Source organism: Phaseolus vulgaris, chromosome 8 (genome assembly GCF_051622355.1).
Source record: "Phaseolus vulgaris cultivar YP4 chromosome 8, ASM5162235v1, whole genome shotgun sequence".
Lineage (NCBI taxonomy): Eukaryota > Viridiplantae > Streptophyta > Magnoliopsida > Fabales > Fabaceae > Phaseolus > Phaseolus vulgaris.
Window position 1 is genome coordinate 20,492,847 of NC_143505.1, and position 144,179 is coordinate 20,637,025.

The following is a 144,179-nucleotide window of genomic DNA, read 5'->3' on the forward strand; positions in this document are numbered from 1 at the left end:
ATTCTTCTCTGTTTTTGTTTTAAACTCAAACATTGTTGCTTCTTCAGAAAAACAACCGATTGTTTTCTCGAAACAACCAATTGTTTCTTCTCTAACAACACTGCATAAAATTGATTTAATTTCTTTATGCATTCTATCTTTTACAAATTTCTTTTTCTTTTAAAAAGGATTATGAGTCAATAATGCAGTCATGAGGTCTGATTTGGTTCAGGAGAAAGTTGTTTCTTGTCATAAAAGGAATATATTCCATATCATGGAAATTCAAGTGCATTTATGACTAGTCAAATCCACATGTGCTGACCATGTGATTTTCTGGTAAGGGCTGACGTGGTTCTGTGCAAGATTGGACCAGATTCCTCTTCTTGAAGACTGAAACCCACTGCAACTAAAGGATCAAAGAGGATTTATGTTTTGCTATAAAACCCTCTACAACTGTTTTTCTACACAAAAACAACCCATTGGCATATCTCTTGTTGCATCTCATATCTTCCTCTATTTTTCTAGTTTCTCTCATTCTGGTTTCATGGGTTCCACTCCTCCATCATAAAAAAGGATTAAAACCAGATTTGTAAGATCAGGAAGACGTCTTGAAGGCTGGTTTTCAGGAGACAATGAATTGATTGAGAAATATCGCTTTGAAACAAGTAGAAAAATGATAAACAATCCAAAAGTTGTCTCTTTTAGCTGGTTGAAGAGTCTAAAGTTGGATGATGTGAGAAGACTACTCAAAGAACAACTGCTGAAGAGGTTCTTAGAGATGAAAGGGAACATCTATCCGGATCTTATTCGGGTTTTATACACCAATTTAAAGTGTGAAGGTAACAATCTTGTCTCTCATGCAAGGGTGTGGATATGGAGACCACTCATGAGGTGTGGGCTGCTGTGACTGGCCTAAAGTATGCTGGTTTGAGAATCAACAAAAGGAACATTGGTGTGGTGGAAGATTTCAACAAAATTCAATATTACAAAAGTTTTTTGAAGAATCCTCATGCACAAGTAAGAACTTGTTCTGTTGGAGGGTTGGAATTGAATGAAAGATTGTTGGCTCTCATTGTCACTTGGATTCTAACACCAAGAGGGAGCAACCATTTTGTTCTCACTGAGGAAGATCTTGTCTACATATACTGCCTAATGAGCAAAGTTAAGATCAATTGGATTCATATCATCAAGGAACACATGCAAAAATCCATGAGGTTAAGTGACTATCATTATCCTTATGCTATCTTGATTTCTAAATTCTTAAACTATTTTGAAGTGAATCTTAAGGATGAAACATCTGAGTTGGTGAAATCAACACATGAAGTGAACAATGGTTCACTAAGCAAGATGGATTTTACCAAGATTAATGGAAGATGGGTAAGTAAGGATGGTGAACATGGTGGTTCCTCAAGTGGAATTCATGTTGAACATGGTGAAGAAGATCAAGAAGTTGTTGAAGGTGCTGGTATGAATTTTCAAAATGAAGAACAACCTGCTACTGACTTAGGTGCTGGAACAAGTGTTGGACATCAAGGAAATAGGATTCCTTCAATGTCTTCCTTTGAGAGTTTCATGGTCAATAGGTTGGACAGCTTTGCTAAAAACCAAAGGAATCTTCATGATCTTTGTGTTACAAATTTTCAGAACTTTGATAACAGATTTAAAAGCATGGATACATGTTTTCATACCTTTGATGAACAGATTGAAGCTATTCAGAACCAGTTTTTTGAGCTGTAGTATGGGAAAGAAGATTAAAGCCAAGTTTTGTAATTCTTTCTATGCTTGTATTGACTTATTTTGGACTATTATGTTTTCATCTCTTCCTAAAGTCTATTTGTGGAGACAAATAGGGGGAGAATATGGTTTATGTGTGAACTGCTATAACTCTGATTTAATGTTCTGTTGCAATCTGGTTTATATGGTGCTGAAGTTTGGTGTGTTTTAGCTGAGTTTTTTAGCTGGTTTTTCTACTGTTATGATTGTGTAGAAAACTGGTTTATGTGCCATCATAACCTGGTATGAGAGATGCTCTGTGCATAGCTTTTTTGTTTTGCAGGTGCTATTTTAGATTCAATCAAGATCAACACAAGCAACCAGGAATTTGTCTTCACCAAATAGAGGGAGATTGTTGATCAAGTGTGATCAAGTGCTTTGAAGAATCCAAATCCAAGGTGTTTGATGAAAGGTTGGTGTTGCTGTTGTGTTTGGGTGGGATCTGGGTAGAATAGAGTGTGTTTCACTCCTTTGTTGAATCTAAAACTGATGTGATTTAAAACCTTTTTTAAATAAAGTGTTTTTCCAACTAAGTGAAAAACAACCTGTTGTTTTGTCGAATCAACCGGTTGTTTTGCTCTTAGGAGTTTTGATAAAGGTTGAAAATTGTTTTGGTTTGGTTGACTTAATTGTCAAGCCAAAACAATCGGTTGTTTCGTGGTTTCAACCCATTGTTTCTTTGAAAATCCTAACAGAATTCAGTTTTGAATGGTGAATCTATTTTAAATGTTTTCTAACTGAATACGCTCCTTCTTTAATTGCTTTGACCAATCTTTGGAAAATATAAATGGTTTGTTTATGTTTTCAAATAAGAAAAAAACAGCTTTGAGAAATTCAGTTTGACAAATTTGATTCACATCAAGCTTTGGATTTTCAAGTGAGAGTGGAATAGGATTGCAATTGTATTCAATTCAGATTGTACTGGGATCAGGTGTAATCCTTTCTAAACCTACTGTATTTCTGGTGTTGTGTTGCCAGGGAGTATTGTGTGTTCTTGAGGTGTTCAAGATCAATACTCTTGGTGTGGTTTGTCAAAGGTAGTGTGTTTCTTGAAGGGTTCAAGGTCACTACTTTGGTGGTTTGTGTTTTGTAATGTGGTTTGATTTCTTAGTGGATTACCCAGTGCTATTCTGGGGACTAGATGTAGCTCTTGGTTTAAAAGTGAACCAATATAAGCTGTTTGTGTGATTCTCTCTTACCCTGAACTCATTTAAATTCTGTTTTAAGCTTAATTGATATAAACAACCGATTGTTTTTATGTGTATTGTTGTATAACTGTTTGAGTTCTTGGCTAACATGATTCATGTTCTGGATTTATACAAAGAATTTCATTAAATCTGAAAAAGTTTTCAAAAACACCTTTTAAATAATTCATCCCTCCTCTTGTTTAAGGCCATATATTCTAACAAAATCAACCAATCAACACTTCAATATATTACTATCAATATATAATTAAGAAACCAACAACTGTCCAACTAACCAACTAGATATGATTTTACAATTACATATAAATTTAGTCAAAACAAACACTACATGGATGAGTTTCATCTGCACTACCTTAGCTTCTACATAGTAAAATCTCAATGGTCCCAAAATAAGTCATCTCTCAATTAACCATCTTATTTTGTATGTTTTAAAAACAAAACCACAATGCCAAAACTTTCTGATTTTGACCTTACTAATGATGGACTAGTTGGAGCGAATCATATGTTTCTTCTAAACCAATCAAGTACAAAATAATTTAAAAGCTACAACTGCAAGATTTGTATGAGAATGATCCACACGTGATCCACAATCCATTACTTTTTAAATAAATATTCTTCTATTGATTTTTTTAAGTAAGTATTTTTTGCAAGAGATAATTATACTCAAATTGAATAAATCAGTGTGAATAATAAAAATTCTTAACAATTTTCAAACGGTTCTGCAATCAATGTAATACTAACATGTCTTCCAGTACCACTTTTCAACCCCAAAGTTCATTTTCAAACAATAATCAATTAATTAGTGATCCATACCATCACGTTGTTAAACTAACTGCCCAACAGATCATGTTACTAACTCTAGCAACTTTGCTTTAAGTTTAACTCTAATTAGTTGCCATTGGTGGGCCCTATATCATATCATTCCTCTTATTTGGACCCCATCATGATCCTAGCACAAGGAGACACCGAAGCATAGTGCTTACCTTGTAGCGGAAGCACACTTACCAGGTTCAATTCCCATTGTCCAATGAGTTCCAATAATCACATTTAGCCCATCCTTAAAATGCAAACGTTTATAAGTGGATACATCTTCTTAATAAATAAGATACAAGTTGGTGTTAAAACCTAATTCAAACCAATTAAAGTATATATTAATTAAAATTTTAAAAAAAATTATATGTTTGACTTCATCCTTAAATAATATTCTATTTCTTTTTATTAATTCTTATGAAAACTACTCTCTAAAATATATAGTTATCCTGATATATTTACCATTGATTTATTTCCACAATCAACTCACATATAAACATTAAGAATTTTCTAGAACAAAAGTATGACTCTTAATAGCCCAATAAAATTATACTTGGGCAAAAACAACAAGAATAAGTTCGGATTCAGCGTGGACATCAACTCTTCTCAATCCCGAAAGGCCTCTCAAAAGAAACCATCTGTCTGATCTCATACCTGAAAGAGGAACCGTAACAGATGTTGAAATTCCGCTTGAAGGCCTTTGAGAAATTTGTCTCTATGAAACTTCCTACCTAGTCTGACAACACCTACCCTCCCATCCATTTCCAAATCTCTTCAACTACTCGGCTCTTAAAAAGAAACTGATAGGAAAAAACCCACGCAGAAGCAACATACATAATCACAAATCAAATGCAGAAAATAAACAACACAGGATTTAACGTGGTTTAGCTGCCAACTCCAACTTACATCCACACAGGCAACTATTAGGTTTCCATTCTGTCTGGTTGCTCCCCAATTACAAGTACAATGATCTCTTTAAATAGAAATTATAAAGGGGACACAATGATTAAGTCCACTCACTAACATAGTGTCTAGTCAGCCCAACCCAATTGGTTCTGGCTTCATACCCAACAATCTCCCACTTGAAGCCACGGAACAATGTTCACCTGCGCTTCAACTATGTACATGTACTTCTGTAATTTGTCGACGAAACTCAATGTTCCACCTCTACTTGCCACCAGCCTTCTTAATCATTTTGAAGACTTCATTAAAACTCCCCTGAGTTTCAACACGTCGTCACTGACCCGTTCTCTGTTCCTACCGGCTCCCACTTGCAAGAATTGTCAGATCCTGGAACAACCTAAGAACAAACACTCTCCATAATCAACAAGAAATTCAACTGTTGGAATACTGGTTCTCCTAACCCACTGTCGTTTAGGAACCTCAACTGAAGCATGACCCGTGCTCCCACTGCCATAAGTACCTCTGACTGGTCTACCTGAACCTTTCCATACTCGTTCATCCTGAATCTAACCTGTGACTCTGGGTTTCTCTCTTATAAAGACAACCCTCTTCTGCCCACGAGATTCTGTGAACCGGACTTTGTTTATCTTTTGAACCAAGATGGTCACTCCCTCAAACACGGTAATCCGACCATATACAACGAACCTCTCTTTCTTCCGCAGGCCATGACAAGATTTCCCTTAACGACCTTCCACTGTTGATTTCCGAACTTCACTTCATGTCCCTGTTCATCCAACTGCCTAACATAAATCAAACTTTTCATCAAACTTGGAACAACTCTGACATCCTTCAAAGTCCAGAAACCAACTGAATTCTTCAACACTATGTCACCCATGCCTGTAACATCAAGAGTTTTTGTTGTCTGCTAGTCTTACCTTTCCAAAGTCTCCAATAACTAGATTATGCAATGCTTCACTGTTCTGGGTAGCATGAAATGAAGCACCAGAATCCATGACCCAAGAATCCAAACTGTTATCCGTGCAACCAACTAAAAGGTCCTCGTCCGCGAAGTCTTCTGCAATGTTGACTTGTTTATCATTTGGGCATTGATTCCTGAAATGCCCCACCTCTTTGCAGTTCCAACATGTTACACTTGAGCAATTCTGAGTCTTTCACTGACCCCTTCTTTTGTTCTTGCTCTCACTATCTTTGATAGTTTTCTTACCTCTGATGACATATAGCGATTCACTAGATAATTCCCCAGAACTCCTTCTTCAGACATCCTCGCCAAGAATGAGATCACGAATCTTATCAAAAGTGAATCCATCGGATACCGCTGAACTGGTAACTGCAGTAATCATTCCGGACCAACTGTCAGGCAAAAACAATAGCAATAGTAAAGCTTGAACTTCATCATCGAACTTAATAAGATCGCATATTGATGTGCTCAGTAACTAAACTGTCATAACTCCGTGCCACAATGAAAAACAGCCACACCTCACGCCTAGCACCGCACCGTCACTGCTGCACCAGTAGAAAAATGCATGTGCCACCCTGCGTCTTCTGTCACTGCCATCGCACTGCACTTCTGTGTCGTCTATTTCATCGTAAGCACCTGCACCTGTTCGTCGCGAAACACGATCCGCCGTCGCACTGCTTGGACACGACCCTACTCCGAGCAAGCCACCTGCACAACGTCGCGAGCCGCCACCACTTCTATCGCAACCCACACCACTACACATCGCACCGCCTACTGTGCGTGCATGTCGCAAGTCGTAGGTCTGGGTTGTCAAGAATCATGGGCCGTCGTGAAACCCTAGCTTTGGGATGCCGTTGCAGCCCCTACGAAACCCTAGCTTTGGAACGTTATTGTCGCCTCTGTGAAACTCTAGCTTTGGGACGCCGCTATAGCCCCTGTGAAACCCTAGCTTTGGAACGTTGTTGCCGCCTCTACTAAACCCTAGCTTTGGGACGCTACTGCAGTCGTAATTTTCACGTCTCGAGTCGATTAATTTTTGTTGATCGGATCTCTAGTGTGTAAATGAACCATGCTCTGATGCCACTTGATGGGAAAAAATGCACACGGAAGCAACACATATAATCATGAATCAACTGCAGAAAATAAACAACACAGGATTTAACGTGGTTTAGTCGCCAACTGCAACCTACATCCACACGGGCAACTATTAGGCCTTCATTTTGTCCTGTTGCACCCTAATTACAAGTACAATGATCTCTTTAAATAGAAATTATAAAGGGGACACAATGATTAAACTCACTCACTAACATGGTGTCTAGTCAGCCCAACCCAATTGGTCATGGCTTCATACCCAACAAAAACCCTCTTTATAGTCCCTCGATGACACCGATCCCAAACTCCTCCGCTACTTCGACAAGCTCGATGTCCCTTTCAACAAGCAGAAGCATCTCGCCACATCGTCGACGTCGTCCTCAACATCGTTCATCGCCATCTCCCATCGCAAAACCCTGAAGAAGGCCCGATTCATATTTCACCTACTTCATAATCAATGAATTGAAAGCGGGCAATTTGAGTGGATTTTTATTGTTGCCAACAACAGGAGCTTTGTGGAGTATTTTGAAGGGTGAATTGTGCCGTTTTATGATCGGAACCAGCCTCACACAACGGTGGTGGAGTTATGCCCTTTATACACATGTGTGGGGATAGGGTTTTAAAGGATTTTGAAAATTTGTGAGAGTGTGGGAAATGAAATCTTATGGGGGGAAATGAAATAAATATGATGGAGGAAATGAAAATGCATTGTATCAATCTATAATATAAATAGAAGACACTAAGTTATAAAAAAATCCAAAAAGAAAAGATTTCAAATTTTAACTCAAAATAACAATCTCAAACTCATTCTCAGAGTGTCAAGTGGCACGTTGTAGAACTTACACGTGTGCAAAACCTCATTTCTTTAAATACTCTCATTCTTTATATACTTTCAGCGTTTCTCTCTCTCCTATTTCTCTACTTCCTGGTTTCTCTTTCTTTTTCATTGCCTTTTGGTTTCTCTCATTCATTTCTTGGATTTCTTCTTCTCTTGGTTTGTTGTATACTTCTTCATTTCAGCCTTCTTCATTTCATTTAGGGTTTAGGGTTTAAAAGCAAGCAATTTTGGCCTTCTTTAGGTGATTGTTGCTTTTGTGTTTGTTTGTTACGTTTCACAGCATAAAAATATTGTTTTTTTTGGGTTTCTTATCAAAATTGCTTGCTTTTAATGTTTCTGTTGATTCTCTTCATCTCATTTACGGTTTCTTTGCTCCACTAATCTTGATGTTTTTGCTTCTCTGTTTGTTATGTATTTTTGCAACATAAAAATGATATTTTTTTTTGTTTTTCTTATCAAAGTTTCATGCTTTTCATGTTTCTGTTGATTCTTTTCATCTCTTTTATTGTTTCTTTGCTTCTTTGTTCTTCACATTGTTGCTTCTATGTTTGTTTGTTACGTTGTTTCACAGCATAAAATTGATTTTTTTATGGATTTTTTTTTATCAAAGTTGTTTGCTTTTAATGTCTCTACCGATTCTCTCATCTCATTTACGGTTTCTTTGCTCAACTAATCTTGATATTTTTGCTTCTCTGTTTGTTATGTATTTTCGCAACATAAAAATGATATATATTTTTTTGTTTTTCTTATCAAAGTTTCGTGTTTTTCATGTTTCTGCTAATTCTTTTCATCTCTTTTACCGTTTCTTTGCTCCATTATTCTTGACATTTTTGCTTTTGTGTTTCTTACATTGTTTGACAGCATAAAAATTATTTCTTTTAGGTTTTCTTATCAAAGTTTCTTGCTTTTCATCTCTTTTATGGTTATTTGCTCCATTGTTCTTATCAAAGTTGTTTTCTTTTAATGTTTCTTTGCTCCGCTAATCTTGGTAATGTTGCTTCTCAGTTTGTTCTATTTTTTTGCAACACATAAATGATATCTTTCAAGCTGATATTTTTTCCATTTCATGTATTTTATGGTATTTTTCCCACTCTTTTTCACTATTTAGTCATTGTTTTATATTGTTTTATGAGACTTTATTGTTCTTTGTGTTATAGTCCCACTCTCTGTTATAGTACCACACATATCATATTTGGATGACTTTTTGAGAATGGAATGCAAGGAAAAGTTCCATACAATGCACCTATTACACAAGGTATGTAATCTTTTATTTTTTATTTTATTTCAGATTATTATTTACGAAGATGAAACATGGGTTTTGTTTTGAAAAGGATCATGTTTTTGTTGATCGGGCTTTTGCCATTGAGTGGGCCTCAAAACTCAGAGAAAATTGGTTTTTGGTGGATAACGAAGGTCAAAGACAAGTTGTTAAATATATTATGGATTTGTCCTATCCAATGCTCAATGGAGGATGGAGTGAAATACACGAGTTTTATGGTCTTTCTGACAATCACGTTTTATATTTTGATTATGTTGGAAATAACATTTTTAAGTTTACTTTGTTTAAGGTAGATTCTACCGACTTATGTGTTGATAAATTTTATGATCGTCTTCAAATTTGTGGCCCTCTCATTTACGACTTTTATGATCATTTCATTATAGTACTATCACACTATCAGTGTGATTCCAGTTTTCTGGTAATTTTTTTTGCATAAGTTCCTTTTTTTTTACTTTATGTTACTTAATTACTGTTCATACACGTCTCTATTTACTTTTAGGATGTTCCTCTTGCTTTTGCCAATTACCTTCCGGAAAGCATGTTAGAGTATATTGTCCTTCATGGACATAAGAGTGAAGTAAAGTGCAAAATTCTGCTAAGGCCACCACCGAAAGCTTCAGTTAAATTTGGTTCTGGATGGAGGCAATTTTGTCAGATTCATGCACTTCATGAAGACGATAAATTGATATTTGAAGCTAATAGAGGAGTAACTCATGTTCATATGAAGGTGTTAGCGGTGCTTTGAAAAGTCAATAATTTTTTTTTAATTTAATTTTGCAAATATTTAATTGCCAAGGATAATGTTATATCTATTTTAATATTACAAGTTATGTTTCATTACATCTTCTGTGTTTGAATTTTGTTTTTTAATTTTAAAGTTTATTTAATATAAGCATTTTAGCAATATGTAAATTTAAAATGATTTGTAATATGGAAATATGCACCGAATAATGTAAAGTTTAAATATTGTCAATTTTAATTATAAAATAGATATCACACCTAACCGCTTGATTGTGAAAAAATACGCCGTATATCTTTAAAAAGATGGGAAAATCTAGAATGTGTTAGCATAAACAAAAGTGGTTTGCGGTAAAACAATTACCAGTACATAAACTTCATTCTGTTCGTTTCAAAATTTTCTCAAAATTTATCAATGTTTATTATGTTATATTATTAATATTTTATAATGTATCCACTTGGATTTGGTTTTTCAGAGAACTTCTGATGCATGTATCTTTACTGCAGTCTATAACTTTGTACTTTTTTTATGAGTATTATTTCATATTATATTATTTTTTACATTTGATGAGAAATGTAGTGGTGTAATTTAACGTGGTGTTCACTGAAAAATAATTTTTTCTAAAGAACATACATTTTTATTCATTTAATTTAATGTATTTAATTTTACTTTTAATCATGTTAATATTATTTATTTTATATTAACATTATAAAATTATGTAATTTTATGTTAAATATTATTATGAAATATTATTTTTTATTTTTATCTCAATATGTTACTTTATAATATTTGAAATCTAAAAGATTCTAATGTTATTTAATGTAAAATAAGAATAATAACAAAATTACATTAAATTTTGATTTGACTAAAGAACTTTCCCGAAAGTAGGAAATATAGCATTAGTTTGCCAATTCAGTGTCATTTTTCAGCTTCTACAATAGTTTCTTGTTTTCCATCTTTCTGTTGATTCTTTTCCTCTCTTTTACATTTTCTTTGCTCTATTACATTTTCTTTGCTCTATTGCTCTTGTTTTTATTTTTATTTTTCGACAAAGAATTAAAGAAATTAAAATAAATGGGACACTTTAGGGGTGTCCCAACCCTTACACAAACTCACCCAAGCTGGGCTAAGATACCTGTAAAAACCAAACCTATTACAGCATCATGCAAAAACCCTGTTTAAAACCCCTTACAAAGTCTATGCTTCTAAACAAAATCAAGCATGACAGCGAAATAGCTAAACACTAAAACAGAATCCAAAAACTATCATACCCCAGCAGTTTATAGCTTGTTTATCAAAAGCCAAAGAGAATTTACTATATGCTCAAGCTCTGACTTACTCCAACAAGACATGCTCTGTACAATGGACTACATTATCCAAGATTTCCATAAATAACCAAAACCTATCATACACCTATTTGACCAACACCAACACTTGCAGCAAAGGTGCCATACGTGAGACCACCAAGAATTGCCTTGGTTTTATCTAGCTCCTTAAGGATTTTGAGCATGTTTACTTCTCCACCTTCGTCGAATAAAAGCATCTTCGTTCCACCATCTTTTCACACTTCATTCTTCTTTTATAATATTAACACGCTGCTCCCCTTCAGTTGTACCTGCACCAATAACACAACCTTTCCCACCTCTCAAACTAGCTCAAAGAAGCAATACAGACCCATTACCTTGCTCTTGAAAAAATTATACCATATTTATTACAGCATCCAACCAATCATGCAGAATATAAAGAGGGTTAAGATGGCTCCTGTAATATACATGCATCAACATAAGAAAAAATAAAAACGCATTTATTCCCTTACCTAGTTACCATGTTAACACAGGTTAATGGTGATAAGATCCAATTAGAGAAGGAAAAGATTACTTTCTTTTCTTTGTGTTTCATCCATACCCATGATTGTACTTGTGCCATGGTAAAAATCTCCTCTGCGTCTATCTTTGCTTGGTTAAAGATAACCCTGTTTCTATGCTTCCATATACTCCATACTATTGAGACCCAAAGGCTTTTCCATAACCAATTGCCTTCTTTGTTAGAGCACATCCAAGAGAATTGTTCAAAATGATAAATCAATTCATTATGGTTCACAAAACTAATTCCCAACCAACTAAAGCACATGTTCCAAACTTTTCTTGATTCCCTACATGAAAGGAGGATGTGTGCAGTTGTCTCCTCTTCGCTTCCACATAATACGCATGAAGTATCTCCTAATGACACTCCCCTTTTGTGCAGGTTCTATTTTGTCGTTATCCTATTCGAGAAGACCCTCCACACATAAAACATGGTTGAGGGCATAACCTTTAAATTCCAAATAGAACCAAACATTGAAACCCCCCCCCCCCCCCCCAAACCCGTGGTTAGCTAACGTATTATAAGCCGATTTTACCGAAAAAGTATAGGATGGAGGATTGTTCCATGTCCTTGAATCCTCTTTATCAGGTTGTAGTGACACCTGTGATATTATTGACATGAACTCCTCTACCATAGTTTTTTCCCATTCAAACCAATCTCTTCTCCAACTGAAATTCCACTCCCACCCATCTGCGTTCCAACTACCAAAATTATCAATAGGTTTGTCTTTAAGCTCAGAGTTATTGTATATTCTTTCGTATCTTACTCTGAGTTGACCATTGGTTAGCCATTCATCTTCCCAAAATTTGACCTTCACCCCTGATCCAACTTTCCAAACCATATTCTGATTAAACCAATTAACTCCTTGGTCTGAAATACTAACTTTGAATAAATCTAACCACCATCTAGATTTAAACCTGTTTTGTTTCTATACATATGAGTTTGACAACCACCTCAAACCATACTTAGATTCTAATACCTCCTTCCAAAGACCAAATTCTGTGGAACCCAGTCTCCATAGCCATTTTGCCAAGAGTGCCTTATTGAACAACTCGATACGTCTAATACCAAGACATCCCTCCTCTTTCGCTTTACAAATATTATCCCAACTAGTCCAAGCAATTTTCCTCCCTTCCGTTCCCCACCCCCACAGGAACTTTCTCTGTAATTTTGTAATCTCCTTGGACACTCCAATTGGTGCTTTAAAAAAGGATAGGTAAAATAGTGGTATAGCATTGATGACAGATTTTATAAGGCACACTCTTCCCGCGAATGACAGGTTCCTCCCCTTCCATACAGAAAGTTTCTTCCTTATCTTCGATACCACAGGCTCCCAAAAAGAGCACCTAGATGGATTACCACCTATAGTTAAACCTAGGTATGAGAAAGGTATCTCCATTATGCTGCAATGAAGTATTTTTAATACATTTTCACTTCATAACTATCTACTCCAATTGTGCCTATCTTACTCTTAAAGAAGTTTACCCTAAGACCCGAGCTTAATTCAAAACATCTTAATATAGCCTTAATGCTCCATTGTTCTTGATATTCTTAATTTTGTGTTTGTTACGTTGTTTCACAGAATAAAAATGATTTTTTTTTAGATTTTTTTTATCAAAGTTGCGTGGTTAACTATGACACGAAAAGCTGGTAAAGGTTACATCTTTGGTCATTTTTTAGATAAAGTGTTAATAAAGTTTGTATTTTTATATGTATTCAAGTCATAGATAGGTTTATTTCTTCATTTTCATGTTTGCACAGAATCTGTTGATAAAGTTTTCATTTTTACACAGTTATCCCATTTCGTTCAAAACACTTTCTCTAAAAATTGTGTATCTGACACTCCGATTGAGTAAATTTAAATCTGTTTTTAGACCTTTACCTGCATGCGTTGTATTGGGTTTTTTGTTTCTATTACCTTATTAGCTTAAGTCATTAATGTTGCTCTCTGCGCTTTGTATCAAAGTTTTTCTATTTTTTATTTCTTTGCATTCTTTGGTAATCTTTCCACGCCATCGCTACTTTCATAGGTTTGTATCTTGATTTTCATGTTTTATACAGAAGTCTTAAAAATTTTGCATTTTTTTCAAATATTTCAGATTTTTTACAAAACACATGCTCTTAAAATTGTGGATCTGGCACTTTGTACTTTCACTAATGTTGTATCTGAGAGGTTTTCTTGCATTTGGTTCTTTTGTTTTTATTACCTGATTATGTTAAGTCATTAATATTGATCTCTGCGCTTTCTATGTCACCTTTGCTCCTCTTGATTTCTTTACGTTTTCAGTAATCTGTGAACGTCACCACTACTTTCATATGTCTACTTTCATATGTTTGTTTCTTCATTTTTCATGTTTTAAAACTGATTGCACAATATATCAAGCACCAAGGTAAGATTTTTCCCATCTTTTGTACGCATCGCAAAGCAAGAATGCATCGTTCAATGAAGTTGTTAAGATTTCCCGGTTATGAATTCCGTTCTTTTATATTTTAGTTCTTTTGTACACATGGTTGTTTTCTTCATAGGTTTTTTGTTTTTTAATCGTTAATGGATTACTTTTTTATGGTAGTTATGGTTTCGATTTTTTATCCTTTGAACGTATTTGAAAATTTTCATCTGAAAGACATTTCCTTTCTATTGTTTAACTCTCTTTTAAAACCTTATTTGACTCATTCAAATTTGTAATCTTTTAGGGTTTTCACCTTTTTCTATCTATGATCTGCATCTGTGTATTGTGGCAATCTGTGTATTATTTCAGAAATTTTAAAGCAAGGGTTCATTTTTTTTAACAAAAGGTTCTTTTGCAAATTTCCAAAACAAAGCTACCTAAAATTTCCATTTTTTTGCAAAGTACAGTTTTCATATCATGTTAGGAATTTCAAAAATTCTGAAGTCAAATGTCTTCTTTATGCAAACTGACAATTATATTTCCTGCCTATTCATGTTTTTAATGTCAAACCATCATTTTCATTGATCGCAATGCTGAAAGTAGAAACATGTCTAAAAGCAAAATTGTTTGCACCTTTTAAAGTTTCGATTTTTTATATGTTTAGTCTCTTCGGTATAAAACCTGACATGCTTAATTTCTTTTTTGTCATTCATTGAAAAATTTGAAACTGAGTTTATTTTTCATTATCTGTATATTCTATTTCAAGTTATTTATTTTAATAATTAATAATTATTAGTTGTTATAAATTTTTAATTATAAATAATAATAAATAAAGATGTATAATAAAATAAATATTTAATAATTATATTAATTATAAAAACCAAAAGATAAAATGAATAATGTTACAATATTGTTTATACATACGTGTCTGTCCAAATGTCTTTTTTATGTTGTTTATGATTATGATTATTTTTCTCTTATGACATATTTCAACTAAAGTCATGTGTATTCTTAGGTCAAATTATTTTCCATTTGAAAATTGGAATGTTTGTTTTTTCTCTCACAAAAACTCTTAACTCTTATTTTGTTTTGTTACTAGATATTTCAATTTGAAATTGTAAATTATTTTTTGTTATTTTGGTAAGTAATTTTGTGTCACTTCTTCAATATATATATATATATATATATATATCAGTATCGGTATGTTTGTGTTTCACTTTGACCTTTGCATTCTACATTTTTCTTTTATTCAAATGTGACCTTTACCATGTCTGTGTTAAGACAAAATACAAATTGTGTCAAAGGTGTTAATCCACAAAGTGAAAATTGGATCTTGATAGCAAGGGTTGTACGATTGTGGTTTGTTTCTGATTTCAAGAAAACAAAGTTTCCATTCTCCATGGAAATGGTGATACAAAACAGAGATGTAAAATACTTTATCATTTTCTTTCATATTTTTTTGTAATACAATTTAATGTAGTTTTTATTAATCATGCTTAATGTTTGTTGTTATCTTTTAGGGTGATAGAATTCATGTTTTTGTTAGAAGAACACTTATTTATAAATTTCAAAATGATATTTTTTAGGACAAAGTTTATTCATTCAATTTCTTTAGTGTGTCTACTATTTCAGGATCTTATCGCACTACCCGTCACCAGTACAAAATAAACTTTCAGCTTGGAACCAAAGTAACATGTGTTGTTAATGATCTGGTTTCATGTACAATACCTCAGTACAACCTGATGTCTGTGTTAAGGGCCCTTCGTTTTGATATTGACTATTTAGTGGGTAAGTAATATTGTTTTACTTAAACAGATTTCTTTGGACATGTGTTTAAACAAATATGTTTTTACAGATGTTATTGGAATATTAACTGGTGTGGGAACGGAAAAAGAGTTGAATAGATTAGGGTCAGCAACTAAGTTAAATGTGATTTCTATTAAAGTTGATGGGTAAGCTAATATTTTGTACTATAACAAATCCAAAATGTTTTTTCAATGTTTTTTCTTACAACAGTAATTTTAATTTACAACAGCTACTGCATGGAGTGTACTTTATTTCATAACTATGTTGATGAGCTCGATGCATTTCTGTCAAGTGGAGAGTTGCAAAATGTTGTCATCAGTGTGCAGTTTGGTAAAGTAAAGATTTTCCAGGGAATGTGAAGTGAAGAAACTATAATTTATTTTTTATTTTTTTAATGTTTATTTATTGTATTTATTGTATTTGCATGATTTTTGTTATAAACAATGCATTATATTTCAATGTAGATGAGGTTTGTCTACAAAATTGTTTAGACTGTACCAAAATAATATATAACATACAGTATAAAGACGCTACTGAACTTAAGAAAATGTTAGTTTAATACAATGTTATTCGATACTTAAAAAGGTATGACCCTTTGTAACCACAACTTTAACATGTGTAGGATGATTGAAAGTACATATTCTCCTACTTAGAGACTCAGTCAATTGTGTGATTCTAGAAAACATAATGTTGAGGATGAATTCCTCAGCTTGATTCATATAAATACTATTCAAGGCCTGAACGATTGCAAAGAGGTATTAGTTATTTTTTTAAAAGGTTTATTGAAATGGATTATTAATAATTTAAGATCAATTTTTTTTTCTTTTTACAGGAAAGTACTTTTGTTGCTTAGCTACAATAAAACATATTGATGACAATTGGTGGTACACGACTTGCTTATGCGGCAAAGCTGTTTACTCGGATTCTAAAATGTTTTTTTGTGAGAAGTGTAACAAACATGTTATCAAAGTCAATCAGAGTTAATGTTTGTGTTTGCCTGAGTTTATTTAATTACATATTATTTATTACTTATTGTATCATTATATTAAATATTAATTATTATTCTGTTAATTTTAATTAATAAAGTATTAGTTAATTATTAACTATTAACTATATTCATTAAGTTATAGGTAGAATTTGTAAACTTTTTTTGTATTTTATATTTCACGTATAAGTTGAAGGTGGGAGTAATTGATGAAACGGATTCCACTACTTTCATTCTATTTGACAGGGATGCTAGTACATTGATCAATAAATCTTGTGCGGAATTATTTGAAAGTTATGACAAGGTAAATTTTTCAAACGTGCATATGTTTATTTATGCATATAAGAAAAGTTTATTATATGAATTTATATTTTTTTTAATATTTAGAACATTGATTCTGGTGTACTGCCAAAAGAATTTGATCTTTTGATTGACAAAACTGTGTTGTTTAAAGTTGGTTGTGTTAAAGATCAATCTCTTAGATTTGACCAATCATTCCGTGTCAAAAAAGTGTGTATTAATGATAGTATTATACAAAGGTTTTGTGATGGTCGTGTGGAATGTGGTATGTTTCCTAATTTCAGTCTATTATGACTTTCATTTTACCTTGAAATTTCTTATCTATAGTATTTTATTTTAATTTAATTTAAATATCATGTTGTGAAGGAACTTCATTTTCAGAAGAAAAGACTGGGTAGTGTTAAAGACGTTGAACATGATGATTCCTCTTTATCACTTTCTCAAGTAAATTTCATTTAAAGTATTATTATAAAAAAAATTCTAAAATTTAATCATACTAATATGTTTTCTTATCATTTCAGGATTTATTTAATAAATTTTCCAATGAAGTTGTTGATTTGCAATCTGAAACTGTTGATTTAGGCATTGATAGTGTGTTAGCTACTGAAGTGGCTGCTCCACGGCTTACAAGATATTTTGCTTCACCTGCGCACACACCCGATGATGATATCCCACTGAGGATATTAAGGAAGAATATCAAGATCGAAAAGGGAGTAGTATAATTTCATAGTGTTTCTCTAATGTTTTGTAACTTGAATGATATTTTGATGTATTGTAGACTTCCTTTAATTCCTATGTAGAACATATTATGATGTATTAGTACAATTATATTTTTAAATCTCTTTATGTAATATTTTTGTTTTCATATGTTGACATTATGTTTCAGGTACGTAATGACCTTATCCTTAATTTTGACGTTGTTAAATTTTGTTGTTTTTCAATTTTATGTGTACATTTTAATTTATTTAATGATTTTGTTTTTGTGTAATTCATATAATGGTTCTTTCTTGAAAGCTCAGAGTCCTAATGTTAAGTGAATAAGCTTTTAGTTTTTCTTTAATTCATAAATTTATATAGATTAATATAATATTTTATAAATGATAATTTGTGTTTTTTTTAAGGTTATTGAAATACTGTTTTCATTTGAGACGTTCGATTATTACAGGTATTTTATTCGTCAATTTAGTTTTTATAGCTAACATCTTACTATGTGATAATAAAATAAAATATTTATCTCATATTATCTTTATCCTTATGAATTTTTATTTTTAAAAAATACGCTCACATCACTGAACTTTTAAGGAATCACATTGAACTTTTAAGGATTCAAACGCATATGTAGGATTTCATTAAATATTTATCAGAGGAATTAAGGCATTATTTTATTTTTTTATTTTTTATTTTTTTTATAAACTCTATCCTTTCTATTTGCTTTACACTTTTATCAAAGTATTCATTTCATCCTCTAGATTGCTTATTTATTACGACACCAAGTAATAATTACATAACTTAAAAGCATTATATTTTAAATTTTAAATTTAAAGTCAAATTAGATTTAAAATATAAATTTAAAATGGAAAGTTATTTATGGTTTTAGATATTTTTTTAATTCCTTATTATGTATTATTATATATTTGATTATTTAACATGTATATATTTAATATATATATATATATTGGAAAAATTATAATACAGTTTTATCTTTACTGTTTTAATTTATTATTATATAATGCTAATTAATCTTATGTGTCATTATTATTATTATTTAGTTATAAAATATAGTTTTATTTTTATTAATTATTTGTTAATAACTTACTTCAACTTAAGAGACCCTATTGTAAGAGGCAATGGAAAATCGAAACGTCAAAGAATAATTAGAAGTAACATACCCATTTACTCTGCCTTTTATAATTTTGTCTTTTCGTATTTATTGCTCTTTAATTTATTATTATTTTTTAATTTATTAATTATTTATTTATTATCATTATTTGATTTTAGTTTTTTTTTTTTATTTAATATTGGAACTGAAAGGACATGTCTGTTCGGAAAGGCCACGTTGTTTTAGATGGAGGGTTTCGTAGGTTTCATTTTTGCTATAAATAAGGAACATGGGTTTTTTATTACTCACAATCCTACTCTTGCCTATTTGCATCTTCCTCAACTTTCTTTTTATGGCTCTGATGGCTACTGAAGAAATTGTTAAACTTGATACACGAGGCCTATTTACAACAATGAACATTCGTGGCGAGGTATGTATTTATATTTTCATAGTTATTTTCTGAGATTCCCATTTTTCATAGTTAATTCAGTTGTTTACTTCTTTTATGGTTTTAAAATGGATAGAATGGGCACATTGATCCACCATCGATTTTGAAAAAGAATTGGGTGAGGAATGGATGTTGAGCGATAGTGCAGGGAACATCCATATAGTATATTATAACGAAGATATACTGTCTCTCCAAATTGTCTATAGGTGGTCTGCTTTGAGTGATTTTTATGGGTTTAAAGGCACCCACCCTATATTGTTCTGTTACGTGGGTCATAACTCCTTCCATATAACTCTTTATATGGGAGAAGTATGTGAGAGTGGTGTTAGTGACTTTTTAAAGCATGTACAAGCGAGGGAACCGCTTAACAAAGGTCCCTTTGAACATTTTAAGGTCAAGTTGTCTCTTTTACAGGTCAATGGAGTTTATTTGGTCAGTCTACCACCCTTTCTTTTTCAATGATTGTTTTATATTTTACCTTTTATAGTAACTAATTATTTGCTATTTGTTGAAGGATTTGCCTTCTCCTTTTGCGGAATATGTTCACAAAGGGAGGTTCAAGAAGCTTACTCTGAATGGATTCCTAAAAGATGTTGAATGCAAGGTTTTCAAATCCAGGTTTCCTTTTAGAAGCGTTACACTTTCTGCTGGGTGGAAAATTTTTTGTTGTGTTCATCGTTTTCGTGAAGAAGACGAAATTATATTTGAATGCGATAAGTAGAAGCCCCATTCTGATATCAAGGTTCTACTACTGATGAAGAGTCACTACAAAAGACAAACTGGATAAAGAAGTTGGTTAACATTTTAGGATATCTTTTTTATTATTTTGAACTATTTTGCAAGTATTAGTAGTGTTGTTTGCTGCTAACGATCAGTTTTCCACTTTGTTGGAAACTAAAACAGTTTATTTATGTTATTGTGTATTTTCATTTTATTGTCATTATATTTAATTATCTGATTTTAGTTATTTGTATTTGTTGTAGCCATTACTTGCGATATGTATGCATATTTTTTTTATTTTTTTTCATTATCTGGCATATCTATAATATGTTGGCATTTTTAAATATGCTCAACTCAATAAGAATTGTCAGTATATTAAAATCATTAAAATCTTTTATCATTTCTTTTATTTGATATATTTGTTATAATATTATGCAATGGTTATATTATTGTGTTGTATATATATTATTTATTATTAATATTACTAATTATTTATTATTAATTACTGATTGATGTACTAAGTTATGTATTTTTTTTAAACGTTCTGATGCATATATGTTTATTTTTTCTGTATGATTTTTTAAATTTTGTACTTATTTGTATGACTAATATTTGATGACATTAATATTTATTGTGTTATATTTGACTTTAATTTATATAAGAAAAGGTGACTTCATAATTCAATATGACTTCGCCTAGAATATGTTTTTGGAAGAAACAAACATTTTTTGTATTACTTTTAGAATACCTGTACTTGGTATAATGTAATGTATTATACTTTTTACTGCAGTAATTATTGTGAGATATTTTTGCAGATGAGCTTAAAGCAGGAGTTGGTGTTGGTGTTTAATAGTACATTTTTCATGTATATATCGTATGGGAAAATAGTATTAGATAGTTTTTTTTATTTAATTTTGATTAGTTTAAATTATTGTAATGTACAAGTTATTGAAAAAAAATATTCATTTATTTATACTTATAATTTGTGGACTCCTAACATTGTAAATTTGCTTAATTTTATGTTGAATTCGTTATCTAGAATATTTATTTTAATTCCTCAATTTTAGAAACTTTTTTTTATTTATCACAATTATAAATTTTAAACTGTAATAAAAAAATAAAACTAAATTTAAAATCGTAATAGCATAAAAAAATATTTTTTTTAAAGTATGTCAACAAAAGATATTTGTTTTATATTTAAAAAAGAAAAGTTGGATATAATAATATTATAATATTATAATTATAATACTTTCAGTACGTGTCACCATTACCTTCACAATGACTACAAATTACAAAATACAAAAAAAAAATTAAATTTATCAGAGAATTTAATGTAAATTAAGCATAATAAGTTAAAAAACCCATTATCAGGAATATCATTAACATAATAACTTCGTTATGAGTGAGGAAGTTTTTGGAAAAGCAAATAAAGTTAGGAGTCTTAATCTAATTCATTGTTCATTTATCATCTTCTTGAACATTCATATTATGTTCAACTCATATTCTTTCTGGAAATGTCTTACTTGCAAATGTCTTTGCTTCTATTCTTTCTTTTAGCCTACTTCTTTTTCTCTATTCTACTTTAACATATTCTCTACTTTGTTTGGACTTTTGTGGTCATGAGATGTGTTTTTTTTTTTCATTTTTACTTAATTCTTATTTCTTTATTCTTAAGCTCTACCACATAAAAACTCTTTGTCTTCTACTTTGCAATACAGAACTTGGTAACCATACGCAATGTAGAGGTATCCATGGAATCAGAAAGGTAAGTAAAGTTTGGATATTTGTTCATGTTTAGTAGTATTCATATTCTATTTGTTCATGCATTTCTTACAATGTGAATACATAATACATAAATTATTACAATTTTGTTTCATTATCTGGTATATTTATAATATGTTGGCATTATTACATATGTTTAACACTATACTAATTGCCAGTTATTAAAGTCATAAAAATCTTTGATCATATTTTTTATTTTATATATTTTGTTTTAATATTATAGAATGCTTATATTCATTTTGTTCTTTATATATTGTTTATTATTAATTAGTCATTGAAGTATTAAGTTGGTTGCTATTTTTTTCTAGAAACCTGATAATGCATATATGTTTATTATTGTTGTATGGTTTGTAAGATCTTTAGTTATTTATATAAATAGTATTTCATTGTATTTATATTTCATCATGTTTTATTTGTATTATATTACATTTTAATTTAATTTATATGACAAAAGGTGACTTCATAATTTAATATGATTTTTGCCTACAATATGTTTCTGGAAGAAACACACATTTACATTTAAGATAATTGTACTTATTTTTTAATTGCAATAATTTTTCTGGGAGATTTTTGCAGATTAACTTACATCATGAAGATAACATAAAGTTGGTGAAGAGGATTTCATTTTCACCGTAAATATGTTACGAGAACATAATATTAGATAATTATTTATATAATGTATTTGTTCAAATTATTGTATTGTATTGTAATGTATTTGTTATGACAAAAATTTATTCATTCATTTTTACTTATTTATAATTAATTTGTGGACTACTAACATTCTAAATTTATGTTATGTTATATTAAATTCTTTAATATGCAAAGTTATGTAAACTTATGCTTAATGTTTAGTGCACTATATTTAATTTCATTTGCTCAATTTTATAATTTTTATATATAAAATTTATTTATTAATTTTAATATTAATATTAATATTTATATATAAAATATTAAAAAAATTCTCGTGCGTTGCACGGGTCAACGTACTAGTATTTTAAAAAGGTGACACTTGTTAATGTCATATTTTGAATATTAAATGTGGCAGTTGTTTAAGTGTCATATTATATCGTTAATTGTGATAGTTTTTAGTGATCGACATATTAAATCTGTCGTTTTTTACATAATTTTTTGTAGTGTGTAGTCTATTGAGTATAAATTGTTGTGTACATTATCTCTTTCTCTTATCACTTTTACATTACATGATATTACTATTTGTGTTAAATTAAGAAGGAGAATAGTTATGAATAATAATTTTGAGACAAAATTCAAACAAGTAATTTTGTTAACTATTGATGTTGTATTTGCACCTCCTAGTCTTATGCAATATGGTTGTATAACTCTAGTAACATTTTTTTTGTTAACAAAGTATGCACTATCAACATTAGACGATGATAGTGAAAAGATTTTAGAAATTATTAAAAACACAATTCAACTATCCTTTTATATGATTTACGATATTAATATTTAAGTTTTCATCATTTTCCTTCACCTTTAATGTATCTCTCGTTAGAAATAAATAAAGGCTAAAATAGGGTAACGTCCTAAGATGAATACAAGATGAACACAACAATGTTCTTGCTTGCACACACTAAGGTTTGACGATTGCTAAATATTACAAGAGTTTTAACGTTGTCATGATGATTGTTGTTATTGTCAACTTTTCTTTTTCATAAGTTATTCTTTATATACATATTGAGGGGAAAATAGTCGTTACAAATTTTTTAAGAATTGTTGTGAGGTCTTGCGCATAGCTTCCTCTTCGTCTTGCATCTGACTAGGAGGTATAAATAACCAATTAAATGTTATAATACATGTATGTCAATAATAGAAAATAATCAATTAAATGTTTAATTATATTTATTATAATCTAAATCTCTAATGTAAGGATCATTTAGTAATCTAGATATGTTATTTAGTAATCTAGATATGTTAATGTCTTAATAATAAATGCTTTGAGCAATTCCCTGAGCAACAACTTGTCATCAAACACCTAATACCATGAGTTGAACATCCACAAATAAATGGTCAAATAGAAGCGATTAACAAAGTAATTATTGAACGAGATTAAGAACAAGCAAAAAAGTTATGGGTATAAGAGATACCAAGTATTTAAGTAATTAAATTAGATTAAACATTTTTTTTATAGTTGTTCATACTTCATATGGAGAGTTATTCGTAATTGAGAGTCATGCTGAGCTTAAGAACCTTCTCTCCTGAAACTAAATTGGGATGAATTTTAAGGTGTTGGTGTTTTTAGGTTTGGAGGATCAAGTTAATATTGAAACTTACCGTTTTGGTCGGAGTGAATATCGACAAAAATAAGCTCAACAATCTTTTTGTTATGAAAAATGTTGAAAGATTTTATGAACTATTCAACTAATCCTTTTAAGTATTGAAACATACTTAAAGATATAATTATAAGCTCTATCAAACATCCAATGATACTCAAAATTGAAGATGAGAGAGTTTTCCTTTTAAGGTACTTAGTGATGTCAGTAACCTCTTGGTAAAAAGATCTTTACTTTCCATCCACCTAGAAATTGGATTCTTACAAGAATGGCCTCAACCATTATTATTGGATAACAAAATAAAATTATCATGTTTAGAACATACAAAATTATTACACAAACTCTATTGTAAAAGATAGGTGATCTATAAGTTAGTAGTAAGAAATCAACTCTAGAAAAACTCATTCTTCCCTGTAAAATATAACTAATAATCCACCTACATAAATAGTTATGGTTTCTAAGTTATCTAGCTATTGATTCGAAACTTTTCATAACAAAGGCTACTAATTCCAAACTTTTCATAGTAAAAACTACTAATTTCAAACTTTTCATAACAAAAGTTGTCATTATCACGTAACTACTAATTCCTAACTTTTCATAACAACAAAAACTATCATTATCACGGATAACAAAATCAAATCCAATATTAAAACAACGTAATCATTTAATGAATTGAAAAGAGCATAGCTAAGAAATAAATAAAAAGTATTTTATTATTTATAAATGTTCAAATACCTACATTCCATGTAGTCGACATACATTATAATGAGTACTGATCTACCTCATTTTTTCCAAAAATTTGGTCGCATTATTGGGGTAAGGAGAATACACACACGAGAGAGGTGAAGAAGGAAGATTTGGAGTATTATATTAGATGGTGAAAAAGTTGAAGACGTTGAAAAAGAGGAGAAATTTGGTTAAAGCAGAGAGAGAGAGAGAGAGAGAGAGAGAGAAAAGATCCATCGAGAACACGTGCATTCAATAGTCCACTTTGCCTTCCCATCTCTATCTCTTTGACAACATCGTTCATTTCAACACCACTTGTTGCACTTTGCTTCTTCCCCTTCACTCACATTCCCTTCTTTTTTTCTTTCCAAATAATATACAAAAATGTTGAAGCTTTCGTGCAATGGCCTGGACCGGGTTCACTCCCTCGCCCAATGCGGGTTCGCCGCTCGCCCCGCCTGCGTTGGCCCTCGCCGGAGGAGGACCCGCGTCGGTGGGTTCCGGTCGCCCGACGTCAGGGCGTTTCCTGTGTTGGCAGTCGTGTCGAACAGGGACGGCGCGGTGGCGAGCCGGGTGGAAGCGGAGGCCGGGACGCTGGCGGACCGGTTGAGGCTGGGGAGCTTGACGGAGGATGGGTTGTCTTATAAGGAGAAGTTCATTGTGAGGAGCTACGAAGTTGGGATCAACAAGACTGCCACTGTGGAAACTATTGCTAATCTCCTGCAGGTTTTGATTTTGATCCGTTTGTTCAATTGGGTGATTTGATTGATTTGATTTGATTTGATTGCTTCATCGTTGATTGGTATCTGATTGGGATTTTGAGCATCTGGGTGTTTCTCGTTCATTGCGTTCGTGTACGTTTTATTAGATTGGGAAATGGTGTTTTTTTTTCTCTTTCGGAAGTGAAAAGTGAAGATTTTTGGCAATTGGGGTTGTTTTGATTCTTCATGATTGATGTTCTGAAGTACAATTTGTAGATTTGTGGCATTTTTAGGTTGTTTGGTTTATGTTTTATAGTTTTTAGTTTTGCTTTTTGTACCGATTTTAACAGTGCAGATTTGGATGGCGCTGTACTCTATGCATGGAGTACTGGAGTATAAGATTTTGGAAAACTGTGCTTTGTTTGTTTTGTTCTTCGTGATTCCTGTTTTAGATTACTATTTTTTTCCTTGAATAATTGTCATGTCAGGAAAAGTACTCTCGTTTCCGGTCTTGGTCTTGTGAAAATGCCATGATGTTTGCTCATTGTAACACCATCATCAGTTGGAAAAATGAATTGATTTTTTGAAGTATCAAATAAATTTGGATGACTTTTAGAGGCTCCTTGATTAAATAATAGGAAGATGGATCTAACCTTGGGAGCTGAATTAATCTGATATAGAGAACATGTGATATTGTATCCTTGCACGAAATCTGAAATGTCTGGTGACTGTGCTGCAGGAGGTTGGATGCAATCATGCTCAGAGTGTTGGGTATTCTACTGATGGTTTTGCAACCACCCCTACGATGAGAAAATTGCGTCTCATATGGGTTACTGCTCGCATGCACATTGAAATATACAAATATCCTGCTTGGTGGGTTCTTGTTTTTTTATAAACACTTAGTTTATATACTCTAATTTGAAAAGTCTAACATAGAGGATTTCAACAGGAGTGATGTTGTTGAGATAGAGACATGGTGTCAAGGAGAAGGAAGGGTTGGAACGAGGCGTGATTTTATACTGAAAGACTATGCGACTGATCAAGTTATTGGAAGGGCAACAAGGTAAATATTTTCCCTTCCAACTGGATGGTTGTGAATTGTGACTCTTTTAGAAATTTTCCTATTTTAGTTTGATCACTTTGATGATAAATATTATACTTATGCACTATATTCTACTGAGTTTTTATGGCATGACTCCTTTCGGTTCATGAGTGCCAGATCAATTGTTAACAAGCAGTAGGATATGCCTTCATTGTGTAGGATAATATCTTACCATTAGTTGATTTCTGGGCAACCTTATACAGGACGCATCATATGCTTTTCCTTCTTATCCCGTTTGTTGGTGTATTGTAAAATCTCTTTCCTCATTTGAATTCACGATAGTTTCTTTTCGTACCAACCATCAATGATTAGCCTATAGAATATATCCTATGCTATAGTAGCAAAAGGATAGGAAACTAAACCGGTTATTAAACTCCATCCCTAGGTCAAAAGGATGCTAGGGATTTTATAAAAGCATAAAACTCAGAAATAATACTGTCCAAAAATCTACATCTGATGGAAAATTATCCATGGATGCAAATAATGGTACATTAACCATTAATTCCTTCCTTTGCATCATAAATTGGTGTATGTCTAAATTTTGACATGTTTATGTTTTGTCATATATAATAACTATACTGTCTCTGGTGAAACAGTTTGTTTTAGATACTTTCATAAAGTTGACCATTTAAATTTAATGTTTCAGCAAATGGTTAATGATGAATCAGGACACCAGACGACTCCACAAAGTTTCTGATGATGTTCGAGAGGAGGTTTTGGTTTATTGTCCTCGAGAGCCCAGGTAATCATTTTTCTTTCTCATATGCTAGTAATGCATTACAAGATACACAAACTTTTCCAGATGATTTCTTTTATTTAGGTGCTCTTAAGTCTTATTCATTGTATTAATAACAAGACTTGATAAGCAGAAGAGATAAAAAATCTCTAGCGCTTCTGAGCTCACTAGCGCAAAGCAGGATATGCTACTTGATCAATATTCTATATTATGGATTATGGAATAAATCAAATTATAGTATATCACCTTGGCATCTTGCATCCATCAAAACTGCATTTTCAAATGAGATCTTACTACTTTTTATTTGGTGGTAGGAGGGAGGAGCTTACTTGCTTGATATAAAACGTGGTAAATGCAGTGCCTTGTTAGTTATGCTTAAGTCATTGGTTGAGTAGCAAATGAGGCATCACCGATGAGGCTGTCATTAGATGGTCAAATAAAATCTGGGACACGTGTTCGCATATTTATGTAGCCTATAAATTTGAAATCAAGTAAATCTATGAATTAAAATCCGACACTCATCTTATTCTGTGATTCTTCACTTGTTCTATATCAAGTCAGGGGTCTCCCTCTGTCTAATTTCTACAAGTCTATATTGGAAGTATCTCAAGTCTCTATTATGTGCAGATGTAGGATAAATTACAGTCACTTCCCTTTGAGTTATAAGTATAATGATACACCAATGTCCCTCTTTTGACATTATCCTGCCTCAATACATTTAACAATATAAAAATATAAGGGAAGGTCTATGTTAAGGGAAATTGTTCATGTTATATAAATTGAGGGAGGTTTGTGTTGGATGAAAAAAATTGAGGGATATTGAGTATAATATTCATAAACCCCTGATGACATGAGTGTAATTTGTTACGTGCACATACACATACACATTTCAAGAAATAGTATTTATTATTTGTAGTTAAACATTTTCCTGAAGCAAGTTTCACCAATAACAGTAAGTTAAAATGAAGGAATACAAGTCTGAAAACAAGCCTGTTGATGTTTTCTGAATTTACCTCACTAAAAACACTTCTGAAAATACGGAGAAGTGCTATCTAAAGATCATCCTACTACATAATTCTCTAACTTATTGGACTCTTTCTGAACTTAATGACCTTTAGCTCTTTATCAACTGTTCTTGATGGTACAAAAATTGAATTTTGAACAATTTATTTATTGCTTAGTTGCATGCTACTAGTAACATGGTTTGAATTATGTATGACTAAATGATCATACTTCATTGGTTGTCTTGCGACTGTTTGTGATTTGATGAGTTTCAATTTTCTATACCCTTTTCCGGCTTACCTCTTAACCTGTGATTAATTTTTTTTTTTCTCCAATTTCTCTTCTGTTGTTTTAGGTTAGCAATTCCTGAGGAGGATAGTAATTGCTTGAAGAAAATTCCAAAATTGGAAGACCCTGCTCAGTATTCCAAAGTTGGACTTGTGGTATGATTATTTGGCTCAAAGAATCTTTTTCTATTATTATTTTTCTTTTTAACTGTCACAGAAGAAGGAATTTCATTGGTGAGCAAATAGTTGGCAAATCCAGCATAATTTAATAATGTTCAAGAACCTGCCTTCTCACATGCTTTTTAAATTTTGTAGCCAAGGAGAGCAGATCTGGACATGAATCAGCATGTTAACAATGTTGCCTATATTGGATGGGTGCTTGAGGTTGTTAGATTTTCTTTTAAATTTTTTGCAAACACTTTCTGTTTCATGTTTTAGCTGGTTTATGTCTCACAAAAAGATCTTTTGGATAAACAGTTTATATCTTGTTCTGATTTATCTTTATATCTCAGAGTGCAGTATTTTCAAAATTAAGAAAATATCAATACTTGATTGCGTACTTACTATATTCAATTTTTCTGACATTTAGCATCTTAGAACAAAACCACAATTGTTAATAGTTCAATGGTTACACAATCATATTTACATTAGAATTCTCACCTGATATATTTCGATATACTCATAGGTTATTTTACCATTTTTTTCCAATGTTTTTGGTTACTTGTGTTATTTCTTCAAAATGACCATGACTACTAGAATATTCACAATTTCTTAGATATGCTAGTGTTGCTTTTGAATTTGTTAGTTACAATTTTCTTTCATGTTCAAAACCCTGAAAGTAAAAAGAAGAAAAATGGTTTTAACCCATATCTAGAATCAAGATTGGCTTTTGTGAACAAGTAATAATTATTTTTTTAATTTTGCTCTAGATCTTGATGAAAATGAAAATAGAGGGGCAATATGTTTAACGTGTAAGTTGATAAATTAAGCAGTTTAAACACTGTTTTCAAAACAACCAAATAAAATTTTGCTTCAAGAAGTGGTCTGTGTAACTTTTTACAAAATGTATGATCGATCAAGAATATATTTGGTAGGCTCCTGGAAACTAACTTAACTTAGGTTTGGGTCAACTTTTTTTTTCTTGTTATCTTTATGCCCTGGCTAAAAGTTGACTATTGATACTCGGGTCTTTAGATCTTAGATGTACGATTGGAAGTACATCATATCTAGATGATGTTAAAATAACCGGTTAATAAGGGTTGAACTTTCATACACTTAATTTGATTTGGAACTCTTTTTTTTCTCTTCTGGTTTGTTGCTTATTCTATTATTATCCTTGTCATAACAAATGCACATACTATATCATGTTAATTTTATACAAAAAGGGTGTCGCTTGTTATTGATGTCACCAACTAACTTACGGACTTGTTATTATGTCAGAGCATGCCTCAGGAAATCATTGATAGCCATGAGTTGCAGAGTATTACCTTGGATTACAGACGAGAGTGCGGACAATATGACGTAGTTGATTCCCTCACTGGTGTGGAAATGATCCAGGGTGGTGCTGAGACAGTTCCAGAACTGAAAGCAACAAATGGATCTGCCATTACAAAAGAAGCCAAGCAGCAGTTTCTGCATCTACTTAGGTTGTCTACTGACGGACTTGAGATAAACAGGGGACGAACAGAATGGAGAAAGAAAGCGCCAAGATGAGAACCATCATGTGTGCTTTCACCTATGCCTTCATTCATGATTCTGTTTTTATCTTTCTTGTGTTGTTTCCTCATGCACGGTTGTCTTATCAATTTTCCCTCGTTATTTTGCTTAGAGTTATTGCACTTGATATAGGGAGTGGAGAGCTAGAAATCTGTTACTGTTTTCTTTGTCATGCTCACAAATATAAATTGTTGTCCGAATCCTGTACTTAGGCTGAATATTCAATCTCTGATGCATTGGCATCAATTTCCATGAATGCCATTGTACCTTCCTCAGGAGAGAATATAAATCCAGGACATTGTTATGGATCTGCTATCTACTGCAGGACTCCAACAATGTTTTGTTAAAGTAATCATTTTAAAATTATTCAATTAGCCAATTATCCCGTTTCATATTTAAAAGTATGGTTTTAATATTAATGTCCTTACTAATCTTGCTCTCTGCTGTTTTCTTATGTGGCAAAAGTAAATATTACTATTCAAAAGATATCTATGCTTGTCAGAAAAATTTAGTATCTGTCATAGGAGTTATGCTTGCCGTTGCTATAGATAGTTACAGAATACATATTTTCATTAAAGTGAGAATATATCTTGTGTGGTAACATTACCACTGCAGTGAATGTCAACCGTTGATTAAATTTTATAAATTTAATAACTTTTTTATAAAATGAAAATTGAAAAATTCAATGGTTAGATTAATTACTGTATTGTGTCATGTCATTTTTTTTCATTGGAGAGGATCTGCTCCCATTTAAATTATTTAGAATCTTTAATTACAACAAGCTGTGTTGTGCTTGAGCAAGTGTTACTTTCCTGAAATAAACTGTAAATGTGTCATTTTTCCACTGAATTCTTCAGAGGGGTGGCACTTTGTTCTATGCATATATCAGGCAATACAATGGACAATCTGAGCAGAACAGTACAACACATGTACCCAAGTCATAACGTATTTTGTTTGTTTGTTGTGTGGTATTAGATGCATTCTCAAGCACTTTAGATTTTCATCAGAAAAGAATTATCAAAGAGGAGGTAGCTTATTGAGGAAAGGAAGAAGGATAGCATTTTTACTTTAGATGGTATTATTATGTATTACTTACATGTACAATAAACCTAAACCTTACCAGCACAATGTACCAGTTATTAAATCATAAGAGACTTATTCAATGGGAAATAAAACTTATTAGATTTTATGATTATCAATAAATTTCAATCAATAATAATAAATAAATAAGAGTACTAGAGAGTGTCATTAACATTTCTCTTAGGCAGAAAAAGTGTCACCAAGTATTTGATTTAGGATTTGAGGTTGCAATATCATTGAGTTGTGTGGTAATTGAAAGAGTGTGATGTGAACAAAATGATATTTAGAGCTTTGTGCAGGAGTTTGAAGATTTCTTTCGAAGTACTTTATATGAATTTCTGCTAAGTTTTAAGCTCATGTTCTGATGATCTGTCATTATTTATACTACTTGCAAAGCACTGTTTTAAGACAAAGCACAGGTGAGTGGAATTCTACCAAAATTATAGGCAGAGTACTAAAGTCTCTTTTCTTTAATTGAAAATGTTTGAGAAACACCAGTCTTTGTACTTGTGCTCATCATGTTGTCCCCACTACATGATTTGGTGCTAAATTTATGCTTCAATTTCATTGAGTTGAGGGCAATGCGGGATAAATTCCATATAACCGAAAGGAAAGGGAAAAGTGTCAAACTTTTATTACTAGTTCTCAACCAAAAGCAATACGTTCGAAAAAATAATAATATAGTGTTCCATTTTATTATACTTTGTCTTATTTCAATCCATCTGTGTGATCTTATTCAGGACGGACCAATTTAAAAAAAAATATTTGAAAATTGATGAAGAAAATCAATAATAGATTAAAAAAATTATATTGATCTTACTTTTTTTAGAACTAAACATTTAGTTATTTTTTTTCGATTTGAGACTTCGATCAAACTAAAATGATATTAATTATTTAAGTATTATTATATTACTTGTTATTTCATTCATATATTATGTATGGGGAGTAAAATTTAATGTGTCTAACTTAATTACTGTATTAACCTGGATGACTTGCATTCTCTAATACTGTCATTAGTGTCATTAACTCATCCTCTGACAAGATTGATCCTAGTTTTGGTATCGTTCAATCTTCCTCTTGATATAAAGCACTTACACTCCGTTTTCTTTCAGTACGAATTATAATATGAAACACTTTGTTAGCTTTTAAAGTCTGTTTTTGTTTAATTGTTTGCCATAGTGCTCTATACTGAAACGCTCAATGTAATTTTGAAAAAATTGCATAGATCACAAAATAATTATACAAATTGTAATTCTCATTCCCTCTTAATACATTTGATTGTGTTATGACTTGTTCCACCTGGCCTATAGCACATGACAATTGCCACGTACAATAATCTCCCCTTAAAACATTTTTCCTGTTGGAAATCGAATTTGTGACCTTGATTTTAATACCAATTGTTGAATCAAACATTTATTGTTAGGTCAGGTTATATGATAGTTAGAGTTTAACTCTTTCTACTTATGAGCTTAGCAACCCAATCACCATGATTCAATTATGACTTGACCAACCTGTCCTACACGACATGACAATTGATGTCACCTACAACTCCTCCAACATGTCATCCACATACAATAATAAGATAATAAAATGATTTTCATCTAACCTATTATAATAGGTACAATGGTTTTAAGATAGTTTATTACAACAAAGGCTAATAATGGAGAAATCAATTTTTTGTATACACTTGGGCATTAATTTAAACTATACAAACATCAACGTGCAAATTGAGATTTTTTATTATTTAAAGTATTCTATTTTGAGCATGTATACTTCCTCTTCAAGTTATCCATGAAGAAAAATAGTTCTTACATCTATTTGCTTAAGATGTAAATCAAATACACCACACAAGACAACAACTTTGATTATGGTCAACCTAACAACTGGCAAGAGTATCTAAGTGATGTCAATGTATTTTTTCAATGCATATCCTTTTAGTACTAGCATCATATTGTTCCTCTTTATCATTGTCATCTTGTTTGGTCTTATAACCTCATTTGTAACCAATAACTTTCCAACCTTTCAGAAAATTCAAAAGTTTGCATGTTTTGTTTATATGAATAGCCTCCATTTCTTCTTGTATTATTGTCATCTAAAGAAAAACTTTTGAACACTAACATCCTCTTGAAAAATTGAAGACTTTCCTTTTGCATTTAAAAGATAATACCAAATTATCGTAACATATTGTGAATGTCAAGATGGTTCAAATTTATCTCTTATTGATCATCAGAGTCCTCCATCACTAACCTCATTTGGTTCTTGTTCTTCGTGTTCCTGTTCTAAATAAGAAGAATCATCAGAAAGCTTTTTTTGTATTTGTACTATGACAATGTCCTTGGTAAAATTGACATTTTTTTTTTGGTTCAATTTGTAGTTCAAATTTTGGAAAAGAACTACATTCATGCTAACAATAACCTTGTGAGTAGTGAAATTCACATGTGACACCCTTCACATTGTCAACATAGTCCAATAATATATACTTCCTGGATTTTACATCCAACTTTGTTCTTTCTTCGGACTCATACATCACATACATAAGACAACCAAATATATCTAAGGAAGAATAATTAGGTGGTTTGTATAACACCCCAAATATTTCTTACATAGTAGACTATAAATCCATTTAATGGTCTTATAAATCTTATAGTAATTCCAGTATAAAGTTAATCATATACATCATATATATGTCTAAATTCGAATTTTTACAAGAGGAAAATCAGAATAAAAGAAAAGTCTCTATTCTTTTGTCGTTTTTGTACCTGTACACATATATGTTGGTGTACATACTTTGTTCTAAAACATCTACATTTTGGAAATTTGAAGGTTTTATATACATAGTTTCCAAAATTATGTTGCAGCTAAGTGAAAAATTATGAACGTCTATTACCCAAAATGGAGTTTTGGAAACAAAAATTGAGAAGTTGAGAACACATTCAACACTCGTTTAAAGAGTTTGAAAAAACATAACAAGATGAAATAAGTCAATCTATTTTACGTAGTGCAACAAGCGTCTAATGTATTTACTAATATTTGTTGTATATACTATAGTAAATGTCAAATCATATTGTTTTTTGTTTTATAACAATTCTTAACTTGTAATAATCAATTCAATAGGGTGCGGAGCGGATAACTGCTGAAAGCATCTAAGTAGGAAACCCACCCCAAGATGAGTGCTCTCCTATTCCGACTTCCCCAGAGCCTCCAGTAGCACAGCTGAGCGATCTCATGATTTGATGGGATGTTTCACAATATATATTTATTTATTGGATTATAGAGAATTATATACATAAATATATTTTTGATTTAATACCTACATTCTACACAAATGTTTACATATTATTTGCTTCTATAATTTTACATAGGAGGGGTACATCTGAGCAAAAGTCAATGTAGAGTGCCTTCTTCCTTGAACATAATAGAGTTTTTCACTATATTTATATTTCAACTATTCTCCGAACATACAAAATGTCAAATGTAAAAGAGTTTGGAATTGCATCAAAATAATAAATATATTAAATAAAATTGCATCAAAATAATAATTGAATAAAAGAGATTTTTCTGATTTTTAAAATAATTTGGATGAAACACTACGTCAAAAGAGTAAATCATATTTTTATTTTTTAGAAGTCTTGAAAGAAAACTGCATTAAAACACTAAATAGATCTTTATCTTTATTTTTTAGAAGAATTGGAAGAAAAATGCATTAATACAACAAATCAGATTTTCAAACAAGCAATTATTTGAAGAAAAATTAAAAGGAATATATTAAGAATATTATAAGAACATTTGGAAAAAATTGCAATTATCAAAACAGTATATATATATATATATATATTGGTTATTAATTCAGATTTTATTACCCTTAAACTATTTTATTAGAGGCCGCCTGTTAGTATTCCTATCTTATAGCTTCCAGTAATTGTAATTTTATTATATATATGATTGAGTAAATCAAAATCAATAAGATCAGTTTTGCAATTACATTCAATCAGTTGCTACAACCTTTTGCCTTCTCTTATTTCCTTCTATTAGTTCCTACAATTGGTATCAAGAGCTAGTTTGTTATCATGAACTCTACCCAATTATCAGTCTCTATCCTTAATGGAAAAAATTACAATCGGTGGTGTGTGCAAATGAGAGTTTTGTTTGATTATCATGAGTTATGGGATGTCGTTGAGAGTGGAGTGTCTGCATTAGGTGATAATGCAATTGAGGCGTAACGAGTAGCGCATCGTGATCAAAAGAAGAAGGACAATAAGGCTTTGTATCTCATCCATCAAGGGATGAATGACGAGACGTTTGATCAGATAGAAGGAGCAACAACCGCTATTGAGGCTTGGATCATTTTGTCAACCAATTATAAAGGTGATGACAAAATCAAGAGGGTGCGTCTTCAAACCCTAAGACGCCAATATGAATTGCTGCAGATGGAAACCACAGAGACTATTGATGTCTATATAAATAAAGTTATTGCCTTGACAAATCAGATGAAGACCAATGGTGAAACACATTCGGAGCAGGCAAAGGTGGAGAAGATTTTGACATCTTTAACTCCCAGATTTGAACATGTTGTTGCCGCAATTGAAGAGGCCAATGACATTTCAAAAATGACAGTAAGGTTATTGTCTGGTTCTCTACGAGCGCATGAGCAGCGGATGAATGACAATAAGATTGAAAAACCAATTGAACAGACTTTACAAGCACAAGTCTCAATTGGTAGCTCATATCATGAACATGGTAGCTATTTCAACAAAGGTCGTGGTGGCCAAAATCATGGAGGCGCTTGGCGCGGGGAACGTGGTCGCGGAGGACGAGGAGGCATTTATAATAAATCAAATGTTGGGTGTTATAATTGCCATAAACGTGACCATTATGCAAATGAGTGTAGATCAAAAGGTGATAATCATGCTGTCAATTGTGCTCAAGAAGAAAGTAATCACGAACAAGATGAAGAGGATCATGCAGTACTAATGGCAGCCACATCAAATGAAACTCCAAACAATCAGACTTGGTATTTGGATACAGGTTGCACAAATCATATGTGTGGTAAGAAGGAGTTGTTTGCAGATTTGGATGACCCATTTCGCACAAAAGTGAAATTCGGTGATGGCAGGTTCGTTCCGGTGACTGGAAAAGGGCGAATTCTTATCACATTGAAGAATGGTGATCACAGGTACATCTATGATGTTTTCTATGTACCTGATATGAAAAGTAATTTGTTGAGTATGGGGCAGCTGGCCGATAAGGGTTATGTGATGCACATAGTTGAAAATAAATTATCAATTCTTGATAAAAAAAAGGTAGTTTGATTCTTAAATCCTTTTTGTCAAAAAACCGCATGTTTTCAGTAGATATTCATATGGGTGATTTCAAGTGCTTGAATGCAATAGTGAATAATGAATCGTGGTTATGACATTTACGCTTTGGGCACTTAAATTTCCAGACTTTGGAAAATCTTTCCAAAAGAAATTTAGTGAATGGTTTACCCCATATTCATCACCCTGATCAATTGTGTGAGACTTACATTTTTGGAAAGAATCACAGGATACCATTTGTTAAGGAGTCTTGGCGTGCAAAATTTCCTTTGGAGCTTGTTCATACAGATGTTTGTGGCCCGATGAACATATCATCAGTTGGAGGTAATAAGTATTTTTTAACCTTTATTGATGATTTTTCAAGGAAAACCTGGATTTATGTATTGAAGAGCAAGGATGAGATATTCCACTGCTTTAAAATATTTAAAGCATTTGTTGAAAGAGGGAGTGACAGACAAATTAAGATGGTGCGTAGTGATGGATGAGGTGAGTACAAGTCTAATGAATTCAAGAGGCACTGTGAAGAACTTGGGTTGCAACATAACATTATTTGCCCCTACACACCTCAACACAACGGAGTTGCTGAGAGAAAGAATAGAACAATCATGGACATGGCGAGGAGCATGCTTAAAGCGAAAGGTATGCCAAATTATTTTTGGGTTGAGGCCGTAACATATGCGGTATATTTGATAAACAGATCACCCATTCGGAGTGTTCGTAACACAACTCCGATTGAGGCATGGAGCGGAATCAAATCCAATGTGCAACACTTGAAAGTATTTGGGTCCATTACTTATGCCCATGTCCCTAAGACAGCAAGATCGAAGTTGGATGATAAGGCAGTGAAAACCATTTTCATTGGTTATAAAAATGGAGGATACAAACTGTACAATCCAATGACAAAGAAGGTGATTATTAGTCGTGATGTTACATTTGCCGAAAATGAGGAATGGCAATGGAATGCAACAACTGAAATGGATTCAAAAAAACGATATATTTACGTTTTGAACGATGATGTGGAAGATGGAGTCACTCTTGAAACACCTGCAGTTCAACCTGAAGTGTTGTAATTCAACCTGAAGTTGTAATTCAACCTGAAGTTGTAATTCAACCTGAAGTTGCAACTATGATGGAGCGACCAAGAAGGCAACAACGACAACATGTACATCTTCAAGATTGCGAAGTAAATCTTGATGATGAAGTTGATGACAAAGGAGATTTGGTTCACTTTGCTTTTCTTGTAGAATCAGAACCTGTGAGACTTGCCGATGCCATTCAACACCCCAAATGACAAAAGGCTATGAATGAAGAATTGATGGCGATTGAGAAAAACAATATCATGACTCAAATTGGGAAGATTGTTCCAAATCAGAATTAAGGGAGGATGTTAGTTATTAATTCAGATTTTATTATTATAAATTCAGATTTTATTACCCTTAAACTATTTTATTAGAGGCCGCCTGTTAGTATTCCTATCTTATAGCTTCCAGTAATTGTAATTTTATTATATATATGATTGAGTAAATCAAAATCAATAAGATCAGTTTTGCAATTACATTCAATCAGTTGCTACAACCTTTTGCCTTCTCTTATTTCCTTCCATTAGTTCCTACAAAAAAAAAAAATATATATATATATATATATATATATATATATATAAAAGATAATATCCAATGTCCAACCTCCATCTACGGAGGTATCCAAATCAATAAATAAATAAAAAATTTATTTAAAAAAATTGGAGAAAACATTTGAAGAGGAATTAAGAGAAAATTGTGGAAATAAAATTACACTTAATAGTAATCTCATTCCTCACTCCAAACATACAAGATGATATTTTGTCTACTCATTTAATCCACATGGATTTAATCCTTCATCCACAAGTTTTCCAATTATATATGTACATCATGATCACGTGACAAATATTCAATAAAAATAATATAGCAATAATTAGTGTAAGAAAATTCCAATAGTGCAATAAAACCAGTAAAATATTGTAGTAAAAATTCAACTAAAATTTGTAGTAAAACCAATAATAAAACAATTAAAGAGGGTGAGGCTTAGGGTAACTCACTCGAAAACAAAAAAAATAGATAGCATAAATATAAATATATATATATATATAGCATAAATATAAATATATATAGCTAGTTTTATTCATATATTCACAGTTTCCTTTGGAATTTAATTAGATTTCAATAGCTAGTTTTATTTTTCCCATGAAAGGTGAGGTGGTACAGTTAAAAACTGAGGTGGCATAGTGAAGTTTATCTTACTTTAGAATGAAATGCTTGAAGATTTTTATCTGTTATGCTCGTCTCTTTCGTAAGAAATAATCTCTTATTATATATATAGGATAAATTCACGTTTTTAAAGAGATTTAACTTAATTAATTTGTTTAAATTTGTAGTTGACACGTTAGATTGAGTATTTAAAAGTTATTATATAGATCGTTTAATGTCCTTCTCTTTTGAACATATATTGATGTGTTTATCATTTAATCTAAGATTCACCATTTAGGTTTGACCTACTAATCCAAATTTGATTGTCTAGTTCAAATTTGACTATCTAAAGCCATGTTAATAGTAAACACTAGGGGTTGATCTTTATTAATTTATTATTAGTAGATGATTGTATGATTCGAGATGAATGATCCCTTGTTTTGATAATTGTATAAGTTTATGACAAAGTCAAATAAAGTGTACATATATTCTTAATAGAAATTTGTACAACCGTACAATATATTAGATTATCAGAGCATCTAACAAGCTATTAGACGACTCATTGAATCTGAAAAATATTATATTATAAAATTTGTTGGATGTTTTATTTTGTCTTTTGACATCTTTGTTAGTGTTTTTAAACCAATCATTATTAACAATTATCAATTTATCACATAATAAACGATTTTAACGACTTTGGCCCCAAAATTTCATTGTTCTTAAAATAACTCTTGTTGTGTCCAAGGAAGTTTTTTTCATCTATCATGCCACACTGTTCTATTGAGGTGTATGTGTAAATATCATTTTCCTTGTAGAATGCTAAAAATTCACTACTTACATATTATTATTCGTTATTTATCCTCAAACACTTAATTTTTTCCTAATTTCAAGTTACACTCGTGATTTGGGTTCCTTGAACATTAAGAACACATTTGACTTTCTCTTGATAGAGTACATTGGTAATCTCCTAGAATAATCATCAATGAATAATGCAAAATATTTTTATTATCCCGTAAATCAAAATAAATAAAGTTCAATATGTGTTTACTTATAGTAGTCACTCTAGGAAACGTCAATCTATGCTACTTGCTTATCACACAATACTTACAAAAGGATAAAATAACCTTTTTGAGCTCGAGTAAGAGATTATGTTTCGCAAGAATTTTAGACCTTGCTTTGACATATGACTAAGTTTATGATGCCACAATGTCACCACTTCTTAACTTGTTAATGCAACTATTTTCTATTTCTTGCAACGTATCTCCCCAAAGTACATACAAATTTTCTTTGATATTATTTTCTTTCACCACTACTAGATTCTCTCTCACCACCTTTGAGATCCAACTTTTAGCATGAATCTTATACCCGAGGTCATCGATTTTCCTAATAGACAATAGATTTTTATCCACCTCTCATCACCATCAAAGCATCTACTTGCTTTGAACTTTCCCCCATTTTCACCTTATCTTTTTGCTTGGATTCTCCTTCAAGAATAACTCTGACAACATAATAAAAAATATGTGTCCATCAATATTATTTTTTATTATGTTGATGACGAGTTAACCTTACAAATCAAGTAAACTTCAAAGTAGAAGCTTTGCGCACTCATTTTCAACTATATTGAAATTTGCTAAAAGTTGGACAAGTAAGATATTCAAATTATTGACGTAGTTAATCACCGGTGTAGACTCACTCATACATAAAGTATAATGTTTTTTCTTCAAGAATATTATTGTGTGAAGTTTTAACCTCTAAATTTAAGTATTTAATCACATTCTAACTCAGGATAAAAAAACATAAAATTTAAGTGTTTGTTAAAAAATTAAAAGTAGAATCCTAAAGATATGAATGTGTATATATAAAAAAAAACATGTTAAGTATTTTTTTCTTACACATAAATAAAATATATGAAGTGTGGATGATTAAGAAGAAAAGAGAAGGATGAAAGAATAAATATATTTGAGAAATTGTTTAAAGTGAACTTAATCACGCTAATGACAATTAGCAAAGGATATTGTTAGACAAAGTTTAACCATTTAAAGAAAATATAAAAATAGTAATTTTTGTATAAAGAGTTTTTAAATTGTGTATCAATTAATTTTAGTTAAAAATAATTTAGAGAAATTTGTTGAAAACATATATAATTTGTATGACATTGAGGAACTTAAGAGAGGCAAATTCTTCCTGCATACCAATTTGATATCAAATTGAACTTGTACCTTAACAACTTCAAAAATTTCATAATTACCATCTATTCTGGATGTTTGAAAATCTAGAATTTAAAAATTAAAATTTCATTTCAAAAAAATATTAAAAAAAAAATTCTGAACACAAAATTTAAAAATAGACTCTAAAAAAGAATTTTCAGAATTTAAAAATATATTTCGGAAATCCAAATCTAGAAAAAAGTTGCAGAATTATTTTTTTACCCGCGCCCCTTTTATTAAAATTTATTTTCGTCATTTTCAGGGATATTTTTGTCATTTCAGTGGATTTTTTTTTGCTTCCAGTTATGGGAGTGGGACCTATCAGAGTTGGGCTCAATGGTGTGGATTGGCCCATTGAGTAAAGTGGAATGAGAAACATTCGAACACACGTGGCAATTAAATTCCAATGATGAAACCAAAGGCGCCAAGTTTGTACCCGCGCTCTGAAATTTTGATTTTCATTGGATTCAGTTGAAACAAAATTAGTGTTATTTGTGGCATCACCTGCACTTCAAAATTCCCAATTATCCTCATGAACCATTCTTTCTCACACAACAAACCCCAAATCCCTTCTTCTTCTTCTTCTTCTTCTTCTTCTTCTTCTTCTTCTTCTTCTTCTTCAGTGTTACAATGAGAGAGACACGCGTGGATTCCTTCTACACCAAGCTTCGTCAATCTGCTTTATCTTCTTCTTCTTCGCCAGTTCTCATTTTCCCCTCAACCTCCGATGTCGATTCCCTCTGTGCTCTCAAAATCATCTTCCACATTCTCGAATCAGATTCCATCCAATACGCCTGCTACCCTGTCTCCTCCTTCCACGAGATCCACAAATACACTTCCTCTGCCTCAAACCACCACCCTCTCTCCGTCGTTTTGGTCAATTGGGGCAACCACCGGGACCTCCGCAAAGCGCTCAATCTCGGCCCCAACGCTCGCGTTTTCGTCGTTGACAGCCACCGCCCCATCCATCTCCGTAACCTTAGCGACCAAAACGACGCCGTTGTTGTCCTCTTCACCAAATACGACGAGCAGCAGTCTGATCTCGCCTACGACTTCGACCTCACCACGCTCGCCAACGCCGCCGCCGCTGATGGAGATGAATCCGAACCTGAATCTGAATCCGATTCCGAATCCGATGATGACGGCAACGGATCTAGGAAGAGGAGAAAGAAGAACGACGATGGCGAGGAGGATCCGATTAAACTATACCGGAAGCTGAAGAAGGACTATTACCGACTGGGGACTTTCCATGGGAAGCCGTCCGGGTGTTTGATGTACGAGCTCGCGGACTCTCTCAGGAAGAATACGAATGAGTTGCTCTGGTTGGCTTGCGTTTCGCTCACGGATCAGTTCGTGCACGAAAGGTTAAGTGATGAGAGGTACCTAGATGGGGTTATGGAGCTTGAGCAGCATATAAACAGTTCTGGTAATTTGGATGTGGTTACTTCGGTTACACTAAAGGATGGTACGAAGATTCGAGCACCGAATTCGTCGCGGATCACTTATGAGGAGCAGCCAAGGCTTATGTTGTTACAGGAGTGGAGCTTGTTTGACTCCATGATGTGCTCTTCTTACATTGCCACTAAGTTGAAGACGTGGAGTGAGAATGGGGTGAAGAAGTTGAACCTTCTGTTTGGGAGGATGGGGTTTGCTCTAACCGATTGCCATCAGAAGTTTCAGCACATGAATGTGGAGGTGAAGCGCAAGATGAAGGAGGAATTTGAGCGGTTTTTGCCTGAGTATGGACTCACTGATTTCTACTACAGAAGTTTCCAGAGGACTCTCAAGTACAGTTCTAAGGTCTCTGCCGCGGATGTGGTGTATGGTGTGACGGCGTTACTTGAGTCTTTTGTGAAATCGGATGGTTCTAGTGCTTCTAAGCAGTTTGGCGTGGCATATGATGCTCTCTCTTTGAATAATATTGACAACTTGAGAACTGGGATGCAACATGCTATTAAGATTCAGAGGGCCATTTTAAGGCAAGGGAGTGCTGCAATTACTAAGAATGGGTGTATAAGGAGTGGGAGGAGTTTCCGGTGGCTGAAGCTGGAGGATTCAAGTGATGCTAAGTTGTTAGGGTACCCACAGGCATTGACTAAGTTTTGTTATTTTCTTATGGATGCTTTGAGGGAGAAGGGGGCGACAATGAAGCCTTTGCTTTGTGCTTGTGTATCTCAAGAGCCTGGGAAGGTGCTGATTGTAGGGGTTTGTGGGAGGCCACGTTTGGCTGGGGCTCGTGGGAATGCATTTGGTATTGCATTTAGGACCGCTGCAGAGGAGATTGGATCTGAGTTCTTCCATGAGTTATTTGAATCATCGTGGATTGTTCTGGATGCTTCAGCGGTGAATTCCTTCATGGTTAGGTTGATTGAGAAGCTGTGATGCTTCTGAATTTCTTATTAGAATTTGTTCTTTGAGGAAGTGCTTTCTCTGACTGCTGTGCCTGGGACTGAGAGTAGTAATAAGTGAGGTGCAGTGGTTGATGTTGCACCAAGACATGACTCTTTTCTTAGTTAATTGTATTGTGATTTATAGCATATTCATTTGACTTTTCTTACATGTTCCCCCAAATACTTTCATGTAACTAGTGTTCTATTCCAAATTAGATGTAACATTGCAATGTTAAATTGAAAGTACGAGATCAAATGAAGTTCGCATATCTATCTACTGCTACATTTTAAATTTGTGTGAAGTATTTCAGTGCCTTCTACCTGAAGTTCAACTTGTATAACGAGGTAAGTTAATACGGAAGTGTGAATAGCAGGAAGATTAAAGATTTAGTATGAGCATTAAAGATTTGAACTATGGTGTCACGAAAGAGGAGAAAAACAGATATTTCTTGTTTTGAAGGTTTGAAGACAAAAATCCACATCCCCATATCTTATTTAAAGTGAAACCTTTGCTTTGAAGACTATTTTGTTACGATTCTTACAAACTATTGTTCTGGCCCTAGGTAGATTTTAGGTCTCTTGCCTACAGTCTTTGATGATTTCCAAGTGGAAGGGTTTGATCACATGGAGCTGCCTGCAAAGCTGTCATACTTTTGTGGTCATATAATTTAGTCATTGGTTGCAGTTTAATTTGCTTTAATTTGTATTTCATTCCTAAGCACATTGACATTGATACTGTTGGACAAGCTCAAAGACTATTTGAGTTGATGATGAAGACTATAGTGAGGACTAAGAACTTGAAGCTGTCATCTAGGTTTGTCAATAATCCCAAGAATCAATGCTCTATTTTTGTCAGAATCTCCCAACCAAAATTCACGTAGTCTTGCTATTTTACCATTTCATTGAATTTTCTTACATTTTGCTCGTCTTGCTTTATTTAATGAACAATTTTTCGAATGCTTATATAACGTGTTATTTTTATCTGAATAGTAGGCTTGGCTTGATTCTCTGAATATTCCTTAAGGGAGGTCACCTGTATGACATTTGAGGAGACTCTTTAAAATTCCTGCTTCAGGTATGAAGCTAATGTCTCATACTATTATTTCCTGTGCATATAATTTATTTTATAGTTATACTTGTGGATTGAGATAAATTGTATTACCTTTTTGAACTGCTATGTTTTTTGCATCAACTTATACAGGAGTATTTCACCAGATGTCATATGATTTCGTGAACCCTTTCATTACGTGCCTTCTCTAAGGGATCAACATGCGAAGATTTACTAGTGATATTAGATTGAGAAGCTGCAGTGCTTCTGAATTTCTGATTAGAATTGGTTCTTCAAGGAAGTGCCTTCTCTAACTGCCGTGCTCTGTGCCGGAGACCAAGATTACACAATAAGTGGTGTGCAGTGGTGAAGTTTCACCAAAATGTGACTCTTTTCTTATTCCTTTAAATTGTGATTCTTAGCATCTTCATTTGACTTTTCTTGTTTGTTCCCTCGAATATGTTAGCTTATACTTTCATGTATACAAATGCTTTATTCCAATTTGATTAACGTTGAGTTGAAACCCTGGGAGATTTTCATGGATATATTTCACATTTCAAGTGCTAAATTTTCTAGTTTTTTACATTAGAACATTTTTCGTTTGGAGTCTTGCAATGACTTCTACCCCAAATTGAACTTGTTAACAAACTTTGACTTTGGTGGTTATAATGGGAGATAACGGACCTGCTGAAACTGGAGTTTGGTTTACTCATTGTCGTAGTATTTGTTTAGAGTCATGAGAGACAATTTATATAAATTGACATTTTGTTTTATGAATGTTTACTTGTTTAGGGAAGTTTGTGTTTTGGAAGAAAAGCAGGTGTTCCTAGTTGTCTAGAGGTTCTTTAGATTATATATTGTAATTACGTGTTCGTTATTTTCTTTATTTTAATTTGTAGATTTGCAACTATTCATTTAGTATGTTTTATGAATTTTATATATATTTATTTAGATATGTATTGTATGAGCTATTATGAGCTATACTTATTACATTTTATCCTCCTTTTTGTTACTGATTCGCGGAAGCAACTTACATTGTGTTAAATCCTAATTACAAGGGGTGAGGTGGCAAGGTATTTAAGTCAGTCTCTGCTGTGAAATTGTAAGGATAAACAAGCTTGATATTTTTACAGCATAAACACAAGCAGGTAAAGGTTACTATGTAAAGTTTTGTACCGACTATTCGGCTTCTTGTTAGTTCACATTTTGAGATAATTACTGTACAGTTGAAAGCAACACGTGTGGCCTGAGTTTGAGATCATCATTGAAGATGAAAGTGGAAATAGTAAAACATATGAGTATAATACCTAAGCTAATTCTTTGATCTCAAGGAACAGGGTTGATGACGTATTGAATCACTTTTGGGTAAGTTTCAGATATTATAGTTCTTTTTTTTAATGTATTATCTGTAAATCAAATTACCTGTGAACACATGGTGATGATGACAAAAGCAGATTTAGAGTGGCAGATTGTTTATTAATCTGAATGGAAGAAAATGTTTTCCAAATGGATCATCTTGCCTTGGGATATAAACTAATCAGGAAACCAATAGAATTATTCATTGCATGATGTATATCCCCGTATTTGAGAGATATCAACCTTTTTGTAATGTTGTATTGTGTTGATGTTATGCATAATCTAATGGCGATTAATGTTGATGCAGTGGTACGAAGTTGGAATTTGGATAATACATCTTAACTTCCTTCAAAGTCGCATCATACAAGGTACATTGCTTGATTTGATTGTGATGAGATAAAAAATAAATAAAACCGTGTATAACCTGGTTGATGTTATTGATTTATCAATATAGTGTTTGGTTACAGTTTTGTACTTTTGGTGAAAACAGATACTATAGGAATACAAATGCTAAGTCAATGTGGCTGGTAAAATTCAGCATGGTATGAGAACTTCGTAATTCATCCAAGGGGCATCTTGATTACGGGCTTATTTTTAATCAATGTTAGAAATTGGCTAGTGTATAGGTTGAGAATCTTGTTAATGAGAACCTTGAAAATAAGCCTTGATGGCCGCTTGAAAGGAAGTTTAAAAAATAAACTAGTTCAGTTATTAATTTGGGTCTAGGTAGATACAAAAATGTTAATCTCTACAAGTAAAAACATTTTATTTAAGTCCTTACGCATAACTTTCAACATTTTTTTTGTAGTTCTGCATTTTATATTTTTCTTTTTATTATTTACGCAAAGATTAAAAGTAGTATATATAAGAATTGAAATAGGACTTTTTATATCAACATACTATTAACTTGAATGGAACTTAACTCAAATTATTGGATTCAAGTTATATGTAGATGATACAGTTGAGTGAAAAGGTCTCACTAAAAACATTCAGTCGGATTTATCCATAAAAATTAATCATTAACAAAATTAATGATTTTAATATCAATGTCACGGTGAACTTTCTCCCAAAAAATAGAAAACTTTAACGTATATAGATTAAAAGTTTAAGTTTGTGACTATAAGAACAAATAAATAATTAAAAGAAAAATTTTACTCGTTATCATCGGAAATGAAGGAAATCTTGCAGACAAACCAAGACATATAGTCTAGTATTAAGAAAGGAGTAAAGAGGGATAGTAGGTGAGCATAAAGGCCAACAATTGACAATCTAAACATACCTTGAATTCATTTAAGAACCTGCATAACTTACAAAGACCAATAAATTTATATCAGCAAGTTTGTTATTGAATAGGATCAGTTTCAGTTATGGTGCAGGTGATCAACAAAATAGGACTAAAATCAGAACCCATTAATTCATTATAAAAGAATTGTATACTAGATCTTGTAAAGCCCACCCAAGTACAGAAAATTGAATTATAAAGCGTGGTAGTCACATAACAAAAGATTAAAAAGGACAAGTCACAATCTTGCACTCAGTGTCTTTACTGACCAAAAGAAAGACAGGGAGAAGAAGACAACACAGATTTAAGACAAACACACGTCTACAATGTTTTCCTGGGAAGATAGAGCCTTGAATATTTACATGTGCTAGACACAACTCATGTCCATTCCCAACTCTATCTTTTCTCTTCAGATAATAATTTATACTTTCACAAATCATTTTTTGCCCCACCAAAAGCAGCAACTCTGAAGAAGCAAGAGCAAAAAAAAAAGAGAAGCAAAGAAATATCAGTACGATGAAAACTCCATAGTTACAGATGTACTTTCTAAAGATTAACAGGTTTTGCAGGCATACCTGAGCTTTCTCATCATCAGGATGATTCCGCGCACCATATTGTCTAGCATTAGGTGTGCCTGGCACATGTCCAGCCCCCACCTGCTTCTCCTCCCGCACTTGGTTGAAAATATGAGTGTAGTTATCAGCTGATGCAGGGTTGCTCTCATCCCACTCACCAAATTTTGGAACAGCAGCACCTTTATCAGGCTGCCAAATCAGAGTGCCAGATTAGAAATTATTTGCGAAGGAAAGTCTCATTAATTCCTAAATCAAACCTTAGAGATTTGCAATATTCATGACTTTTACATTTCTTGCCACACATGGTCATAAAACAGGAGAATAGAAAACTTACAGTTTCATCACCTCGGTTAGATGGTCTTAACCGGGACCTTCCTGGAGTACCATGGCTGGTGTCATATGAATTCTTTACTTCCCAAGAAGGACTATCTCTGCCAGGGGTTTTTGCCTGGTGAAGGGGTGAACGGTCAAAATTGCGTTCTGATCCAATAGTTTGTTTTGAAGGTTTTCTACTGTTGTCAGTAGAACCTACTCCCTGGCCTCGATGGGCAGAATCAGTGCCACTCCTATTGCTGCCATTGTCATCAGCTGGAGTGTCAGTGAAATGTTTAGCATCACCATCCTCCCTGCTCTTTTGTAACTCATATGTGGATCTCATTGATCCCTTTTCAAATGGATCCTCTGAGTGAACTCTTGGTTTTGAATGGGGTACATCAGCAGAAGAAACTGGATATGAATTTTCCTTGGGCTCATTTGGATTAATCATCTTTGAACCAGGTTGACCTTTCTGGTCTTTGTCAGAATAAGCTGTATCTGAGACATTTTCTTCATTCTCCCCATTGCCAAACTTTAGATCATGAGAATTTTGCTGTCAAATAGAAACATTGAAAAGGTCCTGCTAAGTAACCGATACAAGTTTAAACGCTAAGGATGTCATTCCAGTATCACAATAAGAGTTATCAATGGAGAAATTCCCTTTGCTTTTCTTTGTAATAAGGATCATCCTTTGGCATTTCAGGAGATTGAACATGTTAGATGATTATTTACATAGCAAAGTGCTGGTATGAAAATGGCTGCATTTTGCAGTATATAAAATGATAGAACAGCTAGCAGAGGATGATACCAACAAACTCAATTTGAGTCTAAAAGGCTTCTCATCAGAATGCATATATAGATGAAGAAAGAAACAAATGAAAGCACCTTGGTGAAGCACAGAAGACTAAGTGCGTGTTCGGAAATCCGTTCCAAACACTTTGAAAGTACTTTTTACTCAAAAGATACACTTCACTTCCTTCAACCAACATACTTTTGCTGCCCCACCACCGGATTCCCAAACATTCCTTAAATTTTCCCAAAGCAAAAGTAATAGTAAACATAAACTACAAAATTTTAGCATTTCTGTAAGCACAGTAAAATACTACAGGCAGAAACAAAATTTCTCCATCTAACTTGTTTCCCATCCATTATTGTCCATCAAAACAAATGCCCACGGAACTCTCAAATGGTTGAAGGATTATGCAGAGAAATACTCCAAAATAGCCTTTTACAAAGTGTCATGCAACTGAACAATGCAAAATATACAATAATACATAATCAAAAGCAGAAGCCTACAATCCCAAATTTTAGGATATGATGTTTTACTTATCCCCACTCTTATAAGTGGCAAAATATTATTCATAACCTAGGTAAAAAACAATAAAGCATCACCTAGGTAGTATATTTTCTGTATTATGGGACTAGGCAAGGAGGCATGGGAAAACGAAATTAACAGGGATCAAACCCCCCAACCAACGGCAGGCCCCTAATAAAAAAGATCAGGAAAGGAACCATGTAAGCTAAGACTCGTCAAATCAGAAAGGTCCTTAACCATGCTTACATAACCAAAGCCGGAGAGTTGTCCAAAACTAATTAGTATCCTCATCAACAAATATATCTGCATTTTGAAGTCCAACTTGCATCTCACCTGTTCTAATTTTTATTCTTCTTGCTTGGTCTTTAATCTCTCCTTCCCTCCGGTATGGTATCTCTCAAACTTTCTATATTGCATTTAGGTAGTTTTTACCCATTTACACATTTATAATCATTCTCATATTAATAAAAAGATGCAATTTACTGTAAGCATTTTTTTCATCAATTCTTACATTTATTTTCTTTACCAATTAATCACCATTATATTCAATTTTTTCTAAAGAAAATTTAAGTCATTGCCGCCATATTGACCCAAGACAGACAACATGGTTAAAAGATTGATGCAATTTATTATTTAGTAATCTGGCGTACTTGTTATTTGCAGTATCATGGCATTTTAAGATGTCCGTTAGTTTAATTTACTGTAATCAAGCGACTAACAGTCAATAAAGTCCATGTTCTTCTCCACTCCTTGGGAACCAAAAAATAGAGAAAAAAACCTTAGTGTTGAAACTGACTCATTAAAGACTTCATTTACAATTCGCTTGTGCCATCTTATAAATTCAATATTCTGAATACTCTTGCAGAACTGAATAATTTCCAGAAATTTCCTTTGATCTTGAGGGGAAGGCTACAGATTAACTAAATCTCTAAGTCTTGTAAGAAAATTTCCAACAACCAGGTTCCAAAGAAGCAAAGATATTATCATTCTATGTTAGGACTATGAGAAAGGGGGAGTTAGTTAGGAAAGTTAGAATATTGATGAGTTAGTTAGCTAGAGGGGTTGTTCATTAGGAATCAATAGGGGAATAAGAATAGAAGGAGGGATTTAGATTTGTTGTGGTTGTATATTGAACCTTAGCACCATTTGTGAAGGGGAAACCCTTAGAGGAGATATTTCTCTTCTATTCAATAAAATATTTCTTTTCTTTCTCATTCCGATTCATGGTTTCTAACATTCTTTAATTACATTATATAACCACCTAGTATATTACAGAAGGCATGATATGAGTCAACATACAAGTTTCAGTGCTGTTGTTATATGAAATCAAGAATGATTTTGTAGGTCTAAAATATTTTAAGAAGTCACGTTCATCCTACAAGGCTGATTCATGACAATTTGCTTGTTGAAACAAGTTTTAGAGCTATTGTTATTAAAATTCTTCAAATTATTTTTTAGGACTAATATTTAGTAGGTCTCTTAACTTCAACCTACAAGGCTGAGACACGACAATTTGCTTGTTGAACAGTTGAGGTTAGTTCATTTACGTTTTCATCAAGTTCAATTTAGATTTCTCAATTCCAGTTTCAAAAGGCTGGAGGATGTTCAAACTAACATAACATGGTTTAGTTTACAAACCCTAGATTTAATTTGCAAACCTAGCAATTTCATATCAACGGATACATATTTGCAAAAATCAGTACAACTTAAATCACAAAAAGCATTATTCATTTTCACTCTCATCTCTTCCATCAGACCATCCATTATGTATCAAAATATGTTGCATATACTCGTACCACTGAAAGTCACCAACTAACTAAAACTCAAAGTCATATGAAGCAGTAAATTCCCCATAAAATTTACTATGTTGTCAGTTGATGTTACACAAGAGTCATCATTATTTGGAAAAACTGAAATGATATTAGTAATTTCTTAGGAAAGAAAAAGCAAAGGTCCCTCTTTGTTTCAAAGGCCAGATGCATTTGAGATACAGCTGACAGTACATTTATCTGGATCTGCAAATGTGGATATTAAACAAAAAGGGTAACTTGGTGCAACAAAGTTCCACCCATGGTGGGGTCCAGGGAAATGCTTTGACCCATTAAGGGAAATAAACAAAGATGGTTATGTTGGATGGAGTTACCTTGGAGCTAGGAGCTATTGATGCAGTTTCAGTATTAAATTAGTCTATAAAAAAAACTCATGATTAGAGGATTCAATTTCCCTGATCACCTTAGTGTCCTTACCATGTTATATGCATCATGTTGGACCACTCCGAAAGTCGATCTTTAACTTTCCTTTTATGGCTTTTCATCTTTAAAAAAAGCAAGAAATTTTGTAAACTATAGCCTGAGTTATTTTATAAGCCAACTGAGAAAAAAAAATAGCTAATGATATAAAGTTCATGTTTTCTTTGTTATGCTACTGGATCATCAGATCCTAGCTCCAAAATAATTTTATCCAACATATTTCTTCTAGTTGGAACTTTGGTTGTCCTTTTTTGCTTACCTGAACAAAATTGTAGACACAGCTTTTCAAAGTTGCTCAAACATCTCTAGCAAATATATAAATCCTGCTAAAGTCATTAATTTTTGTAAGAAATAACAAAATAGGATTATTAAGCTTAAAGGGGGAAAACATGTTCAATGGTTGTTTTTTTCACTTTCCATCAAAGTTTGCTTTTATATATTGTGATATGATTTACACATTTTAATTCATCTATATTTTGTATCCATATCCTTATATATTAAGTTTTAAAATCCAAGATGATATAGCTCCATGCACTCAATACATAGCACTATCCTACATTAACAACTTTATCTTTATATAATGTTGTGAAGTTTTTAGTTTTTGCTACTGTAAACTCTTAGACATGCGCTAGGGTGTTTGTGACTCGGTTTGGTTGGGTATTTCATTAAATAGTCAAGTGAATCAAATATAAAAATTAACGTGGTTCAATTTGATCTGGTTTAAATTTAATATAAAGTCCTAAGTAAACCAAACCAAAGTTTTGTGATTCCATTGGAATTGGTTTTGTTACTATAAAGTTGTTAAACATTTGTATATTTTTGTATGATAGTTGTTCCATACATAATTTCTACTTTCTTTCATATTTATAAATTACATAATTTAATAGTTAAAAATTACAATACAAATTTGTTGCCTTGTTTTATAAATATAAGTAAAATACAATCATCAAGAGACATACTCATGCATATTTGTCCATAAAACAACAATCAATAGACATACTCATGTATGTTTGTTAAGTAACTCTAGACATCATTGTATTAAATATAATAAGCATCCTTGTTTGGTTTGGTCCTTGATTTCAATTAATAATTTAAATCAAACAATTCGGTTTAGAAAAAAGTAGATCCAAAAAATAGAAAGAAAATTTGGTTTTAATCGTTTTCGGTTGTTTATTTCGATCTACAAATAGCAGACCTAGTTGCTTTGTCTATGTTAATTCAACCAAAAATTGAACCTAAGAATAACAATTTTTGTTTTTCCAATAACACTAATATTAATGCACATACAACTTACAAGTACAACTACTGAATACTTTATCCATACCTAATAGATTTAGAAGTAAGAAATCCATAAAAACAAAAGAATCCATTTCATAAGGCTAAGCTAAAATTTTAGTAAACCTGATTCATGAAACTAGTTTCCATCATAAACTAAAATCATTTGTTAACATGAACTGCCTCATGATTCCAATCAGCAGGATATAAAGGGATGGCAAACCAGAAAAATAACTACCAAATTTTTGCCAACTCTATCAGAGTTTCAGAACATGAAGGTATGCACAGTAAAGATAAAAATAAGAAGGAACTGCACTTGAACAAAAGATTACAACATAATGCAAGAGATTGAAACTCTGATTCCCTACCCTTTTCCTCAATTTTTGTCAGGGGTAAGGAACACACACAAGACAAGAAAAAGTGAAAGAGGAGTCAAAGTGGAAGAACTCACAGCCATCTTCTGCTTTACTGAACTTGGGAAAAAGAAGCAGTACCCAGAAGTGGTAGAGATGAATTGCTGAAGAAAGTTGAGATTTTTCTTTGGATCAGAGCCTGGAAAGGTGAAAGCTGAGAGAGCCCAACAAGTCTCTCCACAGAATGAAAAGACCAAGAAGGAAGCTTAGAGAGAAAGGTTTTATGCACCACACTGACCGGCGAAAAGAAAAAAAAAAAAAGAAAAAAGAGAAAGATGGTCCAAAATCATTATTTAAATTGAGAAAAAAAAATAAAAGTTGATAATTGATTTAGTTAATATGAGAGGATAAAAAATTTAAATTCATTAGATAATATAATAAATTATTAAAATATTTTTTGTGTTGATTTAATAAAAATGGACGTGAACTAAAATTAAAATATAATTAAATATAAAATAATTATTTTATGAAATTTAAAATAATATTAAAAAATATTTTAAAACTGAAATTTAATTTATTATATAATTAATTACGTGTAGTGCACATCTACTTGTTTTATTAATATTGTTGTGTAATAAAAATTTATTATCTACATTAACATTTAATACAATAATTTATTATATTAAAACTCCTCAAAAATTCTAATTAAACTTGTGAGATTGGACGTAACTTATGTTCACATATAAAAAATTAGTTCCTTTATATACATAATGAGTGAACTTAATAATGAGATGTTTAAATGCTATGTAAGAAGTAATCGATTTAAATTTCAATAAATCACTGTTAAAAATTATAAATATAAATATAACTCACTTTGGAATATAAATATAAAAATTTAGTAATCTACTTAACCCAAATGCATAATTCTTTTATCAATTTTTTATATTATATAGGCTTCGTCAAGTGTTTTTTCATACTTATGTCCTGATTACCAAAGTGATTCTAGTATTTTATTTTTTGAAATTCATTCATTGGGTTATAAATATAATTGCTTGGTGGATTTTTTTTAGTTATAAATACATGGTAAAATCAATTACTAAAAAATTTTATAATTTAATTACTATATATATATTATATATATATATATTAATTATACATACAATACTTTTTAATTTATGAAATTTTTACTCATTTATATACTATAAAATATTTTTATCTTTAAAAGATTTATCAACTCGTGCATAAGATTATGTTTATAGATGATCCGATAACAATGGTTGAATAAATCTAACAAACTTTTATTATAATACATTTTTAATAATTCTAATATTATATTAAAAAATTAATTTAATTTAATTTTATAAAATTCAAATGACATTTACCATCTCGTTCCAAACAATCATAATTTACAACTTAGATATCAATAAAAAAAATTTCCACAATTTACAATATTTTCCAATCATAAAACTAATTACTACTGATACAAATATCCAAAATGTAACATATCACTTTAATCAATGATTGAAATGAACCAAATCATTAACAGCAAGAGTAACATGTTATAGACTTCATCAATAAACTAACTAAATTCAAGCATTTCCCTTAATATACATACCAATCACACAATAATAAAATGCTAATAATTCATTACATAATTGATTCAGGAGTGACCTATTATAAATTGATTCAAGTGGCAAAGTAGGTTAGTATGATTAGTTTTTACTTGATTCATTATTGATTTGCATGGGCTGAAAATTTTAGCTGGTTTCATCAATTTTTTTGTAATTTTGTTTTTATTTTAGTGTATATATATATATATATACATATATATTAAAAACAGTAAAATATTTTCTGTCTTTAATTGATTAATAAGTGTCTTTGATGGATAAATTAAAAATTGTTCTTACAACAGGGACCAAGAACACTCGAAATAGGTCAACAAGATTAATTCTTCATGCAAATCCTTCAATCTTGGGCTGAACACTATCTTGGGCTGGACACTTGGTTTCTCTTTACGACAGGTGCTCTCGGCTTCTCCTCACGGCAGGTGCTCTCGGCTTCTCCTCACGGCAGGTGCTCTCGGCTTCTCCTCACGATAGGTGCTCTCGGCTTCTCCTCACGGCAGGTGCTCTCGGCTTCTCCTCACGACAGGTGGGGGGTACCTGCAAGTCGCTCCGATGCCAAAGTCAGAAGTAGTTAAACGTTCATCAGATAAAATCACTCTTACCTTTTTCTTACTCTGAACTCCTATTTATAGGGTTTCTTTAATGGGCTTTCCCCTTTACTTTTGGGCTTTCTTTCTACACCTTTTTTATTATTTATGCACCCCTCTTATAAGTTTTTATCTAATTGGGCTCTTATTTTTATAATAATATTTATATTTTGTTTTATTCTTTTATATGTCTTTTCTGCTTTCGGTCTAAACCTCTCGGTTTTAACCTAACATTTCTTAGTTGTTTACTATGTAGTTCTCGGCTTGAACCTCTCGGTTTTAGCCTACCAGTACACTAGCCCCCCAAGACAGAAATACTTTAAGCTTAGGCAAAAAATATTTGTGTCTTAATAAAATATAATAATTTTGACATTTGATTTGATATTAAATGCCTTGGTTTTCGTGCTTTAGTTTGTTGAGTTTAATTAATTTGACGTGAATTTGTTGTTTTAGCCGTTAGATTATATATTTTTGAACGGTTTCATATTGCTTGCAACGTTTCGAATTCTAGGGTGTATTTTTGGGTTATAAATAGGTTCTTCATTCAAACCTTTAAGAATGTGTGTTTCGTTGCTTATTGAAAAAGGGAGCTCATTTTCAATCTTCAATCAATTCTTGCAAAGGTAATATGTCTCTTTCGAGTTTTTCTGCTTCTGATGATTTTTCGAGCGCGGGTGGTGAATCAACTGGGCGAGTGGTGCGAGAAGAAGATCATCTAGACTCGAAGTCTTCATCTGCTACTCCTTCTTGTATGAACGATTCAAATGGAGCACCGATTGTTGATGCTCCTCAAGAATTCGGAATTGTATTGCCTCGGAAAAATCTTCGTCCAAGTTATCAATGGGTTAATCCTAAAGTCCGAGAGTTTTTTTCGAAGTATCGTTCTGCTATCGAACTTCGTAGTTTTCTTTCCCATTCTCAAATTTATTATTCTGACATTGAAAATGATATTATTTCTTTTCGGCGTGTTGGAGATGTCGATAATGTTTGTCATGGCCGAGAGGGTGATAGTTATGAATTTTTATTTATTTTTATGCTTGCTTTTTTAGAGATCTTCATATTCGATTGCCTTTGAACAACTTTCAAATAGGCGTTCTTAACTTTCTTAATGTTGCGCCTACTCAACTTCATCCCAATGGTTGGGCTGCAATGCAAGCATCTAGTATTTTGTGTAAATTATTATCGCTTTCTCCCAGTCCTGCTTCCTTCTTGTACTATTACAGCTCTCGGCCTGGGAAACGGCCAAGGTGGTTATCCCTTATCAGCAAATCCAATGTTTGTTTCCTTAAACCTTTTACATCATCATACAAAGATTTTAAGGGAGGTTTTTTCAAAATTCTAATAGAACCTGTAGGAAGAGAGTATTTTTTTGATGGAGATTCTCCAAGGTTTCCTCTGTATTGGACAAGGGATCCCGTGAAGTTTAATTCAATATCGTTTCACTCAATGGGTGCGGCCGATCGTCATGTTATCGAAGTTTTTAGTCGGCTCTCGTACCAGGTTCCCACTCACGCCTTGCTACAATTGTACACTTCACCAAATCCTCGAGAAGATCTTATTGGTACATGGTTGTTCCACATTTTCCTGCTTTATAGGATGAGTTTTTTTAACTTTGCTAAGTTTTTTATGGATTTTCAGCTCTGATGGGAAGCACAAATCCGAAAGCCCGATCTTACTTTTCAAAACTGCTGAACAAAGTAGGTGATGTAACTCCTCGACGTGAAAATGTGGTGAATCCTGTGGTGGAAGTAGAAGTCGTGGAACCGGTTGCACATGTTGAAGTGGGTGAAGCTATATGTAATGTCGATGTTGGTGGTCCTTCGAAGAAGTCAAAGAAACGAGACAGAAACAGCAAGAGATCACATTCGTCGTCTCGGCGTCATCGTCATGTTGAAAACATTTCATCTGAACCTCTCTCTGAAACCATTTTTAGTGCTTCAACAAAATATGCGAAGTTTGTTCAAACTTCTTTTCATGAACCATCTTACAACATGTTAAAAAATATGGGCGCTGCTTCGTTGGCGGATTCTATTATTGAATTGTCAAGTAGAGGTCTGCTGATTGGAAAAATGATGAAAGAGAAAAATGGAAACTGTGTGTCTTTGTCTGAGTTTGAGAAATTGAAGACGGATCTTGCCGAGTATAAGGGAAAAATGAGCTCTTTGTCTTGGCAATTAGAAGAGATGAAGAAATAGAAAAATGAAGACGATGCTGTAAAGGAAGGTCTTGGGAAGGAAAATGCTGAACTGAAGAGTGAAAACTCAAGGTTTGGTAAAGAGAATGCTCAACTACTCACAGAAAACCAACTTTTGAACGAGAAGGTATCAACGTTATCCTCTGCAAATGAAGCTGACAAGAACACAATCAAACTTATGGATGAAGAAATAAATCAGCTGAAGACTAATGTTTTTGAGGCCGAAAGCTTTATCTTTGAACAACACAATCTTGGTTTTGAGAAGGCTCTTCAACAAGCAAAACATTTTTATAAGATTCCCATTGATGAAGGGAATTTTGATGTTAAGAAGGATTTTTATAATGGCGAGTTAGTTCATGTTAATGAAATTCCGGATAATGATGCTGAAGATGTCAATATCGAAAATTAGGGAGATATAGGTGCTTATCTTTTTGTTTATAGCTTCTCGGTTTACTTGACGAGAATGATTTGGTTTTGGAATGTTGATCCATGTATGGATGTTTGCATTCTTAATGTAATCTTTTTTGGAACTGTAGCACATAGAAAGTTTATTAGCTTCTTTTTAATTGGAGTTATTTTGTTTGTTTGTTTAGTAGATATTACGTCATGCCTCTTACTTTCGGCGTATCATTTGAATGTTATCAAAACCCCTCGATTTTCATCCTCTCGGTTGTAAAAGGATCTGTTTCATAATTCTTTCGGTCCTACCCTGTTGGGACTATGCTTTCGGTTATTTTATTAAAATGCTCTAAATGGTATATCTCAAATTCTTAACTATTGTTCTCGGTGTCTATAACCTTGAAATAATAAGATTATTTTTCGGTTTTTATTACCTTGAAGTAGTGATTTTCTTTTGGCTTTTATTATTCAAAAACCATGATTACCTTTCGGTTTTTATTTTACAGTGCCGAAATAGAAGATTTTCCAACCTAAGTGCAATCATTAGCACTAGGGAATTCTTTTGGTTGTAACGTGGATGTATAATGTCAAAGTATATACAATATTTTAATATACTTTATCCGTAGTCTCATTAGTTGATAATTTTAATAGTAACAATTATGGATGAAAGATAAAATTTTAGATAAGCAAATATAATAACCGGCTTTGGACTTTAACTTTTTTTTTATTTTTTGAATTGATTATAGATAGAGCTTATAATAAATTGCTAAGGTTGAAACGTAAATAGGATTGTAATAATTGGACGTTCCGTTCCTTTCGGTTTTTGAGCGAGTTATGAGACATTGTGAGGTATGGATCGAATTGAAAGGCTGGTAAAATTGAAATAAGAACGTTTATCCGGAAGGGATTTCAACTGAATCGAAAGACTGAAAGCATTATGTGACTTTGTCTTGGAGTGAAAGCTTTCAAGACCGAAAGAATTATGTAAATTTCGCCGGGAGGGATTTCACTTGAAGTGAAAGCATCCAAGACTGCGAAGAATTACGTAAATGTTTCGGGAGGGATTTCACCTGAAGTGAAAAACATCCAAGACCGAAAAGAATTACGTAGATATTGTTTCGGGAGGGATTTCACCTGAAGTGAAAAACATCCAAGACCGAAAAGAATTATGTAAATATTGTTTCGGGAGGGATTTCACCTGAAGTGAAAAACATCCAAGACCGAAAAGAGAAGAATGAAAATCCAATAAGATGGTGTCGGTTGGCGATTCTTCTTGATTTAGATGATAAGTATGTACACAAGTTTTTCGTTTACATCAGGTATTTCAACTAAAATAGAACTTTAAATGACTTGCATTCCATGTATTTGGTATTGCTTTTTCTTCCAGAGTTTCTAATCTATAAGCTCCATTGTGTAAATTTTCCATTATTCTGAAAGGTCCTTCCCAATTGGATGCTAACTTTCCATGTCGTGGATCTTTTCGAGCATCAGTTCGCATTCTCCAAACCAAATCCCCTTCCTTGAAATCTCTTAACTTTACTTTTGCATTAAACCTCTTCATTGCTCTTCTTTTTACTGCTGCTTCCTTTATCTTTGCTCGTTCTCTAAGTTCTTCAATAAGATCAAGGTCAGTTCTTAAACATTCATTGTTGATATTCCAATCTTCCATTTGCCTTCGTAATGTTGGTTCAGTAACTTCCACTGGTAACATTGCATCTGTTCCATATGTGATATTGAATGGTGTTTCTCCAGTTGATGTTTGTGGTGTGCACCTGTATGCCCATAATATCTCTGGTAACTTTTCTGCCCATAAACCTTTAGCGCTTCCTAACCTCTTCTTTAACTATCCGAGAATAACTTTGTTTGCAGCTTCAGCTTGTCCATTTGTTTGCGGATGTTCAACTGAAGTGTTTGTTGACTTGATTCCCAAATCTGATACTCTTCTTGCAACTGTCCCACCGAAAGTTGAGAGTCACTCTTGCAAATGACATTTTCGACTCCCATGTCTCGGGCTAATAGTAACCCTGCAACAAGAGCTTCATATTCGGCTTGGTTATTGGATGTTCTGAACTCAAACCTGAGCGCCATTTCTACTTGGAAGTTATCTGGTCCTTCAAGTACTATCCCTGCTCCGCTTCCTCTTTTGCTTGACGCGCCGTCTACATACAACGTCCACTCCTCCGGTTGCGTTGCTGTCGGCATCTGGATAATGAAATCTACAAGTGATTGGGCCTTGATCGGTCCTCTTGGTTCATACTTGATTCCGTATTCTGAAAGCTCCATCGACCACGTCACCATTCGACCTGCAAGTTCTGGTTTTCTCAAAATTTTAGATATTGGATAATCTGTTCTCACAATTATCTGATGATTCTGAAAATATGGCCGAAGACGTCTTGCAGCATATACTAATGTTAGGGCGACTTTTTCAACCTTGGGATATCTGGTTTCGGCGTTTTGAAGGGATCTATTTACAAAATATATCGGTTTCTGCTATGGATTTTCTTGTATTAAAGCTGCTCCTATGGCCTCATTTGAAATTGCCAGGTAAACTATGATAGGTTGGGTTGACACAGGTTTAACTAAGATTGGTGGTTCGGCTATCATGCTTTTGATTTGAGTAAAGGATTGCTCACATCGGTTATTCCACTCAAAGGTTTCAGATTTTTTTAACAAGTTAACTATCGGCTTGGTTCTCTCGGCCAGTATTGGTAAATATCTTGACAATGAGTTCAACTTCCCTATCAGTCTTTGTACCTCCTTCAAATTCTTTGGACTTCCCATTTTCATTATCGCCTCACATTTATCAGGATTTGCTTTGATACCTCTGTTGGTTAACATGAAGCCCAAAATTTTTCCACCTTTCACACCAAAAACACATTTTTCCGGATTAAGACGAATATTGTATTCTCTTATTTGTGCGAACACCTCCTCAAGGTCTCCCAAATGCTTTTCTACTTCCTCTGATTTTACAACCATATCATCCACATATACTTCCATGTTTTTCCCAATTTGATTTTTGAATACTTTATCCATGAGTCTTTGATATGTTGCTCCAGCATTCTTCAAGCCGAAAGGCATGACTTTATAACAATAATTGGCAGTATCTGTGGTAAAAGCTGTTTTTGGAACATCCAGCTCATACATTTGTATTTGGTTATACCCTGAACAGGCATCGAGAAAGCTCATCATTTCTTGTCCAGACGCTCCATCTACCAATCGGTCTATGTTGGGTAATGGATATGTATCTTTCGGACAAGCTTTATTCAAGTCTGTATAATCGGTACACATTCTCCATTTTCCATTCGGTTTTTTGACTAGCACCACATTGGATAACCATGTTGTGTACTGAGCTTCCTTAATGAAACCAGCTTGCATTAACTTCTCGGTTTCTTCAATTGCTGCTTTTCGCCTTTCTTCACCCAACTTTCTTCGTTTTTGAGATATCGATCTCGCTTCTCGACATACCGACAATTTATGACAAATCACCTCTGGATTGATTCCAGGTATATCAGACGGTTTCCAAGCAAACAAGTCTTTGTTGTTGCGTAACAATGTGATAAGTTTATTTAACAATTCTTCGGGCAAACTTCCACTTATGTAAGTGCATTGCTTCTCGTCCCGGCCCAATGCTATAGCTGTTGTCTCTTCTTTTGGTTCCAACCTCTCATCATTCAACCTGGGTCCAAGTCTGCCATCGCCACCATTCTTTCAGTATCTCTATTTGTTTTTAAATTCATCTTTAGACCTGTTGCATAACATTCCCGAGCATCTTTTTGATTGACATATATCGTGGCTATCTCCCCCTTCTCCGTTGGGAATTTCATTGCTAAATGTGGTGTTGAAACTATTGCTCCCAACTTATTCAGAGAAGATTGCCCTAACAACATATTGTATGATGTGGAAGCGTCCACCACCAGGTACCTGATTTTGATCTTTTTTGTCTTACTGCCTCTGCCGAATGTTGTCATTAAATCAACATATCCTTTAGTGCTAACTCTTTCGCCCGAGAAGCCAATAATTTGTTCCCAAAAAGGTACAATATCTTCTTCTCTCAAATGCAATCTTTTGAAAGTATCCCAAAACAGAATATCAACTGAACTCCCTTGATCAACCAAGGTTTTCATGACAACATACTCGGCTATCTCTACTGTTATCACCATAGGATCATCATGATCGGGATCGATTTCTTGAAAGTCTTCATCTGTGAAAAGCATTGGTGGCAAAGTTCTTTTTTTAAAAATGTGATTAATGGTTCTGATACTTCTCCAGTGTTGTTTTCTTCCTGATGAAGATTCTTTGCCAGAGAAACCACCTGAAATTGTATTTATGAATCCTCTGACCGGCCTTCCCAGACTTCGTTCTCTACTTCGTCTAACGGACTGGGTGTTTTGATAAAACCTACCACCTCTTTGTTCTGGCCTCCCATCCCTCCTATCCTCTCTTTTTTCGACTCTTCTATCTTCTCTTCTCTCAAATCCTTCCATTCTTCTTTGTCCTATCTCTCTCCTTTTCAACACTTTTTCAGGACTTAATCTTGTTTTCGCATTTCCTCCTTGGATGAAGCGTTTCAACTGTCCTGCTTGGATCAATTCTTCTATTTTATCTTTCAACCCGATGCACTCTTCTGTATGATGGCCATGATTTTTATGATACTCACACCGCCTGGTATGATCTGCCCTTTCTGGTGTTCTTGCTTTTCTTGGTGGTGGTATTTTTTCTGTTGCCATGGCTTCTTGCAAAACTCTTGCTCTATTGGTATTCAGAGGTGTGTATTGTTGGAATTTTCGGCTTCTGAACTCTTCTCGGGCTCTTTTGACTACCGGTCCGCTTTCTCTTTCCATCCCCCTCCTCTCACCTCCATCGATCCTTACTTGGTTTCGAAACTCTCTTAGCTCTTCCATCTGCATGAATTTTGAAGCTCGCTGCCTTAGTTCATCCAAATTTTGAGCATTGATTCTTAATGATTCCCCTTTCTCTTGTCTTATGTTCACCAAAGCAATTGATGTTAAATGAAGAGGGCGACTAGTTGCAAATTGAGCGCCAAACTTTCCCACCAGTGTATCGAAACAATCAATGCTCAAAGGTGGGAGGCGCGTGAACCAACTCAATGTTGCTCCTTTCAGCGTCGTAGGGAACACTCTACACATAATAGCATCATTCCATGTATACAAGCTTATCTGAGTAGTATATATTGCAATGTGTTCATCAGGGTCTGTGCTTCCATCGTATTTGTCAATTGTCAAATTTTTCCAATTGTCAGGTAATGGAGTATCAACTATAACGTCATAAAACGGATGCTTTCTGGAGGATGCTCCTGAAAAAACCCTAGAGGTTTCAAGCAATCTTCTTTTGGTCTGTGAACTTTCGTTGTGATGAAGTCTTTCATTCATCTGCGCCCTAGGTTGGACAGTTTCAAAGGACGAATTCAGAACTGTCTCTTCCTGTAGTTTTCTCCTCATATGTGCGTTTTCGGCTCTCAACATGCTTAGTTCTTCTTCATTATTCTTTTTTAACATCTCAAATTCTTTTTGTAGTTGTACCAACATTGCCATTGGCATATTAACATTATCTTCCTGTTCTCCACCTTGTTCTCCTCTTTGGTCCATCTTGTCTTTAACCCTTTTCAACTACCTCCCGGCCCCACGGTGGGCGCCAAAATGTTCTTACAACAGGGACCAAGAACACTCGAAATAGGTCAACAAGATTAATTCTTCATGCAAATCCTTCAATCTTGGGCTGGACACTCGGTTTCTCTTCACGACAGGTGCTCTCGGCTTCTCCTCACGGCAGGTGCTCTTGGCTTCTCCTCACGGCAGGTGCTCTCGGCTTTTCCTCACGGCAGGTGCTCTCGGCTTCTCCTCACGACAGGTGGGGGGTACCTGCAAGTCGCTCCGATGCCAAAGTTAGAAGTAGTTAAACGTTCATCAGATAAAATCACTCTTACATTTTTCTTACTCTGAACTCCTATTTATAGGGTTTCTTTAATGGGCTTTCCCCTTTACTTTTGGGCTTTCTTTCTACACCTTTTTTATTATTTATGCACCCCTCTTATAAGTTTTTATCTAATTGGGCTCTTATTTTTATAATAATATTTATATTTTGTTTTATTATTTTATGTGTCTTTTCCGCTTTCGGTCTAAACCTCTCGGTTTTAACCTAACATTTCTTAGTTGTTTACTATATAGTTCTCGGCTTGAACCTCTCGGTTTTAGCCTACCAGTACAAAAATATTATTATCTTTAAATCTTAAATTATTCTATTATAACTAATAATTTAAAGTATATCATTATTTCATATTTTTATCCTTCAAATAATATCATATAAAAATCAGTATTTTAAATTATTTATTCATTTTAATTTAAAATTTAGCAGCTCCAACTTCAAGCAAAGGTTATGATGGTTGGTACCACTATCAAGAAATAAGTTTACATGTAGTGTTCTATGCAAGGATGATATTGTAATTCACAGATTGACAGGTGGATTTAGTTGTAAATTTTTGCAAATATATGTGACAATTTACACAAAGAGAAGGTAAGTGTAACCAAATAACACCATCTTCCAATTTGACCCTTCTTTACTCAATGATCTTTTAATATTTTCTTCTTCATATTAGATCAATTTCATTTTTAAGGTCTTGTTAGCTTTAAAAGAGAAATTAAAAACACAGAAAACCAAGTTGAAAACAAATAGACAATAGATAAAATATAATAAACTTGAAAATTATATAATTTAATTGATTTAATATAAATTAAAGAGATAAAAAAAAACAAATAAAATAAGTGAATAAGTCACTTCATTTTATAAAATTATTTATTTCCTTTTTATCAAATAAGTTACATTAACTTTCTCTCTCCTTATTTCTTTTTTCTTCACTGTACTGAATAAAAGTTTACTCTTGATTTCAGTCATTTCTTTTCTTTCGTCCTTTATTAATAAAGTAAAGGTTCTTATAGTTTAATGTTTTCTATCAATCATTTATTTTCATCCTTTATTAATAAAGTAAATGTTCTTATAGTTTGATGTCTTCTACATACTTACTAAACCAAAAACATATATAAGGTAAAAACACTAATTTATAACTATTTTTAGGGAAAAAATTATAAGTTAAAACTAACTTATATGTAATTTAATAAGAACAATCTTTTATATTAGCTTCTCAAAATTAAAATTTTGATATATATATATATATATATATATATATATATTAGTTTAACTTATACAAAAATTATTTTAATTTATTTTCTTAAAATATATGAAAAAAATTGATCCAATCATGTTGAAAGTCATTAGTATTCACAATCAAGTAACAATTCAAAGAAACATTGGTAAAATAGAAGTAAAAAATTCCGAATGTGTATTGTTTTGATTAAATATCTCATATCTTCCTATTATTAAGAGATCTATAAAAAATGTTTAAAAATATTGAAATATTTTTTAAAATAAAAATGTTATTCCCAAATATAATGTGAGAAAATCATATTTATTTTATCATAAAGAGGTTGCTAAATGTTTCATACTCTAAACATGACAAAGTAAATCAACTTTGTAAATTCTTGAAGCTAAAAAATTATTACAAAATTATTTTATCGTTCACTTGCTAGTACTTCCTCTTCAAGTTCTTTTGTATAACTTGAGTGACGACTAAGACGTTCTTCTTTATTCAACCTGGAAGTTGTTGAAAGGTTATCCAAAGAGTTTGAAAAACGTTGAGTTGGATTTGAAGAGTTTTTTAGAAGATTTGAAGAGCTTCCAATATGGTTTTTGACATTATCATCCTTGATATTATCATCCTTAACAACATTGTTTGTTGTTCTTGATTTTCCACACCCAAAGCAACTAAATATGTTAAGAGCATATTTCTTTTGACGACTCTCACAATTTTGCTTTGGAGAATTAGAGTCTTCATTTCTTCCCTCCATTAGATACCTTTTGTTCAAATTTTGTATGATGAAAATTAAATTGGTCAAATGATACCAATGTTACATAATATGTATAACTTTATGTGAATGTTATAAAGTGAAACATAGAAAAAAAAAAGAATATAGAAATAAATGACTATAAAAGAAAATAATTAATTTTTGTAAATGTAAGAAAAAAATTATTTGTTATTTATTGATTATGATCAATTCACTAAAACAATAAAAAAATTAAAGTTACTAAATTAATTTGGTAATTAAATAATAAGTTATCCTAATTCAAACCAATGAATGTAATTCACATCTTTATTGGTATATATTGTTTCCATGTGAAAGAAAATACATACATACACATAACATGTATATGTTTGGGGGCTTTAGAACTTGGTTCATAGGACCTTTTTGCTTAACAAGAGTGATTTTCTACTAATGAATCTTAAGCGATAAATCTACTTGATTTTTTTTAGCAAAAATTAATTTTTGTCTAGTCACTCTTGCATTAGATAAGAAATTCATAACTCAAAGACTTTCACTCGACAAATTTTAACTTGCATAACACATACATTTCTACAAAATCACAATCATTTGCGATTTTGCTTCCCCGTAGTCATCCATGGCCTCCCAACCAGTTCTAAACATACCAAAAGACTCCACGACACTTCTATTACAAAACCCAACCATTAATCACTTTTAACAAATTGTCAACCACTTAGTCATATAAAAATCCACTAAAATACTCATTTAGGCGAAAGAAAAGGGAGAAAATAAAAGATATACAAACACAAGTAACAAGGTTAGGAAAAAGAAAATGGAACACTCATACCTCAAGGATGATACAAATTTAAGCTTTGGGCTTAAAGATCTTAGTTCCTCTTCACACCTTTTCTCTTCTCTCTCTTTATTTTTTTTTTACCCTAACTTTTCCTTCTCTTTCTCCCTTAAAGGTATGCATGTATAAAAAAGTGTTTGTGGGCCTGAACTCATTTTGGGCCTTAACCCACCTGTCTATCTAATCTTACTGATGAGGCCTAATACTACGTTTGAGCGAGGAATTTCAAAATTTTAAAGAATATGAAATATTAAAAAATAGATTTGCGTTACTTTAAATTTCCTATTTTTTTAAAAATGTTTTTTTAAATGAATCATTTCAAATTTCTTAAATTTCAAATTCTTATTTTGGATAAGGGAATTTAATTTGTATTATAATCAATATAAATATATATATATATATATATATATAAATAAAGAGATATTAAATTATGTTTATGTAACCTACATGAAATTTTACACCATAATAAATTTAAATAATACAACTAATTTGTCAATCTAATATTTGAATCAATAATTTTTATGTCAAATTTTGTATATACAATTAATGTAAAATGAACTTTTAATCTAACGATGCATTTTGAAAAAAAATAATGATTCAATTAAAAATTATTTTTTACCCTATGTACAAGATGTTGATCTTGGCATAATTGGTTTTAGATGGGGACAATTGAATGAAGTCCTTAGAATTTTATTGTAGAAAGATAGACTCAACCATCTAACAAACAAGCAAAACAAAAATGACACAACACAAATTTCTTTTATACTAGTTCACTGAAACTCACAAGCTACGTCTAGTTTTCCTTTAAGGAAACTTCTTAAGAGGTTTCGTGAATCATATTAATTATTACAATGAGTACACAAACTAGTCCTACTTACAATGGGTACACAAATAACTCCTGGTTATGTTGTCTTGATCTCCCCATGAGACTAAGACCTCATAAAATAACAAAATAAGTAACTCTCAAAGAAAGGGCAGTTTAAACTCATGGGGTAATTTCTCATAGTGAAGAATTACACAAGTTTTTGCTCACTCACAAAGAATACTTAAAATCTAATAACCATTGGAAGGTTGTATAACACTTGTATTTTCTTGTTGTGTATCTTGTGTTTTTTGTCTTGATCTTGATGACTTTTTATAGGTCTTCAAAGATGATTGTTACTTCAACAAAAGGTTAACATCAGATAACATTATCAACTTCGTTGATCTTGCATTGTATTTCCTGAAATTCGTTGATTGAAACCTTGATATGGAAGGTCTTGATCTGAATGAGCTTATGTCTTCTCTTTGAAAAAAAATCAAACACATAACAAACGTAACAATGATAATATTTAAATGTTAGATTAAAAGTACTATAGTTTCTAATATGAATGTTGTAAATATATATTCTTTCTATATGAAAACTCTTTCCAGTTATGCTTCTTACAATGTATATGCGTGATTATTATTTCTGAAGATAAATTCCAATGAATGTATCAAAACTTTTTGTGATTACGACTTTGATTACACACTTTGATTTTAAACAATATACGATTAACATGAATATAGCTTCTGCTAAATCGTCTGATGCTTTAAGAAGGATAAACGAACTAAAGATTGTGCCTTATGTGCTTCATCTTATGTAATTTGCTTCATTTTACACTGATGCACTTTGTCTAATGTGTTTTTCTTTGTCTAAAGCACTTTGGTTCATTTGACTCTGATGCACTTCATAAAGAGATCAAGCAAATTGCACTTAGTGAGAAGAATAAACAATCTAAAAAGCTAAAGCTTGCATAAACACACATTAGAAGGTTCATATGAGATATCATGCATATATAAGTTAGTTTGTTTGAGTGTTTATTTTCATCATCAAAACTCTTTTGGAAGAGGCTACAAATACATTGAGATAAAACCATTTATGGTCTCAAAAATCTCCTATTTTTTATGATGACGATGACTTGGACAAACACAAACAAAATGTCAAAGAAAATAATGAATATTAGAGATTATGCACAACTATAGATGAATATTCATTTATATATTGTGTTTAGTGCATGACAAATAACAAGTCATTACCAATATTTGTTGGACTTAAAAACAATGTTAAGCTTCAAGAGAAGTTATTTTGATGATGATGTTCGAAGATGTTGATGTTTATTTTATCAACCAAAGATGTTAATGATATTGAGTGTTGTAGCTTTCATTGCACGTGTTTGAGAGTATTTCACAAAAGGTATTTACAAGATACTCAATTAAGCACACAACCTATATTAAAATTAATAAAAATAAAATTTATTTTTTAAAGTTAAAAATATTTAAAAAGGGTTTTATGACTATGTTAATTGATTAAGATTTTAAGTAATCAAATAAATTATTCTTGAGATGTTTCAGGAAAAGATAAACAATTATCTATTTTGTTAACCAATTTAAATAGAAAGTGAAATAATGTGTTTTGAAAATGTTCTCATATATTAACTTATTAAATTCTTGTGATTAAATTTGTTTTCTAAACTAAATATAAAGTTGAAATAATCAATGACACATGTTATAATCAATTAAAACAAAATGTATTTTAACTTATTTTCAAATTTCACTAAGAATAATTGATTATCAACTTAAGATAATCAACATCTAAATAAATTTTTTATCAATGTTTTTGAACTTTATAAATAGAACATTGGTCTCATTCTTTTACACGTCTAATACTACTTTGAAAAGTGAATTCATTAAGATCAATTGAGTTATTTTCAATTGTCAAAGAGTGCTTTCAAGATTATAAATTCAAAAGGTTGTACTATATTACTATGTTGTGAAATTGTTGGTACATTCTTTCTTTTTCTGAGTTGTTAGAGTGTTTCTAGTTGATACCTCTTGTGTGATTAATAATTGATTGAGTTAGTATCCTCTTGGAGTGTTCTAAGGGTAGAACATTGTTAGGAAAAGGGAATGGTTATATTAAACCAAAAGGGGGTGAATTGGTTTTCAAATCTTTTTCACAAAAATCTCCTTTCTTGAAATTCTTTTAAAACTTCTTTAAGAGTAAATACAATTATAAGTGGAAGCAAGATTGATACAAGAATTGGTTGCAACACAAATATAAAGAGAAAGAAAAAGAAAGATTGCATAAGATTTTTTATACTAGTTCATATCGACAAGATCCTACATTCAGTCTTAACAATTCAACTTGAGAATTGTTGGTTCAACTAACTTTCAAAGTTAATACAAACAAGAATTAGCTCCTAAAATACTTCAAGAGGATATACACACCAAATGTTATCAACTTCTATTGATCATAAAGATGATATATGTCTATCAACTCTTGACCCATTTCAAAAGGATCTTAGGCTTTATAAACTTTTTCTCACCTAAGAGGATATATGCCTTATCACCTCTTGTTCACCAATAATAACAACACTAAAACACTTCTAACAAGAACAACAATTACAAAGTAATACCGAAACAACCTTGCAAAAACAAGAAAGAGTTTACTAAAGTATATTCATAGTAAAAGATTATACAAGATTCAACAATATAGCCTTTGGAAAACTTAGATTATATTACTTTCAAATTGTATATCAATCCTCTTAAAATATGTATCAAAACATTGAGCCAAGTGCCTTATTTTAAAACTGAACCTGAGGCCTTTAATAAATTATTTTAATATATAATTGATTAATTTATGTCAACATGTTGAAAACAACTTATGTTTTAATTGATTAAGTGAAGTGTTAATCTGTTAAACTAGTTCAACAATTAATACTAGAGTGTATTTAATCGATTATTAAATGATAAAATAGATTATTTCACTGATAACTCTGGAAGCCTTGAAATAGTTCTTTGCTTTGATCAATTATTACTGAGATAATCAATTATCTTGTTCCAATCCTCACCAAGAACAATTTAATCAATTAAATTAAAATATAATCAATTATTTTGATTTCAAAACCTTTTGTTCTATTTTCAAATACCATTTTAACTCATTTTATCTTGGATGTATGTTGATCTTATGAATACCTTTGTGTGAGAGATTCAGAAAACAATTACATAAAGAGCTTAAACATTCTAGACTCTTTTACAACATCTTCATGTTCATTCTTCATCATCAAAACATCATCTTTTTGGGGCTTGAGCATCTTCAAGTCTAACAAATTTCCACTTTTTTTTATGATGAACCATACTTCATGCATGATCTTCTCTTGATGTTGGAGATGAAACAAGTTTGCAACTTTCAAAAGAGTATTCTCTTCACTCAAAGCTCAAAGACATAACAATGAACACCCCTTTTTATGTGCTCCCCCTTGGACCAAGCCCCCTGTTTAAAATACAAGGAAGATAAACACAAACAAAGGTACCAAGATATTAGGAGACTAATGAAATAACAACACATATCAATTCATTATCCCCCTTGTGGCATTATCAGAAAGAATATGTAAAAGATTATACAAACTAGCATGTGCTAAAAGAATGAAAAAATTCACTCAAGAACGATTATAATTGATTTTCTCCAGAAAAAAACACCTATATAATAATCGATTAAACATTTTAGTAATCGATTAATTGCATCAGAACATAGAAATATTTTAGTACTTTTAATTTATTATGATGTAACAATCATTATTTTATACCTCTAATCATTCATCTTCTAGTTTTAATAGATTAAAACACGAAATAATATATAAATTGTTGTCAATATAGATTACGAAAAAAAAAAAGAAAAATCCATACAATCATGAAACTGAAATTTTACTCAATCTCATATATACATCCATGATTCAAGTAATGTACATGGTTAAAAAACTTGATGTAAGCCATTATTGATAATATCTTCAATTTTATAATACCAAGTTATTCAAAGTGTTACAAAACCATGATGTGTAAAATATAAAATCAAAGCAGTGGATTATAATAATATCACATGTAAAGAGTTAGTTCATCAAAACAAATTTTTCAACATAGAACATCATTTGATTAAATAATATGTAAACATAATTATACATGTCTTGAAAAAAATTGGCAAAGAAACAACATGGTTAACGTTTACATCATGTTAACATGCTCCAATTGAAGATCTTATAAAATTCAAATACTAAACTTATAATCCTAAATATGGTTCAGACATAAGAGATGTCTTAAGAAATTGCATCATCGATCTACATTATTTTTTTTAATAGAGATAACATTAACCAAAGAAAAACAATAAGCACGTAAGAAACCAACTTTTTGTTGTTTAGTTTAATAGGTTTTTTTTAGTCCTAATATTTATCACAATTAGTTAACGTGTTTCCTCAATTTTTTTGTTCTCAATATAGTCCTTATTTTTTTTAAAGAACTCATTATGATCCTTTTTGTTAATGTCGTTACAATGACTTAACAAGAGAGCGAAACATGACACATATGTGACATTTTAAGCTTAGGTGGATATTGTGTAACCTTTGTAGTTACCTCCACAATCAACACCACCACAAATCTTCAACAACACACTAACACCTCCATAAGCCAAAACACACCATGCATTGTCTGAATTTTCAGTCAACTTCACCAAACACCTCGCAACCGCAACCTTTCCCAAATCACTCCCACAATCCAAAACCTTAAACAAAGGAGCAATCACCTCACCCCAACCAAAACCCCTTTGTAAGAATCAAACCAAACAACCACAAAAACCACCTTAGCACTCTCCTCTTGGATTTCCACCTCACGGAACCCAAAAACCCCACCAACAAATGGACCACGTTACCCACGTCAACAGTCACCTTCACATACTTTTTCTCCTCCAACATAAACTCTAGAAGGTTCCGCAACGGCTATTATTTCATCCCCAAATCTCCAATCTTCATCCTTGTCGTTAAGTCCCACACGTAAAACCTCACATCCTCTTTTTAAGCACTAATACTTGGCATTGACACAACAAGTGTGAACCCATTTGTTAAAATTCTGGTTTTGAATATCTTAGAAAGCTTCCTTGTTGCACATCAAGTTTCACAAATGCTAGGTCCAAATCGCTTTGCATCAGAAGCTTCCTACTATAGTAAACATATATTGTGGCACTCTGATGTGGTCGCCGCCACCACTGCCACCAGCTGCAAAAGCGACGGACTCTCACTAAAGTCATAGTTCTCGGCGACTAAACCACCGTGCAACTCCTCCAACTTGTTACAAATGCATTGTCATTTTCCAACGAAGATACATGTTAAGTGCAAGAAAGAGAGCACAACAAGAATGAGCTCCACCTCTCATTAAAGACTCGAAGCTCCTGCGAATTCTTCTTCTACACATCGTTAATCCTCAGTGGCTATTGAGAAATCCCATTTTTCTGAAGGAATATTTTGATAAAATACGTTACAAGTTCGGACTCTAAGTAACAATCTTATGTTATCAAACCAAAGATAAAGAAAGAGAGAAATTTTCATTATGATATTGTTTCTAGATACCTATGCTTATCCTTATATTGTAGTTGATATATAATGGGTCAAATTGAACTCTAGTATTGTATTGATAAAAATACCCTTCCAAAGTTTCGTTTATTTAGTATTAATGTGCAATTGTGACATTGAAGCTAGCATAATGTTTGGGAAGTTAGAAGTGTGTTAAAGGGAGACCAGAGAGGCCTAAAAAGGTTGAGTCTAGGAATGTGTATTTAGATGGAATCATGCAGGTTATAGTTCATGTTTCTAGACATAGTTTAGTTTTGTCCTAAGAAAAAGAGAAGAAGAATATAAGTAGAAGAAGGGAATAATGTAACATAATTACATAAAATAGACAAACATGACACTGTACATTGTTTTAAATATACATCTAGCAAATTATTACCTTTTTAACAATGTCAACGTCAATCTAACAAACAGAACCATATTAAGTCATTTTAACAAAAATAAAAACTACATTGAGAATAAAAAAAATTAAAAGACTACATTAAATAATGGATAAATATTAAGAGTAAAAACTGATTAAACCTAATTGTTTAAGAAAAATTAATTTTTTCAATCTCATTCTTACGAGAATAAAGTTCACAATTAATATATTTAATCTCAATAAAGAAACACATGTTACCTTCATTGGGTATAATATATTAACAACCTAATTTTTTATACAATCACTTTAAACTCCTAATATTATTATATTAATATTTTTTATCAAATAATTATAAATTTATTTTTTATTATATATATTTATTTATAAACCTATCGCATAAAAAAATTATATACAATTTCAAAAAGTTGTGAAATTATGTTTTAACTGCGAGCATTTATATGAATATGTACTAAAAGAAAGAATAAATTATCTGAACTGAGGCTTTCTTAATGTCTCTGCACCGAACAAAGTAGTTGTAGACTGGTAGTTTCAAAATGTGGGAATCTTGAAAAAAATAAGTAAATGTTTTCATTTTACTGAAAGAAAAAGTTTGACATGTCACGAACATAAGACATCACAGTCACTCACACGGCGGTGCTGTTGAAACGCTTGACTCAATTCTTTTTTTCTTTTCTTTTTCTTTTTCTTTGACACACCTTTCTTAATGTACCAAACCCATTTTTGGAGCCTTCGCATTCTCAGATCAAACCCTCTACACTAACAAATCTCTCTCTAAAGGGTTTAAAGACGTCTCCTTTCCAAATGTTGTCTCTTTCTACTTCAACCATCGCTGGTGGAATTTTGAGCCTTTTCCCTCGAAATTAATGCATGTAAGACTCGAGCTTTGATGCTGCATATCAGTTTTTCGTTTGCACATTCATGTGGGTCATTGTGTGCTTGTCTCAGTTTCAGCAAAGGGATAAAAGGGTCTGGGTGAGTGTGGCTTGAGGAATGCCTTTCCTTCAATTCAGTTCAAGGGTAGCCTTGTGTTCTTTTCATATTGGAGCATGAATTTGCTTGTGGGGTGGATTTTAATTTTCAAACCATAAGTGATAGCACTCTATTTGGCAAAAAGTAAGGATTTTTGCAATTACAGTGAAGTGGGGGGCATTTGTTTTAGTTGAGGGAGCAAAGGATGATTCAGCTGTTGTTCTTGGTGATTTTTGCTGAGGGGGTTCTGGCATTTCTTTTGTTGGTGAAGATAGGACCTTTGAGAGATCTTGTGATCAAAAGCCTGGATCAGTTGAAGATGGGGAAGGGTCCAGCTACAGTCAAAACTATTGCTGGTACCATGTCTGTGATTCTCCTTTCAAGTCTCATGAGTATTGTCAAGATCCAGAACAAAGGTGCTAAACTAGGCACGATGTCGCCCATGGATCAAGTTCTGTGGAGAACTCACTTGCTGGAGGCTTCCCTTATGGGTGCGTTCATGTTCCTTTCATCTGGGTTATTTGCATCCTTGTTGACTGGTTTAGTGCTTATTATACACTTCATGATTTTTTCGTAGTTTTAAGGCTCCAAGTGTTGATGTGCATTTTTTTGCTTGACCCTTCTTTAGTAGGATCTTAGTTGTATGAAATCTTAAATTGGTTAGTGTTTGATGCGTTGTTCTGCTTACCATTTTTGTCAGTTCTAAACTAAAAGGATTATTGTTAATGCACTTGCTAGTTCCCGAAAGAAAGGTTTTAAATCATGGTTGTACTGTGCTGATGGTAGTGTTGCAGTTGTTGTAAGGTTGACGTGGTGATACCATAATCACATATGGTTATGTGGACGATTGGTGATTCAAAAACCTTTCATGAAAGACGATGAAATAATTTGTTAGGGTGTGTTACAGGCTGTGGTTTTCTTTTCGTAGTTCTTCTCATGCAATGATAACACGTTTATAGATAGTAGAAGAACATTCTTCCCACACATGGTTTTTTAGCTTGGTGGTATCTTTCTCTAAACAATGTGTCATGTTCACAAATAAATAAATGGTCGAATTTAGTAATATCTCTGTATAACTGTTTGATCGAGGCCTCTGAAAATTATTTGTTGTTACTCTGTTATTGAACTTGTTCTAGAAAATATATCCATAATATCTTCAATTTGAAAAGATTCTGAGAAGGAATAATGTTTATTATTAAGTTGCTATTAGAAAATTGACTCCTAAAAGGATGCTTTTGGCTACAGGAGTATGGAATTGCATCACGAGAATATAAATCGAGAGTTGTTGGGGGGGAAGGGTTAGAAGAGGATAGTCCTGGGACAGTGTTCTCTGTGTTCTTCATTATTAAATCAAGATTACTGTTTTTGTTTCCTAAATAATATATGTTTGTATAAGCATGACTCCAGAGTTTTAGATATTTTCCTTAACTTCTTTGTTATTGAGCTTTCTCCCATGGTAACTTTGTACTACTGAATATTAATATCACAAACTTAAAATTAATATTGCTCTAATATAACATTAGAATATGAAAGCTCACTTTTAAAAGCAATGATGTTATAAACTAATTGCAGAAACTTTCTCATACTATTTTTCTAAATTCTTATTTTAACTTGTACATGAACTAATTTTAGCTTATGAAAAAGTTTATTTCATTTTTTTTTCTTATTTTTCTCTCCTAGAAGTGTCTATGGAGAAGTTACTCCAACTATGCTCAAAACCAATATGGGACATACACTACTCCATCAATCTTGTCAATTTGTAAAGAGCAATGGAACCCATTTCAGAGTTCAGAGGTTAGGTCCAACTTTTTTGATCCATCATAAAAGAAAATTCATTTTTGGACTGACCCGAACGTATGGTGGGCTAGGTTGGTCCACGGGTTTGGGCCTGTTTTGACGGCACACCTCAATACCAAGTTCCTATCAGTTTGAGAGAAGAAATAATGAAATGGGAATAGAGCTATTTGATGTAGTTACAAGTACTTTGGAGTTAGTTACCATGTCAGCACATGTAGTTAACAATAAGAGAAGTGGGGGCTTGAGAAAATATATGTTGGGAGGATACTGGTCCCTCAAAGAACCATAGTTATTCATTTTGTAATATCTTACATTTTGGAGATATGCATTGTTCAGTCTTTCTTCTTTCTGTAAACCTCATCTTTCTTAAGTTTCTGATCCAGTTTCTATAGATACGCCTGAGCCAACACCCACTTCCACAATTTAGAGTAGGAGATCCCCCAGGGTAAGATGACGACACTTTACTCTGGCATCCAAACCTACTCTGAAACAATTATCAGCTTCTTCAAACCAAGAACTTAGTGTTGATGGTAATGAGGGAGAAACTTCGAGGGTCCACTATCTTCTGACTGAGACAAGCCAACTTCCAATAAGATAACTGCTCTGATGCCCGTGTCTGGTGCTTCACTACCAAACTGGTTTGTTCATCTCCATCTGTACAAAAGGCAGTCATTCAAAAATTTAGAATCAAGAAATTTTTTTAAATAGTGAATAAAGCAAGATTTAGATGGACCCTGTCTTTATCTATCCACTGAAATACCTATATATATATGAAAAGAAATCTGTTTGAGAATCGATCTAGAATATCCTCTATCTGGTTAGGTAATATCCCTACGAGTGACTATAGCAAATGCAATGATATTATTAAAATAAATATTTGTCTTAAACTTATAGAAAAGTCAACTTAAAATTAAAATAAAATATTAAAAAGTAACATCTATTATTAGAGAAAAGGTGAAAAGTATGCAATATGTGTGTGTGACTGGTGTCTTGGTGTGCTACATTTTGGACATTAGTTGTCAGACATGTTGTGTCTGATCTGCCCTGATAAACTTAGAACGAAAGAAGATGAACTCAGAAGTCCAGAACATAACTCAGGAAGGACTCAATTGGTCAAAGAGGAACCCAGATGACCTCAGAACCAGAAAAAGAAGTCAAAATGAAGAGAGTGAAATGAAGACAGACCAAGTTTACCTGAATCTTGAAGAGAGAAGATTAATTGAAAAGGAGGCAGAAAATAAAAGGCCAAATGAAGCAAATAAATGTGGATCAGATGTTTTATAAATAATAAAAAAAAAGGTTTCAAGAAGCACATTAAGATTTTTGCGCTTTTTGGTGATCTTACTTGATAGATCCTTTGATCCCACAGTTCCCACAAAAAAATGAGCTGCAACTTGGAATTGCTATTGCTCAGCCTTTCGAAAATCATAAAATCGTGCTACCTTACTTAAGATCATGATTTTGACTACCCTGATGGTAGTATTAAGAACAGCGTAGTAAGCAGTGTATAGAGTTGACGAAGCTGATATGGACTTTGATTGAATATGAAACATCATTTTATGATATAACACATTTCATGTTTCACAGTCATCTGGTTGAAGAAATATCTATGCAGTTCAAAACATAATTAGGAAGATGTAATGAATTTCAATAAATGCTTCTTAGTGTTTGTTTGCTGGGGGCATGATAACAAATACTATTATATGGCATTTCATCTACTGGCCTTTGTATTGTGTTTTTAGTTAGAGTTGTTTGTAGAAATTTCAGAACTTTAGATTAGGTATTTTTTTTCAGTCATGTGTCATACTTGTAGAATTTGACATAACTAAGGTTAAGGTTGTGACACTTGTAGAATTTGAAGTATTGGAAGTATCCGCATATTCTCTAGTGATGTTTTATTTACTTATTTTTTGGTAGAGATGTGCTGTTGTATGTGTTTTATTCAGCAAGTTTAGTCTGCAATTAAGTGCATAAGAAGATCTATGTCTATCCAATCTTGTCTTTTCTTCTAGACCTTCTTCACTTTGAATGCTCCGAGGACACTGGACACCAATTTTCTTGAGTTCTTTTAGGGCCAACTTAGTTTAAGGAAATGTTTTTTGGTTTCATTAATAATTAAACACATCTCAACAGAAATAAAGTGACATTTTTGTTGTTATTTGTAAAAATAGAAAATGGGACAAAAACAGTTTGACACAAACATTACCATACATCTTAAACTTGTCTTAAATGAATTATTCTGGTCTTGCAGGTTTTGCATTATTCCTTGGATTCCTTATTGATCGAATCCACCATTATCTTCAAAAACTTGTCAATTTAAGGAGTAGTACAAGAGCTTCAAACGAAGATTTGGAAAACCTTAGAAAGGAAACTGTCCAACTTAAAGGAAAGGGTGAGAAAGCTTCCAAGGAGATAAAACAGCTGAAGGAAGAGCTTTCACGTGTGTCCGAAAGTTTGAAAAACATAAAATTGGAATCTGAAGAGAAGGACAAGAAAGTTGAGACTGCTGAAGCACATGTTGCTTCCCTCCAAAAGCAAGCTGCAGATCTACTACTTGAATATGACAGACTCTTAGAAGAAAATCAAAATCTTCAGGCTCAAACACTGAGGCATAACAGTTGAGGAATGGCTTAGATGCATTGATAAACAAATTTTTGGGTGAGCTTTCATCTGGGTCATCCCTGGCTAGGCTGCAAAATCTTTATTTTGGAAAAAAAAAATTCTTTTGGTCCTTTTTGAAAATGCAACATTAACCAAAAGAGTACTGTGCTAAGTTTTGCAGTTCGTTATCGATTTAGTTATTTAGATCGTTGCGTAACAAATGCACCATCTAGTTTCTCTTTTTGTTTTAACCCCGTCCTTTCATTGTTTGATGGATATATTTCAGTTGAAGTATATTCGCAAGAATTAGAGAGGGTTTGTTGAATTTCAACACTATAATTGTGCCTTCAAGTGCGTCTTGCCTTACCATTTTATGCAAAAAATTCTTGAGGTCAGAAATTCGTAAAGTACATTTGATAGTTGTTTGGACCGACTTGAGATAATATTACTAAGATGAATTACTAACTAAGTTGATTTTATTCTTAAAAGACGGTTTTGTAAGATAAGAGAGAGGAAGGTTTATTTAAAGTGTCATTAGTCTCGATTCTTAAGTGATGTGAGATTATTGGACCACTGAGAGTTAAAGGGAACAAAGATTAGTCTTTAGAACTACTTTTCAGTTTTGTTTTGTAGATTGTAGATTGTAATTGTTTTAAGTAATTTAAGGTGTTATTTATATTAACATATATACTTGAGAGTTAAGGAAACAATTCAGCTTTAGAACTACTTTTCAATTTTGTATAGATTGTTGATTGGAATTATTTTATGTAGTTTAAGGCGATATGTATATTAACATATATATTAGGTATCTATTATCTTCTATGTTATAACACTAAAAGTACAAGTATTATTCATTATTTTTTTACTTTATAAAATTTAATTTATCTACATATATATTATTAATTTTTATTATTTTAACAAAAATATGTAATAAGAATTTCTATGACTTTGTTAATTTCTTTAATTTTCATAACAATTACCTGGATGTAAGAAAATATTTAAAATTGGAAGAAAGAATTTTGTTTTATCCTATATTAGAAAATGAGTTTAAAGTGTAAGTTATCTTTACAAAATTTATTTGTAAGGTAAAATTTATCTATACTTATATATTATAAATTGGTATAGTATTTAATTGTTATGCGTGATAACACATATTAACATATAACTAATTTAGTTATATCAATTACTTTGATTTTTCTTATATATATATATGTTTGCTTCTCTCTTTTGTATGATAATTTTTATGATACCGTTTTCTGCAATACAATTTTTGCTTCTATCCTTCTTACATGATATTTAGAGATACCATGACTTTCACCATTTTTTCTCTTACCCATAACTTTGAAATTTCTTCCATTGTTTTCTCCTCTCTCCCACATGTCTTAAACACACCTATTTCTCTTAAAAAACTGTTTACAATTTTTTAATATGGTAACGACAAGTGTTTCTCACTTTTAAAGGTCTAGAACTATTCAAATTCTTGGAATGCTACTTTCTCTAGTCAAATATCTTACCAGTATTGATGCTCTTCATGATATCATCGATCAAGAATTCAACTATGAGCAACAAGATCAACTCTTGGTTGTGTGACTTCTTGCTTTTATGGACTCATCCATTCTCACTCAAATGATAGGTCTCTCTTATTCTTTTGAAACATGGAATAAATTGCATGTATACATCATGTTTCTTGGTCAATAGTTAAGGTGAAGAAATTAAAGCTTCAATTATGTACACCTAAAAAGGATAAGAATGTTACCACTTATCTTCTTGACATCAAGAAGATTGTTGATAGCTTAACTGCTATTGGTCACCTATCACGACAAAAGATTACATTGAAGCCATCTTGGATGGTCTTTCTAAAGACTATGATATTTTTATCACATATATTCTTATATACACATATTCCTACACGATTGAAGGGATTGAAACATTGTTGTTGTCTCATGAAGAAAGACTACAATTGCTATCAACAATACCCATATTTTTGGATCTGCAAATTTTGTTCCCAAATTCAAAAATAAATTTTCTCAAAATAAGCAATAGATAGAAATACAAAAATCATTTTCAAAGTCAAAATCATTGGTTCAATGAAACTAAGAACTCAAAAAGGACTTCTTGAAACAATTTCATTATAATCTTTGCTACGCATAAGGACACAATGCATATCGTTTTTAGAGGAACTCTTAAAGATTATATATTTTTCAGCATTTTCAACAACCTACTATTTTCATTGTTAATAATGCATCTCTTACTTCTACTTTGTCTTTATGACATTCTCGTCTTGGACATGTTTCATACCAAACTGCTAAAAAGGTTTTAACAAATAACAATATTGTTTAATTTAGTAAAAAAATCGCATCTTTAATGTTTTGTATGACATTTGTGTAAGAGACAAGATGCATCAATTACTTTTTTAGAAAGTTTTATACAATTTATCATAATCCCTTATAATTAGTTTACATTTTACATTTAGGACACTACTCCTCTGACTAACACAAGTGTGATATAATGAGAGTAGAGAAATATCATATATTTTTAGGTGAAATTATTTTCAAGGAATGATATTTATACATATAGATTAAAAAAAATCACAATTTATAAAATTTAGTCAATAAAAATAATTCATTGAAATTTGTATGATTTTAGATGTTAATGATTCTTTCTTAATATTTTAAAATGTCATATTGAATACCAAAAACTTTTTTTAATAGAAAAAATCTTTTAGAATATCACTTGAATACATCTATTTAGTTTTCCTACAATCTATTTTTAGGTGAAATTATTTTCAAGGAATGATATTTATACATATAGATTAAAAAAAATCACAATTTATAAAATTTAGTCAATAAAAAATCACAATTTATAAAATTTAGTCAATAAAAATAATTCATTGAAATTTGTATGATTTTAGATGTTAATGATTCTTTCTTAATATTTTAAAATGTCATATTGAATACCAAAAACTTTTTTTAATAGAAAAAATCTTTTAGAATATCACTTGAATACATCTATTTAGTTTTCCTACAATCTATTTTTAGGTGAAATTATTTTCAAGGAATGATATTTATACATATAGATTAAAAAAAATCACAATTTATAAAATTTAGTCAATAAAAAATCACAATTTATAAAATTTAGTCAATAAAAATAATTCATTGAAATTTGTATGATTTTAGATGTTAATGATTCTTTCTTAATATTTTAAAATGTCATATTGAATACCAAAAACTTTTTTTAATAGAAAAAATCTTTTAGAATATCACTTGAATACATCTATTTAGTTTTCCTACAATCTTATTCTTGATGTGCAAAATTGAGAATGTCATACAAATTATAAGTGATGTTGTTGCATGTCTAATTCATTCTCACAAAATCAATCTCCTCAACTTATAAGGTGAATATTACCCATTTATAAATACAAAATCAATCTCCTCAACTTATAAGGTGAATATTACCCATTTATAAATTAACCATATTTCTAGTTCATATGAAATTTCAATTCACATCCTTGAATGTAAATAATAAATTGGTTCATGATAACAAATCCATAACTAAAAATATATATACAAGTTAATGATTCATTAGAATCAAATGATGTGAAAAAAATGGAAAAAAAAACGCCGTCTGTGGGAATCGAACCCACCACATGGTTAAAAGCCACGCGCTCTACCAGCTGAGCTAAGACGGCTTTATATTATGTATTTGTTTTGTTACAAAATAAAGGAACTTCTCACTCGTGTATGTATTTTTGTCTCCCACCTCTCGAATTCGAATTCGCACAACCTGGATCAACAATGGCGGAAATATCCGATTCTCCATCAACTTCAAAACCTGTAGAAGAAAACACGCAAACCCACGCGCCACAAATCGACTCCAAAACCACGCGAAACACAAAACCTGGAGTCAAACGCCTCATTATCAGTGTTTCTGTGCTCATCTCTTTCATCCTAGGTCCTTTTCTCCCCCTCTCTCTCTCTCTCACTCTTTTCATCTTCAAATATTTATTATTTATTTATTTATTAATTTTTTGTTGTCGTTGTTGCAGGTTTTCCTCTTCTGTGGAAATCCATCGAAATCTACCGGGCGCCCCTCCCTTTCGATCGAATCGACTCCTTCTCGTCCCAAGTCGAATCGACTCCCCTGTCCTTCCCATGCCGCTTTCAAGCCGTTTTCACCGGTTTCGATTTCAAGGCTTCGCGCCGGGAGGTGGGAGCGGCGATCACGAGGAAAATGTCGGACCTAGGTCGCGGCGGTTGCGGAGGAAATTACTCCGTCGCCGTGGAAATGGGTGATGTTAGTGCGTTCGAGTTTGGTGGGAAGTTGCGGAGTGATGACGAGGAATCTGATGAGTTGGTGAGGAGTGTAGTGAATGAGTATGGAGGAGGGCATGCTTACAGCGTTGTGGTGGTGAATGAAGAGGGGGAGGTGAGGAGTGTGGTTGGGAAGTATCGGCACGCGTGGATCGTGGGGCGTGTAGAGGAGGAGGAGGCGGTGTTGCGTGTGGCTGAGATCTTTGTTAAGGTTTTTGTTAATGGAGGGGACGAGGAGGGTTCAGTTCGCAGTGAGTTTATGCCTGTTGGTGCTGATGGGAGGATTGTTCTGTCTTTCAGTTTGCTCAATGCAGACCCTCGAGATTGGATATATGATTGGTATGAATTGTGAAATGGAATTTTGCTCAGATTAGTATCAAATGTGAAATGAAATGATTGAGGCTTTGTTTCTGTTTTATAAAGAATTTATGTGTGATTTGATTCATTATAAGTAAGGTGCAGCTTGTATTGCATTGTTGCTTGGAAGTTTTCTTTTATACAAATTAGTTTTTGAGAGATGAGATTATTTGCAAGTTGATGGCTTAGTAGGAAAACTTGTGATCATGCTAACACTTTTGGGGATCAGTTCTATAGATTTGCATTTTCATGAATCAGTAACCACCCTATTATAATTGTAAGATATATACTTATGAAAGTTGAGGCAGGTACAGAATGCACCTGCTTCAACTAGTGCCAGAGTTGGTGATTTTATGATTGGGTAAAGACAAAGATTAACCATGCGATGTTAAATATTCACTGAACCTGTTATATAATGTAGGTCCTATCATCTATTATCAGGATTGTTTGAATCTTTTGAATTGTACCAATTTGAAGTTTTTGTGATGATCATATTGTAGGAATTTTCGTGAAATTGATGAGACTTTTTTACAACCCGTGATTGAGGCTTTACAACCTATAGCAAACATCAGTGTTGAAAGCCAGGTGAAATCTCGTAAATGTAACAATTGTTACAAGTCATTGGATCCCACAGATGAAATGATTTATTGTTCCTCCCGTTTTGCAGGTTTTATACCATACGCCAAAGTCTTCATTTTCTTACTGGGATGATAAGCATGACAGCCACATATTTACAACCAAGGATCTTCCTTTCTTTGTATGTTCATCTATGACTTTGAATTGTGATTTATAATATTTAGTTTATTTTGAAAACAATTACCATGTTTTTAGGTCTAACTTGTAACTCAACTAACTTATTAGCATGATGATGTAATGTAACTTCCCCCCCTATGCACATGACATATTAGCACGATGTTCAGCTGATAAAATGATGGTATATTGGTCATTCAGAGGTTTTTCTTATCTTTTTATGTATGAGTTCTCTTAGATTTGTTCTAGTTATATACTTTTTTTATGGAAACCTGCTATCTGTTCTTTTTTTATCTTTCTCATCATAGTTTTTTCAATGTTTCACATATCTGGTGGGATGCTTTAATGGTATATTTATGACATGAATATTCTAACTGAAACAGGTGAATTCAAATGAGTGGCACTTAGATACTTCTGTTGCAGCAGGAGGAAGGTCAAAAGTATTGCAACTTGTGGTGTATATTACTTGATCCTAAATTTATTTACATTTTGATTGCCACAATTTACGGTATGTAGTCTTTAGTACTAGGTGGGTTGGGGGGGTGTGTGTGGAGAATGAAATTACTTCTCAAGTGTCTGATTCCAGCTAGTTTATTAAAGACAGCTTACATTTTAAGCTTTCTTTATGTTAGGTATATACCATCTGCAAAGGAGTGTCCTCTTCAACTGAAGCTTCCAAATGGAGATATCTCTAAAACTAATGGCTTTATATCTCCAGTTATTCATCTTACCTTAACAAATTTCCTTATAATCTTTTATAAAGTTACAAAGTCTGTTAATATTATGAAGCACTTATTCTGGAATGTTGCAGATGTGGGGAGGTGTTGTTGTCTGGAATCCCCAAAGCTGTATAAAAGATTTGGAAAGCAAGGATCCAGTTAGAATTACAATTTCTCGCCAGGTTTGTCTTATATTCATTAGTTGGCTATGTTGTTGACAATAATTTCTTCTCATTGTTACTTTTATACACAAGCATCTTGTAACTTTTTATTTCATGTGTGATTCACTGATACACTCGCAGCCCTGATTTGCTTCTAAGTAATAATTGATAGATTATCATTCTAAGGAACTTCATTTCAGCAATTTGGAAAATAATTTTTTCTTTTTTATAAAATAAAGAATTTAATGCCAGTTATGTATGCAGATGTACTTTGTGCATGTTTGGAAATTGCTTAGTTTTAGTTAATATTCATTTAAAAAATATATGCTCATGAACTGGCGAAACATAGCAACTATTCATTCATATTAAGCTAATCTTGACGTGATTTTTATAGTCCCAGTGTTGTAGATTATCATTATTCTCTTGCCAAACATTGAAGCATGCCTATTCTGGAACAGGATCTCCAAATGCTTTTTGAAGTTCTCATGGGGCAGCTGCGGCAACTCCTTGGTCTGAAGTCTGATAACCTTTATGTTGGTGAGTCAGGCACATCCATTCTCCTAGGCAGTGAAAGGGGTTTCACAGAATGGTGAGAATAGTAGTCCTTGTTCTACCCTTTTAAAATTACTAATTGCATGTTTTATGTAGTTATTTTCTTCCGTTCAAAAGGAAAGAACCAAGAATATGTTGGTTGAATTGAAACAATGTGTTTCAAATAGACAGTGGAGTCTGTTTATATAGAATAATTACAATTAATCATAGAACATTTTGTTCCTATAATCCCAATATCAATCCAATTAATCCTAGGACATTTTGTTCCTATAATCCCAATATAAACATAACTGTACAAATAATAATAATAATAATAAAAAGATAATATGAAACCAACGAGAAAACAAAAGGGGGGAGACCGTTTTGATAGGAAGGATATTGACCTCACACTCAAGAAAGATGAGTGATAAATCATGGGGTTGATCACTACAGGTTATCCTGATAACATCAAATCTGGGTTCTTATAACTCAGAACTCCATAAAATTGTTACAAAGAGAAAACTTAATTTTCTTTTAGATTTCATATATTTCTCATTATATTACAAGTGCATCCTTTTATATTTCTTCACTAAGTAATCTTTAATATCCACTAGCAATTAACTCCCACTAGTGCGGCCTTTAATTCCCATTGTGCATCATTATTTCCCACCATGAGAAACATGAATGGTTCACTTTGAAGTTTTTTTTTTATCTTATCAGCTGACCATTCAACCTTTTAATTAAAACATAATAAAAGTTATAAAGAAAATCCAAAATTATATTGACCCCTCTACATCATATCATTTCCTCCTTCTTCAAGGAAATTCATCCTCAAATGTCATGAGTACACTTCCACCAAGAGAATCATAATACCCGGATCAAAGATCATCCTTTTATTAGTTTTCCATTCTAGAACTAGAATCCTTGCAAACACTATTGATTTTAATTGATACCATATGATGTGTTGTTGAGACATATCGTGAAAAACTGTTCCTCACATTATTGAATGGACAAAACAACAATATCTACTCAATCATAAAAACATCTTTATTATTATTTTTTCCTTCCTCTTTGTTGGTCACTTCTTTTCGTTTATTTCTCCTTTTCTCTTTTCTTCTATATCTTTTTTATTGAATTTCTTTTTCTCTGAACTCCTCTTTAATTTTTTTTTCTTCACTAATTTTCTTTTGTACTAGTTCTCTAATTTTCTTTTTCTCCATCTCTATCATCACAATTACAAAATCATCAATAAACAATTTGTGATATGCATTGAGTTGAGGAGTAACTTTAGCACCGGTACCTGCCATAAGTCCAAAATATAAAAATAAAAATAAAAATAAATTGAAAGTAAAAAGAAATCTTACTGAATATCAAGTGTGGATTCTCTAATACTAACGATGAGAAAAAGGAAGGGGTGTGTTCTTATATCTAGTTTGGGAAAGGATATTGATGCCACACTCAAGAAAGAATGATAGGTCACGAGGTTGTTTGTCACATGTTACCCTGGTAAAATCAAATATGGGTTCTTATAACTCAGAACTCCATAAAGTTCTCACAGAAAAAAACTCAATTTTTGAAAATTCATATATCTTCCATTATATTACAAGTGCATCCTTTTATAGGATGAATTAGGTAAGACTCTCTAAATTCCACATTAATTCTTACTAAGTTATCTTTAATAACCACTAGTAATTAACTTTAACTCATACCAATGCTACCTTCAATTCCCACTATATGCATAATTATTTCCCACCATGAAAAACATGAATGATTCATTGAGGTTTTTTTTATCTTCTCATCTGACCATTCAACCTTAATTAGAAACATAATAAAATTTATAAAGAAATTCAAAATTATATTTACTTCTCTAGATCATATTAGAAACTGATCCTACTTTGATTCTTTACCGTCACTCTCAAACTGGAGAAAATAAATCATTCACTCCCTCTATCCTTTTTGGTTGGTTGTGTTACTATACTTTCATTCTTCTAAAATGATGGCCTAGTGCTGGCATTTGTTCACTCTAGCGCACCATATTGGCCAGATCAATGCTTTATTTTCCTTCTTACTTTCAACATGAAATAAGTGAGACTTCTCTTTGTTTTGTCAAATCTATAGTTTAAAACCATCAGATTAAGCGCTATACATCATTCATATGATATATTTAAGCTATCTTTTGATGCGTCTTTGAATCATATGATTCACTTCACATGTTATTTATTGTAATTAAAAAAATAGCATAATAATCTACTATATGAATCATGATCTGATAACCTTGTATTGTCCATTAAATAGATGAACCCTAGAACACATGGTATTGGTTGATGCCACTAAAGCAACACATTTAGTTTGAAATGGTGGTAGAACGGAAAATTTGTTACATTTATGTTGTATGCATGTGGCTAAGAGGCCTAAGCTATTTATATAATTTATTTTCTCATGTAATGAATAGATCACCATGAAGTTGTTTTTGTGGGGAATTGTGTGTAGGGAGTTGGATGTTTTGTCTCGGAAGCATATATGCTTTAATCTTCTTTCATGTGCTACAACACTTGGATCGCTTTCTAGATTGGTATGTTTGTGAATTAAGTTTCTTCATCTGTCTGTTTTGGCTGGCTACTGTCTAATATTATCGAACTTTCATTTTCTGCAGGTACAGTCATTGCCAAGGATGATTATCATGGATGAGATTGGAAAACAGGTGATTTGTTGGTCTAAATGCTTGACCTTTGCTTGTTAGACTTATGTTGGATGATACTACACGAAGAAGTGTATGAGAAACGAACTTGAGAGATCTTTAATTCAGATTCATATACATTAGGATTGGTGGCTTAAAAAAGAACCTCAAGGAAAGATAAAAAGGAAAACATGATAGAGTTTATTCATAGGATTTTAGGTTGCATATAGATGGAACACAAAACACCTTTTGTTTAGAAAACAATATAAACTATTCTAACATCCCCCCTCAAGTTGAAACATACACATTGTATGTTCCAAGCTTGGATCATGTAAATTGAATCCCTCATCATCTTAAGGATTTTGTCAAAATGTCTGCAAGTTGATCATTAAAGCCAACAAGCACAGTGTAAATTTACTTGGATAACAACTTTTCTCTAATACAAGGATAGTCAATGTCCGTGTATTTAGTTCTCTCTTGAAACACAGGGTTAAAAGCAATGTGAAGAGCTGCTTGATTATCTGAATACATCCTCATTTGTTCTAGCAACTACATTCTGATTTTTACTCATAAGACCTCAATTCTTGGATAAAATTTTTATCTACACAAGTTCATGAGTGAGTGGCGCCATTGTCCAGTTTTCATCTTCATCACTTGTTCTAGCAACTACATTCTGTTTTTTACTTTTCAAAGAAGCAATATTCCCTCTAATGAAAAATGATATCCAGTAGTGGAACGTTTGTCTGTAGAAGATCCTGTCTAATCAACTTCACAAAACCTAGATATTTGGGTACTTCCTTTATCTTCATATAGCAGACCTTGTTCTGGTGTCTTTTTGAGGTATCTAAGAATGCAAAAGACAACATTCTAGTGATCAATGCGAGGAACATGCATAAACTGACTAATCCCATCAATTTCAAAAGATAGGTCAGACCTAATAATAGTGAGATAAATAAGTTTTCTGATAAGTCTTGTATATATCTCTGGATATGAGAAGGGCTTACGTTGTTTTGCCATTAATTCTTGATTTGGATCCATAGGACCATCCACAAGTATACAATCAATCATGTCTCTTTCTTTCAATAGATCTAGCTTATATATCCTTTGAGAAATCACAATACCTTTTGATTGAGTCACTTCAATGCCTAGAAAATATTTGGGACACCTTAGATCTTTGTTTTGAAAGTTACTGCACAAATGTTGCTTTAGTTGAGCAACTTTAGTTTCATCATTTCTTGTGATAACTATGTCCTCAACATACACAATTAAGTAAACACATTTTCCAGGAGATGTATGACAATAAAAAACTAAATAATATGCTTTGTTGTGTTTCAAACCAAAGATTTGAACAATATGACTAAACTTTTTAGATCAAGCACGTGGGGACTGTTTGAAACCTTGGAGGTAATCTCAATCTGCAAAGCAACCCAGACTCTCCTTGAGCAACGAATGTAGGAATTTGCCCCATGTAGATGTCCTCATCCAGATCATCATGAAGGAAAACAAAAACATTCTTAATATCTAATTGATGAAGAGGGTAATGTCAAAGAGTTGCCATAGAAAAAAAGAACAATAGTAATTTTTGATGTAGGAGAAATACTCGTCACCATTTGCTATATAGGAGACATTTGAGAATATCCTTTGGTCACCAACCTAGTTCTAAGGCAATCAATCTCACTATATGGCCCCACCTAAAGGGCATACATCCATCAACAGCCAATTGTCTTCTGCTAGGTAGTAGAGAAACAAAGTCCCATATGTTCAAGAGTCTGCATTTCAACAATCATGGCTTGTTGCCATCTAGGATCAAAATCTAGATTCACAACTCGCAAAATCATGACCATAAAGGATTTGAATGTCATTTGTAAAGATGCTCTGAGGCTTCTTCCTAAAGGATTTGCCTGTTTTGAATATTATGAGGGTCCCTAATATATTGGGTTCCACAAATTTCTTAGCAGAGCACAAAGTTGGAAGTCTAGCTTCTAATTGTTCAACACTTTCTGATGATATTTCACCGTTGTCTTTTTCCCAGTGATCATGAAAACGTGGCTAAGAAACCAAAGCTCAAGAAATGAAGAAAATAAATAATTTTTATTGTTAAGTTTTTCCAAAGTAATTGTGGGAGACCCAGGAAACGAGTAGGTAGGTCCAGTACATAGACATTCCACAACTCCAACAGTCATGGTGACCAGAAACGAAAAACCAAAAAAGGTTTAGAGAATAAAGTCCTCTAGGGTTCAAGAGAACATGTACATAAACAAATGACGAAAAGGTAAGTAGGAAGGTTGAAAGAGGAACAAAAGAAGTCAGTGCAAATGACGGGGATGGCGCAATGGTGTTTCGGTGACAGGAAGGAAGTGTGTGGGTGACATGTGCTTGACTAAGATGCAAAGAGAAGCCGTGCCTGATAGTGTGAGGAAGAACCAGCCTTCTCAACTGGTCGGATTGGGCGTTGCACGAAGAGACATTTCAGATCTGGTGGTTGTTAGAGAAAAAGATGCTGTCCAGTGACAATGTCAGTGGATGATGTTAACTCGTTGAACAATACAAGCAGAGTGGGAACAACTCGCTCTTACTTGAAGGAGTATATGCGAAAAAGAACTTGAGAGATGTTAAATATCTCTTTTGGTTCAGATTCATATGTTTATAAGGATCAGTGACTTTCAACATAAGCTTAAGGAAAGAGAAAAAGGGAAATGTGATGAAGTTTGTCCCAAGGATTCTAGGTCATAGAAGATACGACACAACACTTTGCTTAGAAAATCATATAAATTATTATAACAGTATTATTAATGATGCCATTCATATGCTAATAGCTGATAGGGCGATGAGGTGTTGCCTTTAATGCATGTACCTAAGTGCATGAGGAACTCACGCTTTAAAGCTAGCTTTTAAAGGGGAAGAACCAAACACTTCATTTCTCCTCTGAACATCCCATACTACTGATAGGGTGTTGAAGTTTGACTTTAGTGCATGTTATTAATAAGCACCTAAGTACTTGGGGAACCCATCCTTGAAGCTAAGTAAGGAGAACCTGAACTTAAATACTCTACTGAACATCCAATATTACTCAGTATGAGACTTAAACACCTATGATTCTAAAATCCCTATCACAGCATCGACCTTGAGAGCTAACATCTTGACAATTCACACTTCATAGCGCTTCACTCAACCATTTTGTTGGTCAAAACCCTCCACCTACAACCCAGCTCTTCTAATACCAATTGATAAACACCTAAGCACTCGGGGAATTCACCCTTAACTTAAAAACTAGTTGTTAAGAAGGGGAAACCAAATACTTGAATACTCCACTGAATGTCCCATACTACTCGATTAGGGTTAAACACTCCATAATATTCAAATCCATATCAGTTAATGTTCATTTTAGGTAAAATAATGTTTTCTCCTTTTGCATTTTAGTTGTGAAAATTTGTAAGTTATGATATTTTATTTTAGATTTTTGGTCAGAAAATGACAATTAATTTTCAGCTGTAGTAATAAATTTGTTGTATATTAACACTTTGCCTGATGAAGTGATATAAAAATGTTGTCATCATCTTTAATTTCCAAATTATACGGTTTCTCAATATTTTATGGTCTTGGAGCAGGTGAAGTTTTCTCTTGAGGCAGCAAAATATGCTCAAAGTAATGCATCTATTGGAATATATGATGCTTCAGCTGGTATGCTTTTCATAGACTTTATGATAATTTCAAAAGCTTGTTACCGACCTTGGTGAAGATTTACTACCTGATTTCTGCTACTAACATATGGTTAATCTCTTCTCTTATCAGTATCATCAAGGCAATCGAGATCTCTGGCCGAGGATGCCTTTTTTCACCCTTCAATTATGTCCATAAGCTATTATTCTTTTGAGCATTGTTTTGCCATCTATTCGGTTTGTCCTTGAACTCTTCCTCTGCCCTATAGTCTGGCTTCTGTGGATTGATAAAACTTGACCTTTGGATGATTGCTTCTTATTGGTGGTCGTCTTTACCTTTTGGCATGCATCCTTAGGGAATGTAGGTTATGCATCTGAAATGATTCTTGTTTAATTTGTCAATTTTTTTATCACAAAGACTGAAATGAATTAAGATATTGAAAGAACCGTGGTGCCCATAAAAAGTTTAGCCTTTACGTTGTTCTTTAAGCATGTCTAAATTCTTTTTGGCTTGTTTTGCCAACCTCTTAATGTTTGTTGTTACTGCCTCTGCTGCTGAACGAGATCAATTAGTTGAGAAAATTTTAAGCATCAATTGAATACTTCTATTTTTGCAGCCATTTTTTCTGCCAGTTATTATGCATGTCCTCCTAGCTGCTTTACGAGAATGGAAGAGGTACAAACAAGAAAGTAGAAAGTACTTAGCAGCGAAGGCGAAAGCAAAAGTTTCATAATCCTCTTGACCAGAGATGGCAAGATGAAGGAAGTTTCATGGTGGTTGGGGCCTAGCATGTGGTAGAGCACCTCAGTAAAGCCTCCTTCCTCTCTTCCCAAGATCTGCTATATGTGAATTTTGTTGAAAATGACAATATTGACATGACACTTACGGGACATATCACATTATTGGAGCAAGGTAATGTTGACACGGCGGCTTTTGGTTGTACCATAGTTGAGTAGATTGAGGGGAAAAAAGGCACTTTACTCAAAATTCACACTTCAGAAAAGTCTATCTTCATTCTACTATTGTGAATGAAAAACGATACTTTTGATTTGACTAGATTTTGCTGAATTGTGCTTATTATTGTATGTGATTTCTTAATGGAATATTTGATATTTGTATCCATTGTGATTTTATTTTTCACATGTCTCCTTACTGAACCAGTAGAACCTTATTAGTGGAGCAAAAAATATGGAGATATACGAGGGAATTTTATTATCTATGTTGTCTTTTGCGGGAACTGCACATATACGAGAATACACTGATAAATCAAAAGTAGATTCCTTTAATGTTAAATTTTCATATGATGGCGGCGTTACAAGATTTAGTATCCATCTTTGCATTTAAAGGCCCTGGTTCCTCCATTAAAGGTATCAATTGAGCAGAGAGAGACGCTGGTGTTAGAGTCATTATATTTGTGCAAACGATAAACTCTAATGCTTCGCATAAACTTTAATAAACATAATACATCCCAGAGAGGTTACAATTACATTGAACGCTAACACAGAACAGGCATCTAATTTTTAAACCAACTGTATGAATCTTAACACAAGACCCAGAAAAACACCTAACATTAATGTACATTTTGGTCGCACATAAATTTGAAGGATGGAAGAAGGGGCAATTCTTATTGCACTTCCATGCGTTCCTCTGCAGATAGAAGAAGTGAAATGTAATTTTACGTTTTTTTCATCTTCTCCATTAGCACTTTCCTCCCCTTCTTGGCTGCAACATCTCCTACCTCCAACTTTTAGTGTCATAGTCGCAGTAGCCTCCACTTCTAGTGTCAGCGTTGCAGTAGTTTTTCGCCTTCATCGTTTAAATATAAAAAAAAATATTTTGGATTGTATAATTAGAATAGAAAATAAATTTAGTATTTTAAATTGTATGATTTGGAATAAAAAAAATTTAGTATTTCGAATTTCACAATCCATAATACAAATTAATAAAAAATACAAAAAAAATACAATGTATTTCAGATTATAATATGTAATGCAAACCAAAATTTATATTGTGAATTGTGGAATCTAGAATATAAATTTGTATTTAGATCACAAAATTTGAAATATAAATTTTGTATTTAAATTCTACAATTCTACACTTTAAAATATAAATTTTTTATATTTTAGATTGTAAATTTCGAAATATAAAACTTCTATTTCAAAAATTTGGAATGAACAACTTTTTGGTATTTTTGAAAATATGGGGTGTTAGAGGAAACTATATAGTTTTTAAGAGTAAAAAATAAGGTATAAGACCTATTCGTATTCTTTATCACTTTAAATTCTTTTTTTACCGCCCTGGTAGTCGGAAGTGATGACGTGGCATCAAGCTACAGTATAGGCGTGTTGACAAGGCGCCAGATTTGCAGAAGGAAAGGAAGTTGGGGGGCTTGTGAAGTCGCCAGTTATGAAGCTGGCGTGCTCCGATCTCCAGCATACCAGAACCGGCGATCACCCAGTTGAAGATGAAGTCGCCAGATGTAAACTCAGGCGACCAAGTGGTTGGAGATCGCCAGAGCAAGCACATCGCCGAAGATGAAGGTGGTGCAGATTACGAAGGCGGCCGGCGAGACCACAGGGAAGGTGTACGAAGGCACCCTAACTCGCCAATTCCAGTAGAGATCGCGCTCCCAAGTTAGCTATGCACTGGGCAGTACCATGCATAAGTAACTTAGCCAAAAGAGAGTCAGAAGCAGCGCCCAAGTCAAGGAGGCTCCAGATGATGGCACGTGTACGACTGGATGCGAGCCACGTGTCCAGGTCTGTAACTGCCAGGAGAGAGAAAGTGACCAGGTATTTAAGGGTTCCCCAACGAACTTTTGAGGTACGCACGTTCAGATTATACTCTTTACGCTTGCGAGTTCTTGAGCATACTGTGAGAGAGAACATTGCACGGCTCCTTGAGAGTTCTTGAGTGTTTTTGCTCTTAGTATTTGGTGGTTCGGTCACTGACTTGGGCGTTGGAGTGCGATCGGCCGCAGCGGCACCGCTCTGTTCTTTTGCAGGTTCTTGAGGTGGATCTTGGCGGAGGACGGAGGTTGAAGCGGTGCACGCGTCGATCCAAGTTTGACGAGGCAAGTTCCAACGTTCTGGTCAACAGGCAGGATCATCAGGCGCCCACCGTGGGGCCGTGTAAAACTTGTTCCCATCCGCAGCGTGAGTTCTTGGAGGTTTTCGTAATTTTCTGTGTGGTTGTGTGCTGGTGCAACCGTAGTTCGCTGTTCATCTAGTTTTGTTCGGTGTTTTCACGTTTTCCACCGTTCGTCTGAGGTTTTGTTCGGTGAGGTGAAGTTCTCTGCGGACTGCGCGAGTTTTTGTTCGGTGAAGTTTGAATTCTTTGGTTCGTTTGGTTTTCCGTGGAAGAAGCGGTGGTTTCTGGTGGAGTTGCAGGTTTCTGCGGAGGTTTTCTGTGTTCTTGAGTTTCTTGCGGAGTTTCTGACCGATTGATCGCTGAATCGATCGTCGCTGAAGGGAGTGTTGTTCGTCATTCTCTGTGATTTGTTGAGTTTTCATGAGAAAAAATGAGAAGCAACCGTTCAAGTCCAGTTGCGCCCGTTGCTGCTGAAGGCGCCGCTGCCATGACCATGGCGCAGATGGTAGAGATCATGCGCTCGTTGCAGGCAACTGTGGAAGCCTCGCGCATAGAACAGGCGAGAATGCATGAGGACCTGGCCGCCTCTCGGGCCAGGAATGATGAGCTTAGCAAGGTGACTGAGGAGCTGCGCCAAGCTCTGCAGGAGCAGCAAGGGCGTCCTATTGCTGAAGAGGTCGCGCCGTCAACGCCGCCTCGTGTTTTTCCTATGCCTTTTGTTCAGGCGATTACTGACACGCCTATTCCTACGAGTGTGGTACCTGTCAAGGCTGTTTTTACCGGCGTGGAGGATCCAGAGGCTCATCTCACCACGTTCCATACGCAGATGATGCTGTCAGGGGGATCAGACGCCGTGTATTGCAAGATGTTCGTGAGCACGCTCCAGGGAACGACGTTGGAGTGGTTTGTGAGCCTGCCTAACGGTCACATTACCAATTTCCAACAGTTCTTGAAGATTTTCGTCGAGCAGTACATCGTGAATAAGGCACCGCCCAGGGTGTCTTACGATTTGTTCGATATAAGGCAGTATCAGGGAGAGTCCCTTAGGGACTACTTGAATCGTTTTGGAGCGCAGATGGTCAGATCGCCGGCCAAGGATGAAGAAATGCTGGTCTATGCATTTAAGAAGGGCGTGCTGCCGGGACCATTCTGCGAGGCGCTGATCAGGGCTCACCCCGCCACGTTTGCTGAGGTTAGGCGACTTGCGGTGGCTCACATCGCCGACGAGAGTGAAGTCGCCGAGAAGAGAGGGAGCGTGGCTCCCACTAGGCCACGCGCCCAGACCAGGATCCAGCCACAGAGGGTGCTGGAGACAGCGGCGGCCAGGAGGGATCAGAGGACTCGCCATCATTATGATCCAAGGAAGAACAAGGGCAGGGGCCAAGGACGCCAGCAACCAACACGCCGGGAGTACAATCGCCCGCCTAAGCACAAATTTGTTATGGGATTGGCGGACTTGATCGCCATTCCCAATATATCTGCTAGGTTGAAAGCGCCAGAGAAGGTGGGCGACAAGGTGCTGGGACCCAAACCAGACGCCTGGTGTGAGTTTCACCAGGGCTTTGGCCATACAGTGGATTCGTGCTTGGCTTTAGGATACCAGCTCGACGATCTGGTTAAGAGCGGTTTCCTAAATGATTACTTGCTGGATAGGAGGACGGGGGGAGCGTCGAGCTCCCAGCCAGCAGGTGGAGAAGCCCAGCAGCATGAGATGCCTACGCACGGGGAAATCCACACCATTGCAGGGGGTTTCTCAGGAGGTGGATGCACCGCATCACAGAGGAAGAGGTACGCGAGGTCCGTGATGACGGTGGATGTGTTTGAAGACCACTCGCCGGAAGTGGATATTACATTCACCAAGCAAGATCTTCGGGATGTTGTGCCTCATGACAACGATCCCATAGTAATTTCGTTGATCACAGCAGGAAGAAAGGTCCACAGGGTGCTGGTGGACCAAGGAAGCTCGGCAGACGTGATGTTCTGGCCGACTTTCACGCAGTTGGAGCTGCCCCTTGACCAGCTGAGGCCCTATGGAGGGTGTTTGTATGGTTTCGCTGGTGACCAGGTGGAGGTCAGGGGGTACATAGAATTGAGGACAACGTTTACAGATGTGGCGGGTTCAAGAACGGAGAAAATCAAATACCTTGTCGTAAACGCTCCTTCAGCATACAACATCCTGTTGGGAAGACCCACGCTCAACAGGATAGGTGCCATACCATCGACCCGGCACATGAAGGTGAAGTTGCCGTCTATGGAGGGGGTGGTGATCACCATCAAATCCGATCAGAAAGAAGCGAAGAAGTGCTATGAGAATAGCCTAAAAAACAAGAGATCGGTGAGTTACGTAACGACCACCCCGCCTCCTGGTGTGAAGCCCAGATCGACGGTAACAGAAGAGACCGTCGGAAGGGACGTGGAGATGGTGGACGCTGAGCTGGGAGAGGGGAACGCTGGTCTGGAGGAAGAAGAGGCAAGGAATCGCCCTGAGGAAGCGAGAGAGCTGGGAATCGCCAGGGCGGTGATCGCCAGAGAAACCAGACCAAAACCCGTCGAGCAGTGGCTTGAGAGAGAAATCGGGGGAAAGATCTTCAAGCTGGGAAGATCTCTGGAGGTCGAGCTCCAGGACCAGATTGCTGAGGTGATAGAACGACATCTGGATGCCTTTGCATGGTCCGCTTCGGACATGCCCGGGATCGATCCCGACTTCTTGTGCCATCATCTGGCGATGGATAACTTGGTGAGACCAGTGCGACAAAGAAGAAGAAAATTCAACGAGGAGAGGAGGCAGGCGATCAGGGACGAAACACAGAAACTCCTCGCTGCAGGCCACATCAGGGAAGTTCAGTACCCTGAATGGCTAGCGAATGTCGTGCTGGTGAAGAAGAGTAATGGGAAATGGTGCATGTGCGTCGATTTCACTAATCTGAACAAGGCTTGCCCAAAGGATTCATATCCTTTACCAAGCATAGACGCCCTGGTAGATAGTGCCGCAGGGTGTAAGCTGTTGAGCTTCCTGGATGCCTTCTCGGGGTATAACCAGATCAAGATGCATCCCATGGATGAAGAGAAGACTGCCTTCATGACGGAGAGATCGTGCTACTGCTACAAAGTGATGCCGTTTGGGCTGAAGAACGCGGGGGCCACGTACCAGAGGTTGATGGATCGAGTACTTGCACTGATGCTGGGAAGGAATGTGCAAGCGTACGTCGATGACATGGTCGTGACCTCGCCAGAAAAAAGCAAGCACGTTGCAGACTTGGAAGAATTGTTCACGACGATCGCCAAGTTTAGACTGAAGCTGAATCCAGAGAAATGCATCTTTGGCGTGGAGGCTGGAAAATTCCTGGGATTTCTCTTGACTGAAAGAGGAATAGAAGCCAACCCGGATAAGTGTGCCGCCATCTTGGCTATGAGGAGCCCAGCTACGGTGAAGGAAGTTCAACAGCTAACAGGTCGGATGGCAGCCCTGTCTCGCTTCGTGTCAGCTAGCGGAGAAAAGGGCCATCCCTATTTTCAGTGCTTGAGGCGCAATAACAAGTTTGCTTGGACGAAGGAGTGCGAGGAAGCCTTCGTCAAGCTGAAGGAGTATCTGGCGAGCCCGTCGGTTTTGTGCAAACCGCTGGTAGGAACCCCTCTCAGGTTGTATTTTGCTGTAACTGAGAGGGCGGTGAGTGCGGTGCTCGCCCAGGATCAAGATCGGGTTCAAAAGCCTATTTATTTTGTTAGTAAGGTGCTGCAGGGCCCAGAAACAAGATATCAGGCCCTGGAAAAGGCTGCACTGGCTGTGGTGTTTTCGGCGAGGAGGTTGCGTCACTACTTCCACAGCTTCACGATACTGGTGATGACTGACCTGCCCATCCAGAAGGTCTTGAAGAAGCCTGACGTTGCGGGAAGGATGGTGAAGTGGGCAGTAGAGTTGTCTGAGTTTGATATTAAGTATGAGCCCCGAGGCCCGATCAAGGGGCAAATCTTTGCAGATTTCGTGGTCGAGCTCTCATCTGAGGCGACACGAGTGGAAGGGGACGACTTCCGCTGGGTGCTTTCAGTGGACGGATCGTCGAACCAGCAGGGTAGCAGGGCTGGAGTCATTTTGGAAGGACCCAACGGCGTGCTGATCGAACAATCTTTGAGATTTGCCTTCAAAGCCAGTAACAATCAAGCAGAATATGAGGCGCTGATCGCCGGGATTTTGCTGGCCAAAGAGATGGGAGCCAGGGTGTTAATGGCTAAGAGTGACTCGCTACTAGTCACGGGGCAAGTAACAGGCGAGTTCCAGGCTAAAGATCCACAAATGGCGGCTTACCTGGAGTATGTGCAGGAATTGAAGAGTTCCTTTGCCTCCTTTGAAGTAGTGCATGTGCCCAGAGAGCAGAATGCCCGAGCTGACTTGCTAGCTAAGCTCGCCAGTTCAGGCAAGGGGGGTAGGCAGAGGACGGTGATTCAAGAAACTCTGAAAACGCCGAGAGCTTTTGTAGCAGATCACTTGGTTCTTCAGATAAGCAAGTCGACGGAGAAAGCAGCGAGAAGTCATAAGTCCCTGACGCAAGAAACTTTGAGATCGCCGAGAATTAGAGCATGTCAAGGAGAGAAGGTGAACATGACACAGGTCTGCGCTATCCCTGAGCCAGACACCTGGATAACACAGTACAAGCGGTGCCTGACAGATGGCCTTCTTCCACTGGATCCGACAGAGGCTAGGAAGGTAAAGAAAAATTCTAGCAAGTACACAATGATTGATGGCGAGTTGTACAGGTTTGGGTTCACTCACCCACTCCTGGAATGTGTGTATGGTGAGAAATGCACGAGGATTATGGCAGAGCTCCATGAAGGTATATGCGGAAGCCACGTCGGGGGTCGAGCTCTGGCCGCAAGGACCCTCCGTGCAGGTTACTACTGGCCAACGATGAGAGAAGACTGCAAGAAGTATGCACAGTGTTGCAAACAATGCCAACAGCACGCCGATTGGCACAAGGCGCCTCCCGAGGAGTTGAAGTCGATTTACAGCCCTTGGCCGTTTCATACTTGGGGAATCGCCATCCTGGGACCTTTCCCGCTGGCGATCAGGCAGATGAAGTACTTGGTGGTGGCGATTGAGTATTTCACCAAGTGGATCGAGGCAGAACCAGTGGCCCAGATCACCGCACACAAGATCGAAGGTTTCGTGTGGAAGAACATTGTGTGCCGGTTTGGGGTGCCCAAGCGCCTGGTGTCGGACAATGGGACTCAGTTTGCAAGCCACCTGTTGAAGAAGCTGTGCGAAGGGGTGGGAATTCAACAAGTGTTTGCATCCGTCGAGCACCCTCAGACAAATGGCCAAGTAGAGTCAGCTAATCGGGTGTTGCTGAGAGGTTTGAAGAGAAGGCTAGAGAAAGCCAAAGGAAGCTGGGCTGAGGAGGTACCCCGTATAGTCTGGGCGTACCACACCACCGAACAGTCAGGAACCCATGAGACCCCGTTCTGCTTGGTTTATGGGTGTGATGCAATGATTCCAGTGGAGATCCAGGAGAGCTCGCCGAGATTCCAGAACTTCGTAGAGGAAGACTCGAATGAGGAGAGAAGGTTGAACCTGGATCTGCTGGACGAGGTCAGGGAAGAGGCGAGATTGAAAGCTGAGGCGGTGAAGAGAAGGGTTGAACGAAGATACAACTCGAAGGTGATGCCGAGACAGTTTAGAGAAGGCGACCTGGTGATGAGGAAAGCCCACCAGTACGAGATGGAGAATAAACTGTCGCCCAAGTGGACGGGGCCGTTCAGAATAACCGAGGCGCTCGGGAACGGCGCCTACCGCTTAGAGACATTGGAAGGAGGGGCGATTCCTCGCACTTGGAACGCCACGCACTTGAAGTTGTATGACAGTTAAGAAGCGTTGTAAGTAAAGACAAACACAAAGTTATATTACAATGTCTCTGTTAAAACAGTTTGAAGGGGGCACTCTTTTTTCCCTAAGGAGGGTTTTTTAATCACGCCACCCAATAAAAGAGGAGTTTTCGAAGTTCAAAGGTGTTTTAGATTGCATGCTTGTTGTTTTCAGAAAGTTTTGAAGAAAGACCTTGTCACTTATATGTGATTTAAGGCAAGTAAAGATATATTGCATGCATTCTAAAAGGTTTTAAGTCCTCATCGTCTTTCGGCGATCGGAGGCATTAGTTAAAGTTTTAAGTCCTCATCGTCTTTCGGCGATCGGAGGCATCAGTTAAAGTTTTAAGTCCTCATCGTTGTTCGGCGATCGGAGGCACCAGTTAAAAGACCTCAACGCCTTCGCGCGTCCTGAGGCGAGATAAAGACCTCCTCGCCGTCGAGCGAGTGCAGGCGAGGAAGAGTGAAAAGTCCTCAGTGTTTCTGGGGGCGAGAAGATGTAACCCCTGGGGCAATGTAGAGGCACCAGTGAAAAGTCCTCAGTGTTTCTGGGGGCGAGAAGATGTAACCCCTGGGGCAATGTAGAGGCACCAGCAAAAGTCCTCAGTGTTTCTGGGGGGGAGGAGATGTAACCCCTGGGGCAATATAGAGGCACGATTTAAAGACCTTCTCGCCTACGAGCGAGTTTAGGCGAGTTAAAGACCTTCTCGCCTATGAGCGAGTTCAGGCGAGTTAAAGACCTTCTCGCCGATGAGCGAGTTCAGGCAAGATAAAATCCTTCTCGTCTCGAACGAGTTCAGGTATGGTGTAAAGGGCGGAAGAAGTTTGGAAGGTGGCTAAGGTAGGTTCGAAGAGAACGCCTAGTCACCCGGTCTTTTGTTCTGAAGTTCAGGAAGGTAGAGAAGGATCCGAAAGGCACCTCTACCCCCAGATAAAAGAACAATGGCCAAGGTATGAAGCCAGAAAGAAGCTGATATCGCCAAGAGTCTTTGGCGACTAGGAAACGTTCAGGCAATGGCGAGAAAATTAAAGACCCGATTTTGATGAAGCAGATCGGGAGAAGCGATGTTTTAAGCCAGTAGTTGGGTTAAAGTTCGTTGCTTGAAGAGTGATTTTGCGCTAAGGTTCATTGCCTTGTGATTATAAGTTGTTAAAGTGATTGTTATTTGAAATCGAAGTGGTTCGAAGCAGTTAAGTATATGCTCGCGCTTACAAAATCGCTAAGTTAATTTCTTGAAGAAAGTTGTGCAAGAAAAGTTAAAGCAGCTAAAGAAGTTATAAGAAGGAATGCCAAGACTTTGTCATTAAAAATAAATGTCAGTTCAGAACATATGTACAAGAAAATATGAAGTTTTTTACAATTTATATACAAAGAGAAAGCACAAAGGCAGCGGATGGAGGGAATTGATCAGTCTTCAGCGGGAACCACTTTCCCATCCACCACCTCGTTGTCAAGGGACACCATGCTAAGGTCCAGATCGGGGAACAAGCAGGCGAACTGTTCCCGTGCAGCCTCGAATCCAGCAGCTAGAATTTGGGCAGAACTCAGATTAAGTTCTTCAATCTGTTTCTTGAGTTCTTCAGTTTGTTCCTTCAGCCCCTTGTTCTGCTGCTCCAGCTCTTCGACTTGCTTCTTGAGTTTTTCGTTGGTTTCTTGAGCCTGGAGAAGGTCTTCAGCAACCTTCTTGGATTCTGCTTGCACCTGGCCCAGTTCAGCAGCAATCTCCCCTTTTTCCTTGTTGGCTTCGGCGAGCTCAGCCATGGCGTCATCCCTCGCTTTCTCCACCTTACCAAGGAAGACCTCCCGGTCGGCTGACCTTTGCTCCAGTTTCTTCACCTTGGCGGCGTCAGTTTTTATGAGGGCCTCCAGGTCAGCCACCTTGATGCGATAAGGCGCAATCTTGCTCTCCAGCTCGATCTTTTCTTGAGCCAAGAGTTGTACCTTATGACGGAGATCGGTGGCCTCCTTGCGCGCCACCCGGAGCTCGGTGCTCATTGCATCTTCTACTCGGGAGTGTTCAATTTCCGCGAGTGTCAGATTGCAGGACAACTTCTCCGCCTCGATTCTTATAGTGCTGTTCTCAGTTTGAAGGGTGTAGAGGTCGTCCTGGAGCTTCCTGGTGGAGCTCTCCACAGCTCTAGAGATAATGGTGGGGAAGTCTTCTGCCATCATCTTCAATTTGGCAGAGAAAGGCTCCCACATCCTTTTAACCTCAAGAGAAAGGCCTGCTTGTGGAGGCACCGGGTGGGCCTATTGTTGGTTTTCGCCGCCACCTTCTTTAGTTGGTTGCTCAGCAGGTACTTCTTGGCGTGGTGGCGACGTCGGGGATTCGGTAATCAGAATTGGAGAGTTGTGGGCAACCTCATCCCCGATTGGTGCAATGTTGGTGGTTGAGGCATTTGAAGGAGGACCCCCTCCAGCTGATACAAAAGGCGTGGAGGCACTTGGGGGGTCCTCCATGAAGTTTGGCTCGGGGGCCTCAACCGCAGGTGGTGCAGTTGCCAATGGAATGGCTTGGACTGATGAAGCAGGAGCTGGTTGGGGTGGCGATGATGGAGGAGGAGCAGGCGTAGATGGCGGCGTTGATGTTGGAAGAGGGGGTGGTGCAGATGGTGAAGAAGGTGCCACCCTCTTCCTCTTCGTGACAAGGCCATCTTCAGTTGCCTCGTCGTCTTCCTCTTCCTCCTCAAGGACTACCTGGGGTGCTTTCCTCTTGGATTTCCTGAGGACAAGCTTCTTGCGTTGGGCGGCGGTTTGGACATCGGGAGGAGCTGGGCCCCTGGGTGGCGATCTGCCTTGAGCAGCGGCGATCTCCACCACAGAGTTTGGCACGGTTTGGGAACCCGATGCCAACCCATGGGTTCGGGCGAGCACCCTCAATTCAGCAAGTTTGCCCCGCCCCAACATGTTATCTGCATAGAGAGAAAATGCATGGGTTAGCTCAGAAAGGAAATAAATGCATAAGACAGTATGCAACAAAGCAGACAAATAGTGCAGAAGAATAAAACCAAAGTCTTGCGCACAACGCACAAGACGCCCAGAAACAGTTAACAGAAGTAGTGTTAGAACAAAGACTTAGACGTTCTAACCTATGCGGATTTCGAGTTGGTCCTCGAAAAACTCGAAGCAGATCAGTGTGGTGGTGAGGAAGGTGATGTTGGCATCTGCCACACTCTTCCAGAAGAAGCAGAGATCTCTGTCCAAAGCGCCCATGCTATCAGGACTTCTGGGTCTCCTGAAGCTGCTTTTGGACTCTTTGTTCCCCTTGTTTACCCAATACAAGGGGAAACCGTCGAGTAGGGAAGCGTCCTTGTCGTTGGGGCGCACTTGGACGAACTTGCCCTTCCAGTCTTTATAGGATTGCTAGAAGATGGAGAGGATCGACCTCCCAGCAACACCGTTCAAGCTTACCCATAGGCGATCTCCTGGGTGCTTGGCTTCAAAAAGAAACAAGAAAACATCCACCGATGCTGGCAACCCCAGATGATCGCACATGACTTGGAACGCCCGCACAAACGCCCAGCTGTTGGGATGGAGCTGGGCGGCGACGATGTTGAGCTCGGTGAGAAGCTCCCTCTCGAAGCGAGTAAAGGGAAACTTGAGTTTCACCTTCTTGAACAGAGTTGTGTAAACGAAGCAGAAGGGCCCATCGTTGTTCGCCTTGTCGTCGGCGCAAACTGGCAGGTCGGGGGGGCAAGGTAGCACCGTCATCTTCTCGTCGTGCTCCTTGTGGAATGTTTGGTGAGGCTCATCCCCCTTCGTCAATCGCAGAACTGCCCCAGCAGTGTTCACAAAAGATGTTTCCCTCAACAGGGTCGAGTTGGCCCAGGGATACAGTTTTTTGAAGTCTGGTGGGGGGACGGAGGCTCCTCCGGTGACAGGCGGAGTAGCCTGGGCCGGGTTGGGGCGGGAAGCTGCAGGCCTCTCAGCCTGAGAAGACGAAGCGCCGCGTGCTCGCGGTGGGTCTTGTGCTTGTGAGGAAGGGTTTCGTGATGAAGGAGGAGGATTTGGGGTGATCTTTGAGCGAGTCATTGTTGAAGCTGCAGAGGAAGAAGAAAAGGAAAAATGATCAGGGTTCGCAGAGGCTAACTCGATCATGAAGGAAGGGTGAAAAACGAACGAACGTAGGTTCGTTGTGACGTTGACGGAGCCCTAAGTACGAAGAAGGAGAAACAGCAAAAACAACCCACAACGTATGCACCAGACAGTTAAAGGATGATGCGAATCGGTTAAAATGCAGGAAAAACCAACAGAAGAAGGAAAGGAAGTACCTTTTTATGATCGGGAAGGCGATGAAAGATGTTGGTGATTCAGAATGTTGAAGAACGCTGAGAGCTTTTTTGCAGAAGAAAGTTGGAGCGTCTGAGAATACGAAGAAAGTGATGGAACAGTGAAGCGAAAATGAGTTTAAGGGTTTTTCGAAATGGGTTTAGGAAGCGCAAACGTTAACTGAAGGTAACCGTTGATGAAGCCACGTGTCGAGCGATGGGTGAGGGGTTTGGTGGAGCGTCAGAGAAGCAGAAAGTACAACCGCTTGGAATTCTGCGTCAGTGCCACGTAGATCGGTGTTGGCGTGACTCTTTTAGTCTTTTCACTGGACAAGTCTTCGCTTAAGACTGGGGGGCTTGTGTACCGCCCTGGTAGTCGGAAGTGATGACGTGGCATCAAGCTACAGTATAGGCGTGTTGACAAGGCGCCAGATTTGCAGAAGGGAAGGAAGTTGGGGGGCTCGTGAAGTCGCCAGTTATGAAGCTGGCGTGCTTCGATCTCCAGCATACCAGAATCGGCGATCACCCAGTTGAAGATGAAGTCGCCAGATGTAAACTCAGGCGACCAAGTGGTTGGAGATCGCCAGAGCAAGCACATCGCCGAAGATGAAGGTGGTGCAGATTACGAAGGCGGCCGGCGAGACCACAGGGAAGGTGTACGAAGGCACCCTAACTCGCCAATTCCAGTAGAGATCGCGCTCCCAAGTTAGCTATGCACTGGGCAGTACCATGCATAAGTAACTTAGCCAAAAGAGAGTCAGAAGCAGCGCCCAAGTCAAGGAGGCTCCAGATGATGGCACGTGTACGACTGGATGCGAGCCACGTGTCCAGGTCTGTAACTGCCAGGAGAGAGAAAGTGACCAGGTATTTAAGGGTTCCCCAACGAACTTTTGAGGTACGCACGTTCAGATTATACTCTTTACGCTTGCGAGTTCTTGAGCATACTGTGAGAGAGAACATTGCACGGCTCCTTGAGAGTTCTTGAGTGTTTTTGCTCTTAGTATTTGGTGGTTCGGTCACTGACTTGGGCGTTGGAGTGCGATCGGCCGCAGCGGCGCCGCTCTGTTCTTTTGCAGGTTCTTGAGGTGGATCTTGGCGGAGGACGGAGGTTGAAGCGGTGCACGCGTCGATCCAAGTTTGACGAGGCAAGTTCCAACGTTCTGGTCAACAGGCAGGATCACTTTTATATATTTTTCTTTATTTGTTTGTCTTCAATCTAACATTTTTCATTTTTATTTTAGTTCTCCCATATTTTATTTATTTATTTTCATCTATAGATGAGTTGAGGCAAGGGACTGCAGAGAATACTATCAACCGGTAGATTCTATTTAAAACAGAGATGCAAATCTTGTATATCCCATTCTTTGTTCTAGGAGTAACACTAAGTAAATATGACTTGTTAGACACATCCATTAGTAATTTGACACGTCATTAAAATATGAAAAAATAGTATTAAATTAAGAAGAAAATACCATAAATTTAAATGATTCTTTTACATATGGAAATCTCATTATTGTGCCTGCTTTGTTCCCTGTCAAATTCAACAGTATCGAAGGTTATTGTTTCATGCCACTGTCCCAAAGGTTTCCAATATTATTCATGTTTATTGCAGGCATGGTTTTTTAGGCATTAAGAAGTGATCTTTGTGCTTGTTTACTCTTTAAGAGATTCATTAATAATTCAGCATCTTTACATTCAATCAATTCTAAGTTTCCAATGTAAAAATTAAACTAAGTTTATCAAATCCACCAATTTCCTCTCCTAAATAACCCTAAATCTGACTCCTCTTTGATGGCTATTACATCTCTTATAGAAGATGACAAGTATTTTTACTCATGTGGCAAATTCCTTCCTTAGTCAAATTAAATGACACAATTTCTTGGCAACCCATTTTTTAAGTGTATCTACTTTTTTCTTATTATCACATCATTCTTCTTTCTTACACTAAATCCATTTTTAAAAGAATGTGTTTGATATAAGTTATAAGTTTCATCTTTATTATACACAACTCAGACACAAATAATATTTTTTTAGCTCATCAATTTTGAGTAGATAACATTTCTTAAGCTCCTTATCCTCCTTATACAACTTTTTTAAATCACTGTTTGAGAAAAAGTATTTTGAGCATATCTACTTTTTCTTGTTATCATAATACAGTTCCTTCCCTTCCTCACACTAAATCCCATTTAAAACTAATTATCACTATGATTGATTACAAACTTTTCAATTTTAAAATTTCTTTCTTCGCATTAAATGACACAATATTTTATGTATCTCATTTTTTAACATTTTCTTTCATATGTAACTTCATCTTAAAGTTTCATTATCTTAAATCTCTTATGTGAAGCATATCTTTTTTTTTTTTTTTTTTTTTTTTTTTTTTTTTTTATCATAATACAACTCCTTCTCCTTTCTTACCCTAAACCCCATTTTAAATGGATGTGTTTGATACAAGTTATAAGTTTCAGCATAATTTTTTTTAAGTATTTTTTTATTTCTACAATTTATCTACATGATTGGAACGGTATTGGTATACTATATCTAAAGTGTTTTTGGATTTACTATAAATTATCAAAATCCAAAACCTACAGTTTTACAAAATTTTAAATCTTAATCAACATGTTGATTTCCATGTCATGTTAGTTCACCTAATCATGAAAAAAATAGATACTAATCATGGAAATTCTTATTAAATCTTATTATTTTGCACTCTATTGTTAAATTTTAACCAAAAAAAAAAAACACTGATCACAAGTTCAATTTATTCTACTCTAACAGAGATGTGAGATCTACTATTGAAAATAAAATGGTTTGACCATCTGGAAAAGGAAGGTTTCAGATGAAACTGGCATAGCATTTATGTTTCTTTATGGTTTCAAATAGTAACATGATGTAGTGAAATAAAGTGTAACCAAAGTATATAATATACATTCAATAAATAAATGTTACTAAATATGTGCAATAGAGTTGAGAGTTACACAATAAATGTATGAACAAATAATCAAAACATATTTTGTGTAAAGAAGTATTATTACATAACTCCAGGTAAGTTAGCAACGTATAGAGGAATAAGTGTAAGTTAACTAAGAGTAATTAATATTAGAAAACGAATTTACTAACCAATGAGCAAACTTAATATATAAGTGGCTAAAATGTTGGTTGGTGTTGTATGTTAGAAAAAGTTGAATTGTTGATTAGTGATATTGTGTAGAATGGGTAAGATTGAACTAGTAGAGAAAATTGTAATTGTTCCTGAGCAACCTACACCACGCAAGAGAATGTTCTTGTCAAACATTGATTTGTCTCTTGTTGTTTACCAAGACTCTGCCTCTTTTTTTGACCCTCCAAGCACCCAAATGAGTTTCAGTGAGATTTGTAACAAATTATACACCGCACTTAGTAAAATGCTTATGCAATATGACTTTATGGCTGGTAGACTGGTGCCAAGTTTTGAAGAGACTCAGAGATTTGAAATTGACTGCAATGGTGCTGGCATTGTGGTTGCAGCTGCAAGAACTGACAGAAAATTGAGTGATTTTGGTGTGATTTCTGCACCTAATCCAGAGTTGAAGGAATTAGTTGTGTTCCTGCATGAAGGGTGTGACCAAGAAACTGATCTCAAAGAAAAACCCCTTGCATCCTTACAGGTTAAGGCTCCTCTTAGTTCTTTCAAACTCATGTTTTCAAGATTGAATGTTTTTTAACCCTTGTATTCATTTTTTGTTTCTTTTGATTCTCTTATTATTTTTTTTTTATCTGTTTGCACTCTTAATTTCCATGCATTTTAGTCTTCACATTTGATTCTCTTAATGTTTTTTTATCTGTTTGTACTCTTAATTTCCATGCCTTTTTAGTCTTTAATGTGAATATTAAAATCATGAAGAAAAATTTAAGCATGTTAAAATGTATTAGAATAAAATATAATTAGACATTATATTTGTTTTTGTTTTATTTTGTTCTCTTATTTTTATTTTGTATTTAATAAAATGAAAAAAAAACACATTATAGACTGAAATTTGTTTAAGTAATTTGATTTGAATGAATGTGTGTTGGTACAACTTGAATGTCTGTGTAATACACCTCTCAAGTTATCTTAATCCAATTTATGAGCTTCTGAGATTCTTGAATATCCCTTCAATCAGTTCATTTTTCTCCATCTTTATTTTTGAACACAAAAGTATATAGGATCAGTTTGTATAAACAACCTATAGTGATAATACTTAAGAATAGATTCTAAGTTTAATTGAAGAAGGGAATATAATTAAACTGTTCTCATATTATACAATGTTTCCATAAAGAGAATTTATTGAAATAAGTTACACATAGCTTATGAACATATTATAAACTACTTATATAATAAACACTTCTAGATAACTACATATATAAGCATTTATGCCACAAATCCATAGAACAACCTACACTTTTACTTTTTGTTAAAGCATGTGCAGAATAAATACTCTAATTTGTTGTTTATAACAGCTGACTCAATTTGGTTGTGGAAGTTTGGCACTTGCTTCTCACTACAATCACTGCACACTGGACGGTTTTGCAATAAGAGATTTTGAGGTAAACTTAGGTGCATTAACACGTGGTGAAGACCTCATCATAGTACCTAATGCAGATAGAACACTGCTGAGAGCTCGAAATCCTCCAACTGTTACTCATCCACATTTTGAGTATTCAAAAGCTACTGTGACACACAACTTGTTCACCCTCCGAGGAAAAAGTGATACCAATGTCATACAATCTGTTCTAGAAAACCAGATTCATGTTCTTCATTTGCCACCACAAAGCATTGCTAGCTTCAAAAAGAAAGCCCTGGAGGATAAGACCTTAAAGAACATAACCACTTTTCAGGTTGTTGCTGCAAAAATATGGAAGGCAAGAAGCATTGCAATAGGGATGTCAGAGGAAAAAGTGTCCACAATGTTGTTTCCAGTGGATGTGAGGAAAAGGGTTGTTCCTGAACTCCCAAATAGCTTTGCAGGAAATGCACTGGTGCCTGGTTTTGCAAGAGCAACTGTGAAGGAGTTGAAGGAGCTAGAAGATGGTTGTCACATAAGGAAAGTGCAAGAAGGGGTGGAAAGGTTGGATGATGAGTACATAAAGTCAGGGATAGATTGGTTAGAAGTGAACAAAGGGGCACCTTGTATGGAAGATAGTTTCTCCTTGGTGGCATGGTGGAGATTAGGGTTAGAGGAGCAACTTTTTGCATGGGGTAGACTAAAGTCTGCTACTCCACTTGAAGTTAAACCTGGTTTGGTCATGCTATTGCCAGGGCCACAAGATCAAGGGGGCATTAACATAAGCCTTGATTTACCTCAGGATCAAATGCAAGAGTTTAGTAGGATAATGCTACAAATTTAGATCTTTTTCACATTTCTATGAAAATATTAATTATTTAGTACCCTTTTATTCTAATTTATTTAAAGATGAACTGTTTGTTACTCCTTTCAATGTTTCCTTAAGGTTTTGGACCATGGTTGAAATGATTATGCAAGTTGAGACTCACATTCATCAGGTTTAAGAGATTATTCATAAACTAAAATAATTCATATGCTTAAAACAATGTTGTATTTTGAGCATATTTTTTTTTATAAGCAAAGAATGAAATTAAATTAATACATATCCTAATCCTTTTACACTTACCAGATCCAGATCAAATAAGACAACAAAATAAAAAAGCATCCCACACAAAAAGAAGGTACAATGCTGATTACTACCTAAGACTAAGAGCTTTACACTTGGCTCTATCAAACTGCTAAAAGGGAAAGCAAACAGTAGCATAAAGAACCTCCATAGCTCCCTGATAGTATCTTCCTCAGCTATTTCCTATACTCAATGTTGGACATTGGTTCCACCCTATAAAGTCTTGCTTACATTCACTTCAACAAACAAAAGAACTAATGACCTCAATAGGGTGTATGCACCTGGGTAAACCTGCATGGCCAATTCCAATGTTTCACGTTTCACACATCACAATAAAATGTAACAACAACTCCCTGCTTCTGCTGTTCATCTAAAAGCACTGCAGAACACGCACCACAATCCTACTGATCTAGCATACTTCAATACCAATTACTACTTTGGTTGCGGATCAGTCAAATGGAAACCGATACCAATTACTACCTTGGTTGCGGATCAGTCAAATGGAAACCGACCAATAAGAATTCCAGCGCCATATACAATTAACCAGCTTACTATGATCATTGTATCAACTTGTTCTTTCTTTCATCTTCATTCCTTCAAGGCATGTTACTGCCTCGTCCAGCTCCCCTGCCCAGCCCAAAGTTGGCATCACTCCATAGACACCCTCCGTATAACCATGGTCCTACCTCATAACCACTAAATCTGGTTGGGCCCATGTATGCAACATGGGGCAGCCACCTTACACCATCCAGTAAGCACACCAACCATAGTAAACAAGCAAGCTAATAAGCCACCCAACATCAGTAACCCAGATCCTGTTAAGGTACCACCGCACAACAGCCCCTGCATGGTTCAGTGTTGCCAAAGTAGGGTTGGTGATTAGCACTGCATCAACTTTCCCTTCACACTCCTGCACCTTACCACACTGCTTCGTTCTTGGCTTCAACTGATGTTAGGGAAAATCCTGCAGCAGCCCACTACAGAACAAAGCATAATAACTAGGATACACCATCCCCTATTCAGCATACACTCAAGAGGCATTGGATTGGATTAAGGATCCAATCAGAGAAGGAGTATGAAAAAGAACTTTCCCTATGTTTTAGCCAAAGCCATGATATGAGTTGAGCTGCTTGTAAAGTTTCTTCGGGGTAAAGTTTCTTCGGGGTCAGGGACTCCTTGTCTGAAAATCACATTATTCCTGTGCTCCCATATGCAGCGTGTGATGGCCGCCCACACTCCCCTTCAAACCTGATTTTGTTTCTCAGACATATTAGTTAAGTGAAAATTCAAAAAATGATTACAAATGTCCTTGTTCTGTGTTTCCACAACACCTATCCATCTGTAGCATAGCATCCATACACAGTAAGCAAAAGTACAATCCAAAAATAGATGTTGTGTGGATTCTACGTACAGGTTACAAAAAACACAGAGAGGTGAATTCACCACAATTCCCCGTGCCACAAGATTCTGATAAGTTGGGATTCTGTCCAAAAGGATTCTCCAAGCCGTGGTTAAAACTTTTGGTACAACTTTGGTCTTCCATAAGAGGCAGAAAACAACGTTACTTGGTGCAGAATCATGGTTGGCTAATAGGCCATATGCTGATTTACCGAAAACATCCCCTTGGAATCCCCACTCCAACTAATAAAATCTCTGGAATCCTTAACCAAAACTTCTCTGGCTAGAATTCCTAGTAATTCTTCCTCCAAACCCGATTCCTAGCAGAATCTCTCCCTTCTCCAATTTAGGTGCCAGTGCCACCCATGATCATCCCAATAACCAATTTCACCCACCATCATCCCTTGATTCAGTGAAAGAGAGAATAATCTAGGGAATAACTCCTTGAGATTATTGTCATTAATCCAAGGATCCTCCCAGAAACGGACTGAGTCCCCAGATCTGACATTCCATGTAACAGCTTGTTGAAACCAGCCTACACCATTACCATCCTTACATATTTTTTCTAACTCTCTCCACCACCAAGACTGATTACATGGCCGGACTTGGCTATTACCTGATGTCACCATATATTTAGACTCCAGAATATCTTTCCATTTCCCCTTCTCGTCACTCATTAACCTCCATTTCCATTTCGCCATTAAAGCATAGTTGAATTTCCTGATATCCTTGATACCCAGACCACCTTCCTCAGTAGGTTTACAAATGTTCCCCCAGCTTACCCAAGGTATAGATCTATTGTCTCTACCCCAAGCCCACAAAAAACTCCTTTGAATACTCGTGATTCTATTACAGATCGAGGTCAGAGTTTTAAAGAAAGATAAGTAGAAAACAGGAATAAATGTGAAGACAGATTTGATTAAGCAAATCCTACCCGCCATAGACATACACCTCCCTTTCCAAGTACTAAGCCTAGCACTGACTTTACTGACAACCGGCTCCCAAAATTGTACCTTCCTTGGATTACCTCCTACTTCTAACCTCAAGTACTTGAAAGGCATCCATTGTAAAACAATTGAGAGACTTGGCGTAGGTTTCTAAGGTGAACCTGTCCACATTTATCCCTGCCAATTTCGACTTATAAAAATTAATTTTCAGACCTGAAACTAGTTCGAAACATCTTAGGATCATCTTTATCGTGAACACATTGGAAAAAATATCCTCACACATGAATAAGGTGTCGTCCGCGAATTGAAGCATGCTGCATTCTATTTCCTTCCTCCCCACCTTCACACCTGTGAGCATATTTTGCTTAGTCGCTTGTCTCACAAGCCCAGCCAAACCTTCAGCAACCACCAGAAACAAGAAAGGAGTCATAGGATCACCCTGTCTCAGCCCTCTTGACGAAATGAATTCCTCTGTTGGGCTTCCATTGATAAGCACTGAAATGGATGACGATTCCAAGCATCCTCTAACCCACCTCACCTAGTTGTTGTGGAAGCCTAACCTTTGGAGCATGTTGAATAAGAAGTCCCACCTTACTGAATCATATGCCTTCTCATAGTCCACTTTAAAGTAAAGTGCACTTCTCCGGTTCCTCCTAACCTCCTCCACCACCTCATTTGCCATGAGCACGCTATCAAGCATACCTCTGTTCTTCAGAAAAGCTGATTGGTTTTCATCAATAACCAAAGGGAGGACACCCTTCATACGTCCCGCTAGGACCTTAGAGACGATCTTATAAAATGTACCTACAAGGGAAATGGGTCTAAACTGGTCTAAAGAGAGGGGGTCATACACTTTAGGTACCAAAGCAATAAATGAAGCGTTACAACCCTTTGGTATAACTCCGGTTTCATGGAACAAATGTAAGGCTTCCATAATGTCATATTTAAGGCAATCCCAGCAGTTCCTGATAAACGTGAAGTTGAATCCATCCGGGCCTGGACTCTTTGTTCCTTCACATTGCCACATGGCTTCTTTTACTTCTTCCTCTGTGAAACTTGTATCCATGCTTATGCTGATTTCTTGGGGAAGGCATTTAAACTCCACAGAACCCAAATTAACTCCAAAGTCTTGTGTAGCTGTGAACCTTTTTTCAAACAAAGACTTAGCTTCCCTTCTCACTACTTCCAGTTCTTCACACCATTGCCCCCTAACTTCCACACCTTTAACTTCGTTCTTGAGTCTTCTCCATCTAATAGCCGAATGATAAAATTTGGAGTTCATGTCCCCAAATTTACACCAATTTGCTCTTGCTTCCTGTCTTGAGAGGGAATCCATCTTACTATCAACCATTCGCAGCTAACTCAGTAACTCCATTCTCTTTAGTCGATAATGTTCCTCTAAATCTTCATTATCGTCCTTAGTATCAAGGGTCTCAATTTCCATCTGAATTTTCCTTTGACTTGTCTGTAAACACCCGAAGACATTCCTATTCCACACTTTGAGATCTGCCTTCAGAGATTTTAGTTTTTCTTTAAAACTAGACATGCTGTTTCCCTGGCTATTGTATGAGCCCCATTTCTCCTGTACAAACGCCTTGAACCCTGGCTCCAGAAACCATGCATCAATAGACCGAAAGGGTTTAGGACCCCAATCTTTAACCCAATATTTTGCCACAATGGCATAGTGATCGGACACAGTTCTTTGTTGTACATATTGCTTGTAGAAAGGCCAAATCTGAATCCACTCTTCAGACACAAGAAATCTATCTAATCTACTTTTGGCAGTACCATTTGGTTTGAACCAGGTATATTTTTTGCCCACAGTTGGAATGTCCACCAAACAGTTTGTATCAATAAAACCGTTAAAGCCACTCATCTCCTTCCTCTGGCTGGATCCCCCTCTGATACCTTTCCTTTCATCTTCCCTTCTTACAACATTAAAGTCTCCACAAAAACAACCAACCATGTTCTGATTGGTCCTCCTAAATGACGATAGATCTTCCCATTGTTTGAGCATATCTACTTTTAGTTATTATCATAATACTAAATCCAATTTCAAAATTTATGAGTATGATTGATTCCAATTGTTTGCAATTTTCAAATTTCTTTCTTAAATCACGTTAAATGACACAATTATTTTGTAGCCTTTTTTTTTAACATGTTCTTTCATATGTTATTTCACTAAGCTTTTAAATCTCGGTAAAATTATCTTATTGGTACCTACATTTAAGGTCAATATTCAATTTACTACAATGGTTTTTTTAAAAAAAATCAATTTGGTCCCAAGTTTTTTTAAAAAATATGCAATTTGGTCCCTTATGTTAGATTGACATGAACAACGTTAACTGGTGAGTACGTGGCAGAGTGCGTGGCATAACGAGTGATTTTTATTTAGAGGTGTCTTGTGTAATCTATTATTCTAACACTCTTCTCCATTATGATTTAATTTAAATTAAATCCTTTAACTAAATTAAATTCATTTATAACCCAAACCAAACGACAAGAAGAAAAAAAAAGAGCTTTATATTTGAACCAATCAAAATTGTATCCCAAGTTTCTTTGTAGTTGTGTTGAATACAAGAGAAAAGGTGAAACCTAGTGAATTGATGAATCTGAGAAGAAATTGTTAAGACATAAGGGTCCACCCTCTAAAGAAAAAAAGGGGGAAAATTGATGTAAAGAGGAAATTGAATTGGAGATTTGTAATTCCACATTTGCAATTACACATTTGATATTGTTGTTTAAGAGAATGTTGTTGAGTTAAGAGATTGAAGTTTCAACCTTTTAAAAAAATAAAGGGCTTCCAAAGCTTTATTGGTGAAGAAGCATAATGATGGAGGAAGAAGAAGAAGAAGACCAACAAGATATTTCAGATTTAGTGAAGAAGTGAGTCCACTGCTTCCTCTCCCAAAACCTGCCCTCCAATTCCCCACCACTAAAGCCAACTCCTTAAATTCTACAGCTCTCTCCACTACGCCCTCCGCCTCGCCACCCACGCCCGCTCCACATACACACTCTCCTTTGCCTCCAAAGCTCAAAAGGAACACAATAAATGGGTATTGGACATCAATATCGTATTGCTTGATGAACTAGAAGACGGGAACCACGAAAAATTGAACCTGCATGAGCTGTGGTTTTGCTTATGAGTTTGAGATTAGGGTTTGTGAAGATGGAAAGGTAATATTTGCTTATGAGTTTGGGAGTAGGGTTTATGCAGATGAAGTGATAATATTCAAAAGTTAAAAATAAATATAATTAATAATTAATTATAAACTTGGAATAATACATGGACTCAATCTATGCATAAATGTGTCAAATTGCGCGCCACTTCATCACCAATTAACACCGTTGATGTCAATCTAATAGAACGGACCAAATTGCATACTTTTTAAAAAAACTTGACCACATTAGTTATTTTAAAAACCACTGTAGTGTTGAATCAAGTGTGTTCAAGCGTTGAAGAATCCAAACCCTTTGAAGGTTGATGAAAGGCTGAATGTGCTTGTTGTTGCTGAGCTGTCTTTAGATAGGATCTGGGGTAGATTTTATGTATAAATCCACTCTTGATTGAATCCAAAGCATAAGCATTCTCAAACCTTTTAATTGAAAAGTGTTTTTTAAACTAAGTGAAAAACAACCTGTTGTTTTGTCGAAACAACCAATTGTTTTATACTTAGTTGTTTTTAGAAAGGTTGAAAATTGTTTTTGATGGTTGACTTGCTGTCTAACCAAAACAACCGATTGATTCATGAAAACAATCGATTGTTTGTTTTGGGACCATAACAAAAAACTATTTTGTGCTTTGACTGAGCATTAAATGATTTTATAACTGAATACGCTTCAGTTTTAAATGCTTTGACTAGTCTTTGAAAGAAATAAATAGTTTGTTAAGATTGTGTAACAAACAACTGAGATTTAATCACAAAAAAAATAGATTTGAGTTTGAGATTGCTGGATCAAAGAGAGTGTGATATAGGATTTTCATCTTGTATTGATTTCAGATATGTTCTGTAACAAGTGGAATCCTTTGTACTTTGAAAGAAACTCTGTGTGTATAGCTGAGAAGTGCTGTGTGTTTTTTAGGTTGTCAAGATCAGCATTCTTAGTGGTGTTGTGCTAAGCCAAAGGAAGTGTGTGTCTTGAGGGGATCAAGGTCACTTCTTTGGTGGTGTTGTAAGTAATCTAGGGTTGATTGCTTAGTGGATTCCCCAGTGGTTTCTGGGAAGACTGGATGTAGCTCTTGGTTAAGAGTGAACCAGTATAAACCTCTGTGTGCATTCTCTCTATCCTTAAACTCTTTAATTTCAATTTTTATATTTGTGAACTGGTATAAACAACCGATTGTTTATGCGAAACAACTGATTGTTTATGCGAAACAACCGATTGTTTTTCTGGTGCTGTACTTATTTGCTTTGTGTTTTGGCAAACTGATTTCTTAATCAAGTATTTCTCGAAGTAATTTCATTCTAGACTTAATAGTTTGCGAAAACCCTCTTTAAACCATTCACCCCCTCTAGTTTAAAGCCATACATTCTAACAATTGGCATCAAGGGCTTGGTTCTTGAAATTTATTCAAGTGTGATCCTAAAACTGTTTTTTAATGGCTGATAGACTACCTTTTAGGGAAGGTGCTTCAATCAACAAACCACCTCTGTTTTGTGGTTTGAACTACCAATTTTGGAAAGTCAGAATGAAAATCTTTGTGGAATCACTTGACAAAGGAATTTGGGATGCAATTGAAAATGGTCCCTTTGTTCCAAAATTTGAAAAAGATGGATCTTCGATTGAAAAAACTTGGTCTCAATGGACTGATTCTGAAAGTAAGAAGGCCAAATTTGATTGCATTGCTAAAAACATAATAACTTCTGCCATGAATTCAGATGAATTTTTCAGGGTCTCTCAATGCAAATCAACAAAGGAAATGTGGGACACCTTGGAGGTAACTCATGAAGGTACCAATGAGGTGAAAAGAGCTAGGAATCATACTCTAATCCAAGAGTATGAAATGTTCAGAATGCTCAATGGTGAGACAATTGCTAAAGTTCAGAAAAGGTTCATGCACATCATCAATCATCTCATGAGCCTTGACAAAACCTTTGAAAAAGAAGAGCTAAACATCAAGATCCTCAAGTGTCTTGATAGGTCTTGGAAACCTAAGGTATCTGCTATATCTGAATCTAAAGATCTAACATCATTGAGTATGACTTTTTGGTTTTACAAGCTTAGGGAACATGAGTTAGAAATGAATCGACTCAATGTTCAAGAAAGCGAAGACAAGCATGTAAGGAGTATTGCCTTAAAAGCTGTCAAGCACAAAAGCAAGCAAGAATCCAGTGATGATAGTGATGAAGAGAACATTAGTTTGCTATGTAGAAAGTTTAGCAAATTCTTGAAAAGGAACCGCAACAAAGATACAAACAAAGAAAGGTATGGAAACAAAAAATCCAATGATTTTAATTCCAATAACTATACCTGTTTTGGTTGTGGTGAGCAAGGGCATATAAAGGCAGATTGCCCAAATAAAGAAAGCAAGGAGAAAAAGTCAAGCTACAAAGAAAAGAAGGGAAAGACAAAAAGGGCCTACATAGCTTGGGATGAGAATGAAGTCTCCTCATCAAGTGAAGAAGAAAGGGCAATCATATGTTTGATTGCTGAAGGAGATGCTGAATCTTGTAGCTCAAGTGAAGTAAGTTCATGTGCTTCTTTAAATGAACAAAATTATAGTGAACTGCTTGAAGCTTTTCAAGAAACACATGATGAAGCTAATCGATTGGTTCTTTCAAACAACCGATTGAAAGATCTTAACAGCTAGCTTGAAAAGAGAGTGAAGGCACTTGAAGAAGAGCTGGAAAAATCTAAAAGGGATTTTAAAAATCTTGAAACACATTTCAAAAACTCTACTTGGAAGTGTGACACTCTCATTTGTGAAAATTGTGAAAACCTTGAAAAGAAAGTGCATTAACTTGTAAGTACTGTGGATAAGCTTTCTAAAAGAAAATCCAACTTTGAGAATGTCTTGGTATCTCAAAACTATTTTTTTGGAAGAGCCAGATTAGGTTTTAATCCCCAAAACAAGCAAGATAAGTTTTCAAAAAGTTTTTCAAGAAAGCCAATAAAACAACCGATTGCTAAGTCGAAACAACCGGTTGTTACATGCTTTTATTGCATGAAGAAAGGCCATTTTGTTAGATTCTGGAAAATAAGAAAATTTTCGGTTCCCAGAGGCTTTATGAAATGGATTCCTAAAGGCTGTAAGGTTTCAAATGAAAATAGTAAACCAAATGGACCCAAATTCAACCGATTGTTTGTTTTGGGACGATAACATAAAACTGTTTTGTGCTTTGACTGAGCAATAAAATGATTTTATAACTGATTACGCTCCAGTTTTAAATGCTTTGACCAGTATTTGAAAGCAATAAATAGTTTGTTCAGATTATGTAACAAACAAGAACTGAGATTTAATTAAAGAAAAACAGATTTGAGTTTTTCACTAATTTGGCTTTTGAAGAGTTGAAGTTTGCTTAGAGATTGTTTGGATCAAGAGAGTGTGGAATAGGATTTTCATCTTGTATTGATTTAAGATCTTTCTATAACAAGTGTAATCCTTTTGTACTTTGAGAAAACTCAGTGTGTGAAGCTTAGAAGTGCTATGTGTTCTTGAGGTTGTCAAGATCAACATTCTTAGTGGTGTTGTGCTGAGCCAAAGGAAGTGTGTGTCTTGAAAGGATCCATGTCACTTCTTTGGTGGTGCTGTAAGTAATCTAGGGTTGATTGCTTAGTGAATTTCCAGTGGTTTCTGGGAAGACTGGATGTAGCTCTTGGTTTAAGAGTGAACCAGTATAAACCTGTGTCTACAATCTCTCTATCCCTTGAACTCTTTAATTTTAGTTTATATTTGTGAACTGGTATAAACAACCGATTGTTTCTGCGAAACAACCGATTGTTTGTCTGGTGCTGTGCTAAATTGCTTTGTGTTTTTAGCAAACTGAATTCTGAATCAAGTTTTCTTAAAAGAATTTCATCCTAGACTTAAAAGTTTGTGAAAACCCTCTTTAAACCATTCAGCCCCCTCCCCTCTAGTTTAAAGCCATACATTGTAACAATTGGCATCAAGAGCTTGGTTCTTGAAATTTATTCAAGTGTGATCCTAAAACTGTTTTTATATGGCTGATAGATTACTTTTAGGGGAAGGTGCTTCAATCAACAGATCACCTCTATTTTGTGGTTTGAACTACCAATTTTGGAAAGTCAGAATGAAAATCTTTGTGGAATCACTTGACAAAGGTATTTGTGATGCAATTGAAAATGGCCCCTTTGTTCCAAAATTTGAAAAAGATGGATCTTCCATTGAAAAACCTTGGTCTTAATGGACTGATTCTGAAAGCAAGAAGGCCAAATTTGATTGCATTGCTAAAAACATAATAACTTCTGCCTTGAATTCAGATGAATTTTTCAGTGTCTCTCAATGCAAATCAGCAAAGGAAATGCGAGACACCTTGGAGGTAACTCATGAAGGTACTAATGAGGTTAAAAGAGCTAGAAAGCATACTCTAATCCAAGAGTATGAAATGTTCAGAATGCTCAAGGGTGAGACTATTGCTGAAGTTCAAAAGAGGTTCACTCACATCATCAATCACCTCATGAGCCTTGAGAAAACCTTTGAAAAAGAAGAGCTAAACATCAAGATCCTCAAATGTCTTGATAGGTCTTGGCAACCTTATGTAACTGCTATATCTGAATCAAAAGATCTAACATCATTGAGTATGGCTTCTTTGTTTGGCAAGCTTAGGGAACATGAGTTGGAGATGAATAAACTCAATGTTCAAGAAAGTGATGACAAGCATGTATGGAGTATTGCCTTAAAAGCTGTCAAGCACAAAAACAAACAAGAATCCAGTGATGAAGAGAACCTTAGTTTGCTATCTAGAAAGTTTAGCAAATTCTTGAAAAGGAACCGCAACAAAGACACCAACAAGGAAAAGTATGGAAACAAAAAATCCAATGATTTTAATTCCAATAACTATTCTTGTTTTGGTTGTGGTGAGTAAGGGCACATAAAGGCAGATTGCCCAAATAAAGAAAGCAAGTAGAAGAAGTCAAGCTACAAAGAAAAGAAGGGAAAGTCAAAAATGGCCTACATAGCTTGGGATGAGAATGAAGTCTCCTCATCAAGCTCATCATCAAGTGAAGAAGAAAGGGAAAACATATGCTTGATTGCAGAAGGAGATGATGAGTCATGCAGCTCAAGTGATGTAAGTTCATGTGCTTCTCTAAATGTTGAAAATTATAGTGAATTGCTTGAAGCTTTTCAAGAAACACATGATGAAGCTAATAGATTGGTTCTTTCAAACAACCAATTGAAAGAGCTTAACAGCTGGCTTGAAAAGAGAGTTAAGGCACTTGAAGAAGAGCTGGAAAAATCAAAAAGTGTTTTTGAAAATCTAGAAACTCATTGCAAAAAGTCTTCTTGCAAATGTGACACTCTCATTTGTGAAAATTGTGAAAATCTTGAAAGGAAAGTGCATTATCTTGTGAGTACTGTGGATAAGTTTTCAAAAGGAAAATCCAACTTTGAGAATGTCTTGGCATCTCAAAACTGTGTTTTTGGAAGAGCTGGATTAGGTTTTAATCCACAAAACAAACAAGATAAGTTTTCAAAGAATTTTTCAAAACAACCGATTGTTAAGTCGAAACAACCGGTTGTTACATGCTTTTATTGCATGAAGAAAGGCCATTCTGTTAGATTCTGCAAAATAAGGAAATATTCTGTTCCCAGGGGCTTTATGAAATGGATTCCCAAAGGTTGTGAGGTTTCAAATGATAAAAATAAACCAAATGTACCCACATTTGTAAGGGGACCAAACCTTGTTGCTTGAATTCATGTTCATGCAGGAAATCTAGAAGAATATGAGGAACTGAGTCATCTGATCAGGTTCTTGGAAGGAAAAGTTTAACATTGAAGCTGAATCAATGTTATGTATCAGTCCAAGGTTCTTAATAGTCAAAAGAGGCTTCTTGATCAAAGTCATATGACTCATTGAAGAACATCATAAATGATAAGACCTTCCTTATCTCTATCTTTTGTTCCTTTTAAAATTCATATTCATGCTTAATATATCTGGTTAAATGCTTAATTTCATCTACATTGAATTCTATTTGCAAATTCTTAAAATTCAAAATCTGTTTTGCTGCTACAGAAAAACAATTGATTGTTTCCTCGAAAAAACCGATTGTTTCCTCTCTGACAACACTGTGAAAGAATGGATTTAATTGTTTTTTGAATTCTGTCTATTGCAGATCTCAATTATGAAAGAATCCTTAGTCAATAAAGTAGTGTTGAAAGTTGATCACGTTCTGGAGGAAGTTACAACATGTCATAAAGGAATATATTCCAAAATCTTGAAAATTTAAGAGCTTTTATGACTAGTCAAAGATCACATGTGATGACCATGTGATTTTCTGCTTTTTCTGACGTTTTCTGTGCAGGTCTTGGTCAAGTCTTTTCTACTCACATCATTGAATGCAGTTTGGTTCTATGTTTCTTTAAATTCTGTTGCAGTTGTTCTCTCTCATAAGAACAATCAATTGAGTCATCTCTTGCAACATCTCTTGCTCTTCTTGTGTGAGTCTTCTTTTCCTCTTTTTCTGTTGTCATGGAATCAACTCCTCCTACATCAAAGAGGGTCAAAACCAGAGATGTAAGGTCTGGAAGGAGATTAGAGGGCTGGTTTTCTGGAGACAATGAGCTCATTGAAAGGTATAGGTTTGAAACTAGCACAAAGGTGATCAACAACCCCAAAGTTGTTTCCTTTGATTGGCTGAAAAGCCAAAAGCTAGACAATATGAGGAAGCTGCTCAAGGACCAATCACTAAGAAGGTTCTTGGAGATGAAGGGAAACATTTACCCTGATTTGATCCGGATGTTCTACACCAATCTCATGTTTGAGGGAAACAATCTTGTTTCTCATGTGAAGGGAGTTGACATGGAGATCACTCATGATGTGTGGACTGTTGTTGTTGGTCTGAAATATGTTGGTCTAAGAATCAACAAGGGAAATCTTGGAGTAGTGGAGGATTTTAACAAAGTCCAATACTACAAGAGTTGCTTGAAGAATCAAAATGCCCAAGTGAGAACTTGTTCGGTTGAAGGCTTAAAGCTAGATGAAAGGGTGCTTGCTCTTATTGTAACTTGGATTCTTACTCCAAGGGGGAGCAACCATTTTGTCCTAACAGAAGAAGACCTTGTATACATCTACTACATCATGAAAAAGATCAAAATCAACTGGATCCACATAATCAAAGAACACATGCAAAAAGCCATGAGGTTAAGTGATTATCACTATCCATATGTTGTTTTAATCTCTAAATTCTTGCTCTATTTTGAAGTGAATCTTGAGGACGAGACATATGAGTTGGTTAAGTCAACACAAGAGATGAACAATGGCTCTCTTAGCAAGATGAGATTCACCAAAATAAATGGGAAATGGGTGAGCAGAGATGGTGATCATGGTGCTTCATCAAGTGCTGCAGCTGCTGATTTTGATGAAGAAGATCAAGCTGCTGACATGGATTTTCCCCATGAAGAACAGCCTCAAACCAATCTAGGTGTTGGAACCAGTGCAGGGAATCAAGGAGATGAAATGCCATCCATGTCTTATTTTGAAAGATACATGGTAAATAGGCTTGTTGGTTTTGCCGAGAATAAAAGGAATCTTCATGATTTGTGTGTAAGCAACTTCCAGAGTATAGACAACAGATTCAACAACATGGATACACGATTTATGACCTTGGATGAACAGATAGAAGTTGTTCAGAATCAAATTTTTGAACTCCAGTATAGCAAGGATGATTAAAGGAAAAACAACCGTTGAATTCACGAAACAACCGATTGTTTTTGACCTTGTAACAGTTTAAGTGCTTCTGTTTTTCAATTCTGTATAATCTGGAACAATTATCTTTATATCTCTTCTTCTTGTCTATTTGTGAAGACAAATAGGGGGAGATTTTATGCTGTGTTGTCTTTCATTATTGTTTAATATTTCTGCAAACTCTATGATTGTGTATGAGTGTTCAAGTAAGCCTTATTTTTGTTGGTGTTAATGTTATTGCTTCTGTTTTTGCTCTAACCACTATAAGATATATTGTGCTTTGCTTAAACTTTGTCTTGCAAGAACTGAATTAGATTCAATCAAATCCAACACAAGCAACTAGGGATTTGTCTTCATCAAATAGGGGGAGATTGTTGAATCAAGTGTGTTCAAGCTTTGAAGAATCCAAACCCTTTGAAGTTTGATGGAAGGCTGGTTGTGCTTGTTGTTGCTAAGGTGTTTTAGAATAGGATCTGGGGTAGATTATCCGTGTAAATCCACTCTTGATTCAATCCAAAGCTTAAGCATTCTTAAACCTTTTTATTGAAAGTGTTTTTCAAACAAAGTGAAAAACAACCTGTTGTTTTGTCGAAACAACCGATTGTTTTATACTTAGGTGTTTTTAGAAAGGTTGAAAACTGTTTTTGATGGTTAACTTGCTGTCAAACCAAAACAACCGATTAATTCGAGTATTCAACCGATTGTTTGTTTTGGGACCATAACAGAAAATTGTTTTGTGCTTTGACTGAGCATTAAAATGATTTTATAACTGATTACGCTCCAGTTTTAAATGCTTTGACCAGTCTTTGAAAGCAATAAATAGTTTGTTCAGATTATGTAACAAACAAGAACTGAGATTTAATTAAAGAAAAACAGATTTGAGTTTTTCACTAATTTGACTTTTGAAGAGTTGAAGTTTGCTTAGAGATTGTTTGGATCAAAAGAGTGTGGAATAGGATTTTCATCTTGTATTGATTCAGATCTTTTTGTAACAAGTGTAATCCTTTTGTACTTTGAGAAAACTCTGTGTGTGAAGCTTAGAAGTGTTGTGTGTTCTTGAGGTTGTCAAGATTAACATTCTTAGTGGTGTTGTGCTGAGCCAAAGGAAGTGTGTGTCTTGAAGGGATCAAGGTCACTTCTTTGGTGGTGTTGTAAGTAATCTAGGGTTGATTGCTTAGTGGATTCCCCAGTGGTTTCTGGGAAGACTGGATGTAGCTCTTGGTTTAAGAGTGAACCAATATAAACTTGTGTGTACAATCTCTTTATCCCCTGAACTCTTTAATTTCAGTTTATATTTGTGAACTAGTATAAACAACCTATTGTTTCTGCGAAACAACCGATTGTTTTTCTGGTGCTATGCTAAATTGCTTTGTGTTTTTGGCAAACTGAATTCTGAATCAAGTTTTCTTAAAAAAAATTCATTATAGACTTAAAAGTTTGCGAAAACCCTCTTTAAACCATTCACACCCACTCTAGTTTAAAGCCATACATTCTAACAGTAATCAACACAGGGCACTTTTATTCCATGTGGTCGCAAATATATTCTTAATGTTGCTATCGGACGACCTGAGCATCTTGGACGTGTTCGTGTAGCTGGATATGGGGTTGGGATTCAATCATACTTTGGACCTTCTTCACATAGCAAGGAACAATCATCTAGTCAACCTAGCCAAGAGTATTTACTACAGTTATGTCAACAGATAAAGGTTGAGGTAACTCAAGAGATTAGAGAAAGCTTAATGGAGGAGTTTAATAAGAGGATGGATGGGGAGTTTGAAAAGTGGTGGGAGGGTTTAGGACTCTCGCAACAACCACCTACTATGGTACAAGATGAACCACCTCCGCCTCCTATTAAGAAAGTTAACACTAAAGGGAGTTGTTCGGCGGTTGATCTATCGGGGGATGACATTGGCTAAACTAGCCAATGTGAGTTATATGTTGAGTATAATTCTTTGACCCCATTTGTTGCCCTAGGTAAGTGTTATGAAGGGGTCACAATGTTACACAATGTGCCTCTTGCTTCTAATTTGATAAAGGTCACGGTGGAGAAGGTCCTTTATGGTGATGTTGCAATTCCTGTGCCGATATTAGAGGTGACAATTGTAGCAAAGACATTACAAACTTTCTTTGCCTGACCTAGAAATCTCGTCAGACCTATAGACTCTACGGTATATCTTTGCACTAATAGGATTACATATTACATTATAAGTAATTTAATTATTTGTTTGTTAATGAGTAGCAAGAACCTAAGACAAAACTGCCTTTTTGCGAAAGAAGAAAAAATTCTCCACTGATGATCCTGTGGCGACATTGGTAGAAGTTGCTACAACTTTAGATACAATCATCGTAGAGGTTCCATGGGATGCCAATGCTTTTGGAAGGCATAGTGATGTACCATTGTACTTTCACATGTCTGATTTGTTGGACCTTGCATCTAGAAATCAAGAGATTAACATAGCAGTTCTACAATTATGGATGATGTAAGTTCAAATATTAAAATCTTTATACTTTTGATTTATTGAATATATTAGTACTAACTTATTGAAATTTAGGTATATTTATGGATTATGCTTCAATGAGGGGAAACAAAATATATATGGGTTTTTAGACCCTCAACTCATTCAATCACTTGGAAACAAGAATTCAGAAACACAAACAGACATCACCACTACCTTAAAGAATGGAGGAAAACGAATTTATTTTGCTTCATACATCCATGAATAAGTCCATATTTATTAAATAAGTTATACTAAATTATTGAAATAAGAGAAACTAATTGGTTTTTTATATAGGCGTCATTGACAACTATTGATCATATCTGTTCAAGATCATACCGCTGCATGTTTTTGCTCCCTGCATAAGAAACCCCCTACCTTTTTTAAACACATTATAGATAGGTACGACAATTTCATTTAACATTTATTATCACTTATACATTATATAATGTTATGTATTCTAACATGAAATCTTCTTATTTCAGTGCTTACTCTGGATATAACATGTTGAGTGGGAGGGAAAGTGCAAACACACAAAAACTCACTTAGATGTACCTTAAGGTATTTAAAGTATATATGTTCACTCAATTTAATGTGTCTCATTCATTCATTTATTATATTTATTTTCACGTGCAGTCCAACAAGCAATTTGGAAGTTATGAGTGCGATTATTATGTTATGCAGTGGATGTCGACTACAAGTGATAGAGGTTAGGATCAAGTAATACCTCAATACAAAAAACACTTTAAAATTCAGAGTTTATTATTCATGCACTAATTAAAAAAAAAATTCAAATGTCACAATTTTTCAATGACCAACAACCGCTAGGTTCGGAAGCATTGGAGTACGTGAGGACAACATGGTCAATGTGAGAACTTTTTCATATATTACCAAAACTTTTTGTAGAATGTTATAATTTTTTGTATGTATTTTCCATATTTAAATTATGATTTTAAATGCTTTTATTTTCTGGAAATTGGATATTTTATACAGGTTTGATATATATATATATATATATATATATATATATATATTAAAACATTCTTTATTTTAAAAAAACTTACATATAACGCGGCTCCACCTAGAACTGTCTTTAAAAATATTTTTTTTAAAAAGAAAACATACTTACAATGACGATTCCCAAAGGAACTGCCTTTAAAAATATTTATAAAAAATAGTTATTTACTAGTATAAAGTCGGTTCAAGAACCGTCGTTATAAATGAATTATTTATAATAACACCTGTAACAACGACGGTTCCGAAATCGTCTTTATATGTCCTTATTAATCGTCATTATTGTACCTTTTTTACTAGTGAATAAGGTAATTATACCTTTAAATCTCTTATGTTAAGTATTTTTTTTTCTTCTTATTCTCCTTTCTTACAGTAAATCCAATTTTAAATGGATGTGTTTGATACAAGTTATTTAGAAATAATGATGATTGCATTGTGAAACAAATTAATTATTTAAAAAGGAGAAGATATACGAAATGATGAGAATATTACATAGTAAGAAAGATAAAAACATTAGGAGAAGTTAAGAAAATATTAGTCTCCATATCATGTCCATCATTCAATTAATAAAATAATAACTTGGCTAATCATAAAAAGTGTCATTTATTCCAAGCATTATAGAAAGGAATCCATTTTCATAACTTTTTTTTATTATGAAAACATGAATTAGAAACAAGTAGATTTGCACTACTAAAAATACTCTAACTCAAAAGGCTTCGATTCTTGAAAGTCAATTAATAATTGGTAAAAAATTTATTATACTATCTGGAACTTTATCTTTTGAAATACTCTTCAAAATACATAAGTATATATTTCTACAAATTTTGGGTTTGTTATCTCTTCACGAGTTTCAAATACTTTATCCTACACAAAAATTATTGTAAAACTCAATAACAACTACGACGGGTTACAGTATAAGAAAATCATTAAATAGAAACCAATTATAAAGACAAAAAATGATTAGTTACTATATAAACTATTTTAGAGACTAAATTTGTGACAATACAAGTGCTATAAATCTCACATAAAATCAGATTCAACAGTCAAGAACAAAACACATTGAGATTCTTCATCACTTCATAAGGGATCATGTGAACAATGAAGATTATGAGATGAAATTCATTGAAACATGACTGCAACTTGCTGACATATTCACAAAACCTTGGCCAAAAGATAGGTTTTTCTTTTTAAGAAATGAGTTAGACATTCTTGATTCTCAAACCCTTTCTTAAATATGTTTTTCTTTCTTCCTAATTCTATTTGTGAAGACAAATAGGGGGGGAATATGGTTTATGTGTTGTCTTAAAACTGCTATAACCTGCTATAAACTCTGATTTAAGTTTATGATGCATATGATGTTTGATTTGGTGCTGCAGTTTGGTGTGTTTTGGCATAGTTTGTGGCTGGTTTTTCTACTCTCGTGGTTATGTAGAAAACTAGTTGATGTGTAACCATAACCTGCTATTAGAGATGCTCTTGATTGCATAGTTTCTATTTTGCAGGTGCTGTTTTAGATTCAAACAAGACCAACACAAGCAACCAGGGATTTGTCTTCATCAAATAGGGGGAGATTGTTGATCAAGAGTGATCAAGAGCTTTGAAGAATCCAAATCCAAGGTGTTTGATGAAAGGCTGGTGTTGCTGTTGTATGCGGGTGAGATCTAGGTAGATTAAAGTGTGATCCACTCTTTTTGAATCTAAAATTGATGTGAATTAAAAGATTTTTGAAATTAAATGTTTTTCCAACTAAGTGAAAAACAACCTGTTGTTTTGTCGAATCAACCGGTTGAAAGTTGTTTGACTTGGTTAACTTAACTATTAAACCAAATCAATCGGTTGTTTCGTGGTTTCAACCGATTGTTTCTTTGAAAATTCTAATAGAATTCTGTTTTGAATGGTGAATCTGTTTTAAATGATTTCTAACTGAATACGCTCATTCATTAAATGTTTTGACCAATCTTTGAAAAATATAAATAGTTTGTTATATGTTTCTAAAGAGTAAGAAACATTTTTGAGAAATTCAGTTTGACATATTTGATCTCAAGTTTTCAAGATTCACATCAAGCTTTGGATTTTCTAGTGAGAGTGGAATAGGATTGCAATTGTATTCTTTTCAGATTGTTCTTTGATCAAGTGTAATCTTTTCTCAATCTTCTGTATTTTTGTTGTTGTATTGCCAAGGAATGTTGTGTGTTCTTGAGGTGTTCAAGATCAATACTCTTGGTGTGATTTGCCAAAGGTAGTGTGTTTCTTGAGGGATTCAAGGTCACTACTTTGGTGTGTGGTGTTTTGTAATCTGGTTTGATTGCTTAGTGGATTACCCAGTGGTTTATGGGAACTGGACGTAGCTCTTGTTGTAAGAGTGAACCAGTATAAACTATTTGTGTGCATTTCTCTTTCTCTGAACTCCTTTAAATTATGTTTTTAAACTGTTTAAGTTTTAACTGGTATAAACAACCGATTGATTTGAAGAAACAACCGATTGTTTTTGTGTTTTTCTTTAAAATAGTTTGTGTTCTTGGCTAACTTGATTCCTCTTTTTGATTTCTACACAGAATTTCATTAAACCTTCAAAAGTTTTCGAAAATCTCTTATAAACAATTCACTTCCCCTCTTGTTTAAGGCCATATTCTAACACACTGCTCTCCAGGATAGGCTCAATGGCCGCGAGTGGCAGTCCTAGCGAGGAATCACAATTCAACCACACTTATGTTTATTATATCTAAGGAGAAAAAACACTAAATAAGGCATTATATTCTTCTCACTCCAATATTGTTTCTTCCATCACCTTACTATCCCAACTTGGGTAAGAAGCCACTGTTACCTAACTCGACAACAATTGGTGTTTATCACTACTTTATATATCCTAAATAATTGATTATCTATCAAATGTGGACTTCAAAGTCATGTTTGTTCTTGGATAAAGATTGCAAGATCATATTGCGAGGAGAAATTAACTTTATTACTTCTCACTTTCACGATGAATTAATTATTAGATGCATTTTAAAGTAAAGGTCTTAATTTAAAATATTTCAAAATTATGAGAATTAAATATTAAAAATTGTAATTAAAACTAAAATTGCACATATGCAAATACTGTTGAAATACTTATTATCCAAGATTAGTTGTTGAAATACTTATTATCCAATGTTATTTTGTTGAGTTTTTAAAATAAGTTTTTGAAACTTTAAAAAACTTATTTGTAATGTAAAGTTACACTTTCAAAATTTTAGAGAATTTAGCTATAAAATATATTAAAACAATATAGTTTTTAATTATTTATTTATAAATAAATTTAATTATATTTATTTATTGAAGTTTGAAAAATCTAGAGTATTTATTGATGTTCTACAATAAATATTTTAAATTTAATGAAGATTTAAAAATTCTCTATTATTTTGCTGAGGTTTTAGAATAAACCTTTGGAATTTAACGAAGGTTAAAAAAACCTTAATTATTTTGCTGATGTTTTAGAATAAACCTTTGGAATTTTAAAAAAAGGTTATGGGTATCTTTACTGGGAGGAGATTGTTGTTCACGTGTAGACCTATTTAACTGTCATCTCAATTCTTTGGTTTGCTCTTTGAGGAGACATACCTCTCTTCATTCTTTTGACGATCTTCTCTGCTTTTCTGACGTAACTCTTCCATATGCTTTTGTAGAGTTGGAAACATAGCCATTTGATCTTCAGAAATTCGTTTGTTGTTTGTCTTGTTGAAACCATGATTGCTTGTAATTCTATCTCGACCTCACGGTGGACGCCAATTATACTTGTATAAACAAAGTATCGTCCATAGATGGTAAGCCAACATCAGTGATCAAGGGACATGACAGAACCCAGAGAGCAAAAGCATTACAGCGAAACTCGCGGCTGCATATATCTTGCAGTGAAAACCTATTTTACTGACAACGTGTAGGATTTGTTGTATGTATCAAAACATACAAAGGATTCGCTGTTCATAATGATTTAGGGTTTAGGGTTAATGTTCAAAAATAAAGAAAGAAGATATAAAGTAATAAAAGATATAATCCTTCATTGTTAGCTATACATTTTTCCCTAGATTATCGAAACATGTCTTCGATATTAACTATACATATTTCCCTCTTTATAGTATCTTTAACAAAACTATACAGTTAATGGTGGCTCCTTAGTTATTCCAGAATTAAAATTCGTATCCCTCTACCTGATACAAACTACATTGTATTTTTACTTTTCATGCCATTCATTTCATGTAAGCATGCTGAAAAAACAAAGTTTAATGGTGAAAAAAAAACCTTATTTTGCATATTATTACTATAAAAACAAAGTTTTAATCAATAACAAGCATGGAGTTGAACAATACAATCTTCCAAGCTAAGCTGCCATTGTGTTTTGTTCAGAAAAAGAAGAAGCTTCATTTTTTTTTCAAGCTCTGGTCTTCTGGAAAATCTGCAAGTTGATTGATTTACATATAGCACTCATCTAATCTGCTTTTATGCAGCTGAAATGCAGGGTTAATCCAGGCTCCACAGCTGCACTGCATACCAGCCCAGTTGAAATTACCCAAACGAGCATTGCAACCCATACATAGAAGTTTATCCCCCACATTACCTTCTTGTACTTTCAAGCCAATCCATATATCCAGTGTTAGTATGAAGTTTGACATTATTTTATGGCAAGTAAAATATATGAGGGAAATTTTACACGTACCTGCTTCCATCCATTTCATCGGCTCAACAAATATTGAAGTGCAATCAACAGGTTGCGGTTCCGCTTCCCAGGCTTCACTGCTTCTCTTTTTCCACTTGAAGCTTGATTCTCCTTTCCCGCGCTCATGGGAAACTATACTTTCCTCTGAAGCAACAATTCTTCTGCATTTCTTACACCGGTATATAAGTTGAGATTTGGTCGTGGCTTCCGTCCGAGAGCTACTAGCTTCAGCCATTTGTATTGAATAATCAAATGATATTTGATTTATACACTGCAAATTTATAAGCAAAAGAGTGTAATGAAAGAATTTGATGTCCAAAACTCCCAGACAATTAAAACTGCAATTAGCATGTAGTGTCGTATAACAATTTTCACCACAGCAATCTTCTTCAGGAACACTAACTGGATTTGCTTCTGGGTATAATTACTTTGAAGTTCGTATGAAACATATCGAAAAACACAGAGTTCATACACCTTAAGTCAGCCAGCATGCATGATGCATCTCAAACCGAATCAGAAGATTAAAATGAACACCTCACAGGACAAACAGAAAGTCCTATAAAGTTGTTAGATCAAATTAATAGCAGTAGAGACATATCAAATAGTAACTAAACGAAAAGAATTTAGTACCCCTACCATGAAGCAATCAGCACAGGTTCAAACCAATGGACCCACTATGAAGGTATATCCAAAATCAAGAGAAAAAAGGACAAAAAGTAATACAGCTAATGAAAGAGAGCCAAAATTCAGAGTTTGTGAATAATAACTTTGTTCTTCTTAACATAGGAATGCTTACACCAAAGTACTTATACCAAGTAATACAACTCAAACAGAGTAACAAACTCATAACAGACAAGTAGCTCTCATTCCTTACACACCCAAAGTTGGCGTTTTATCAAACACTTAGTATGCACTAACATCAAGTTAAATTAACAAACCCAACAAACATATCAAGCGTCTCACAGTATTGACAGCATTCAACTCCGATTTGCAAAAATTTAAATTCATTTCCACACGGGAGCGAGTCATAGATAATAAGAACAAACCATCAGAGAAATTAAGAAGATAAACACATGTATCTGATATCCTTACAATTTATAAAAAAAAAACACAGAAAGGGAAGAGGGTTACCAATGAATCTTTTCCTCTAATATCTCTGATTTATGATTCCACCCCAAAAACCTTAATCTTTACAGTGTTGTTGAGTTGAGCGAATATCAATTCACTCTACATTTTGAAGGGTAAAATATGTTTTTGTTTAAGTAGTACACCAAGAAAAAAAAATTTAATATAATAAGTTTAATTCTATTAGTTTCTTGTTTCAATTTCATTAAAGTTCTGTTAAATGGGCATAAGAAAGTATTATTTTGTGAAAAGAAACAAATGTCAAGAGTTAAATAAAAAGCGAAGGGTTACAGAAATAAGAATATTTACTGGATAAAAGTTTATTTGAGACTATTAACAGTACAAAACATATATTTGATATTGTTTATAATAATATAATAATATTTTTAATTAAAAAATAAAATAAAATAAATAAAATATTAATTTATTTAAAGTGTGAAGTGTATGTTTTTATTGTTGAGAGTTGTAATATATCAATACCCTATTTATTATGATGTGAAAAAACTTTTCGTTGAAGAATGCGTAATTTTATTTTGTTTTCGAGTATTTTTTGTGAAGTGTCATTTTCGTTTGTTCTATTTTGCAGTAAGGTTGGTGTGGAATTGGTTTCATGTACTATGCTAGATTCACCGACTTAAGTAGAGTTCGTGAATAAATCTTTTTTAATTAAACAAGTTTTACTTTATTTACTTCTATCATCATTTAATATCCACTTCCTCTTCTGAAAAAAGACATTTTTATTTTACTTAAAACGCAAATGTCTATCTATATCCCCTGCAAAGAAAAAATAAACATAAATAATATGTTTTTGGTTTAACTGGTTGAAATATCTTGTTAAAAGAAATTGGGACGAAATATAACCTAAATTCGAAAGAAAAGAGTCCCTAATAAAATAAAACATTGACATGAACCTTAAACATTCATCTCTTTGATTGATTGAAGAAGGGCTGTGACATGATCATAAGAGGATCCACCTTCTTGAACAGCTTTGTGTGCTTTTTCCTTTAATTCATGCACTCGTTTTGTGAAGAAACCTCCTTCATCCTTCATCACCTTCCTCACAGCACTCTCAATTCTTTCCCAGCCCACCACCTTCCTCCTCGCATCATAGGGTGACATGCTCCATTCCCAAACCCCCACAGGCTCCCCAACCCCATGCACCTCAGTCACCAACTTCTCACACAGAAAATGGTCACCAAACCTAGGCATGGTCATCATAGGCACCCCCTCACAAATCCCCTCCACCACTGAATTAGCTCCACAATGTGTTAGGAACCCTCCAATCGCAACATGCTTCAATATCAAACCCTGTGGAACCCAACCTCTCACTACCATCCCTCTCTCATTTTCCCTCATCCTTTCTTCCAACCCATGCACCCACCCATCATCATTTACATTCTTTGGAAGCACAAGAAGGAAATTCTGCCCTGAGGCCTCCATCCCTCTTGCTATCTCCAAATATTGCTCCTTGCTCAGACCACCCAAGCTTCCAAAACATATGTACACCACTGATTTCGCTTCCTTTGAACTAAGCCAGTTCAGGCACTCATGCTCACCAACCTGAAATTATCACAAAAGATACATATTCATAACAAAATGGTAAATAATCCTCCTTTTCTCCATGTAAAAATTGGATATTCATCCATTTTCTCCAAACAAGTGTACAGTGAAACACTACTTTGTCGCTTACATGATTCTTCTGTGATGACGAGCCTCTTCTGTGGTAATAATCCAGCATAAGGGAGAGTTCGCCAACGTGCCACACTTTAACGCCAGTGAGCTTCTGGAAGTACTCGCTGTACCCATCTTCGAGCTCTGCAAAGGTGTTCACAATAACCCCAGCAGTGTTTTTTTCCTTGGCGTGTAGCCAACAGCGAGCCATGGTGCCAAAGCTGGTTGACCAAGGGTCAAAATTAAGTGTGACATGGTGGGGGAGATCACCAGGGACAACAAAAGGAAGCGAAGAATCCGAAGGCAACACTTGGGGGTGGCAATTGTTGATCGCCTCAGCAACGCAAAGAGCGAAGATGGGGGTGGGGCTGAAAACCACTCTGGGGATGTTGAGTGTGGAAGCGAAATTCCATGGAAACATTATATCAGAAATCAAAACATGAGGAGGGTTTTGCTGCAGAAAGGTTTCTATCTGGGGTTTGAGACTGTGTGTGGCCTTCCATATCTTGTAGGCGGTTTGGTTGTCTTCTGCAGAGGATATGTTCTGGAGGGTAGAAGAAAGACCAGCTTGGTCGGAGGGGAAGTTGAAGGTATGAACGTTGAGATGTTTTGGGATGAATTGATGGTTTAAAGGGGTGGTGAGAATGGTAACATGGTGGCCACGAAAGGCTAAAACTTGAGCCAGATTGATCTGTGGGTTCATGTGTCCCGGAGCTGGAAATGGGAGGATGTAGAGCTTTAGAGAACTTGATTCTGCCTCTGAAAATAAGCCTTCCATCTCTTAGATTTCTCCTTCTCAATTGTTTCTGCACACCTGTTTGTGTAGCATAGACAAAACAGATCATACCAGTTGTGTAAAGAATTTGTCAAAGCTTGTTTAGTTGTGATGAAATATGTGTGGATTGGATTCCATGCATGCTTAAAATCCAAGTTTTTTTTCATTGGTGAAATCTAACAATCCTAAACAAGAAGAAACTTAGAAATCAAAAGAAATTAGCTTAAATTTAACTGATAGGTAACAATTAAGAAGAAGAAATGTTGTGTAGAAAGGAAGAGAGATTTACCAATAGAGAAGAGGATTACCAATAGAGAAGAGGATCTATGGCTTGTGATGTGTGTTGAGTTAGGTGAGTGGAATAGATTTTGAAGGTGGGTAAGAGGAGGAGGACACCAAGTTTTCTCAGAGTGACATGTATCTGATTATCTGATTGAGTTCTATTATTGTCTGTGCCAATCTCAATGTTCTTCTCACTCTTATGCATTCTTTATTTATTTCTTATTTCGAGGTAAGAGGAGGGAGTGGTAGTTATTATGTTTCTTTCACTATTTTGAAAGTGGGTGGGGAGTGAATGAGTCACATAAGTCTATATAAAGATTTGTACTCATTTCATATAAATCTTTTGCATTTTATTCAAATATATATATATATATATATATATATATATTACATTTTATTATAAAATTAAATATTATATAAATTTATTTAACAATTTTAAAAATATTTAATTATACTATTAATAACAACATATGATTATAAATAATAAAATAAAATTATAATATCAACAAAATATATATATAGTTATATAGAATAACAAAATATATATTATAATAAATATTATTTTCATAAATTTTAATATATTTAATAAATTTATTTTAATTTAACACAAAATATATTTTATATATTTTTAATTTTTTATTGAAAAATAAAAGTAATTATGGATGTTATAAATTAGAAAAAATAATTAATTCAAACTTACACAACAAAAATATATAGCATAATTCATTATTTAAATATTTTTAATAACAAGGATAAATTTGTAAACTTACATTTTACATCAGTGTCACATAATTCTCATTACAAATTCAGTCTATCATTCCTTAATCCAAACAACCTCACATATATCCTCAGGCATCATCTACATATGACTTTCTATGGGTACTATGTGTTGAATCAAGTGGTGTTCAAGCTTTGAAGAATCCAAACCCTTTGAAGGATGTTGAAGCCTTGGCTGTGCTTGCTGTTGCTGTGCTGGTTTAGTTTAGTTCTGAGGTAGTTAGAGTGTTGTAATCCACCTTTTGATTAAATCTAAAGCATGGGCATTCTCAATCTTTATGAAAGTAAAATATTTTTCAAACTAAGTTAAAACAACCGATTGTTTTGTCGAAACAACCGATTGTTTATACTTAGATGTTTTGAGAAAAGATTGAAAACTGTTTTTCAAATGGTTGAACTGTTAGAACCAAAACAACCGATTGATTCGAGGACACAACCGATTGTTTGTTTTGGGACCATAACAGAAAAACTGTTTTATCTTTGACTGAGTTTTAAATGATTTAACTGCTTACTCTCCAATCATTAAATGTTTTGACCAATCTTTTAATGCAATTTAAGAGTTTGTTAAGATTTGATAACAAACAACATCTTTGAATAAATTCAGAAAAACAGATTTGAGTAACAATCTTTTACAAGATTTTGAAAAGAGTTTTTGAGTTTTTCAAAGAGCTGAGATTGCTTAGAGTTTGTGATTGATCAAAGTGTGTGGAATAGGATTCTGCTTGTATTGATTTCAGATTATCTTCTGTAACAAGTGTAATCCTTGTACTCTGTGAAACAAGTTTCGTTTCTGTGTTTGCTGATATTGGTTGTGTGTTCTTGAGGGGATCAAGATCACTTTCTGGCCAAGAAGAGTGTGTGTCTTGAGGTGTTCAAGGTCACTTTCTTGGTTGTGGTGTAAGTGATGAAGTTGTGATTGCTTAGTGGATTTCCTCAAAGGGTTTCTGAAAAGACTGGATGTAGCTCTGGATTTGGAGTTAACCAGTATAAACATCTGTGTGCATTCTCTCTATCTCTAACTCTTTAAATTCAGTTTTGATATTTGTTAACTGGTATAAACAACCGATTGTTTCGGTAAAACAACTGATTGTTTTTACTAGTGTTGTGCCTTTTGCTTTATGTTTTGAAAAACTGATTTCTTAATCAAGGTTTTCTTGAAGTAATTTCATTCAAGGATGAAAAGTTTGCGAAAATCCCTCTTAAACAATTCACCCCCCCCTCTCGTTTAAGGCCATATATTCTAACAATTGGTATCAAGAGCTTAGTTCTTGAAAGTTATTCAAGTTGATCCAAAAATCTTTTTTCTATGGCTGGAAAACTATCTTTTGAGGAAGGTGCTTCAATCTACAAACCACCTTTATTCTGTGGATTGAGTACAAATATTAGGAAGCAAGAATGAAAATCTTTATGGAATCTATTGATCAAGGAATTTGGGATTCAATTGAGAATGGTCCTTACATTCCAAAGTTTAAAAAGAATGGTTCTTTCATTGCAAAACCTTGGTCTCAATGAACCAATGATGAATGTAAGATGGCCAAGCTTGATTGTACTGCTCAAAACATAATAGCTTCTGCACTAGATACTAATAAGTTTTTCAGGATATCAAAATGCAAAACTGCTAAGGATATGTGGGACACACTCAAGGCTGCTCATGGACACAATGAACCAAAGAAGACAATGACAAAGAGTCAAACAAGAAGGAAAAGAAGGAAAAATAAGAAAAGCCTCAACCTTTGCTTCATGGCCAGAAAGGAGGATGACTCAAGTAGTGTAAGTTCATCAAACTCTGAAAATTATGGTCAATTGCTTCAAGCCTTTCAAGAAACACATGAAGAAGCCAACCGATTGGCTCTCTTGAATAATCGGTTAAAAGAAAAAGAACAGTTGGCTTGAAAACAGAGTAAAGACACTGGAAGAGGAATTAGAAAATTCAAAACAAGATTTTGAAAATCTTGAAATCATTTACAAAAACTCCTCGTGCAAGTGTGATACTCTAGTTTGTGAAAATTGCGAAAATCTTGAAAAGAAGGTCCATTATCTTGTTAAAACTGTGGATAAGCTTTCTAAAGGCCAATCCAACTTTGAGAGTGTTCTAGCATCTCAAAACTGTGTTTTTGGAAAAGCTGGATTGGGTTTTAATCCACAAAACAAACAAGATAGATTTTCAAAATCATTTTCGAAAATGTTAGAAAAACAATCGATTGGACCATCGAAACAACCATGAAAAGAGGTCATTCTGTGAGGTTCTGTAAAATCAAAAAATATGTTGTTCCTAAAGATCTTATGAAGTGAATTCTAAGGGTAATAAAGCTTTAATTGATGAGTGTAAACCAAATGGACCCACATTCATAAGGGGACCAGATCTTTGTACTTGAAAATCTTTTTTGTAGGAAATCTTGGAGGAGAGCAAGCAACTGTGGTACTTGGATAGTGGATGCTCCAAGCACATGATAGGGGACAAATCAAAGTTCCTGAGTATATCCTTTAAGCAAGAGGGTCATGTCACCTATGGAGACAACAACAAAGGAAGGATTCTTGGGAGAGGATCCATAGGAGACAAAGACATCTTGGTAATCCATGATGTGCTTTATGTAGAAGGCCTAAAGCATAATCTGCTGAGCATTAGCCAACTATGTGACAAGGGATATCAAGTGATGTTCAAGTCAAACACATGTGAAATTTGTGTACCCAACACCAAAGAGGTAATGTTGGTAGGTAAGAGAGTTAATAATGTGTATCTTCTAGATATCTCTTCACCATGTTCAATTGGATGTCTTCTATCCAAGCAAGATGAATCTTGGCTTTGGCATAGAAGAATTGCTCATATTCACATGATCACTTGAACAAGCTAATTTCAAAGGATCTTGTGATTGGGCTGCCAAAACTCAAGTTTGAGAGGGATCACATTTGTGAAGCATGCCAAAAAGGGAAACAAGTGAAAAGTTCTTTCAAAATTAAAAATGTTGTTTCATCTTTGAAACCTCTTGAACTTCTTCACATGGATCTCTTTGGATCCTCAAGAACTATGAGTCTTGGTGGAAATTATTATGCTCTTGTTATTATTGATGACTATTTTAGGTACACTTGGACTCTTTTCTTGGAATCAAAGAGTGATGCCTTTTCTGCATTCAAAAAGCTAGCAAGAAGGTTGCAAAATACAAAGAACAGCAACATAGGTTCTATTAGAAGTGATCATGGAGGAGAATTTGAGAATGAGAAGTTCAGCAAATTCTGTGAGAAGATGGGAATTCTGCACAACTTCTCTGCTCCAAGAACACCACAGCAGAATGGAGTGGTAGAGAGGAATAACAGGTCTCTTGAAGAGCTAGTAAGGACAATGCTTAGTGAATCATCACTTCCTAAGTAATTTTGGGCAGATGCAGTGAGCACCTCATGTTATGTGATGAATAGGGTGCTTATAAGGCCTATTTTGAAGAAAACTCCATATGAACTCTTCAATGGAAGGAAGCCTAACATCAGTCATCTCAAAGTCTTTGGATGCAGTTGTTTTGTTCTCAACAATGGAAAGGAAAACTTGGGAAAGTTTGATGAGAAAGCGGACCTTGGTATCTTCATAGGGTATTCACTCACAAGTCATGCATATAGAGTCTACAACAAGAGGTTGATGATTGTAGAAGAATCAGTTCACATTTTCTTTGATGAGGTAGATCGCAGAATCAATCAAATCCCAAAGACCAGTGCTGAAGAAGATGAACAGAGCATCAGTTTAGAGAAGCTGGAAATCTGTGCAGAAAAACAACCGGTTGATTCGCAGAAACAACCAATTGAAATTCTGCAACAGACTGAGCTGCCCAAGGAGTGGAGGATTCCTAGAGATTTGTCAATGGATAACATCATAGGGCAGATAAAGGAAGGTGTCTCCACACGTAGCTCCATCTCAAACTTCTGCAGGCACACAAATTTTGTCTCTCAAATTGAACCAAAGTCAATTGAGGAAGCTCTCAAGGATAAGAAGTGGGTTGAAGCTATGCATGAAGAGTTGAATCAATTTGTAAGGAATGAGGTATGGTTTCTTGTCCCTAAAACTAATGAAATGAATATTATTGGTTTGAAATGGGTTTTTAGGAACAAGCTAGATGAGGATGGTGTGATCACAAGGAACAAAGCAAGGCTAGTTGCCAAAGGCTACATCTCAAACTTCTGCAGGCACACGAATTTTGTCTCTCAAATTGAACCAAAGTCAATTGAGGAAGCTCTCAAGGATGAGAAGTGGGTTGAAGCTATGCATGAAGAGTTGAATCAATTTGTAAGGAATGAGGTATGGTTTCTTGTCCCTAAAACTAATGAAATGAATATTATTGGTTTGAAATGGGTTTTTAGGAACAAGCTAGATGAGGATGGTGTGATCACAAGGAACAAAGCAAGGCTAGTTGCCAAAGGCTACAATCAAGAAGAGGGCATAGATTATGGTGAAACCTTTGCTCCTGTTGCTAGATTGGAGGCTGTGAGGCTGCTGCTGGATTTTGCGTGTATGAGTGGTTTCAAACTCTTCCAAATGGATGTCAAGAGTGTCTTCTTGAATGGCTACAATGAGGAAGTCTATGTAGATCAACCACCGGGCTTTGAAGATCATAAGTATCCCAACCATGTCTTCAAGTTGAAGAAAGCTTTGTATGGACTGAAGCAAGCTCCAAGACAGTGGTATGAGAGGCTTAGCAACTTCCTGCTATCTCATGGATATGAAAGGGGAATGGTAGACAAGACTCTCTTCATCAAGAAGTCAAATGCAAAAATAATTCTTGTGCAAATCTATGTTGATGATATCATCTTTGGTGCTACACAAGATAGTTTGTGTGAAGAATTTGTGCTGCAATGAAAGGTGAGTTTGAAATGTCTATGATGGGAGAACTGTCTTTCTTTCTTGGATTGCAGGTTAAGCAAACAAAGGATGGGATCTTCTTAAGTCAATCAAAGTATTGCATGGAGATTCTCAAGAAATTTGAAATGGAGAGTTGCAAAGAAGCATACACTCCAATACCATCAAGTTGTTACATGGATGCGGATGCTGTTGGAAAGAGTGTAGATCAAACAAAATACAGAGGATTGATTGGATCTTGGCTTTATCTAACAGCTAGTAGGTCGGACATCATGTTTGCGGTGTGTCTATGTGCAAGATATCAAGCAAATCCTAAAGAGTCACACTTCAAAGCTGCAAAAAGAATTCTGAAATATCTCAAAGGAACATCATCTGTTGGATTATGGTATCCTTCTCACTCTCCAATTCATTTAATTGGTTATTCAGATTCTGACTTTGCAGGTTGCAAGCTAGATAGAAAGAGCAGAAGTGGCACTTGCCACCTTCTTGGCTCAAGCCTAATCTCATGACATAGCAAGAAGCAAACATGTGTTGCTCTCTCTACTGCTGAGGCTGAATACATTGTTGTTGGAAGCTGTTGTGCACAGATTCTGTGGCTCAAACAACAACTTGCATACTTTGGATTACAAATCAGCAAGATTCCTTTGATGTGTGATAACACAAGTGCCATCAATCTGACCAAAAATCAGATTCAGCACTCAAAGACCAAACATATTGAGATAAGGCATCATTTCATCAGGGATCATGTAAACAATGGGAACTGTGAAGTGAAGTTTGTGGAGACCAAACTGCAGTTAGCTGACATCTTCACAAAACCTTTACCAAAAGAGAGGTTTTTCTTCTTAAGAAATGAGTTAGGTATCCTTGATCTTAATAATCTCTCCTAAATCTGTTTTGATACATGCTAAAGTCTATTTGTGAAGACAAATAGGGGGAGAATTAATTGGCTCTTGTATATCTTTATCTGATACTGTATAATTTGTTAAAATCTTTGATATAAAAGTGTTTTCTGCTGCTGCTGATAAAAACAACCGATTGTTTCGTGTAAACAACCGATTGTTTATCATGTTTTATGCTTTGAATATATAAAAATCTAACCTGCTGCTGTAAGAAGCATTGGATAGTATAAATGTTATTTTTGCAGGTACTGCTTCAGATTCAATCAGATCAAACACAAGCACCAGGGATTTGTCTTCATCAAATAGGGGGAGATTGTTGAACCAAGTGGTGTTCAAGCTTTGAAGAATCCAAACCCTTTGAAGGATGTTGAAGCCTTGGTTGTGCTTGCTATTGTTGTGCTGGTTTAGTTTAGTTTTGGAGTAGTTTGAGTGTTGTAATCCACCTTTTGATTAAATCTAAAGCATAAACATTCTCAATCTTTGTGAAAGTAAAATGTTTTTCAAACTAAGTTAAAACAACCGATTGTTTTGTCGAAACAACCGATTGTTTTGTCGAAACAACCGATTGTTTATACTTAGATGTTTTGAGAAAAGATTGAAAACTGTTTTTCAAATGGTTGAACTATTAGAACCAAAACAACCGATTGATTCGACGAAACAACCGATTGTTTGTTTTGGGACCATAACAGAAAAACTATTTTATCTTTGACTGAGCTTTAAATGATTTAACTGCTTACGCTCCAGTCATTAAATGTTTTGACCTATCTTTTAATGCAATTTAAGAGTTTGTTAAGATTTGATAACAAACAACATCTTTGAATAAATTCAGAAAAACAGATTTGAGTAACAATCTTTTACAAGATTTTGAAAAGAGTTTTTGAGTTTTTCAAAGAGCTGAGATTGCTTAGAGTTTGTGATTGATCAAAGTGTGTGGAATAGGATTCTGCTTGTATTGATTTTAGATTATCTTCTGTAACAAGTGTAATCCTTGTACTCTGTGAAACAAGTTTCGTTTCTGTGTTTGCTGAGATTGGTTGTGTGTTATTGAGGGGATCAAGATCAACAATCTTAGTGTTGGTGTGTTGGCCAAGAAGAGTGTGTGTCTTGAGGTGTTCAAGGTCACTTTCTTGGTTGTGGTGTAAGTGATGAAGTTGTGATTGCTTAGTGGATTTCCCCTGAGGGTTTTTTAGAAGATTGGATGTAGCTCTGGATTTGGAGTGAACCAATATAACATTTGTGTTCATAAACATTGATACGAAGACACTTGTGTTTGAAACAGATTTAACAAACAAAACATTTATATGTAAAATAGTAAATTTTATATTAAATTTATAATAATATAATTTAAGATCTCAACAATTAAAAGATAGTGAGCATATTTTACTCTTTTGTTAACGTGATAAATTATTA

General features: G+C 34.7%; 9 protein-coding genes and 1 non-coding gene across 16 annotated transcripts; 5 read left to right on the top strand and 5 right to left on the bottom strand.

Annotated features, from left to right (window-relative positions):
* The first annotated feature begins 24,791 nt into the window (after positions 1–24,791).
* On the top strand, positions 24,792–30,647 carry LOC137824328 (oleoyl-acyl carrier protein thioesterase 1, chloroplastic). Its single transcript, XM_068629919.2, has 7 exons — positions 24,792–25,450; positions 26,165–26,298; positions 26,375–26,488; positions 27,174–27,269; positions 28,621–28,708; positions 28,868–28,936; positions 29,993–30,647. Exons 1-7 carry the CDS (start codon positions 25,109–25,111, stop codon positions 30,263–30,265), a joined length of 1,116 nt encoding a protein of 371 aa, XP_068486020.1. The 5' UTR covers positions 24,792–25,108; the 3' UTR covers positions 30,266–30,647.
* A 10,906-nt stretch (positions 30,648–41,553) lies between these two features.
* Positions 41,554–43,754, top strand: CDC45 (cell division cycle 45). The gene has a single exon (XM_068632535.2). The coding sequence runs from the start codon at positions 41,723–41,725 to the stop codon at positions 43,472–43,474; it is 1,752 nt and encodes a 583-aa protein (XP_068488636.1). The 5' UTR covers positions 41,554–41,722; the 3' UTR covers positions 43,475–43,754.
* A 3,521-nt stretch (positions 43,755–47,275) lies between these two features.
* On the bottom strand, positions 47,276–53,587 carry LOC137824253 (RPM1-interacting protein 4). Of its 2 annotated transcripts, XM_090293838.1 has the most exons (5): positions 53,349–53,540; positions 51,882–51,945; positions 48,078–48,611; positions 47,744–47,932; positions 47,276–47,634 (listed from the first exon to the last, which is right to left on the bottom strand). In XM_090293838.1, exons 3-5 carry the CDS (start codon positions 48,507–48,509, stop codon positions 47,605–47,607), a joined length of 651 nt encoding a protein of 216 aa, XP_090149964.1. In that variant the 5' UTR covers positions 48,510–48,611; positions 51,882–51,945; positions 53,349–53,540; the 3' UTR covers positions 47,276–47,604. The 2 variants fall into 2 exon arrangements, with proteins under 2 accessions (XP_090149964.1, XP_068485909.2); XM_068629808.2 differs by lacking the exon at positions 51,882–51,945 and having other exon boundaries at positions 53,349–53,587.
* An 8,139-nt stretch (positions 53,588–61,726) lies between these two features.
* On the bottom strand, positions 61,727–63,661 carry LOC150025503 (uncharacterized). Its single transcript, XM_090294068.1, has one exon. The coding sequence runs from the start codon at positions 63,659–63,661 to the stop codon at positions 61,727–61,729; it is 1,935 nt and encodes a 644-aa protein (XP_090150194.1).
* A 10,469-nt stretch (positions 63,662–74,130) lies between these two features.
* On the top strand, positions 74,131–79,381 carry LOC137826318 (uncharacterized). 2 transcript variants are annotated; one of them, XM_068632246.2, is made up of 3 exons: positions 74,179–74,464; positions 74,541–75,055; positions 78,613–79,381. In XM_068632246.2, exons 2-3 carry the CDS (start codon positions 74,770–74,772, stop codon positions 78,981–78,983), a joined length of 657 nt encoding a protein of 218 aa, XP_068488347.2. In that variant the 5' UTR covers positions 74,179–74,464; positions 74,541–74,769; the 3' UTR covers positions 78,984–79,381. The 2 variants fall into 2 exon arrangements, with proteins under 2 accessions (XP_068488346.2, XP_068488347.2); XM_068632245.2 differs by having other exon boundaries at positions 74,131–75,055.
* A 3,199-nt stretch (positions 79,382–82,580) lies between these two features.
* TRNAK-UUU (transfer RNA lysine (anticodon UUU)) lies at positions 82,581–82,650 on the bottom strand. Its single transcript has one exon. It is a non-coding gene; the product is annotated as a tRNA-Lys (tRNA).
* Positions 82,651–82,678: 28 nt separating this feature from the next.
* LOC137823964 (GPI transamidase component PIG-S-like protein) lies at positions 82,679–93,249 on the top strand. Of its 2 annotated transcripts, none has more exons than XR_016514745.1 (13): positions 82,679–82,913; positions 83,008–83,611; positions 84,130–84,214; positions 84,297–84,386; positions 84,763–84,887; positions 85,012–85,096; positions 85,191–85,280; positions 85,718–85,848; positions 88,281–88,362; positions 88,444–88,491; positions 92,076–92,148; positions 92,260–92,363; positions 92,744–93,249. XR_016514745.1 is itself a non-coding variant. In XM_068629364.2 (13 exons), the coding sequence occupies exons 1-13, from the start codon at positions 82,703–82,705 to the stop codon at positions 92,858–92,860; spliced, it is 1,794 nt and encodes a 597-aa protein (XP_068485465.2). In that variant the 5' UTR covers positions 82,688–82,702; the 3' UTR covers positions 92,861–93,249. The 2 variants fall into 2 exon arrangements, 1 of the variants encoding a protein (XP_068485465.2); XM_068629364.2 differs by having other exon boundaries at positions 82,688–82,913; positions 84,763–84,836.
* A 15,305-nt stretch (positions 93,250–108,554) lies between these two features.
* LOC137824736 (acyltransferase GLAUCE) lies at positions 108,555–110,709 on the top strand. Its single transcript, XM_068630407.2, has 2 exons — positions 108,555–108,989; positions 109,822–110,709. Exons 1-2 carry the CDS (start codon positions 108,555–108,557, stop codon positions 110,707–110,709), a joined length of 1,323 nt encoding a protein of 440 aa, XP_068486508.2.
* A 21,267-nt stretch (positions 110,710–131,976) lies between these two features.
* Positions 131,977–133,674, bottom strand: LOC137825924 (putative inactive dual specificity protein phosphatase-like At4g18593). Its single transcript, XM_068631736.2, has 3 exons — positions 133,535–133,674; positions 132,404–132,674; positions 131,977–132,313 (listed from the first exon to the last, which is right to left on the bottom strand). The coding sequence occupies exons 2-3, from the start codon at positions 132,636–132,638 to the stop codon at positions 132,159–132,161; spliced, it is 390 nt and encodes a 129-aa protein (XP_068487837.2). The 5' UTR covers positions 132,639–132,674; positions 133,535–133,674; the 3' UTR covers positions 131,977–132,158.
* A 642-nt stretch (positions 133,675–134,316) lies between these two features.
* LOC137825941 (UDP-glucosyl transferase 73CC6) lies at positions 134,317–136,539 on the bottom strand. Of its 4 annotated transcripts, none has more exons than XM_068631758.2 (3): positions 136,283–136,539; positions 135,219–136,013; positions 134,317–135,088 (listed from the first exon to the last, which is right to left on the bottom strand). In XM_068631758.2, the coding sequence occupies exons 2-3, from the start codon at positions 135,975–135,977 to the stop codon at positions 134,441–134,443; spliced, it is 1,407 nt and encodes a 468-aa protein (XP_068487859.2). In that variant the 5' UTR covers positions 135,978–136,013; positions 136,283–136,539; the 3' UTR covers positions 134,317–134,440. The 4 variants fall into 4 exon arrangements, with proteins under 4 accessions (XP_068487859.2, XP_068487858.2, XP_068487834.2 ...); XM_068631757.2 differs by having other exon boundaries at positions 136,264–136,539; XM_068631733.2 differs by having other exon boundaries at positions 135,207–136,013; positions 136,283–136,440.
* Positions 136,540–144,179: the final 7,640 nt, after the last annotated feature.

Bases quoted from the DNA above. Each gene is read 5' to 3' on its own strand.
- LOC137825941 (XM_068631733.2), bottom strand. From the start codon at position 135,977: ATGGAAGGCTTATTTTCAGAGGCAGAATCAAGTTCTCTAAAGCTCTAC. The intron at 135,089-135,206 runs GTAGTGTTTCAC...TGATAATTTCAG, and splicing joins AGAATCATGTAAGCGACAAA to GTTGGTGAGCATGAGTGCCT.
- LOC137824328 (XM_068629919.2), top strand. From the start codon at position 25,109: ATGTTGAAGCTTTCGTGCAATGGCCTGGACCGGGTTCACTCCCTCGCC. The intron at 26,489-27,173 runs GTAAATATTTTC...TTAATGTTTCAG, and splicing joins GTTATTGGAAGGGCAACAAG to CAAATGGTTAATGATGAATC. The intron at 27,270-28,620 runs GTAATCATTTTT...CTGTTGTTTTAG, and splicing joins TATTGTCCTCGAGAGCCCAG to GTTAGCAATTCCTGAGGAGG.
- LOC137824253 (XM_068629808.2), bottom strand. The intron at 47,933-48,077 runs GTAAGTTTTCTA...CTGATTTGGCAG, and splicing joins CTAACCGAGGTGATGAAACT to CCTGATAAAGGTGCTGCTGT. The intron at 47,635-47,743 runs GTATGCCTGCAA...TTGCTTCTTCAG, and splicing joins CTGATGATGAGAAAGCTCAG to AGTTGCTGCTTTTGGTGGGG.
- LOC137826318 (XM_068632245.2), top strand. From the start codon at position 74,770: ATGATTCAGCTGTTGTTCTTGGTGATTTTTGCTGAGGGGGTTCTGGCA. The intron at 75,056-78,612 runs GTGCGTTCATGT...CTGGTCTTGCAG, and splicing joins GCTGGAGGCTTCCCTTATGG to GTTTTGCATTATTCCTTGGA.
- CDC45 (XM_068632535.2), top strand. From the start codon at position 41,723: ATGAGAGAGACACGCGTGGATTCCTTCTACACCAAGCTTCGTCAATCT.
- LOC137824736 (XM_068630407.2), top strand. From the start codon at position 108,555: ATGGGTAAGATTGAACTAGTAGAGAAAATTGTAATTGTTCCTGAGCAA. The intron at 108,990-109,821 runs GTTAAGGCTCCT...TGTTTATAACAG, and splicing joins AACCCCTTGCATCCTTACAG to CTGACTCAATTTGGTTGTGG.
- LOC137823964 (XM_068629364.2), top strand. From the start codon at position 82,703: ATGTATTTTTGTCTCCCACCTCTCGAATTCGAATTCGCACAACCTGGA. The intron at 85,097-85,190 runs GTTATTCATCTT...GGAATGTTGCAG, and splicing joins CTAATGGCTTTATATCTCCA to ATGTGGGGAGGTGTTGTTGT. The intron at 88,363-88,443 runs GTATGTTTGTGA...CATTTTCTGCAG, and splicing joins TTGGATCGCTTTCTAGATTG to GTACAGTCATTGCCAAGGAT.
- LOC137825924 (XM_068631736.2), bottom strand. From the start codon at position 132,638: ATGGCTGAAGCTAGTAGCTCTCGGACGGAAGCCACGACCAAATCTCAA. The intron at 132,314-132,403 runs GTACGTGTAAAA...TTGGCTTGAAAG, and splicing joins GATGAAATGGATGGAAGCAG to TACAAGAAGGTAATGTGGGG.
- LOC150025503 (XM_090294068.1), bottom strand. From the start codon at position 63,661: ATGGACCAAAGAGGAGAACAAGGTGGAGAACAGGAAGATAATGTTAAT.